Raw genomic sequence first — 144179 nt, 5'->3', positions numbered from 1 at the left:
TTGCTCAGAAGACTGTAGTTTATGCAAGGCTTCATAGGGATTGTTAATTTCTGTTTTACTCTGTCAATTGGGGCAGCTCAAAAGCTAAGGCCTACAGTCATCTAATAAGTTGCTGAATCACATGTTTAGTGTTTGATGGTAACTATTGCCTGAGGTCTCAAATCTTCCCCACATGGGTGTGTGTGTGTGTGTGTGTGTGTGTGTGTGTGTGTGTGTGTTTGTGTGAGATCTCCCTGAATGAGCTAGTTTGGGCTTTTTCAGAGGATGGTGAATGAGTTCTAAACAGCAAGCATCCCAAAAGCAAGAGGCGGGTGGAAACCAAATAATCTTTTATGACTTAGCCTTGGAAGTCATGGAGCAGCATTATTTATGGCACATTTTATTCAGTGAGGCAGTAATAAAATCCTAGCCAGGTTTAAGGAGAGAAGAAATAAACTATAGCTCTAGATAAGGAGAGGCAAGGTTCTAAAAGGCATGTGGGGCTAGAAATATTGCTATGGCCATTTTGGGAAAATACATGAAGGGAAGACAATCTGGAATTGAGAGAGTACAGACAAAGGTAAGAAGTTAGGCAGGTAACCAACTGGTGCTTCAAATTAATGAGAAGTTTTAGGACTAATATCTCAGGAGAATATATGGCAGGAAACCATGATATTTTCCTTACTACTTTGTAAGGGAAATGGGAGATTTTGGATAAATTTTTCCAAACATTCAGTGTTCCCTAGGCACTCGTTTTTTTGAGCAGTCACTTTACTGTGATGAAAATTACTGTGCTGGTAAGTCATTCCAAAAGGAATTAACCAGTTTGGATGGAATCACAAAATTGGCTTAGAATCTAGAAAAATATTTCTTAAACTTCTGCTATCTACAGACAATATAATGGTCATAATTATGTTTTAATATACAACTAAATCACCAATTTTGGATAAATTAAAAAGGTTTAGAGCAATAAAAATATAAGCATAATATTTATAAATGAAAATTATTTTAAATTATATTTAAGTCTTTGAATAATGTATATATTACTAAATTATAGCTACCTGAAGCCATAGATCACATCTCACATCCAGATGTTTTTTTCTCTTCTTTTATTCTTTTACATTAGAAAACACTAACTATTATAGATCATTGAAAAAGGTGATTGTCATAAGGTGGCACTGTCAGATCAAATTTTGGATAGAATATAAATCTAGAAATTATGGGGAGATCTTTTAGCAAAGACTTCCGCTTTGGGTTAAATGCTCAGAATGAACATACCAACCTTGAAAGCAGAAGGATTGAATGTTTCTTAGACTAGATGGTCAGTGATACTCAGCTTTGGAAAATTTCACACTCTTTTGAAAAGCTTGGTTTTACCTAAAAAATATATCCAATAATGCATTATCACATTTCCCAATGGGTGAAGAAAATCAAGTGTTAGGAAAGAATAAAATTATCTTAGATTGAGCCATTCATGTTGCAGTTTTGTCTTTTTAAGAAAGTATCTTATCTTCAACATATAAAAAAATCACAGTGTGTTAGAAATCTTAGGTTCAAGCTACTAAATATTCTGAATATATTACTGAAATAGGCTACTTAATCAAGTCACATAAAAAATAGAATTTTTATTTACCTAATTATCACTGTCATGAAGGAATACTATTTTTTCTCCAATTTAAAAAACACATAAAAATCCATTTCCACTCAGCAGGGAGCATAATCCAGTGTTGATCAGCAGGGTTGTGCATTCATGTTTTTTTTTTTTCCAAAGCCCCCTGAAATGTCATATACTCAGTGGCTTCAACTTAATGGTATTTGTATCTGTGCTGTTTCCTTTAACACTGAATTAGGTACAATGGACCAAAACCTGTTCTTTGAAAAGACTGTGTGTGGAATGACATTCAGGAGAAACTATTTATTCCCATAGTAATGTTGTTCCATGCTGTGTATAGTGGGTGCTGATTAGTACTGATTCCAGTGTATCTCTCCTTAGGCGTCATTTCAGCTCATGGATGTTTAGCATTAAAACAAAAAGGTACTTGGCCCATCTCCCTTGTATATGAATCACATCTATATCAACATCCTCTGATGTTGACTCATCCTCTGAACATAAGTGGTTTTGTTCAACTCTAAACTCAAATGTCTAATGGTATACCCTTGTGATAGTAATATGGTTCTCACACTGTATACATGTTGCCTTAACTTCCTTTGGCCACTGTAACATGTTATCACAAACGTGCATTAAAATGGCACACATTTTTTCTTTTACAGAGGTCACAATTCTAAAATCAGCCTCAGTGGGTTGAAATCAAAGTGTTGGCAAGGAGTTAGTTTCCCTCAGAGGCTCTTTGCCAGAATACATTTCCTTGCCTTTCTAGCTTCTGAAGATAGACTCTTTGGCTGGTGGCCCTTTTCTCCATTTTCAAAACCAGTAGTGAAGCGTTTTGATTTAACCTCACATTGTCTTATTCTATGTCAGATTTCGCTCTGATCCCTCTTACAAGAATATTTATGATTACATTTAAGTCTCACTCAGGTAATCTTGGATGATCTCCCTGTCTTAAGATCCTTAATTAAGCATGTCCACAAATTCTCTTTTGCCTATAAGGGTACATTGACTGATTCCATGGATTAGGACGTGGATATGTTAGAAGGCCACTATTCAGCCTGCTGTGTGTGTTTTGTGGGATGTTTTACTAGATTATTTGATAACACTGATTTCTATTTTGTTTCCATGTGTAATACTTAACAATAACTTTTGGATTACTTTTAAAAGCCTCTTGGAAATTATGTAACTGGTACCTGTTTTTGCTCTAAGGATCACATCTTTGAATAATATCTCCAGAGTTTTGGTGTATTTTCTGACTTAACCTCATTAATCAGTTTCTTATTGGAGAGCATTTTTGTAGTAACCATCTGTTGCTTTTAGGTAAAACACTCCTGACTTTGCTGGTCTTCCTTTTGGGGGTTCTTCCATTTTATATAGACTTTATAGTGGATAGTTTCCCACCTTCCTCTAAGGGGATAGATATTCATAGATACCACCCTCGCATACTCAGGACCAGGCACAGGACTCTGACAACCAGTCAGGTGCTATCTCTTGGAGCTTTGCATTTTTAGTGACCCATATTCTCTTCATTTATCCAAAAACTTTTGGAGTACTATATATTGTTCTAGGCATTGGGGATGAAGAATAAATAAAACAAAGTCCTGTTCTCATGATGTTTACATTCTACTAGGTGGATACGAGTAATAAAAACTAAGTGAACATATTATATGTCACATGGTGGTAAATGCTATGAAGAAAAATAAGTTAGAGTGACTTCTGGAAGGTAGTTTTCTAGACAAGGTAGACAGGGAAGGCCTCTCTTATAAGTGATTATTAGTAGAGATCTAAAACAAGTGAAGGACCAGAGCATTCAACATATTTGGAGGAAGAGCAGAGGAAAAAATCAAAACAAAGTCTCTAACTGGGTCTATGGTTGAATAGTTTATGGGACAGCTGTGGGCTCAGAGTAGATTGAAGGGAAATATAGGAGATCAGGTCAGAGAAATAACAGGGGACAGATTATGTCGGGGTTCCTATTTTATTCTAAGTATGAAGGGAAACAATGGGGGAGGGGCTTGAAGAGGAGTCACATAAGCTGTCACATAAGCTGCTGAGTGAATAATCTGTGGGATCCATGGGTAGGAACAGTGTGGTGTCTTATAGGTCTGTTGGGCATAGTCTAGATTAAAGTTGATGATGGCTTGGCCTAGGGTGGTGTTTTTCAAACTTCAGCTTCAGAATCACCGTGGGGACTTGTTAAAACAGATTACTGGGCTCCATCCTCACAGTTTTGATTTGATGAGTCTGGTAGAGTTTAAGAATGAAAATTTCTAACAAATTGCCAGGTAATGTTAATACTGCATCTGGGGTTGCACTTCATTGCTATTGTAGGAGGTGTTGAGAAGTGGTTAGATTCCAGATATATTTTAATGGTAGAGCTGGAAGTATTGGATGGTTGTTGGGATGTAGAGAATGAGATAAAAGAGTGAAAGATGATTGCAACTTTTTTTTTTTTTTTTTTTTTTTGGCCTGAGAAACTGAAGGAGAGGAATTTGAGGGAGGAGCAGATATTATTTTGAATGTTGATTCAAAAAGTCCAGTATTGGATATGTGAAAGTTTGAGACCCCCACTGGACTTCCGAACCCGGGAATTAAATAGGGACTTGGAAAATATGTCTGATCTTTAGTTGAGAGGTTAGGATATAAGGAGCCTGTAGCAGATGAACAACATTTAAAGTCATGGGACTGCATGAGATCCACAAGGGACTGAGTGCAGAAGAGCGTGAAGAGAAGAAGGTTGCAGATGAGACCAGCAACATGCTCATGTCTGGAGATCAGGAAGATGAGGAAGGTACAGTAAGGAGTGAGTGACCAGTGAAGCAGAATAAAAAATGAGTGATATCCTGGAAGCCAAAAGGTGAAAGTAAGAAGAAAGAGTGGAGAAAAAAGTAGGATGTTAGCAACTGTGTCAATCCTGTTAATAGGTCAAATAAGATGAGAACCTAGAATTGACAAGTGGATTAGACAAGATGAAGGTCAATGATGGCTTTCATAGATCTAATTATTTTGGAGTGAAGGAACAAAAGCCTGTTTGGGGAATAGAGAATGAGATGAGTGAAAACAGCAAATGTGGATAGTGTCTTCAAGCTTTGCTAGAAAAAGAGAAAAGAGAAATAAGAATATAGTTCGCGAGGAATGTGGGTCAAGGGAGAGTGCTTTTTAAATGTGAGGGCTATTACACCATATTTTACTGCTGGATCTTCCTTTGTAATAGATAAGAAGGCCAAGAATATGGGTCTAAAGCAGGTAAGATGACATATTAGGTCATGAACACCTAAACAATTTTCCTTTTTGTTCTATTTTTCTTATTGAAGAAGCAAGGTTGTTTGTAGAGGACAGATGGGGAAAACAAATGACTAGGAAAACACAACAGGACTGTCGTGCAGCACAGAAGCCTGTTGGTTTGTGGCCATGAACTCTGGGTGAGTCCAGTCAACATAGTTGTGTGTTTTTCTTAAGTCACATACAACTCCTTGGGCAGGGATGAAGAATACAAAGAATTGGAATTGGCCAGAGCGGGGATTTGCCTGTGTTTTAGGATGAAAGGAGAGAATGGTATAAGCGTTCAGGGTATATACAAAGAGTGGTTATAATGAGAGGCCATGGAATCCAAGCCAATTTAGGAGGGAAGTGGGGACCTTCAGGAGTGGACAGCAAATAGATAGTAGCATCAGTGGATCATCATTCTTGGTGTGGATTGTTTTGGCCCTTGAGGGAATGAGGTGGATTGATAGAGGCCATGTGCGATTTTGAAATTGATGTTGTAGAAGCTATTTGGTTATGAGTTCAACAAGGTTCAAGATACAGTCACAGAATAGGTGACTAAGGTGGGATAGAGGATAAGATTACTTAAATAAGGTCAGTGAATTAGAGGGCAGGGTATCATTAGGATAACTTATGTGGATACAGAAATAATAAAAAATTAGGGCAGGAGTACTGGTAGAGTGGGAGCCAAGAGCTGAAACCTTTAGGAAAGGAGGGAGAGTGATTGTGATGTCTGTAGTTAACAGCAATAATGAAGGGTCAATAGTGATCTGATGGCATGAGCTTCAAGGAAGACTTACGAAGGTTTTAGGAAATTATAAGGCCTCATGTTGTTGAATGTGGAAAACATACTAACCACTAAGTTAGGTTGTTGGGGGACAGCAAGATTTTGTTTGGAGCAAGAAGTTGAAGCAAATTTTTGAAGTGAAAGGTTATGATGAAGGCGTTTTGCTGATGGCACCTGATTACTCAGAAGGTCAAGTGTGGAGTGTGTGGGGTGGGTGGCTGATCCATATTAGGCAGTGTACAGAGCCGTCTGCAGGTGAGAGCTCAGATGAAGAGGGATGGCCTTGGAGTCCAGGGCTGCTTCTGGTAGGGAGTGAAGTAAGTAGGGACATAAGGCATGCTATTGGGTGGGTTGGTAAGATTCATAGCTGTGGCTTTGGCAGCACCAGCAAGAGCTCAGACTGTTGTCTAGTTTACTTGTAATGGGGACTACTCCTTTCCATATCTCATGGTTCCCTCTGGTAAAAGCTTTCCGGCCTTTCTCATTACAGTGCAATGACTCCCACTCCTGTTATATGATTTGTGAGTTTGAAGAAGGAAGTGGGTATGGCTACATCAGCCCTGGTTTCTGTTCTTCTCAGGACAGCTGCCCTCAGCTCTGCTCCTGGCTTATAGGAATGGCCTTGCCTTTGTCTGTGAAGACCCATGGCTGCACAGCTTTGGAATAAGAGAAGTGATAAGTCTAATTTGGGAAGACTGCTTGTCTAAAGTCACCATCTCCAGCACAGCTTTTTCAGATAATTTTCTCCCTAGGTCTCTTGACTCAGGAAAGGAGAGTGTTGTTCTTGCCTTAGCATCTAATGCAGAATTCTCAGGGATGTTTTTATTTCTACCCATTTTCAAGTCTGGTTCCTCAGGCTTGTGCTGATTCTTTACTAAGTTCTTAATTGTCCTTCAAGAAAAAAAAAAAATCCCCATTTGCTTATTATAGATAGAGTCAGTTTCAGTTGCTTTAAACCAAGCACCGTAACCAGTACAATCATTTAGTCCTCGTTCTGGACAAACTTAATTTGTTTGCTGGAAAGGTGGTTGTGCTTTGCTTGAAAATGGCTAAAATGGCTGCATGTTACTCTTTGACATTTTAATACAGACAATGCACAGAGGAATGAATCATCAGTCCAGGAAAACCCAATTTTTAGGTTAATTGTCATTGTACTTTGCACTCCCAGCCTGCCGTTTTGACTGTGCTAGAGCCTCACACTTACACATTCACTTGACGGGACATGTACAGATGCACTTTCTACGGTCTTTCGGAAGTCAAGTTCAGCTATGTTTATGGTGTTCTTGTGAGTTGTACTTTTTACGTTCTAGTTTTCAAACTTAAATTTATTCACCCATGCACGATATTAGAGCCCACATATTTGGGGGAATTGGTGGCATAATGATGGGCTATAGTATCAACAAAAGTATAAATTTAACAACTGAAAACAATTACAGAGAAATGTGAATATCTTGGTGCAGACTGACTGACTGCATGCTGTCAACAAATGTCAGCCAAAATAAACTGATCGATGCTGTCTTTGAAGCCCTTCTGTGACCTTTACAGACTTAATGATTGGTAAGAATCTCACAGGGATTCTGTAAAAATCATTATTAATTTTATTGTTCTGGATATCTAGTGCTGTGTAACAAACTACCCTAAAACCCAGTGCCTTAAAACAACCTCAAACTACATCTCACAGTTCTGTGAGTCGGAATATGAGCAGAGTTTGGCTGGTTGATTTTTCTGCTCCACGTGGCACTGACTGGGTTTACTCCTTGGCATTCAGCGATGATGACTGGCCTGGGGATTCTAAAATGTTTTACTGATACGCCTGGTACTTTAGTGGGACTGAAAACTGGGATCAGCTGGGACCTCCTTTCTTTCCAGGTAGTCATAGTGTCTTTCCTTGTAGTGTGTAAAACAGGGTAGGCGGATTTCTAATACAGTGGTTTAGGGATCCAAGAGCGATTATCTCAAGAGATACACGTGGAACATTTAAGACGTTTAGTAACACAGAATTAAAGGCCTCAGATAATCAATTTTACATTCTATTGACGAAATAAGTCACTAAGGCCAGGCCGGCTTCAAGGGCAGTACAATTATATTACCTTTCAATGACAAAAATGTCCAACATGTTATGGCCATCTTTTATGCACATGAAAATAACTAAATGAATGTGAACAACATTGTTCTATGCTTTTGTCTCTGAAATAAATTACCTGAGGACTGCTTGACCCTTGGAACCACCACTGCTCTATGGACCATATTTTGAGAAAAGATTTGTCCAGAGAATGAAGGTGTCCTAAAAAACCCTAAAACTCCTGAGTAGAAGTGATGAGAAACATATGATACGATCTCCAGCCCCATTTGGGAGGCAGTAGTTCAGTGGTTATATAGTGGTCTTGAGGCAAGTGGCCTGGATTTCAAAGCCAGGTACTAAGATTTTTTTTTTTAATTTAAGATTTATTTATTTATTTGAGAGAGAGAAAGAGAGCGGGAGGGAGAAGCAGACTCCCCGCTGAACAGGAAGCATGACAGAACTAAGACTTACTAGCTGTGTTGTGTGGACAAATGTCTTAATTTGTCTTTTTTCTGTATCTCATTTTCTTCCTCTCTATCTGGAGATACTAATATCTCCCGTTTCACCAGGTTTTTTGAGAATTAAATGAGAAAATGAAAATAAATAAGTGCAGTGCAAGGCACATGGCATCACTCAGTGTATGCTTATTATGGTTTATTAATATTGATTAATTTATTTAGGTTCCTGAGTCTCACTGAGTATTTCCTTAAGAAAAAGATGTTTAGCGATGAGCTATTGAAAATCTGTGAGTCTGTGCTTTTCAATGATTCTTTTATCTTGCTCCTTTTGTTCTCTTAACTTCTGTATCAGAAAATTAAAGACCAAGGAAGAGTTGGGCCAAAGGGACTCCTGGGCTGATAGAATTCAATGGAGAAATGGAAATAATGGGTCAGTATATTAAGAAACAAATATCTTAATTTTTAATTTTTTTTTGTTTTAAGTAAGCTCTACACCCAATATGGGGCTTGAACTCATGACCCCGAGATCAAGCGTCACATGGTCTGCTGACTGAGCCAGTGAGGTGCCCCAAGAAACAAAAATGCCAACCAAACCAAAAGCAAATAAAAACAAAGCACACTCTAGTGTTTCAGGAAGATTCTATGTGTGCTTCTCTTTTCTTCTAACTTGAATTTGTTCATGGAATTTTATCTAGACTGAATATTTTGAGCATAGCATGGGGAGTAAAATAATCCCATATTAAGCTCTCAAAGCTTTCATTCTAGGATTTGTTTTTTCATTTGGGTTTAGATTTGGCTCCGTGTTTCACACAAACCTGTACAAATATTGGCTTACGCAGGATAGAAAGTTCTTTCCATCCCATGTAAAATATAGGAATAGGCATCCAGCACTAGTGTGACAGCTTATAGTTTATATACCAGGTTCCTTTCATCCTGTGAGTCTGGAGTATATAACTTCCATAGGAATGGACAGGGTACAGAATGATTTCTGGAGCTCCAAACATTATGTTTACTTTCCTGTAGTCAGAAAAGAGGAAAGGAGAATGGTGTCTCTCCTCACTTTAAGGATACTTCCTGGAGGATTCAAAAGACACTTTTCTTTTTATAGCCCTCTGAGGTTCTTTCTGACACCAAATATGTGGTGTCTTTCTATACCAATTCTCAATTTTTTGGACATCAGAGTCTTAAAATTTAATTCACTTTAGACAGTATCTACCTGAAATTCACATCAAATCTCACAAGACTGCCCTCAACTTCAAATACTGCTACAAATGGTGTGCCTAAGCGACCCAAACTTCTGTCTGGCTGACTAGAAATTTGGAGTTTCCCACAATCCCCACTGAGATTTGATAATTAGCTATAATGACTCACAGAACCCAGGAAAAAACTTAACATTTACTTGTTTATTATACAGGATACAAATGAACAGTTAGGTGAAGAGGCACTTAGGATGGGCTCTGGAAGGGTCTTGAATGTCAGGAGACTCTGTCTCCGTGGATTTGGGTTACACCATCTTCCCAGAATGTGGATATGTTCCCCAACCCAGAAACTCCCCAATATCATTGTTTGAAAGTGTTTATAGAGTTCAGTCTTCACCCCTCACCCTGGAGGTCTCAATGATGTTGGAATTTCCGGTATTCCTATCACATGTTTGGTTTTTCTTGTGGTATTGAAGCTCAAATGGAATATAAAGAAATAATACTCAGAAAACAGAGACAACATGCCTTTTAGGTCTTGGTTTTGGCGATACGGAAGAAATGAATTTTTGACATACTACCATAAAATTTTATTAATATATACTTCTAAAATGTATTACAGTAGTTCATTGTTCTTAAGACATACCTCCCCCTTCCCCCAATTTTGACATCACTGAAACTGGGCTTCATGTCATGTTGTACTTTAATTGAAAACTTGTTTTATTTCTCAGTGGTATATAGACTAAGGGTGCCCCTTACATTTGATGGATTTTAGATTTGCTAAAATAATATATATGCACTTAACAGATTTAAATGTAGTAGTAGGGTAGCTGAAGACAATTCTAGCTGCCTAGTTCCCTGTATTACAAATTTCATTCCCAAATAACAAAGAATGCTAAGAAAAAAATAAAACTACACAAAAATCACTTAAAATAACTTGAAGTCAGAGAATGCCCAAATTTCAAAATAACTAAAAATAAAAAAAATAAAAGAAAGAAAGATCAAATCCCAGTGAGTAATCTCTCATCTTCCTGCCCTCCTGCAAGGCTTTGCGGCATTAAAAGACAGGCTTTAAAAAACTGCAGGAAAGAGGAGAGAGGAGCTAGCAATTGGCCTAAGCTTGGTCTAAAATCACCTGCAAAAAGAGCAAGTCCATGCTAAATCTGAAATGAAAAAAGAATTTTGGGCCTATCACGGCATGGTCTGCAAAAGAAATGACTTAAAAATATATGCAATTTGTTTCCCTATTTCTTTTTTCTTTTTTATTATTTACTATTTTTAATTTTTTTTTTACTTTTTTTTCTGGGTCATTGAAAAATGTAACTATTTCTTATATCCAAAATGGAGAAATGCTTTGAAAGACAGGCATCTGGCCCTTTGTTGAAACCCCTTCACTGATAAGGACAACTTTAAGTAAATGATTTCATGTGTAGCTAATGGCTCGGGGAAAACGGACTAAGGGCATAACTCTTTTACAGATGGTCGATGAGCTCAAAGTACTTAAAATTAAGTCTGATGAGAAAGCAAGTTTCAAAAAGAAATGTGGATGTGTCTTGACAAATTGAGGTACACGGAATCACACAGTTAAAAAAAAGCTAAGTTTAAAAAACAAAAGCTAAGTTTTGATAGAATGTATATAGCCAAAAAAACCCCAAAAAAACAAACAAAAAAACCCCCTCTATCTTGTATTAAAAGGGGCTGTGCCTATTCTAGATTTCAAATAACCTTTGAGCCTCCAACATTATACAGGCAAGAAGCACCGTAATACCCTTTACCAATGTGATCAAGAGAAAAAAGAAACTGGAAGGCTATACCAAAATATAAAGCTAAGAGCCACAGAGCACAATGGATTGTAGTGGTCAGACCAGGGCCTAATAGGGAACATATTTCTTACCCTTATAGAAGGGTCTCTGAGGACAAAATTACTCCCATTCTGATTTCAAAACTGCTGTGGATCAGGAACAGCTATGTACCTTGCATCCTTCTCTTTTCTTTTTTAAAAAACGTATTTAAAATTTTTTTCCTTGGCTGTATTGAGATATAATTGACCTATAACATTGTATAAGTTTAAAGTGTATAACATGCTGATTTAATATATGTATATATTGAAAGATGATTACCACAGTAAGGTTAATTATAACACATTCATTACCTCATGACCTCGTTACCGTTACCTTTGTGTGTGTGTGTGTGTGTGTGTGTGTGTGTGTGTGTGAGGTGAGAAGTTGATTTACTCTTTTAGCAACTTTCAAACTTTATGGATGCTTAAGGGAAGTCTTCAAACATTGGTGTGTAAGATGATGGATTGGGGTGAACTATATTTTTGACTCCAGTTATTTGCTGACTTCCTTGAGAAAGAATTATGCATATTCACTATTTGCCGGGCCTCAAATTTGTAGTCCCTTCTATGGAAGGTATATGATTTTCCATCCCCCTGATGTGGAATTTTTTTCAATGAGGCTTTCTTTAGTTATGGAATGTAAAAAGAGGAGAGCTTAGAATAATAATAATGATTAAAAAATGGCCACGTAGAGCAGAGAAGTGCTCACTTGTAGCTGACATATAATTGAGTGAGAACGTCTTTTGTTGCAAGCCACTGAGGGTTGTTAGTTACTGCAGCAAAACAGCAAAAGTTGACTAACATGTATGATCAGACTTATGTTTTTGCAAGAACACTCTGGTTGACATGTGGGAAATGAATTGAGATAAAACAGTGAAATTGTAAAAAAGTTAGAAAACCATTTTAATATTCTGGGAGAGGTGATGGTGCCTTGGGTTTGGGTAGGAGTAATGGAATCAAAGAATGGGAAGAAACAGGACTGGGTGATTGATTATATGCGATGATATGAGAAATGTATCTGAAATTAATTTAGGTATTTGGTGGGAATAACTAGGTGGATAATGGTAAGATAGCAAACAATAAAAAATAGAAAAGGGACAGGAGAAGCAGTTGTGAACTTATGAAGACATAAATTTAGTTCTAGTTGTCTATGGGATATCTTAATGCAGAAGTTCAGTAAGAAGTTAAATACATAAGATGAATTCAAAAAAGAGGTCTCAAAGATACACAGTTGGAATTCATTTAGATGGAGGTCAGGGAAGTGGTTGAGACATCTAAGGAAGAGAATATAGAATGAGAAGTTAAGATAGCCTATGAAAAGTTCCCCATTTAACATTTAAAGATCAATGGATCAGTGGCTCCCCAAAAGTGAGTAGATTAAAAGGAATAAGTGTTCTTTGGAGAAGTGGCTGATTGTAGGAAATGTACACCATGAGCTTGGAGTATTTTGTAGTTCCATGAAGTAATCACCAAGCTGGACATTAAAGCAACTTAATAAAGTAATATTGGATTATAATTCCACAAAATAAAATAACCATAAGTCCATAGTAAAATGAAGGAAGGAAGGGAAGGCAGGGAAGAAAGGAAGGAAGAAGAGGCAGGGAGGGAGGGAGAGAGAGAGAGAGAGAGAGAGGGAAAGAAAGAGAGGAAGAGCTCTCCTATGCAAAAGAACTCCAGGTAATTTATGAAGGTACTCTGCCATCAAAGACATAGAACATAATTCCTCATCCCATAATTGTGGGCTATCCATAGTGTTTTCTTTCTAAAGATGGCAGGAAAAAATTAGAAAAGGGGAAAAATGAGTAACTTTACAATGCAGAAACTTGACAAATATTACTTAAGCCAGATGATAAAGGTCAACATCAACAACAGTAAGTCATACTGACATTATATTTAAAATAATGTGATGAAAATGTCACTTAACCTCTGTAGTACTCCTCCTTGCAACACAGAACCTGAGTCTAATCATGAGAAAAACAACAGCAAAATTCCAGTAGAGAAGCATTCTAAATAAATATTCACCACTACTCCTCAAAACTGTCGAGGTCATCAAAAACAAGGAAAGTCTGGTCAACTCTCCTCAGGAAGTGGAGCCTAAGGAGGTGCGATGACCAAACTGTATGAAGTCTCCAGGATGAGACTCTGGAACAGAAGAAGGACATTTGGTAAAAATGAAGGAAATCTGAATAAAGTGTGAACTTTGGTTAATAATAATATATCAATATTGGTTCAATGATTGTAACAAATGTACCCTATTATTAGTGAGGGAAACTGGGTATGTGGTATATGGGAAATCTCAGTACTGTCTTTGCAACTATTACGTAAATCCAAAACCATTGATAAAAAAGTTATTTAAAAAAGTTACCCGAAGAAAAGCACATAGTGAGTAAGAAAGATTAAAACTAAGATATGGAAGCCAAATGAAGAGAGTGGTCCTGAAAGTACCAAGTGATAAATTTTCTGCTAAAACTTATCAGTGATCAAGTAAGTTGATAAAAACTTGTTCATTAGATTTAGTAACATGTTCATTTATGACCTGAACCAGAGTAGTTTCCATCGAGGTGTGGGAATGGAAGCAAGATTAGAGTAGAATGAAGAGCAAATATAATTGGAAGCATCAAAGCATTTCGTGGAGACATTGTTAAGAAAGGTGGCAGAGAATTGGAGAAAGGACAGTAGGAGGGCTGGAAGATTCAGGAAAGATGAGCTTTTTCTTTTTGTAAGCTTAAGATCGATGGGAAAGTACATGAGAAGTATCCAATAAAAAGGCAAATGGTGAAAATATAGGACAGTGGAGGTTTAATAAATGGATTGGTGAGGGATGGGATCAAGAGTACGCCTGAATGGATTAGTTTCTTTAGGGGGCTAGGCGTGGTCTCCGTTATAGCCGGAGACAGGAAGGAAGAATAGATACTGCAAGATGCTAGTAGAGTTGATAACTCCAGGTTAAGAGAATGCCACTCTGCTATGGGTTGAATTGTATTTCCCACAAAAATGTTGAAGTCTTAAGCTCCAGTCCTTGCGAATGAGACTTTATTTGAACATAGGGGGTGGGCTCTGATGTCAGGTGACTGTGTCCTTGTAAATAGGGGACATTTGGATACAAAGACGTACACACAAAAGGAATGTCATTTGAAGATGCAAGCAGAGATTGAGGTGATAGCTCTACAAGCTACGGAACACCACAGATTGCCAGCAAACCACCACAGATTAGGAAAGAGGCATGGGACAGGTTGTCTCTCGCAGCTCTCAAAGGAACCAGGCTTCACACACCTTGGTCTCAGATTGCTGGCCTCTAGAACTGTGAGACAGGAATTTCTGTTGTTACCCTACCCAGTTTGTGGTACTGTGTTATGGCAGCCCTAGCAAACAAATACATTGATGGTTTTTGTTTTTCTCTATGAAATATTTGACAAGAGCATCCTCTGGAAGTACAGGGAATAGGGATGGGTGTGGGAATGGAGTTGGAGGTTTAAAGGGAGAGGAGAGGGAATATAGGAAACTCAGTTTTGTAATTCTTTAATAATAAAATGTTTGAGTAAGACTTTAAACTAGTTCCAACTGATATTTCTTCTATGGATTGACTGGATTGTATAAAAGTTTAATGTTTTTATATCATTCTCACATTTTTATCCCATTGGAACAATATAATATTTAAACCAACGTGATGGTTAATTTTCTTGGCTAAGCTACAGTGTCCAAATATTTGGTCAAACACTATTTTAGATGTTTCTGTGAAGGTGGTTTTTTTCTTTCCTTTTATCTTTTTTTTTTTTTTTTTTTGGGTAGATTAATACTTAAATTGTGGCTTCGAGTAAAGCAGGCAACTCTGCTTAATGTTGGTGGGCCTCAACTGATCAGTTGAAGGTCTTAGTAGAACAAAACCTGATCTCTCCTGAGAAAGAAACAATTCTGTCTACAGTCTGCTTTTGGACTTTACCTACAACTCTTTCCTGGGTCTTCAGCCTGGTGGTCTACCCTGCAGATTTTGGACTTACCAAACCTTTACAGTGCTTAAATTGTGAGTCAGTTCTTTAAAATAAATCTCCTCTCTCCCCACCATTTGTAAACACATTATTAAAATTCTTGAAGAAAATAATTTATACTAGATATAAAAATTCAAATACAGAGAAGTAAAAGCAAAGTGTAAAAACTACCCCAAATATCACACCCTTGTGTTAATCACCGTTACTGTTTTGATGAACATCTTTTTGGAAACTTCTCTTTCTTAACACTTCTTATGGCTTATTTTTTTTTTCTTTAGTCAACAATATGTCATGAGCTTCTTTTCTATGGTAATACATAGAGGTAATTTAAAATGAAGCATAGCATTTCATGGACATATCGGTTCTCCCCAAGTTTTGATCGTGTATGCATGTGGGGCTACTATGAAATCCTACCCCTTAAAATTACATTTTCCTCTTATGTCATTTTTTTTCGTCTGCTGAAGTCTCTTAAGTGGGATTTTTAGATAAGGTTATTTTTGAAGTGAGAAAACTCAGGGTCAGGAAGATTTTTCAGGTGTCACTAAAGAGATAAGTTTGGTAGAGCTCATAGCCAAGGTCTCTCAAGTTTTTCGTCTAGACTACTAAGTAGTTTTTTTTCTTAATACATGTCTCACTGGAAAAGTTCCATTTACCACAGCAAATTTATATAGTCTATTTAGGCCAAAGCTTTAACAGAGCTTCAAACTTTATTTAATCACCTACTAGAAGTGAGAGGTAAATCTGTTGGTGGAGCAGTTTCCCATAGCATTTTGTATTTATTTCAAAAGATGATAGAAATCCAGAAGGATTGCTTATAAGCCTCTTTTAGACTGAATACATGTGGAGCTATTGGGTGGCTGCCGTTTGAACATTTTAATCTCAACCTACATGCAAACACAAAGATCTGATTATCAGCGCTTGCTGTTGGGAAGTAAAATTTTGTGAAACAATAACATTCATATGGAAAAAGGCCATGGAGTCTGTAAGGAGAACAATTTACATATGTGGAACTAATAAATAAGTTTTCTGTCTTACTCAGAATTTTGATGGTATTGAATAGCATATTTTGCATTTCATTCAACCAGATAACATGTCTTAAAAATTTAATCTAAATTCTTTAACTTCCTTTAATAAAATGAATGAATAACTCTGGTAAGGCTGAGTTACTTATATTAATCTATATCATTAACACAAAGGTATTGTTCTTTATTGTAATTGAGAGTTTAGTATTAATATATGGATTTCCCTTAGGAGATAAAACTAGAGTTGGTTTATAGGTTGGCACTATCCAATATGGTAGCCACTAGCCACATGTGCCTATTTAAATTGAAACTAATTAAAATGTAAAATTGAGATTCTCAGTCACAACAGCTACATTTTTAGGGCTCAGTAGCCCCACAGGGGCTAGTGGTTTCCATATTGGACAGCTGTTATGAAGCATTTCCATTACTTCAGAAAATTCTATTGGACTAGGATATTCTAGGCTACAAGCAACCATTAAAAATTTCTTTATGTATCAAATGAAAGGGAATCTTAAAGCTATTTCAACACACTGACAGTGAGCTGTTTTTTAATTTAAAAAAATTAAGCTGCTTTTGTTGAGGCTGTAGATGTTTACACATGTGATTAATCACTTTGAGATCAGGAAAATTTTTTTTAATTTCCCCAATTTATACCATGTCTACCTATGCTTCTTACCATTTTTCTCTTTTATCTAACTAGCCTGTTCCCTTAAGCATGAATCTACAGTGAATACCCTTCAGATTCTGTGCCCCAGCCCCCAGGAGCCCAGCACAATCACAGAAGAGGCTGAGCTCTTAAAATAACATGGGAATCCAGAATCTGATTTCATGGGGTCCTTTCTAATCCTCTGTTATAGGGTTCTTTTCATGTGGCCTTTTATGGTTACCCTGTTTGAAATGTGGCTTATTTATGCAAGTATAAACAAACATTTTCTTCACCCTGGATTAGACATTTTAAATGGAAGATTAAACTCATAATTGGCATAGTCAAAAAAGATCCAAAAGTGTGAGTTTATCTGGAGGAGATTTTATTCCTAACTATAGATAATATAAACAACAGTGGGGTTCTAACTAGACCCTGTCACTCCCAATGCATCCAGGTAGACAACTACTATCTTCTTTGTCCAAGATTGCATCTCCTTTATTTTCCTTTCTTATATAAAGAAAAAGATTCAGTTGTAGTGTTAAAGCCAATTTATGAATACTCTGTTCATAATTGAAAACAAAATTCAAAATGCCTTCTGAATTAATTTAGAGAAGAGTTCATGTTTTATAGCTGACATGTTTTTGTCCTTCCTCTTCCCAAATTTTTAGTACAATGAAGTTACTTATACTAAATGTGTGAGGAGAAACAATTTTAATTCATTTATATACTTTATATTTTGTTTTGGCCCAAATGAAAAAGAAGCCATTTGTCAGGGAATAAAAAAAGTGAGGAAATTAAAATAAGCTTGCACTGTAAACAAGTAGTAATTAAAAAACTTCTTTGCTTATTTGTACTTTTTTTTAAACGTTGAAATCCTCTTTCAGTTATTTTCATTCCTTTGTGGAGTTTTTCAGAAAGCAAGACTAAGAAAAGTATTAATGAATCTAAGTCAGAAGGCTTACTTTTTAGCGGGAGCTAAAGGTGTTGCCAGATTTATTTTATTGTGTTGCCAGATTTATTTTCCAGTTTGAATTAGAGGCTACTAAGATGAATATTGACAGGGCCACTGATTGACTGATTTTGCCAAAGTCATTTGCTAGAATTACTTTCTTTTTGGGACCTGAGCTTATTCCTTGCACAAGGTTCCAAGTGAAATTCGGGGAAGAGTGAACATGTTATTTTTTTTTCATTCTAAATTGGTCTCTTTGCGGGAACAAGAGTTGGCTATGCACAAACGGACATTGATGTCCCAGGATACTCTTTGCAATGGTCCACCTGACATAGTGGAGAGAGTGTAGCCTTTGAAATCATAGACTCGTTTCGCTTTTTACTGGCTGTTCAACCTGGAAATATAATTTTCTTTCTCTCTTTTGTCTCTAAAATAGGGATAGTATATTTACCTTCTAGGCCTATAAGAAGATTGTGCATAATAAATAAAACATCCGAATGGCATCTGGCCAATAGCGTGTGCTCAGTAAAAAAAATGTCACTATTCTTAAAGATATTGACTTTATACAGAAACATTGATCCTATAGCAGCCCAAAAGATTACATTTTGCCCCAAATATTTATTTTTTTAAAAATTTATTTATTTAATCTTTCTTAAAAATTTCATTATGGTGGCAGGAAAAATATTTAAAGCACACAAAACATCATTTTTCATTGTCCTTTCCCTAGTATCTGAAGCTAATATTTGAAGCTGGGAAGAATAATTAGTGACTTGATGCATCAGGATGCTATCTATACACTTACTGTGGAAATCATCAATTTGCTAATTTAAATGAGATCCTGTTTAGTGATTATAATCATACTTACATGAAAATATTGACTGACTCTAGGTCCTGGCTGACAAGTGAAATTGAGGCACATTAATATTAATTGATGATCACTGAAGATTGAATCAAAAGTACTGGAATATTACTTAATATAAATGATTAAAGTTGAACAAAGTATAAATAGGATACTAATTAATGTATCTATTGGTCATTTAAACTTTTAACTATTAGCTTTTAGCTATGTTATAGCTCTTTGAGAAATATGTTTTGAGTACAGATTAACAATTTTGGAACAACTATGCATATATAGTGCAATTGAAAAATTAAGTAAGTGGCTGGTGGATGCTTGCTCTCTGTTGGAGCGGGGACTGTAGACAAGCAATGGGCAAAAGGCTGGAATGCTGCAGGTAGTAATAGATGAGAAGTGCAGACATCAGAATGAACTTCTATTTTGTTTACTGTAGATACTTATGGACAGGTATTATAGACATGTGTACGTACATAGTTTAGTATACACATATTTATTTCCTAATTATCAGCCCTAGAAGCAATGACACCCCATCACTAATGAGCACACTCAGTGCCCAGACCTTGGTTTCAAATACCATTCTCCAGTGAAAGGAATCAGAGCTCCTTGGAGCAATGGTTGATTCTAGAGCTGGAAAAGGGATACATAAGATGAACCCGGAGCATCTTGTAATGCCAGAAAGTAAGGAATGATGAAAAAATGAAGCAAAATAAATGAACAAACAGAAAACCAATACCACACTATGTTAAAGGGTCACAGGAGCCAACTGAAAGAGCTCCCAAAGGCCAGAGCTAAAAAAAAAATTGAGCAAATAAAGTAGTATTGCATTATATCCCAGAGTATAAAATAAATATCCCTAAGTCTGTACTGATCTAAATAAAAGATTGAATTAATAAATGAATGAGTGAATAAATAAATAAATAAATAAATAAATGAAAATTGACAAATCTCTAGACAAGAATTCCAAGCAGTTATGTAGGTAACTCTGCCTTAAGATGTAGAGCTTACCTTGTCAGGTTATAAGCATGGGCTATGCTTAGTGACTTCCTCCCAAGGGTACAACAAGGAAGTAGGGGGGAGAGTAACTTCATAGTAGAGAAACGTGACCTTATCCAGGTACTCAAGGTCAACATCAGCACTGTTAAATCATGCTGATAGCATGTACTCTTGATATGATGTGATATAAATGACACTTTACCTCCTCTTTATCTTTGTGACCTTCCTCCCCCCAAACGCATAACCCCAGTATAGGAGAAAAACATCAGTCAAATCCAAATAGAGGAACAGTCCACAAAATTCTCAGTAGCATTCTTCAGAACTATCAAGGTCATCAAAAACTAAGTTTGAGAGATTGTTTCAGTCTACAGGAGCTTAAAGAGACATGATGACTAAGTGTAATACAGTATCCTGGAACAGAAAAGGGGTATTAGGCAAAAACTAAGGAAATATGAAAAAAGGACTTTAGCTAATGATAATAAATGGATTTAATTAATAATGTATCAGAGTTAGGTCACTACCACCCAGCCATATCAGATAACTGGTGGCCAGAGGAAGGCTGTAACTTGTGTACTTGAACTGATAAATTTTAATTGATGTAAGGCATTTTGTGATTTTTTTCTTAAAAGTACCTTATTTTCTTCAGATTTTTTCAAGTTTTAAAAAGATGAATCTTTGTTAGGTTCTAAATAATTTAAAATCATAATGATCTTTTTGTTGTTTTTGTGAGTTTTTAATTCTGCAAAATGGATGAAAAAGTATCTTAAAAACGCAAACATTTTAGTAACTTTCTTATCCTGTGGGTTTTTTTTTTTAAATTGTTAATTAGGTTACATATTTTTGCAAGTTAAACACAGACTGAATGTTTACATCCACCCTGCCCCCAGATTCTCAGGTTGAACTCTAACCCCACTGTGATGATATTTGGAAGTGGTGAGGTCTTTGGGAGGTGGTTAGGTCACGAGGGTGGTGCCTGCATGAAGGGAGTTAGTGCCCTTACAAAAGAGATCCCAGAGAACTGCCTTACCCCTTACACCCTGTGAGGGCACAGGAAGATGGCAGTAGTCTGTGAACTAGGAAGTGATTTTTCACCAGACACCAAATATGGTAGTACCTTGATCTTGGCCTTCTCACCATCCAGAACTAGGAGAAATAAATTTCTGTTGTTTATAAGGCACCCAGCCTATAGTATTCCGTTATAAAGGCCTAAACAGACTGACACCAGCTATCTAGATATTCCGTTTCATATTTTTTTCCAGCCAATAAATCTTATTCTTTATGTTTTGCCTTATTTTGGCATTATTTAAAATACTCGTTTATTTTAATTAGCCTAAATTTGCTCTGTATCAGATAGTGCAGTTAGAAGGAATCCAGCTGCACTATTGAAGTAAAATTCCTGAGTTCAAGAAAATTTATGAAACACATACAACGGTAGGCATTTGATATGGCACAGTGAACAAGACAGTCCCTTTTCTCATGAACCTTCCATTCTAATTGAGAATAAGTCTTTCAAAAGCCAATTACACATTAAGGTAAGTTTTGTGGGTTAGAAAGACTGGATGTCAAAGGAACTTAACATCTGAGGGTGAGGATGGGGGCAAAATCTAAGCCAGTCTACAGAATCTATCCTTAAGGAAGGAAGCAGTGGTACTTCATCTGAGGATGACAGGCATTAACTAGGTCAGTGGTTCTCAAACCCAGGGTGTTTGAGAGATTTGTGGGAGTGTATTAGGTTGTCACAATAATGGGTATTAATACTAGCATTTAGGGTGTGGGTTCAAAGATGATGGACGTGCTGCAATGTGAGGGATGGTCCCACACCACAAAAATGAACTCCTTCTCTATGTAACTTCGTAATAGCCCACTGGACATTTTATGTAGGTTGTACAGCTTGTTTTCCGGAATACCACATTACTGCATCTTGTTTACTTGGATCATCTGTAATTTGTCTTGACTTGTCATCCCTATTTTAATTAAGTTCATTTTGCTTTTTCTCTCATCAGGTATAAATAAGTCCACTTGACTTACCCTAATCCGGATTTTTATTTGAGTGTCCACCCTTATCGTCCCTCTTTCATTTTCCATACTGTCCCTACAAGTGACCTTTGAAGTTTAAACTTACTCATCAATGGCAGGATTAGGTATCAGCCTAGGTCATCATGACTTCCAATAAGACAACACTCAAGCATTTACATATAGAAATACGTAGTATTTTATTATAAATTATTTTCCTTTTGTTTTTCCTTCATATTTGGCCCTGGGCATAGATGATATACTGAACTTTTAAAATTCATATGTGCAAGAAACTATATATGACTTTTATTTTAGGACAGCAATGGGGACATAAAAATACTTTCTATATAAAAGAAAGATTAGATCTGATAGAGTTTAGATTTGTCACTATAACCAGGGTTGCTTCTAACATTTAGTGTGTGGGAGCCAGGGATGCTGAACACCTTGCCATACATGGGACAGTTCTGCACATTAAAGCAAAATCCTGCATCCCACAGGAATATTAAAAATGTCATTGGTCATTCTGTATGTCCTATGGTTTCTGTTCAGGCATATTATACTTGCACATTGTCTCCTCATGACAATCTATACTTTGCTTTGGTATATTACTCCTATTTCAATTAATTTTGCTCTTTTTAATAATTTGTGTTATTATGCTCTTTCCTTAAACATATATGATTAAACCCATTGTTATAACTTATTCTACCACTAGATTTCATTCTTACTCTTACTGGTACCCATGTGTTTTCATTTTTCCATTCTTCACTGTACAGAATAACTTTGATTTTCTTAGGTTCAAACTCACTAATTGAAATAAGTTTAAGCATCTGAGAGTACTTCATTGTGTCTTCTAGTGGACATACACATGCATTTCTGTATATTGAAATATATTTTTTATTTTTATTTTTTTAAAGATTTTATTTATTTGAGAGAAAGTGAGTGAGAGAGAGAGGGATCACGAGAGGGGGGAGTGTCAGAGGGAGAAGCAGACTCCCTGCTGAGCGGGGAGCCTGATGTGGGGCTCGATCCTGGGACTCCAGGATCATGACCTGAGCTGAAGGCAGACGCTTAACCTGACTGAGCCACCCAGGTGCCCCTGAAATAATTTTTTTAGTTGATTTATTTGTACTTTATATTAATGTCTTTTCTGACTAGCATATTTTTGAAATAAAAATATACATTTTATGTTAAAAATGTCTCAACGTCTTGGTGATAAGAACCAAAATATCTTAGTGAATACTTGGGAACCTCAAATGAAAGAAAGAGCAAGTTGTTCAGTTTGTCTGAATTCAAAGAACTTAAAAAGTCAACTTCTACAAACAATAAATCAAAAAAGTTATACCTCCTAATCCAGAGTTTCCCTTGTCCATCTTAGGTTGTCTGAGCTCTGTATCATGATAAAAAAGGTCATGTCTCCATGTCATATATAACAATTTAGGGCCGTCCCTGACCCAACAGGAAATTCTGTTGTCTGCTACCCTACTAAGAGAGAAAACCACTTTAACAATGGCTACCTGGACAGAATTATAGCAAGTCATCTTTAGCCCAATGAAGCAGAACGTACGTGTGTGCATTAATATACAACATGTTGCAAGAGCCCTTATTTCATTTGCCCTGTGGGGTAAAGTTAGATTTGGAAAGGACCTTTGTATTCATACTGTCTCTATATCCTGCCTACGAGAAGTTGGAAGCTCAGCAAGGAAACCAGTTTTCCTGATTTACAAAAAGCTTAAACTTCTTATGCTTATCGGAACCCCCAGAAGTTTAAATTCCAATACTCTTGGGCAGTTTTAATAGGTTAAGTGGAGATGGAAGGAGACATCTTTATAAGTTATACCTAATTTGGAATTGTCATATATTTTGCTAATGGTTTTGTTTGCTTTCTTATGCACGTTTAAAAATCTCTGAATACGCAGGTACCCAGTGTGTAACAGATAAACTTAGACCCAGTTGGTTTAAAACGTATGTGAATTGAGGGGTAGCAGTGATACAAATACTTTCAAACTATGCATTGTTTTTTTCTTGTGATTGTGATGCTACCTTTTGATTTCTTTAGAGGATACTCCAATGTCTTTGGATAAGTTGCATTTTCTTCTCTACAGGTTTCTTTTATGGATCTTAAGATGCTTTAAATGTATTATTAATAAGTAGCACAATTCAATATTTATGTGTCCTTCACATTATACAAGTCAGAGTGCATATTCTTTTGTATTTTCAGTTTTATAGGAAACAATTTTAATTTTTCCCCTTCACTTATCCTTTCTCAACTGCCCATTGAAAGTTCAGCCATTCTATTAAGCTTCATTCAATTTTCTATTATAAATTTCACTCTTCTTCAAAACCCTTCCTCCAAAGTCCATCATTTCTCATGTTATTGCTCTTTCTACAGACACTCATCAATATTTGAAAGCTGCTATATAATGAATTTTGGCCGCCTGATCTTTCCAACTTAGATATCACATCTGGTCCATTTCTAGTTATAATTGCGTCTGACCCTGCTGACTTTTCAACAGTCTGGGTAAAAAGAAATCTTGTAATAGTTTCATAAAAATGGCTTTGCTTTGTTTTTTCTCATTAATAGTTGCCTACGAAGTACCTAAGTACATAATCATTTCTTATGGACTTTTAGTGAGGAAACACTTTTTAGAATTCTGGGTGATTTTTGATAGCATATATAATGAAAATCTGGAAATTAATCTGGTTAAATTTAGAATGTTATATTAATACCTCATTTTTATCTTTTGGTGATAATGGTGATGGTGAGGACTTTTTTTCTCATACTGTATAAGCTACATTAATTTCTGAACAGCAGTCTTATTTTTTTGAAAGGTTTTAAAATATTTACTAATATATGTCCTTCGTAGTGAAAGTAAGAAACAGAGAAAAACAAAACTAAGAAATAGTTTCCCTTCCAAATAAATAATAGTTATTAAAATTTTGAAGTATAATCTTCTAAAATTTTATGGGCATAGATATTTTTTTTTAGAAAATTAGATTATATTGTGAAGAACAGTCTTAATTTATAAATATTTCAGTATTTGAATTTGTAGCATAGGTATTGCTTAAATTTCTAAGATGGAAATGACATTAAATGAGTCAGTGAGGAACTCAATTAGGTACTAAGTGTATGGTGTTAATATGAGGTTAGAATCTATGGCAAATCCATTATGTTTCAAGGTGTCAAAAAGGAAGGCTCACTATTTATTGGTGTCTTTGGTCTTAATGTAATCCGAAGTGAAACAATATATAGAAAAGGTGAGATTTCTAGAGAAGATGGACTGTGTGTCTGTATGTCTGGCTATGCATGCTTGAGCTAAATCCTTTGAAAGTGGCATGTAGGAAAATCTGTGGTGGTAATAACATCATAGGAGAAGGTATTGGGGAAATGGATAGAGTTGATATGTTTGTTCTGTATTAATAGGTCTTTTTGCTTTATTGAAAGGGCCATGCTCACCTTTTTCAGGGTAAACAATCCTATGTATCAATCTTATTAATATTGGAATTCCTTAGTTCTGAAGAGCACTTTGTTCACACATAGCATTCATTATGGCAATCTAAATTGGTTTATATCATTTGCTTAGGTTCTACTGATTAAGGAAATTATTGTAAAATTTCATAAAATATGAAGATTCTATTCTTTTATATTTAAGATGTATGGAGAACAGAGGAAATGAACATGATCAAGCATTTCTCAAGTATGTAAATTCTTTTTCCATAGTATCATAAATAACTATATATATTTTTATTTTCGTACTTGTCATCTGCTGTTTATTATATTATTTGAGTAAATTCATGGTGATGTTTATGAATGCTTTTTAAAAATTTTAATTCCAGCATAGTTAACATATGGGCTATATTAGTTTCGGTGTACAATATGGTGATTCAACAATTCCATACATCACCCGGTGCTCATCATGACAAGTGCACTCCTTAATCCCCACCACCTGTTTCACCCATCCCCCTACCCACATCCCCTCTGGTAGCCATCAGTTTGTTCTCTGTAATTCAGAGTCCGTTTCTTGATGTGTCTCTCTCTCTCTTTTTTCTCCTTTACTCATTTGTTTTGTGTCTTAAATTCCACATGTGAGTGAATTCATATGGTATTTGTCTTACTCTGACTTATTTTACTTAGCATAATCCCTTTAGCTCCATCCATGTTCCTGCACATGGCAAGATCGCATTCTTTTTTTATGGGTGAATAATAATCCATTGTGTGTGTGTGTACTGTTTTATCCATTCATCTATTGATAGACACTTGGGCTGCTTTCATAATTTGGCTATTGCAGATAATGCTGCAATAAACATAGGGTTGCATGTATCCCTTTGGATTAATGTTTTTGTATTCTTTGGGTAAATACCCAGTAGCATGATTTTTGGATCATAGGGTAGTTCTAGTTTTAATTTTTAGGGACCTCTATACTATTTTCCAGAGTGGCTGCACTAGTTTGCATTCTCACAAGAGTACTCCTTTTCTCCACATCCTGGTCAACACCTTTTTCTTGTATTTTTGATTTTAGCCATTCTGACAGGTGTGAGGTGATATCTCATTGTGGTTTTGATTTGCATTTTCCTGTTGATGAATAATGTTGAACAGATTTTCATGTTCCTATTGGCCATCTTTGTGTCTTCTTTGGAGAAATGTCTGTTCATTTCTTCTGCCATTTTTTTTAATTAATTGTTTTTTAGGTGTCCACTAATTAATTCCTAAAAACTGTGTGAGAAAAATTCTCCTATTAGCAGATTTAGCCAGTTCTTTTACTAAATAAGAGTGGAGCTAACATGAGTCGAAATCCAGTTTCTAAAATCATCTCTATATGATTCTACACAGTTGTAGTTAAATATCTCATGACAGCTTAATAGATACAACTCTAGGGTGCTGATTGACGGAAATGAACTTAATTTCTACATGATATTTACCTTCTAACTGTTCAACAGTTTGTCAGTAATATTCTTTACAAATGGCAGGATTTCTAGAAGAAGGTGCATATCTCAATGTAGATTAGCTACCAGAATGTTTCAGCTAAAATGTTTCTGAAATATTTAAAGATAAGAAAATATTTAAAGAAATTCATCATAAAATTAGAAAGTATCAATAAGTAACAAATGCATCAAATTAATAGTGAAAATAGACAATTGTTTAGAGGAAAATGCATTTGAAGTATAAAACAAACCATTCCTTCCCTTGTTTTAATGTTTGAAAATCAGGAAATATTTCCTGCTTTATTTTAATATCTGCAAGGGAAAAATGGACTATATCACTAATGTATTTGTACAATTTTCATGATTAATGGAATTTGATTTTTCAAGAGAATACCAATTACTGAGATCTGTAAGGTCTTCAAATGGCCATGGCTTTCCTGTCTGTTCTTTAAGGTCATCGAATTTCGTGGCACCTCTGATCTTCTGTCCTGAGTACTTCCTGAGTACCTTGTAGTTGTCAACTCAGGGCAGATTTCATATTCCCAAAATTTGCCTTGAATAAAGTAGGTCTGGATCCTTCAGATTAGATGACTAGTTTTTGTAATCTTAAAAGATGTCTGGAAGAAGAGAAAGTCCTCAAAGTCAGGAGAGGGTCTAGAAAATTTCTTATGATTTCACAGTCTTTAAACTTGTAGACAACACAGGTAAGATTTATTTGGGAATATATCATTAAGAGGTGTTGTTTAATGGTCACACTGCATGCATTTATTTCCTCAAATATCATGGTGAGGTAAAGATTTTATAGAAGAGGAGACTGATACTCATAGTAGTTAAGCACTCTATTCATGGTTTCACAGCTAGAAAGTAGCAGGATTGGGGTCAAATCCAGACTGAACTAAATTTAAAGCCTGTGTATATTTCCATGTACCTCTATTTATGAAGCGAGGAGGTATGCAAATTGGAACAGTGAATGTTCAGGAGGGAGGTAATGATGCATATTATCAAAATAAAGGAACCTTTCTCTTTGGAGACTAGATTGACCTGAATGCGTGTGAACCATTGTAGCTATAAAGGCATAGTTAAATAAAAGCATGGGTTTGTGTGAAGAAGATCCTTAGAGATCAGCACATCTGCCGAGAAGGCTTTGGTTCATGAGTCAATGATGTTTCTATGCTGAAGCAGAGAGAGATACCATAACGTGACAGTCTGACACCCAGATTCTTTTTTCTAGAAAATGTGGTCTAATTTGTCTCATTTTCCCTAATACTTCCTACCTTCTGTAAAGTGCCTTTGGCCTTCACAAATAAAACAGACACCAATGCTTTGGAGGTGTCACTATGAAAAACTCTTTTCTTCAGACTTTCCATCCACCAAAAGGTTTATTATTCTAATCACACAATTGTACAATAGAAATTCTTCTGCAGAGATGGATAGAAGTGTTTAGAGGTAGACAAGCTATTTTTTTTTTTTTTTTTTAGTGTGAGACAGAAACTAAGTTCCAAAAAAGAAGTTGACTCACAGGTTCACCTTCTGGTAATCGCACGGTCAGCATCTAGCTCTGCCACGCAGACGGAGAGCACAATTCATCTTGTTGATGCTAGTTCTGCCTTGAAACTTCTGCTTGTGCTTTGAGATGAGCCTTACTGGCCAGATAGCAATTCAGTTAAATGAATTCAATTTGTTTCTCACTCTATAGACCTTACCTAATTTCATTCTCTGCAGAGAGGGAATTCTGGTAGAGGTATTTTTGTAGCTTCACCAAAATGTTTGGCAGGAGAAATTTCCATCCCTATACCGAGGAAGAAGGTCAAAAGGACAATGGTCAGTTATGTTCAGAACAGATTAATGACTACACACTTGGTTTGGTGCAGAACAAATTCTCTCACTGAGTGCATACCAAGATAAGAGGGTAAGCAGAACCTCTCTCCTCTTGTGCGTATCTGGAATAAGAATTCAGACATTATGTATAGTCTTTAATAAAGAATGATTTGCAAGTAACTCAGCTCTTCAGAGGTATTGATTAACTTAGAACCCACTTGCCCAGAATGCTTGTAGGTTCAGTTTTATTCCAAATAATAAACATTTGAAACCAAAAGAATAAATTGCTTTGTTAATGCAACAGAATTTTTAGGGGTACAGGCATTTTCCTATATATTATACATGACTGGTGTCTCCCAGAATTAAAAAGTACATTTCTTGGAATCTCTGGACTGTAATTTCTCTGTTCATTTTCCCATTTTACCCTGATTTGGGTTTTTAATATGTCAGGGATCAAACTGGATTTAGTTGAACTTACTACTGGAGCAATATAAAATAGATAGGTGAATGTTGATTGTGCATTTTCTTTTCCTTAAATATTTATTGCACCTCTGCCTTAGCTTCCCAAACTGGGTGCCTATGTACCCTGGTACACTGCAGTAAATTCACAGGGTGCCTCGGCACCTTTTAGAGCTTTGAAGGAAACAGCAGTTTTCAACATCTGTTGGATATTTCATGAACTATTGAAACACAGTAGTTCACAGTTTTAACTTTAGCTTGTACTCGCTTTCAATAATTATGTCCTATCTTTGTAAACCAGTAGTTGCTGTGGTAAAAAAGAAGCACCTTGGGGGAAATCACTGTGAAGCAGTATTGGAGGAGGTCAGCGAGAATTTGTGACTCCTAGTTGAGCCATGAGCCGGACCGAGGCAATTGGAGGCTCCTCAGCCCATCCCCTGTCCTTGGAATGGACATTCCATCCAGCATTCCCACACTAGGAGCTGTTTTAAAGAGATAGCCTTTTAAAGAGAGTGAAGCGTTGTTGAGACCATATGGACGGTACATGTGACTAAACGCAGTTAAGGTCCCTACATAAAATGTTAAGATTCTGGTGGGCGGTTGCAGAGATCTACTTGTTAGGAGGCTGTTGAAGACAAGCCTCATTGAGCTCCCTTGCTTATTAGACTGGACACCTACCCATCTGGAGTGGGCTGCCTCTTTCCGTGGTCTTGCCTCCACGTATGGGGGCACGTTTGTGAACCAGCAAGCGGCAAATGAAGGTGGTGGGGCCTGATCTAACTTCAGAGTTTGAGAAGCTGTGTAATGACCATGCAGTGCCCATCTCACACTGGTAAATGTGGAAATACTGGGTTTTTTTCTTTTTTCATATTTTATTTTATTTTTTAAAATAATATTTATTTTGTTATATTATCACCATACAGTACATCCCCAGTTCTTGATGCAATGTTCCATGATTCATTACTTGCATATAACACCCAGTGCACCATGCAGTATGTGCCCTCCTTAATGGAAATACTGGTATTTTAAGTTTGAAGTTACATGTATTATTTTTTCAAACATCTACTAAATTGTTAGTACATAAATACCTGTTAAGTCCTCTGGACCTAACCTAAATAAATGGAATGGTTAGATAATTCTTTTGTTCTAGTGGTGCCATAAAATTACTGGGGCATGAAGAGTGCTGTGAATCAAACAAGTTAGGGGTCCTCAATGCCAACAATATGCTGACAGATGGGATCAAAATTTCTTATTGGGGAAAAATAGTTTGGAGTCTTGGCTTCATATTAACCTTTTTAGCATCATCTTTTCTTGTAAGAGTAAAAATTCATTTTAATATTCTAATCAAAGACTGAATTGGGAAATTATACTCTACTTGGCTTTAAATGATATTTAACTGATGAGGAGTGATGCAATGTCAGGTATGTAATAAGCATTCAAAATATTTGTGGAATGAATTAACAAAAGTGTATGAATTATTTCTAATCACAAAATAATTGTTCCAAATTATCATCAAACTCTTTTCAGTTGCCATTAGAGTAGCTTTTATAATCAGAATATCCCAAAGAATGTAGGCATTGTCCAACTAACTGAGTTCAAACAACCAACCAACCTGTGTTCTCCATATGTCATCAGCATATTGTTTTGATGATGAAGAAACAAGTGCCTTGTGTACGTCTTCACCTTATGCCCAAAGAAGTGATACTTTATGTCTGTGGAAAAGTGCCAGTTTCATCTGTTCTTGTCCAAGAGGGAAAAATATGAAAATATGCATTAAAAATAAAAAGTATTGCATACAAGGGATCAAAATGCAAATTACTCAGAGAGAAGTAAATTAAATGGGAAAAGTTTCACCACCCAAAACTATGGCCCATTAATAATTTTTTTGTTGGTTAGACTCTAAGATGGCCCCCGGGGATCTCCGCCCCCCGGTGTTTATGTCCTTCTGTATTCTCCAACCATTGAGGGGGAGCCACATCTGTGACTAGCTTCCGAACAACACGATATGGCAAAGGTGATGGGATGTTACTTTTGTGATACTTTTACTTAAGATTGTAACTTCTGTCTTGCTTGCAGACTCTCAAAAGATTTTTCTCCCTTACTGGCTTTGATGAAGTAAGCTGTTGTATGGAGAGTCCCAAGTGGAAGGAATGAAGTGACCTCTTGCCAACAGTCAGCAAGGAACTGAGTCCTAGAAACAGCCATGTGAACTTGGAAACGGATCCTAGCCCAAGGAGCTTCAGGTAAGATCCCAGCCCTGACTGACAAACTGATTGCAGCTTTGTAAAAGACAGAGAAGCCAACGGCCTGGATAAGCCAAGCCAAGATTCCCGACCCACAGAAACTGTGAGTTAATTAATGTGTGGTTTGAAACTGCTAGGCTTGTGACAATATTACTATGTAGTAAAACAGACCTAATGTGTATTCTTCCAGGAATATTCACAAAGTGAATCACATTATACAGATTCTAGCATTTTGCCTTTGTTATTCTTTGAAGAAGGGTGCATTTTAATGTAAAGTATGAGAGAGAATGAGCTTTTGCTTTGCTCTCTGATCACACACTGACCTCTAAATTCTCCTTCTTCCACGTTTCTTGCTACGAGTATATCTAATCAACGATTTTCATCTGGGAGAGATTTTGCAACCCCCACTCCCCACCCAGGTGGAGACATAGGTAATATTTGGAGATATTTTTGGTTGTTAAAACTTGGATGGAGGGAGAGGGTGATACTGGTATCTAGTGGGTAGAGGCCAGGGATACTGCTAACCATTCTGTAGTGCTGAGGACAACATCACCCCCCCACCCCCCAGGAAATAATTATTTGACTCAACATATCAGTCATGCTCAGGTTGAGAAACGCTGATCTAAATCATATTCTTCAACAATGCATATTAATAATAAGGTAATTTATTTATTTTTATCTTTTTAGAAAGATGTATGTATTTCAGAGAGAAAGTGCTGGTGCAGGAGGGGAAGAGGGAGAGGGAGAGAGAATCCCAAGCAGACTCTGCACTGAGGGCAGGTCCCACATGGGGCTCGATCTCACTACCCTGAGATCACAACCTGAGCTGAAACCAAGAGTAGAACACTTAACTGACTGTGCCACCCAGGCACCCCAATAATAATTAAAAAAATTTTTTTAAAGTAGGCTCTATGACCAATGTGGGGCTTGAACTCACAATTTTAGGATCAAGAGTTGCCTGCTCTGGGGCGCCTGGGTGGCGCAGTCGTTAAGCGTACTGCCTTCGGCTCAGGGCATGATCCTAGCATTCTGGGATCGAGTCCCACATCGGGCTCCTCTGCTGGGAACCTGCTTCTTCTTCTCCCACTCCCCCTGCTTGTGTTCCCTCTCTCGCTGGCTGTCTCTCTCTGTGTCAAATAAATAAAATCTTTAAAAAAAAAGAGTTGCATGCTCTGCTGACTGAGCCAGTTAGGGACCCCCAACAATAAAGAAATACTTTTAATCTTCAGTTGTTCAGCTCTTGAATTTGTTTGTGGTTAGCTACAGGTTTTGATGGGAAGAGAATGGAATTACATATCAGGGCCCCTAAAACACCATCAAGGAATGACCAAAAGACCAGAGAAAAAGCATAAGGAAAGATGTCAAGGAAACCAGCATGAGAGTGTGCATAAGAGGGAGAGGCCATCATGATTAACTGCTTTCCAGAGGTCGAGTGAGGTAGGACCAGAAAATAATTTTTCAGATTTAACATCTATGACTTCCCTAATGACCTTCGGGGACATCTGGGTTAGAAGCTGAAACCAGAACACATTACCTCGGGGGAGCAAATGAATATTGAAGAAATGGAAACAGACGGTCTCTGTGTCTGATTGTTGAGGGGAAACATGAGAGCAGATGATAACTAGAGGGAGGGGAACAGGAAAGGGGAAAGGATGAACGAGTTGGTGTAACACACCGAGGGGCTAGTAGACAGGGGATGTCTGAGGAAGAGGCACAAAAGGGGACATGTATGAAGTAAGGTCCCTGAGGAGGTCGAAGGGAGAGAGAATCCAGAGCACAAGTGAAAGCGTCGAATTTGCCCAGAAGAAGTGATTTCTCTTCTCTTCGGAGTGAGGAGGTGCAAGCAGATGCAAATGGGTTTGTATAGCAGAGGCCTCCTGGAGATGTGGAGATGTGGGGAGGAGGGAGAGGCAGCTGCTGCAGGTCTCCCTTGACAGCGTCTTCTCTGACGTGCTGAACTTAACCCTGGTGCCATTTCCTGAGACCTCAGAAGGACAAGGTGGACGGAGTAGGAAGACGAAAGGTGCTGTGAAAGTTTGAAATCACAGTCCATTGGGGAAGAGTTGATGAGGGGCCATTCTGTTAGCCTTCCTCTCCTTTCTTTTTTTTTTTTTAAATCAATTTGGCTTTACAGTTTCACTGAAATATATGACATATGGTGTTGTATGAGTTTAAGGTGTCGCACATGTTGATTTGATATATTCACGCATTGCGGTATGGTTGCCGTTGCAGTATTGGCTGGTACCTCTAGCACTTCACATAATGAGCATTTCTTTCTCCTGGCGGTCGGGATAATTAAGATCTAATCTCAGCAAGTTTGATGTTTATGGATACAGTGTTGTCTATAATCACTCTACTGTGCGTTAGATCCTCAGGACTTTCTTATCTACTAGTTGCAAGTTACCTTCTTTATAATGTTTCTGAGTAGTTTCTGGGAGGCTGGGAGGGAGAAATCTGGTCACGCACATTTGCAACCAAGTCATGCTAGAAATTTCAGGCTTTTACATTCTATTGTCCAAACTGTCCTCCCAGATGTCAGGTAGAGGTCAGTAGGAAGGCGTGGCGGCACTCTTGCTTCTTGCTTCTTTCTTGCCTCCCATGACCAAATTTCTGGAATCCTTATATACATGTCTGGCTTTTCTCCAAAACTTAACATTTCCCATGTGTGATGTGAATTAAGCCTGCTGTCTTCCCATAGCTGCTGAGAGTTTGGTACCTCAGCAGAGAACCCATTTTAGACCCAGGTGCATCATTACTAGCGCTTGGATTTTGGCAAACAGTATCTCTTTCACCAGTGTTTGAGAAAGTATGGTTACTAAATGAGACGTTGTTTGCATCCCAATTTGTTGGAATTTCTATGAGTACTTTAATGGCCCATAGAGACAACAGGATGGAACATCTGAAGTAGATATCATACTGGGATGCCCAGGAAATTGTGGCCCTAAAGGCAACCACCTGCTTTACCTCCTTCCAAGAATGACTTTAGAATACTTTGCTTCACTGCCTTGAGTTTTTCTGAAATGCTCGAAGTACTCACCTCTATCCGCAAGCCCTACCGCAAAGGAAGCTTGAATGTTTTATTTGCATCTCTAAATTCCTGCAAAGGTTTTAAAGTTATTTTACCCACTGGTAAATGTAATAAACAGTGATATTCAGATAGTGCACATTTAAGCTTGCCTTTTCTCTCTACATAAAAGCACATGATAATGGTGGCTGGATAATTAAAATTAAACCACATTCAATAGATAAACAAATTAAAGCAGAGCAAATTGTGTGCATGCCTCCCTAAACAGCACACACATTATCAGAAAGGGCAGCTCTAATTATTCAAGGATATAGCAGAGCTATTGAAGGAGCTATTGATTTTTTTTAAGATAAGAAGCTGTCTTCAGTGTTAATGGGTAGTATTTGTTTACAGGCCAAATTCCTTGTAATACTATAGGAATTAAAAAGGAAATTGGATCAAAGCTACCTAAACTTTACACACTAATCAGGACTCACCAACCAATAGATCATGATCTGTCAGTATTGTGTTTAACATTTAGTTTTAATTACAAACTAATACATGAATTTATTTCCTTTGTAAATATTACAGTGTCTCTAACCATTCCCAAATATCCACCCTTTCTTCAAAGGTAACAGCATTGGTGTGGACTGTTCAGATGGTTTCTAATGAATTTTAAATACATTTACATATATTACCCATACCTGTTTCACAATGTTATATTGTGGATTTTTTTGTTAGATGGATTACTTTTTCGTGTCTAACATAAACGGGATCACTCTTTACATACCTTTTTCTAAAATGCATTTATCATTCAATAATATGCCTTAGTGATTTTTAGTAATGGCACATGCGAATGTGCCTCAGTATTTCCCTCCATTTCATTTCCTTTTCCTCTTAATATATTTGTATCAAAGCAATAAATGCCTTTGATTAAAAAATTAAAAGGGACAAGAAAGGTGGATAATAAAATGGAACAGTCTGCCCCATGGCCACATTCCCACTTGTTAGAGGCGACCACTCCGAGCAGTTGCTTCTGGTTATTAATTCCCGATGTCTAAATAATTTATGCCCATATCATTAATAATCGGTTATTAGTTCAGACACTATTCTGATTTCCTGCTTACTCACACTATTAATACCTTCTCTTCCCATTTTTCCCCAATATAGTCCTAACATTACATTTAGCTTCTCCATTGGCTATCTGTATAAAGTACTTAAGCCTTTATTTCTTGTCTTATAATTAAATATATCACATCTGGATTCCTGAATGTATCATATCTTTTACCATATCCCTAAAAAAACCCCCACAAATCTCTTGTCAGTAAAGGATTTATGGATTCCTCCTTCCCAGAAATCATCCTCTCAGGGCCATCCATTCTATTCCAATAAGGACTGTTGTTCTCTAGGCTTGGGGACCAGTTTTAACTTGGGACATCTCCTCACTGGTTCTCTAGAATGTTCCTCTCATTTCTTATTTCCATGTCTTTTTGCTCCAGGATATTCGCAGGGAACTTACTGTGAAATGGTATATGAGGGGTAAATTTTCTGAACATGTTTGAAAATATTTTTTTCCGCTATCAAACTTTATTGATAATTTGGTTGGGTAAGAATTCAAGTCTCAAAATTATTTTCCCTTAAAATAATGAAGGCATCTAGTATTACTGTGAGCACTCTGATGGCAATCAGTTTATTATGCCAGTGTCAGTGACAGTGCCTGAGCTTTTTAAAGGTAATTTTTAAATTTGAGTCGACACACAGTGTTACGTTAGTTTCAAGGGTAGAATACAATGATTTAACTTCTGTATGTGTTAAGCTATGCTGACCGGAAGCATAGCTGCCATCGTCATCATACAGCATCCATGACCCTGTTCCCTGTGTTGTGCTTTTTGTTCCTTTGACTTAATCATTCTGTAAGTGGAAAGCTGTATCTCCTACTCCCCTCCACCCATCTAGCCCATCCCCCACCGCTTCTCCGCTTTTAGTGTCTTTATTCTTAGTATTGCAACACTGTATAGATATTTGCCCGAGTGTGGATCTTTTTTGTTCAGAGTGGGTTTTTAAATTTGGAGTCTCATGTGCTTCACTTATGGGAAATTTTCTTGTATTATTTCTTATATATTTTTTCTCTTTCTCTGTTTCCTCTGTTAATTCTTTCTAGATTTCCTATTAGATTCGAATGTCTGAAGCTTAGGTCACATGAAATAATTCTTCATCTACATATTTTTTCATTTCTTTGCTTTTCATTTTCTTTTGGGAGATAGTCTTTGACTTTATTTATAAACTGTACATTGATTTTTTTATCTTAATATATTTTCAACATAGAAGAGTTTTTGGTTTTTCACTGACTTTCCCTTTTTAAGTAGACTCTTACTGTTTTATGGATAAAATATCACATTGAGATTTCTGAGAATAATAACTGGAGGTTTTTAGAATTTTAATTCCCCTAAATTATTCTTTGCCTGTGGCATCATTTTTCTTTTCTTTTAAAATCTTTATCTTTGTTTTCCCTTTAGAATTTTTCTTCAAATGTTAGGTGATCATAATGTTAAAGTCTCCATTATTATTATTTTTTAAGATTTTATTCATTTATTTCTTTATTTTAGAGAGAGAGAGTGGGGGAGGGGCAGAGGGAGAGAGAGAATCCCAAGCAGACTCTGCACTGAGCATGGAGCCTGTTACGGGGCTTGAACCCATGACCCTGCGATCATGACCTGAGCTGAAACCAAGACTGAATGGACTGAACTGCCCAGGCACCCATCCCTTCATTCTTTGAGGATGAGGCTATAAAAAGTTGTTTGGGGGGGCGCCTGGGTGGCGCAGTCATTAGGCGTCTGCCTTCGACTCAGGGCGTGATCCTGGCATTCCGGGATCGAGCCCCACTTCAGGCTCCTCCACTGGGAGCCTGCTTCTTCCTCTCCCACTCCCCCTGCTGTGTTCCCTCTCTCGCTGGCTGTCTCTCTCTCTGTCAAGTAAATAAATAAATCTTTAAAAAAAAAAAAAAGTTGTTTGGGGAGCTCTGCGTAGATGGGCTAGGCTTGTCCAGAGGAGGCCTCTGCTTAAGACCAGTTGCTCTTGAGACTCTAAATTTCAGAATGTGGCTGTCTTTTCTCTGTGGACATTCCATGAGGAGACAAATGACTGGCTTTTCTGTGTGCAGTAAGACTGGTAGGTTAGCAGGGATGGCTACACAGGACCCCTGGCTCAGAAGGGCCCCACCTTTGGTTTAATGTTCTATGTCCTCTCTGTTGAAATGATTAATAATTTTTTCTTTGAATTTGTGTTTTGTAAGTCAAGTTTAGTGGGGCAGTGGTGCATGCATTGAAGTTTATAGCCTCAGTTCACCGGGTCCCACCTCCTTTCCAGGACAGGTTCTCTGAGTCTCAGCTTTATGCCCTGTGGACCCTTGGCTTCCCCACCTCGTCATGGTCTGGTGACCCTTGGGTCCTTGCACTCGTGACAGAGACTGGGTTGTATGTGTGCATGGTATACATGTGTAAGGTGGGGCTTGGATGGTGAGAAGAAGGAGGCATCTTTCATTGTTGCTCACTACCCCCAGAGGGGTCCTGGGCACAGATGTGGGGAGCGTTGGGGTTAAGCATGTACGCTCCATGATGCCTATGTAGGTAACTCTGTAGGGGACAATTCAGCGAAGTGAGTTGGTGGGGGGTGGGGGGGGCTTCTTGCCCACCTACCGTCTGGGAATCTAGCACATCTCAGCACAGAGGTTACAATTTTTTGGGTCACCTGTTCGTCCCTGCCTCTGGACTTGAATTTCAACTTGCACTAGGTCTCCCAAATTATGCAGTCCTGAGTGTAAATGATTGAATAATGAGAAAAGGAATCACTATGTCATTGTATGTGTGTCTCTAAAACTTGAATAAATTCTTTACCAGGCTCCTCAAAGTATTTGCTCTTACTTTAATTACTACTAGAATTTCTCTACATTTTCACCTCAGTTGTTAACATTACTATTTTAAAAAATTTGGCTATTCTTAAGACAGAAAAATGCTCTCCCATTGTTTTCCATTACCTAGTGAATTTACCTTTTCATATATTAATCAGCCATTCGTACGGTGAGTATTTTGTGTTCAGTCCTTTGTCTTTTTCTTTGTGGCCTGTGTATTTGTGTGTGTATATATGCATGTATGTATGTACGTTTATATATAAGTATTTTGTATACATAGTTAATATTTAGCAGACAGTATTTTAAGTTTACATATATTAACTCATTTTGTTGTAGCAATAACCTTACAAGTTAGTTACTTTTATTATCCTCATTTTGCAGATTAAACACATTAGGATCCTGAGAGGCTAAGCAATGTGAAGTAGCTAATGCAGCTAGCAGCTCTTTATTATATCTGTTGTAAATATTTTCTCCCTATTCTTGGTTTGTATTCTACCCTTATTTTTTGTCTCACTCAAAATTTAAAATTTTGATCTTATAAAACTTCTCAAACATTTTTAATGTCTTTTGGTATTTCATGTGTCGTTTAAAAGGCTTTGCAAACCTGAAGTCAATGTACATTTACTCTTAGATTTTTAATTATAGCTATATAATTCTGTTTTCTTATTGAGATTTTAAATTAATCTTGAATTTTTTGTATGCAAATTTTTGTTGTTTAAAAATCGAAGAGTAAATTATTCCAATAGTTCATTTTTTTGAATAGTCTGTGTTTTAGCCGTTGATTTAAATGACGCCCACACCATACCCCAGATTCACATATATTCTATGCTTTGTTTGGGGGCTCTTTCTTTTTTCTTTTCATTTTTAGCATCACACTGAGTTATTTGTAGCTTAGGATATATTTGGATATCTGTTGGGTATTTGCCCTTTATTTTTCTTTTTTCAAAATTGTCTTGCATATTGTGCATTTAGCTTTCTCTATGAAATTTAGTGTATCTCTATGAAATTTGATATCAATTTTCACTTTCGGTGAAACGCCCAGTTGTGAACTCTGTGTGGATTGCTTTGAAATTAACATAATGCTCGAGGACTGTTGACACCTTTTTTTTTTTATGAGCATGGTGTATTGCTATGTTTATACAGGTATTTTTTTTTACATCTAGAAATAAATATAAATAATGTTAAACATGAAATATAAAATAAACATACTAATATAAACAAAAATATATATATCTTTTAAAATGAAGATCTTGCATGTATTTGTATATTGTTATTTTTGTCTGGGTATTTCATAGTAGTTGCTATAGTAAAAAGTGTTGTTTTTTTTATTACATTTTCTAACTGGTTATGGGTGGTATTTAGGAAAACTATGGCTTTCTGCTTGCTGATCTTGTATCTGACTAACCTTCTGTAGTTCAATTAATTTTTAAGCTGATTCTTGTATTAATAGATCTTCAGCGAGTGTTGCTACCCAGGTCTTCCTCTTCAATGACTTGTTATGATTTCCACTACAGGCAGCAAACCCTTCTGAAATACACTGTCACTAGAACTGGCTCTCGAGGACTTCCCAGTTCACATGCCTGCCCTTAACCCCGAATTGGTACCAAATCTACTCTACTCAGTGGCTAGGTTTGTCAGTGTACTGACATGGTAAGAGTAATTCAATTCCTAAGTTACATTCTGGAATGCTTAGTCATCCATCCTGCCAAAGATACTTGGGATAATATTTTTTCACGGTTCTTAACAAGTTCATCGACTAAATGTTTCTATTTAAATTTGGTTTACTTGGTCTAAAAAACAGGCCCTAGTTTAGGGGAAGGGGGAAATAACCTTTAAAATAGCTTCAGAAATATGACATGAAGTTAATTTAGGTCAGTTCTTTGATGACTTGGCTGTGGGAATAGAGTTGCCCGATAAAATACAGGATGTCCAGTTAAATTTGAACATCAGATAAACAACAAATAATTTTTTAGTGTAAGTATGTTCTGTGCAATATTTGGAACATAGCTATACTAAGAAATTTGTTTATATAAATTTAAATTTAACTGGGTGTCTTGTATTTTTCTTTGCTGTATCTGGTGACCCTATCTGGGAAGGCATTGTGAGTAGACATGGCATATAGACTCCATCAGTATCAGTGTGACCATCTGTTTTGATGAAGGAAGTTGTAGAAAACAGAAGAAAATCACTTTCAGACAAAAAGGCTTTCAAGACTTTACATACCTTACTGTGTTCAGGGTTTGAAATGATTAATTTTTCAGCTTCTCTCTTCAGCTTAAGCCCCTAGGAAAGCATATATGTATACACTTTCTGCCACTATGGGGGTTAAATATGTGCTTAGTTTCATTGTAGTTTTTAATATGGATAACTGAAGTAATGAAAAAACTAGAAATCATGGACCTGAATTTTAATATTACCTTAGTGACTATGTAACTATGTGACTATGGTAGTCATTAAATTGGGACTATTCACAAACATACTGGTTCTCCTTGTTCCACATATATGGTGGGATAGCACCTCCCAACCCAAAAGAGTCATGACTTGGTTTGATAAATAAAATAAAATACGACTGGAAAGTTTACAAGCCAAAGTTCCATTTGCTATGTCCCTACCCCTGCCACAGTGATCTTGGAAACATGTTATGATGGATTGTTGGATATCTTGAGTCTCTGAATGACTATGAAGAGAGGTGACCCTTAGATCTACACTGAATATGTTGTGTGAATAAGAAATAAAATTTAAAATAGCAGCTTTAAGGATGTTTGTTACACTGCATAACATAGCCCATACTGACAGAAACAAATATTGGACATTGAAATGGGGATTGCTACATTAAAGCCTATACTGTGTGGCATTAGCCTATCGGTTGGGTGCTGGTTGGCAGAAAACTTGCTAGCGGCTAGACAAATGGTAAACTGTCTCCTGCGGTAATTTGGAAGGCAGTTAATGTAGCTACTTAATTTGTATCTCTAGGAGAGGTATAAAATAGAATGTTAGTAATGTGGGTTGGTTGCTGTTTAGTGTTTACTGTTTTAAGATACTTAAAAAAAGAGGAATTCAGATACGAACTGACCAATTTGCAAGGAGGAACAATAGAGAAAGTCCATAAATTGAAGGAATTGTAAGATTGGAAGAGGCAACTTTCCCCCAATATCGAAGAGTTAAAAAATAAACATTATTTTTTTTTTTTCTAAGTCAGGGAGCTCTTGGGCTTCTAAGACTGATATGTTGAGTTTCACTTCTCCTTTACTTATTCTGTGAAATGGGGTTAATTATACTTGCCCTGTGTACTGCATGAGAGAATTCTAAGAATCATGTATTTGTTCATTAGCATACATTTATTGAACATCTTTCATGTGCTAAGCTTCCGCTAGGCTTTAAGAAATTGAACCAGCTCTTTTCTTATATACTGTGTGATCATTACACATAGTGAGCTTCAGCTCACAAAGAAAGTGAACTTACCCAGCATTGAACTGGAGGCTGGCAAAGAATTGCTAGAAGAAATGAGGTGCACTTGGATACCTGAGAGGTATGTCTAGTCAGAGACCATAACGAGAATGGTGGAAGAGGAATGAAACAGGGAATCCATAAGTGTTTTTGGGGTAGTGGTGGGGGTATGACTGGACGGGTCAGGGGAAGACATTATTAGTCTCCTGTATGCTAAGTCAAGGAACTGACCTTTTAAAAATCAAATCAGAAGTCTTCAAAGGATTTTAAATATGGAGAGAAGCAGAATAAATGTTGCCTTTTTAGAAATACCACTATGGCAACAATAGAGGGTAAATTGCTAAGTTTATTGAGGTAATACAGGGAAAATAATGTGGTGGCAGTGGGGATGGAGAGAGGAGGAGAAGCATTCGAGAGGTATTTAGGAAATGCTATCACCAGGATTTGGGCACTGATTGACTCTGTGGTCTTTGGTGTAGGTGGGGGTGGATGAGAGGTGGGGCTTCTGTGTACTGACGATGGACTTTAAGAAGGGAATGATTTGAGGGAAATACAAGTGTGTTCAGTGTTGTTCACGTAGAGTTTGATGTTTGTGTTTGTCACCCAAGAAGAAAAGTTCAATAAACAACTGGCTTTACAGGACTTGCACCTAGACCCAAGGTCTGGGTGAAAAACAGAGCTATCAGAGTCATTACCATCCAAGAGATAGATGAAGTCTGGGTTTTGTTGAGGTTATCTAGAGAGAGGGATATAGGCACAGGGCCAAGGATGAAGCCATGGGGAACAGAAATATGTAATCATATATAACAGCTGACTTTTATGGTGTACCTACCATGAACCAGGCACTGTGTAAAAGATTTAAATGCATTATTTTACTTAATTTCAAGTATATCCTAGGAGACAGTTGCTGCTATCATACTTGTTTTATAGAGGAGAAAACAGAGCCTCAGAGAGGTAGCTTGCCCAAGGTCATGGAGCTGGTAAGTGGTAGACTAGGGATTTAAACTCAAGTGATGTAATTCTAGAATCAGCAGGCTGAATCACTGCATGTCGGGAGTGAGCCGTAAAAACAACCAGGAAGGTGTGACCCAGGGGTAGGCAGAAACTTGAATGGGGTTGGGTCTGGGGGGTGCAGGAGAAACCAATGGAGAAAAGATTTTCAAAGAAAACTCAGCAAGGGAAGGATTATGTGGTGAAAGACCGTGAGTGCTATGGAGACATTAAGGAAAGAAATATACCTAGAAGTTTCTGATGGCTGAGGCAATATTACTGAACACGCAACTGTGGAAGATAGTAGTCAGCGAGTTGCGTGGGGACGGGGAGGACAGAGGACGAGTATGGAGTGTGAACTGCTTTCTAGAACACTTGGGGCCATGATGACTTGAGATTTGGAGTGTATGTAAGTGATGTTTTGTTTTGAGTTTTAAAGGGAAAGATGTGATATGTTTAGAAGCTAAACAGAATCAGTAGGGCAAAGAAGAAAGAGAGAGAAGGATGGTTGAAATGAGGAGAATGGGTCCAGGAAGCAGGTAGAAAATCAGCTTGGATCTAAGAAAAGGCACTTCAGCTAAGAAAGGAGAGAAAGAATTAAGGAATTTCAGAGTCAGGAAAGTTTGCAGGGGAAGAATAGAGAGTCGAGCGTTTTTTCCTACAGACATAGTAACATTTTGAGAGAAGCAAACACTGTGCATATACAAATTAAACCTTGTAAGGATTGATAGTACAATTTTTTTTTTCAGAGTTAGAACAAGTAAATCTTAAACATTTGTGGTCTCTATCTAGAAAGGAGGTCCAGATTTTCCTTTTTCTTTTCAGTCTGTACATGGGTTTCTGCATTATGACTAGAGGATGGTCATTTGAATACGGACTTGGTTATAGTCAAGAGAAATTGCACTGCCTACTCATGCTATAGGTTTAAATGAAATCAACAAAAGATTTCAGAGTAAACCCTGTGTATCCCATCTGGAAAGGGAAGTCACCCCCATGTCCCTCACTCAGTTTTCTCTGGGCCCTTTTAATGTTGTGCCGATGCCTGACATAGGAAACCCTGTGTCTTAGTCAGCTCAGGCTGCCATAAGAAAATTTTGCCATAACAAAATACCATAGGTTGGATAGCTTAAATAACAGACATTTATTTCTTACCATTCTGGAGTCTGGGAGGTCCAAGCTCAGGGTTCTGGCAAGATGGGATTCTGTTGACACCTTTCTTTCTGGGTTGCAGGTGGTCACCTTCTTACCGTGTCCTCACATGGAAGGGAGAGGTGGGTAGGAGGGAGTGGGGGTAGTGAGAGAGAACATAAGCTCTCTGGTCTCTTCTTATAACGGCACTAATCTCGTCACAAGACTCTACCTTCATGATGTCATCTAAACCTAATTATCCCCCAAAGGTGCCATCTCCAATTGCCATCACATTTGAGGCTAGGGTTTCAACATGTGAATTTTGGGGGGACACAGATACTTAGTCCATAGCACCCTGTGATCCTGAAAGACTTGTTTCCCTTAGAATAACCCCTGTTCCTTTTGTTTTTATATTATCTTGCTAAATCAGAACCTTGGTGATTTATACCTACTCAAAAGGGGTTAGGTGGTTTTATACTTAAAAAAAATTACCGTATTTATTTGCTGAACCTATGTGCAAAGCCATTTGTCTTTTTAAATCACCAAATCTCCTTTCACTGACCTAAAAAGTTGTAAGATACATACCTGTCCCGGTTTAGCAGAACACATGACATAATGTGTGCTCTTTTTAACCCGTAAGTCTTCTCTAACCATTAACCTCTTGGGCAGGATTTTTGTTAATGTGGCTAAAATTTTTGCTATGCCCTCACAGAGATTTTAATTTTCTTCAGGCAAATTTCCTAAAATCTGAAGCTGGGGCTTTATTGGATGCTGCTTGCCTGTTATTTCTTTAGAAAGCTGTTTTTCAGTCTGCTGTTGTATGTCAAAATAGCACGCTCGACAGCTGAATTATTGAACAGTTTGGGGGCGACTGGGGAGCTGGACAAAGTCCCCCACAGAGGCCGGTTGGCATTTGGGAGAGTGGCGCCTCTGGCTACCTAGTGACAGGCAAGGTTGGCCTAAATGAGGGCTGTTTTCCGAGCTTGTTGCTGGCATATCCGTAAAGTCTGAGTGATCCGTGATGAGTATGTTCATGTCTTGAGATGACAAGGAGAGGGTCTGAAAATTTGATTGTGCTATTTGATAGGAAAGGCCATTTTGGAAGGGGATTTTGAGCTGCCTTTTTACCCACAGAAGTAAATTATTATATTTATTTCAGCAGAGAACACTTCCTACCTCAACTGAAACTGTTTATTTTACTGGGATAAATACTTAGAAAGTTCTGGCATGCCTTACCCCTTCTTCTTGGCCAAGCATGTTTTGCAGGCTCAGTAGTCCAATGTGCTCCTGGGAACCACTTGTGACTCGGTGTGATGGTGTGGAACGGCTGGCAGGACAAAGCTGGGACACTGGGTTTTGAGTCCAACTCTGCCACTAACTAGCTTGAGAGCTGGCACAAGTCATTTAGTCTTTTCCTCTATGGAAAAAGGAATTAGATTAGGTGATAGTAAAAGTTGCCTTCTCAGTGTACAGTTTCATGGTTCCTGTACAGCTAGAAAACGTACTGTTGTGCATGTTAGCAAAAACCTGCAGGAAGCTAACAAAAGTGATATTTGAGTTAATAGGAAGGTGAAATTTGACTTCCAAAAGATTAATTATGGTAGAAGAACTCATTTGGGGGTCCTGCCATATTATATTGATTTTCTTTGGGATGACCTATATGGACAATGACTGGATCACGTAAGAATGTGTACAGTGGACTTAGTGTCACCAAGAAGTATCAGTTTTACTTTTTATCTGTTCTGAGACAAGTTTTTTGTTGTGTTTCTTTGTAAAGTTAAATTAGGGCAACTGAATGCCCCTAAATTACATTGGAATCTCTTTTCAAAAGACAGTCATGGCTCCATGTAAGATAATTGTTTGGAGATGGGATAGACCCCTGTTGAGACGGGTGACAGGTTAGGGTCCTCAGCTACTCCACGAAGATGCCAGCCATACATCAGCTGGTATCTATGGTCTCCGACCCCTTAGATAACTGGAAGCGCTTAGTAGCTTTTCAAACTTATCATTGTGTGAGACGAAGTACAATGTAGAGGTTAGTAGCACAAACCCTGGAGTTAGACTTTCTGAATCTAATGCTGGTGTCGCTCTTACCAAATGAGCTTCGATGAATCCCTTAGCTTCTCTCTTCCATAGTTTCCTTATCTGAAAGTTAGAGATAATGGTGAGGATTAAATGAGTCCGTATATTGTAAGGATTATTATATGTGTTCATATATCGAAAGGGCTTAGAATAAATAACTTCTGGCACATAGCAAGTGATATTCAAGTGTTTTTATTATATTATTATTGTTAATGTTCTTGTTACATCATCACTATCATCATTAATCTTCAGGATTTATTAACACCTAGTTGAGCATAACAGTGTTGAGAGAGGAGGACATGAAAGATTGTGTCCATTCTTTGAGATATTCTAAACTCTCCCCCATTGGTCAAATCACATCTATAGAGAACTGGAACTGTGTACCCTGTGTTGATGGTGTTTGTTGTCTTAGGCAAATTAACACAGTGAGGTTTTGTTACTTGTTTGTATCATGGTCTAACTCAGGTTAAATAGCTCTTCTTGGAGGTGCTCTTCTGAGCTAAGGGTAGAGGCTGCTTGCATCGTGTGGCGCTGCGATTTTCAACATGAGCCTTCACAGTCAGTGCAAGAACAAAGCAAGGTCTAGACGGGAGGTGCACTGCTTTGCACTGGCCAGAACTCTGCCACGTGGCCCCAACCTAATTTCACATGGTTAGGAAATGTGGAGTTTCTGTGTATACAGGAAGAGGAAATGAAGTTGTGGTGATCTGTTACGTATGGTCCTGTGGACTCATTTTTACAGGGCTCTGATCAAGTCAGTCTAAGAAACAGCTCAATGCCATGTCATCGTATATTTACCGTATAAATGCTATTGATGGGTGTTTTCTTCATGTGAGTCCCCCGTGCAGTGCTAAACCCGATCTTAGTTTAAGAACAGATATGCCTCTCCTAGGAAAATGGTTAATTTTCTTATGAAAACAGAATTGAGACCAGATTTCCTTTTTAAGTTGTCAGGCCACTAGAATGTTAAAGGCCAAAATTGTTGCCCATTTTTAACAACCACACTCCTTGCTTCATTTCATGCCCCCATAGAATTAGTTTTCTTATATTTTTTTCTTTCATAATGGGTTTATGTTATTTTTGTTGTATTTTATAAGTCCTGATAAATCAGAGCAAATATTTTTCCTTCCTTCCTTCTTCCCTTCCTTCCTCTTTTTCTTTTTCTCTTTCTTTTCTTTCTTTCTTTCTTCTTTTTCTTTTTTCTTTTTCTTTCTCTTTCTCTCTTTCTTTTCATTTTTTTCTTTTCTTTTCTTTTTTTTCTTTCTCCCTTCCTCCCTTCCTGCCTTTCAACAAGATGGGACATAAACAAACAGGTAAGCACACTTATTTATATAGAGGTGTCTCATGGAAATCGTTATCACAAAGATTGTCTTCCTTAAATCCTCTGAGAGGGAAGACATTCTCATCAGTAATAATGGCTTATCATAATTTGATAGTGATCGTCAACTCAGGAGGTAGGGATAGACCCCACAGGGAGGCTTATCAGAGCACTTCCAGTAGCACCGGTGCAGACAGATAATTCAATAGTAATGTACTCCGTGACAACAATATTATCATACCTTTATCCTCTCTTTGTATTCTTATAGGGTGTTTGATATTTATCTCATGTGTAAATAGTTATCTAAGAAAAGGGGGAGTCTGTTTTTCTCAGACGATCGGGTTACCTTACTACAATTCAGGTTTCACATGTTGAAATGAAGAGTAGTCCTTGGGGTGAGCCAGGTACCTTCTTGGCCTGAGAGAAGCCAGGTACAAGTCTGTTATGGATAGTGTCTCTTGTCTTTTGGGAAACACACTGATTGATTTATCCTAAGAAGATTTTATTTCCTCTTTTTCTCCCCCCTCAAATTTTGTCTTTTCTTTTTCACCACACTGCATGTTTGGTGAATTTGAATTGGAAATTGGAAACGACTAACTGGCTTAGCTAATGCAGTTATGCAGGCTTCACAAGTACAGAGAGGACACAGATTTACCTTAAAAATAAGAGAGACAAGCCTGGGTGAAAGATGGTGCATTTACATTTAGTTGCCCTTGTGCCCAGATCCCATTACCTGAGCCTCCAGCCGTTTTGTGGCTCGCCTGTGGTTTTCTTGCAGATGTCTTGGGCCAGCCCCTAGGATGGCCCCCAGCATTCCCCACCTGTGGTAGTCATCCTATTGTATAGACCCCTTTCATGTAGTACCAGGGTTGGTCTCTGTGGACAACAGCATAGGACAGAAATGATGGTAATTCACTTCTGAGATTCGATTATAAAAGACTGCAACTTGCATCTTGGGTTCTCTCTCTCTCTCTCTCTCTCTGATCTCTTGTTCTCAAGGAAGTAGGCTGCCAAGTTGTTAGTAGCCCTATCCAGAGACCCATATAGAGAGGAACTGAAATCTTTGGCCAACTGTCAGTGAGAGGGTAAGACCTGCCAACAACCACATAGGTGAGGTTGGAAGCAGATTCTCTTGCCTCATTTGAGTCTTGAGATGACTATAGTTCTAGCTGAAAGTTTGATTTCAATTTTGTGAGAAAACTTGAGCCAGAACCACCCAGCTAAGCTTCCCCCAGATTCTTGCTATCAGAAACTATTGGGGATAATGAATGCTTGGTGTGTTAGTGTGCTAAATTTTGTGGTAATTTGTTACACAGAAATAGTAACAAATAGAGATGAGATAGAATGAATATAAATCTTTTCTCCCAAATACCAGAAAACAAATCACTGGGTTTTCTTAAACATCATAGGATACCTGACTTTTCTTTCTACTTCAATTTCTTTGCTCTTTTCTGCCTTAATAAATATACTTATCACCTAGCACAGTGAAGGAAATTAGATTCTCTACTAATGTTGAAAGCCATTTGATAGGATCTTTGGAGTGGTGATTGAAGAGATGAGATTGCTACCAATGCTTAGTGTGGAAAGAATTTCCTCCAACAAATCTTGAAATAATGGTCATTATTAATTATCATCTAGGCAGCTCCCTTTTCTTCCCCATCTTCTTTTGGAGATTGAGAGAGGCATCTTTTCAAGTAAAATAAGACAGAATCTGCTTCTGCCCTAAAGTTAGCTTTTTCTCTCCGCATGTTTTATTTTCATCTTTAAGTATTTAGGATAATGAACAGGGAATACCTTTCAGGAGCCAGAAATTCTGCCTTAAATTTTGCCAGGAGACGCTGTAAAGAATCCAGGAAAAGAATCAGTTTCACTTCCTCCTCCTCTGACATACAAGAGCCAAGTAGAAAACTCCCTTGAGACAACTGGAGCCCAGTATCCATTTTAATATTCTGTTTAAGTGAAAACTCTTTATTACTTTACTAATGTTTTAATTCAGAATGCAGCTTCTTTTGTAAAGGATGATAAACATCATTTTACTTTCATTATCTTAAAGACTCAGATGATATTACTCTAAATTAATAAAATGAGAAAGTACTAAAAGGATCTGTGATTTGTCCAAAGTCTCCCTCTATTTCCCACCTTCATTCTAGGCCTTTTTTTTTTTTTTTCCTTCCCACAAGAGTAGGCAGTCAGTAAGTTGAATTCAAATCGATTTCCTATGTATGCAGAGAATGGCTTTTATACATTAAGGATGGCCCAAGATAAAGAGGTCCTGTGAAATTTCTGAAATGGGGGTCGTTAATTCTCTGAAATAATGAGTATAGGTTTTAAACGGCACAAAACAATTTGGACAAGTCTGTGCAATTCTATTACTATTTAATAAAATTTGTTTTACTTAAAATAACACTTCTGCTAAACTGAATAGTTCCCCTTTATTTTGGACTAAACAGTATTATCATATGATACGGCAAAAATATTCAGAATATGTTTGAGATTCAGCCATGCTGTGTAAATGAAACAGACCCAAGAAAATCACTTTTATTTGAGCAAATTCAGGCAGATTCAATCTGTCTTCATAGCACCTCTGCTGAAGTGTGTCTAAAGGGGCACAAATTTTTCACAGGGCTGCAGTGTATAAACGGGCTACCTCCCATCCTGAGCATTGTTAAAAGTGAAGTTAGTCTTCATCAGGAATGTGCCTTGTTTCTGTTCTGTTTGTCCACGGAAGACATTAATCAGGGCTTCCTTGGAAACAATTTTCTGGTATATCAGTTAAAGTTGTAATGAATCTAAAGAGAGGCAAATGAATAAGTCTAAAAAATAGATTTCTATTGAGCAAAATCCACACCCCTCTCCCTTAGACACAATTCTCTCCATTGAGAATCAACCAGCAGTCAAGGGCATGGAGCTTTGCAAGGGCTTTGCCCTTTGCTTTGGAGCACACATAGGCACACCCCACACCCTGCAGGATCACTGTTCTCTTGTGCAGAGCAATTAAACTGCCAGATTCCAGCTGTGCTGCACCTTTCAGATTTTCCTAACATTAATTTCTACATGAGCCAAGGCAAATGAGCAACTGGGAAACCTGATTAGTCTTCTCAAGGCTGCCTCTGTGGACTATCTCATTTCTCCCCCATGAAAGGAGTGTTCTACAGTTCTGCCGTGTGCATACTAAACATTCATTTATTATCTTAGAAGGAAGTACTCCTAAAGAACATACACATAATTCCCAATTAGGTAATTTTAACTTTAATCATTATGCAAATCTAATGAGCCACCTTTAATTTTTGTTGCTCCCTAAGTCGGATATCTTTCAAAAATATTTAAAGAAATATCATTATTCCAGAATACCCACAACAATATAGAATATATTTCCTCATGATTGCTGACCAGATAGGTATTACATAACTCCAGGGATTCCATCATTTATGAATAAACACAATTTGGAAGTGTAGTGTTTTGAATTGAAAATCTGCCAAGCTCATTACTGTCATCATTGATTTGGCCAGGATATGTTCTAACTGAGGGGATTTCATTCTGCTTCTGTACTAGATGCATTGGAATCGATGCACCATGGCTGCCCAGGTGCGTGGACGCTCTGGTGTTGGGAAGGAAGTGGGATTATAGCTTCTCCGGTTGCTCTTCCTGGCGAGATGCCCGAGCCGGTGTGATGGTCCAAGGACCCTGTCATTCAGAAGCAATCAGGCCCTACCATTCCACTCCTTATGCATAGGTCCTGAGGGGCAGAAGGAGGTGGAGGCCTAGAGTAGGAACCCAGTTTATGTTAGTTAAAGGAAGGACTGAATTTTGTGGAAGGGAGTTCAAGAGAGGGAAGTGAATATTTTCCCAAATCTAATTCTCTTGATAACTATTTTCTTTTTCTGATAAAATTTCTACCACTTAATGACACGGGGTTTGTGTATTGTCCTAAGGCCTCCATTGTGTCCTTGTCTTTCAGAGTGGTTCCTTCGTAGAAAAGAGCAAGGGAGGGAGAAAATCTTGACTTTATCTCATAGCACGTGTATTTAAAAGATCCATGAAGCAGGAGGGGCCCCCGAGTGGACTTTAGGCATGTGTAACTCTCCTGAGATGTCATGCAAACTTGGGGTATTTATCCATGTATGTATAGTGGTTTTGTTGTTGTTGTTTGTTTGTTTTAAGGAAGAAGATCCACAGCTCAGTTGCTCACAAGGGTTTGGGTTCTTACACTGTCAAGAATCACTACCACGGATGTTATCAGCAGTATTTACACACAGACTTTGTAACGGAACTATTAATGCTCCTGGCATTTTGAAAATGCTGGGGTTTTGCAAATGAGTTTCTGAAAGTGATGTATTAGAAATGGTTTGGTATTGGACACACAAAATGTTACTGGAGTAAAAAGTCATGTGATCCAAATAATCAAGGCTGTATGGAATGCCTCATAGTTTGAACTTTCTCTTAAACTCAGGGTTGACTGATATTTTTTCAGATATGCAAATTCTTTGCTTGTTCTGCTCTCATGGACTCTGGAACAGACGTTCAGTGATAATGGAGCATTTGCAAATTATGTCTTTCAGTACATTGGAAATGGAGGTTTCATTTTTATTCTTTTCAGTCTAGTAGAGCTCTGGTCTCTCATGCCTGAAATATATTTTCTTTTGGAATCTATCTTTTCTACTGGCTAAGTATTCATGATAAAAAAGAACTTTCTAGAAAGCAGAAAAAGTTGAGCACATTGTGTTTCATCTTTATGATGAAATGCAGACTTCCCATTAAAAGGCAAACCCTTTTGAAAAAATTGAATAGAAAGGCACTTAAAAAGAGTCTTACAGATGAAAGTTTGGAGGGCTAAGAAAAACTCATAAAATTAATTTGATGGTGAAGTGGAAAAAATTCTATTTATTTTTTAATAAGTACTCATGCACACACACAGCACACATTATAGTAAGAAAGAGCACAGGATGCCAGGCCACCTAGTGTTTGTATAGAACTTCATAAGCTTTGTCTTGTTTTTACCCCCAAAATTTGAATTAATAAATGGTTGAGCAAACACTCATTGATCTGTTTATTCATCCGTTCATTCACTCATTCAGCAGTGACAGTTGAGTGTTGACAAGGGGCTCGGGTCTTTGTTAATCTCTAATGTGAAAACAGGAATGAGAAGTGACCCTTCTTCAAATGCCTGCCTTTCAATCCAGGAGACAGACTAAACACAACCCAATATGCTCAGGGTCAGTATTGTCAGTGGAAGCTGCATAACAGGGAGGGTCTAATGTGAGATCTTAGGTGCAAAGTTGGTGTCATTGCATGTTAGCCTTGTGACCATGGCCAATCATGGCAGCACCACAGGTCACAGATAATTTATTTTTAAACCGAATAGTATCAACTCTCAGCATTGTCATGTGTTTGTAAAAGACTAAGTCGAGTAAATCCTGTAAAATGTTAATTGTTATTAAAAACATAGCATGAGCAAAGTGTTTGGGAACACAGAGAAGGGAAACTAAGAAAAATGACTAGTAAGGTTCTGGAAAGATAATATAGAAAATGTGGTGTCTGAGCTAAGGGGGGTTGGGGTGAGAAGGATGTTCAAAGGAACACAGATGGCCTGTAAAAGCATGGGTGCTTCTGCTGGGGGTGGGTGGGTAGGATGAAGGCTATGGAGAAAAAGTGCTCATATTGTTTTCCTTCATATATCATCTTTACTAATTTGCCTTTTAAAATCTTTGTTCTTGATATCAAAGAATACTTGAAAGAGTAATTGTCACTTTTAGGCCTCTTTATTTCCAACTAGCTAGTCTCCCAATGTGGATTTATTAACTCCATAATTTCTCTAATAAATATAGATTTTTTAAAATTAGAAATATATTCTAATTTACTCTTTTAATTATATTTATGTTCAAGGCTAAGGTTTTCCGTTTTTCGTCTTGATTTATTTCATAGCAAAATTCCAGAATAGTCCTACTTCCTGTTCACCACCTGTTACTGACCATTCTTTATTTTACACACAGTGTTGTTTCATATGTAATTTGGTACTAAGTGCCATTTCTTATTTTCTAGTTAGCATAGTGCTGTCTCAGTCTGCCATACCACCTTAAAGCAACAAGCTTGTGGAATTTATATATGAGCATGTTTGCTTGTTTGCATGTATGTATCTTAACATTATGCAAATGTGAGATTTTTTTAAGTAGAAAAAAAAATTCCTAACTCCCTGAATTTTTGGTGAGATACTAAAAGAAGCAGGGTATGGAAGTAGCAGTATGGCAGTACTGACTGGCAGCACGATTTCTAAGAAAAATGCTTGATCTCCTCACTTCACAAGTACGTGCTATCATTCCTATTAAGGTATATCTGCCTGTGACCTTTTTTCTTTTGAATTTAGTCTAAACTTTCCAAGGACATGAACCTATGATACTTAAAATTTGAGTTGATACAGGCAATGTATCCAGTATGGCAAATAACAGTTTCCTTGTTCCTTTGAGGGGCACATTCATTTCGAATAGACTTAGGATTTAAAATAAAATCCTTATCACTTAATGTTTTCAAAATCAACTCACATTGTCGATGCATTCAGATGCTTTTAGAGAATATAATACTCTCTGCACACCAGGGTACTCAGCAAGTGCTGGCCTTAATTTTCAGATGTATTAGGCATCAGTGTACTTGAAATACGATTATTTTAGCAATACCTTTTTTACGTTTAATAAAATTCTTATCTATGAAAATGTCTGCAAAGAATTCAGTGCTATTAATCTAATTGAAACTATTTGATTTCATGGAGATGAATGTTAAAATGACTAATATTTTTTGGAGACAAATTTAATTTGCTTTTAAGTACTATAGCAAATGACATTATTCTAGGTGGCTGAATGGTATTGATGTTTATGTGTTCAGGTGTTGCACAAATTAAGGAGCTAAATCACTTTCAGAGGTAGGAGTTAAATGTGGTAGAGGAGTCATTAAAGTAATTTACAGGTGATGATATGTCAAAGCAGTTTCCTATGAAATCCTACAGAGATGGGAGGGAGTATGAATCATTGAGAATTAAAGATTTTTCATCTCTAATTACTTTAGCTCTCTTAGGAACCACTCATAAATTTTTAATGTAAGAAATAAAAACAACAAACACCAGAGAGGGAATAATACACTTGGTATTGGCTCACCCAGTTTTTGTTTCTCAAGACCCGAATCCTGGGATCAAGCTGAATCTGTGTATTTGATTTTTAACGCCTTCTCTCTTCATATTCCCTAGAGCAGCATCAGCCACCAATTGTTCATAAGGCCTGTGCAATTGCATTCTTTGCCCTCCTCACTTGATGATAACGAATGGGGACCATCTAGAAAGCTTTCTGTCAATATAGGTTTTTCTTTTATCTTTAATGCAAGTTAAATAAACCCTTAGAATAGAAACTGATTTAAGTATCCTGAATTTGTATATGAAGCCCAAGCATGTTAATTTCTATTTATTGTTTAATTGAGGGTTGCAGTGGACATGTCTTGTTCTGGTCACGCCGCAGCTACTTAACATTTTCTGGATAAAATCCCCCCATTTTTTTCTCTGGGAAGCCCTCTGTCATGTATTCTTCTTTCAGGGTGGTGACTATGTGGCCCAGATCTGGCCAATCAGAGCTTTCTATTCCTATAGCCACAGCGGTTGGCTCAGGGATGAGTCTATGAGCACAGCTATTTTGTCATTATAAGGACCTTGAGAATGAAGTTAACATGGAGAAAAGTAGAATAAAAATGAGGGGGAAGGGCTCAGTTTCAGTGACTTTTTGAACCTCTGAAAAAAAGACTGGGATTTTTTTAGTTATTTATTCCAAGAAATTTCCCTTTTCATTTCTGCCAGTTTGAATTGGGTTTTCTGTCACTCGCAACTGAAAGAATTCTAACCAAAATATGCACAGAATTTTCAAGCTGGAAATCAGTGAGTTGCAGGAGTAGTGGGGTTAGAATGAAGTACAGCTTCATTCCTGTACCAATTTCAGAGGCCGAGGTTTGTTTTTTTTCCCCCTCTCTAAATATCATTTCTTTCCAAATAAGATTGCTAAAAGTTATGCCTAGATGGAGGCATGTATAAAGAATCAATCTGGCAGTTTTGAAATAAAAATCCTGACAAAGTAATCCAACTTCTTTTATGTTTTCTGAGATAAATATTTTTTCCTATATTGTGCCTCTGAGATGAAGACAAACCTAGGTTTCTTTTTTTTTTTTTAAATCGTCTTAGGAGAGTGTGGCAGTATCCATGCCTGCTGTGCCCAAGGGCTGGAGCAACAGAGAATAGCCTGGAGGTTAGCCCTGAAGGGTCGCCCAGACTTGGAGGCACAGAGCTGGGCAAGCTGTGGCCACATGCATGCCCTGAACTCAGCACTGGGGCAGCCTGGCCCCAGAAGATGCCCAAGTCTGGGGTGACATGAAGTGTGCATGCAGGCCTTGCATAACCTGAGGAAAAAGAGAGGCCCGGGCTGAACTGGCTGCATAGAATCAGCTCTCCGGAGGTTTTTGCAGCACCTTCCAAACTTGGGCCACCTTGCTCAGCCTGCTTAGTGCTTTGGGGTCCCTCTTTATTAACATACTTGTTTAGGCCATGCATTTAAATATCTTTTCATATTTTCCCCAGCATTTATTCATGGTTTCGGTAAGATCAAGGTTCTATGAACTCAGTCTACCAGACTCCTATGTAATCGAGAGTCTGCAATAAGGTTTTAAGAATTAATTTTCCCTAGTGGTTTTCGTTCTACAGTGCTTATTATAAGATTGTCAGGTGGTTTTCAGACAGTGTGTGAAATAATTGGCTCAGAGCCTGGCCTAGAGAAGTGGTTATGTGCTTGTTGGTGGGGAAGAGGAAGGGATGGATGTGCGTGCAGCCCAGCAAGTGTCCCGCTGGCTGAAAGAAACAAGTTTCTGAAAAGAACAATAATTCAGAGGCTAGCAGATCTTCTCCATTTCCTGCTCGGAGGCAGCTCTGTTGGCCCCGGTCCCTTGGTCTCAGAATCTATTCATCAGCGGGAAGCATCCCAGAACACTTCAAGGAGCTAAGGGAAAATAACAGTCAGCCTGGAATTTCATACCTAGCCAAATACTTTTTTAAGAATCAGGACAAAATGAAAAAATTAGACAAAGACTAGGAGAGCTTACTATCCACAGTGCTTTATAAAGGAAATAGATGTGCTTTATCAAGAAGAAAAGTAAACCTAGAGGAAAGATATAAGTTAGAAATTAATGGACAGACAATAAAAAAAAAAAACCAACAAAAAACCTTGTAAAATTTAACCATTGACACTGCTTTTTCCCCAGTACAAATAAGGTAAAACTAAATTTTAAGTCTGTAGCAAGATAAGTTGTAAAGTTCAAGGGCAATTAAGTCATATTTGCAGGAGGAGAATATAAAGTTGAAGAACTTGTACTCTCATCTGTGAATTTTTCTAAGTCTGTCTTAACACTTTAAGAGAGCTTTAAGAAAAATATTTCAATCTTTAGCTTTTCAACAAAGATATAACAAGAGAAAAATTATTTTTATCAGTCTAATCAAAGACAGGATGAGGATAACAAAAGAAGCAGTGGAATAAATGGTAAGCAGAAACTACAAAATAAGATGGTAGAAATAACTAATTGCCAATGCAAGTATTCAAAACAAATATTGTCAAGTAACAAGTAAATACTGTCAAGTTACCTCATATTGACTTCAGGTTGTATCAGTCTGGTAGCCTGAGCTGATGGACACTTTGATCTTACCCAGAACGCTAAGAAATTCTGGAAAAAATAAAAGAAATACTTAAATGCATAATCCCAACAAATGATAACATAAAGAGGGACCCCAAAGCACCAAGCACTTTTTGTCAAGTAACAAGATACTTCTGTCCACCTACTTTACAAATGGATCCCTCTTAAATGGTTTTGAACTCTGGTGGAGAAGAAAGGGTTACAATGTATGAGCTTTCCTCTGTGTCCCGCAGAACAGAATAGGAAACTTAGAGATACTCACCCACATATGTGAAAACTCGCTGTGTGACAAGCAGGCCATCAGTCAGTGGAGATGATCTATTTGGTGAATGGAGTAGACATTGTTGGCTATCTAAATAGGAAAGAAAAGGTAAAATTAGATCTCTGTCTCGTATCGTACACAAAAATCTATACCTGCTCAAACTGCAAAATATCAAACAGCAACATAGAAAATTTTAAAAAAAGGTAAATGGGAGAATATTTTATAATGTCAGAGGAGAAATATTTAAAAAAATGCACAAAAACACAAACCATTAAAGAAATAGCTACATATCACTAAATTACAATTTAAAACCTCCTTATAGCCATACACAAATAACAGTGAAATAAAAGTCAGTCTGGAAGAAGGTATGAGGTACACCTTCACTGTCCAAGAATTAGTAGCCCAAGAACGTCTAAAGTTCAGTAAAACGCATTGGATAAATGTGGCAAAGATGGGATAGATGATTCACAGAAGAGGACACCTAAATGGCCTCTAGAGGGGAATAGATACATCATGAATATTTTGGTTTATTATTTAAAATTTTGTATGTATGAATATTGTAAAATTAAAAAAACAGGAGACAAGAATGATACATAGTCAGGACAAAATAGAAAAAAAGGTAAAAGATAGCAGTAAGTAATTCATTAAAGAGGAAACCTGAATGACTAATAAATATACTCAGACACAGTTGTAACCAAGTAATGAAATAAAAGCAAAAATAGGGGCGCCTGGGTGGCTCAGTTGGTTAAGCAGCTGGCTGTTGGTTTCAGCTCAGGTCATGATCTCAGGGTCCTGGGATCGAGCCCTGCATCAGATCAAGCTCCACGTTCAGTGCAGAGTCTGCCAAAGTTTCTCTCTCCCTCTGCCCATCCATCCCCACCTCCCCACCCTGGCCTGGCTCAAGTGCACTCTCTTTCTCAAATGAATAAAGAAATTTTAAGAAAGAAAGTAAAGCAAAAGTAAAATAGAAGTTCACTGTATCAAATGGGCAAAAATGAAAAATATTGAAAATACCATATTGGTGGAATTACAGATTAAGAGGACTTTGATGGGAGTGTAAATTACTATAATTCCTCTGTAAAACAACTTGGTGATGAATAACTTTGAAGGTGACCATTTTTATATACAAACAGTATTACCCTAAATATGCCTTCAGGCAGGTGCACAAAGAGCAAGAATGTTCACTGCACTACTGTGTAAGCGGAAAACTGAAAACTAACCTGAATAAACGTAAATAGAGGACTGGAAATATTAAGGTCTATTCACGTCATGGAATACTACACAGATAAAAGAAAATTACTAGGTATGAATAATGTATCAAAATTAGTAAATATAAAAACTATAAATGTTAATAAAAATAAAATTTGTCCAATGTTATATGTAACATCATACTATTTATGTAAATTAAAAACATATAGGCTATTCTGCTTTTTGATCTATTTATCATTAGACCAAGAACATGCTGTCCTAATTACTATTGTTTTATAATAGATCTTGACATTGTGTGAGCACATCTCTTTACCTTGCTCATCTTCAGTAATATTTTGTCTATTCCTGGTCTTTTTTTTTTTTTCTTCAAATTTTAAAAGTAGCTTGTGAAAATTAATTAAAATGTGTTGCTATTTTGTTTGAATTACACTGATTCTATTGCTCTGGTAATTTAAAGGGAATTGATACCTTTGTAATAGCGAACCTTCCTACTCATAAAAATGATACTTTCATCTATTTTTAAATTGTCTTCACCAATGTCTTTCAGTAATGCCCAACTTTCTCCAAAAATATATTGTGCATCTTCTGGTATCCTGGGCACCCTATATATTTGTCGGGTACCTAATATCTCTTTTTGCCCCCATATTTGCCACCTACCCAGTTATATATTGTGTTTTTTTCTTTTTCTAAAATGAAAACAATTCTCATTTTGGAGATGAAATAAATTCTATCTCCTAACTTTACCCAATTATTAATGAAGTTGTGGGTGAATAGAGGACCATTAATATATGCCAGATTCTCCCATGAATGCTGGTCAGAAATTAAGGGCAAATTAATTGCAAAGAAAACACTTCTCTGGTGAACATGTCAGAAGCCATGATTTACTGGCTGTGTCTAGACTGTCTGCTTCAGATAATGGTTGGCAGGACAGCCTGGGTTATGACAGATGTGGCTGACTGATCATTTAAAGGCAGCATTAATAACATACTTTCAGAGAACATAAACATAGCTCAGTGGAGGGTTGCTTTTATAAGTAAAGGAGCTGGAGATAGTCCCCTGATTCTGCTCTGCTACTTTCTCCCAAATCTGCTTGCATATAGGCCATTCTGATGTTATGATTCAGAATCTGCCAAGTTCTAGGAGTATTTTCATATTACTGACTTAACGTTACCCTCAACAGCAGTAAAGACTTCTGTGCGTGAAACACAGGCAGAGTGCTGATTTATTACAGATACCGCTGTGGCCTTGCCATCATCTTCGAGTCTGCCTATGGGCTCAGAGTTTCCATCTAAAAATAACAGTTACTGTTGTGCCTCATTTGGAGGGAAGGCCAGCCGTCTTTAGCACTTAGCATAGTCTAGACACTTAACAAAGTGTGAGGAAAAAATAAGCAAATAGTAAATAAGAAGGAGTTTTAGCAAAGCTTTGAATCTGGATCCACTGCGTGTTTATCCCTGTGGGGAACCCATTTGGTACCCGCTGGCACATTTCCAAGAGTGTTTGTTTCTGCCCATTTGTACCATAGGACCTTTGGGTGGTTTCAGGACTAATGAAATAACACTCTATGTAGAAACCTTAAATTATCCTAGCTCATTGCTGTATTTCATATCAAACAGCAATGAGTTGGAGAGATTTCAGCTTCTGGCTGCAAGTTGCTAAGTGAAGCTTAGTGGTTTTCTGTTTAAAAAATACATTGTCTTTTGGTTTTTCTTCTTGGAGAATTGTAGTAAGCAAGGGCAAACAAATCATAAAATATTCACCTATCTAGGATGAATCTTATTCAACTATTATATATTGCCTTACACATTCCTTTATGTTCCTGGAATGTGTTATATGGCTTACCTGTCTTGGGTTGTAATTTTCAAGAGGATAGCGTCTGCGGTGGTGAATTGTTTTGGGCCATATGATAAGCAGGTGGTTGTGTAACAAATGCTATTTGAAGGTGGTAGTGGTAGTGGTGACTCTGTATACATTTGTGTTAAGTACTAGCATAATTGACCAGATTTGGAGCTTGATGTGATTGGCTGGACTATAAACCTGAAAGTGCCTTAGCATCTTTCCATGAAATCAGAGAATTGGTTTCTAGCTTGAATGCCAGACAGGAAGTCCTTCTTGCCAAAGAGGGGCAGGATAAATCTCTGGGAGAGCTTTAGAGTCGTTAGATGATACACAAAGAGAACCACAGTCCCAAGATATGGGATAGAGGTAAGGCTGCAACACCATGTGGTCATTGCTGGAGGAGGGGGGAGAAAGGCCAATGACATGCACCTTGCAGAGAAGTTCTTCCCAGAGAAAAGCCAAAGCTCCTTAGCCATACCTTTGATGAAGTTTCTTACCTTAAAAGGAATTTTAAGTGGGACAAATTTGAAAAATGCATGGACTTGAGTTAATAACAGTGTTATCAGCATTGGCTCATTCGTTGTGGCAAATGTATCCTACTAACGGAAACTGTTAATAGGGGACACTGGGTGTGAGGTATATGGGAACCCTCTGGACCATTGTCACAATTTTTCTGTAAATGCAAGCCTATTTCAAAATAAAAAGTTTATTTTAAAAAAGGAATTTTAAGCGGGGCGCCTGGGTGGCTCAGTCAGTTAAGCATCTGATTCTTGATTTCAGGTCAGGTTATGAACTTGGGATAGTGAGATCAAGCCCTGCATTGGGCTCTGCACTGGACATGGAGCCTGCTTAAGATTCTCTCTCTACCTCTGTCCTTCCCAATTCCTCTTATAAAAAAAAAAAAAAAGGAATTTTAAGCAAGAGCATGTGACCAAGAACCTTTCTGTAAATAGTAGAATGTTGAAAGCTTTGTCTTAGCACACTAAAATAAAGGCTGTGAAACCTGCCAGATAAAAGTTGTCAAAAAAAGGGGACAGATCTGATATGTTAGGAAGATGGGGAAATTTAATTCATGAGAAAATAACCTTGGCTTAGTGCACAGCGAGGATGGGATGGGTCTACCTGACATCTGGGAACCTCCATTCAACGATTCCTGAAACTTTGGGTGTGTGGTGGGGTTAGAGACGGGAATGGACAGAAATGGATCCATGAGAGTTTTAAGTGTCTGGCACCGGAGTGAGAAAGTACTCTGGTGGAAAGTTCACTGAGGTGGTTTTCACTGACAGGGAGCCGCAGAGGCAAGAACAGGTGTATTTGTGCACTTGCCGTACAAGGTCTCCATCATTCTCCTGGCTGCATGGCTTTATGTGTTCGAAGTTGTCCTGGGCACTTGTGGTGGCTGTGGCAGCAAGGGTGGCATCTGTTACTTTGGTGATAAGATCCTCTCTGCCTTCGGGCACAGCCATGTAAGAAGTAAAAGAACAGATGCGAGATACCTCAGACATCTCTGTCCCACCACCTGCCTCTGAGAAGGGGGAGACTGAAGGGTCAAACTCCTCAGATTCTTCAACATCAGCACAGTAGACGTTGGGGGAACTTCCCGAGAAATTGTGATGGCTGCCTCATCTGCGGCCCATATTCTCTCTGTCACAGATCAGAGCACACTTGATGGTTCACCCAACAACCTGCCTCCACATTTTTTTGTCCCTTTGGATTTGATCTCATAACTCTGATGTTACCTCTGTTGGAACCTCCGTAGGATCTTGGTTCCATGCACGGAACAGTGTAATGAGGATAGTATCTACAAATACTTAACTCATGAACTTAAGTCTTCTTGCTTAAGTCACTGACTGAACCAAAGGACTTATTCTCCAAGAGTAGGTACCAGAGTAGAATAGAACAGTGTGATTAGACTAGGGGTCTACAAGTTTCTTTTGACGACCACAACTTATAGGAAGAAATTCGTTACAGGTCATGACCCTGTACACAAAACTCTACATTTAAAAAGCTAAAATGTTTACTAAAATAATACTAATTCTAACAATGTCCTATATACCATGATTTTCCTGTCCTATTTTACTTTTGCCAATGCCTTTTGTAAATTATAAAATTTATAACATCCTGTGTGAAACTATTTGCATTTAGAAAAATAATGGTCAAGAACAAAGGACAGCAAACTATGGTTAGGGCCAAGTATGCTGTTTTTATGAAGTTTTATTGGAACATAGCCATGCCCATTCATTTCCATATTGGCTATGGTTGCTTTTGTGTAGTTGCCAGAAACTATATGACCTAAAAAGCCTAAAATACTTATTATCTGCTTCTTTACAAAATAAGTTTATTGACCCTCAAGTCTGGAACAAAAAGTAGTTTAGGTACATAAATGAGTATACATACAAAATGTATATTCATATTTATAATTGATGTTCATATTTTGATACACATTTGTATCTATATAGGTCTATTTATATTTAAGTATTCGCTAGTAATTTTTTAGTTATAGTCAAAATACGCGATGGTCATGTGGAATGTAGTATCCACTGAAGACGTGTCTTGGGAATGTTTAGTGGCTGCTGCCATTGAATTCTGTGAATGGCATGAACATTTTACGGTTGCCTGTTAAACAGGAGATGTGGATTCTTATGACAATGCTGGACAATTTGAAGGAAGAATATTCATAAAGAATTCCTTAATCTTTGGTTCAAAAGATAGACTGTTCACAGGGCTCTCCTATACCAGTTTTTAAAAAAAGCAAGTCCTACATTTTAGAACTTTAGGGCAAAGAGAAAACTGTGAGTAAGTTTGATCTTATAGGTTGCTGACATGTAATTTCAGTTAAGCTCAGGGCTTCAACAAATCTATAAGACAGTAAGAGCATTGGTTGTTGCAAATGGTGTAAGCTGGAACAGATGCTCTTGAAGGCCCATTTGTGCTGGATACTGTGGAGAGAATCTCAGGATCCAAGTGGGGGTATTGGTCACACATATGATCACAGGGTGAGAGGCGAGGGCAGCGCATGGTGATTGTCAAACAAGTGTAATAGACATTCAAGGCCAGGGAAGATCAGGAAAAGAGAAGGTTACACTCAAATTGGAGAAATCATAGGGTGTTATGGACTAGGAGTTAGGGAGATGTGGGCCTGGGAGCCAGTCTATACCTGCCTCTTATACTTGAGCAAGTTATGAAAACTTTCTGGAGCTCCTGAGACTTTACCAATAAAAAAGGAGTTTGGTCACAAATGTTTTCAGAATCATTTTATTTCTTTATTGTTCTACATTTTATAGTTTCACAGTCACACAAGAAACAGGAATCAAATACACCCTTAAGGAATTTAGGATTTTGCTATGAGCATTTGGTGCAGGACATTTGAGAAGCTGGGAATCATATGTACCATAGTGTGGAACAGGAGAGTGCCAAGTTCCTGTTTGGGGACACAGAGTGGTTTGTCCTAAATATTATAAATAAAATATCGGAAGACAGATATTTGGAATTGTAAGTAATCAATACAACATGGTGGAGGAAGGGGACAGTATAATTGGATTTGGCCTCATGGTGAAAGGTGTTGATTTCGATCTATCCTTTAACTGTGGTTCACGTGAATCCTTAAAGTTTCTTCACTGTGGCCTTTGGTCAATATCATTCTTCAAACTCTAGCAAAAAAAGGCACAGTAGAGAACTAGTCCACGTTTCTATAGTTTTAACCTTTGAGAAGATTTCCTATCCTAATGACCTGTTGTCTATAAATAAGGTATTATCACCCCCATTATTTAGCCCCACAAGAACTTGAGCCAGTGGACTATGTGGGTCCATAGCATGAATTTTTTGCATTTATATATTTAGGAGAGATGTATTGATTATATAATATTCAGTGTCCTGCCAAAGTGACAAAATCTCGAAATTTTCTGAGTCTGAGGGAGATGCAGAGTGGCATTTCAATATTAGCAAATTTACACAATTCTAATTTAAGCAAATTAGCAGCGGCACTGTTTCAGGAGGTTAACAGCTTTTGTGCAGAAATGAGGTTAAGTAGTTTGTTTTGATTTTGATAAGTCATCCTCACAAGATTGCATTTTTCTTATTAGCTGCCTTTTCATTTCAAAGGCTATAAGATAGTATTAAAGGGATTATCTCAAATACTAGATAGTTACTTTCTATTTACGGCTTTAATCAGGTTTTCAAATGATTCATCTTTGGCATTACATTCAATATAGCACTGAGTACTGAATATTGCCATCTTGAAGCTACCAGGCTGGCTTTTCTTGCTGTTGGCTCTCATGGAAATACTTGTAAGGATGATAGGAACTGTGTATGAATAATCACACTGTCTATATTGAAGTGTCACTTTCCTCTTTCAAATTGAAGACCTTATCGATGGAAATGGGATTAACTCTATAATACAAGTGCTTGAATAAACACCATTACTAAAGAGAATATGATTTCTATTAAACTTCTCAAGAGACATAAGAGTAGTGTGAGCTATCAGAAGTAATTTGTTGTGTCATGATAAAGTAACAAACTAGCTTCATGTGCTTGCTTGATGACGGAGATAAGTTATTATAAAACAATGCCTAAGGTTTCATTTTAACTCCTTCACCACTATTATTTATAATCGAATAATAGACTAGTTCTAGGAAGTTTTGCAAAAAGGTCCACATAGTTTAGGTAGATTACACACATGTTTTACCCTGTAATAATTAGACGTCTCTAAAGTCCTAATTAACAATATCAACATTCTCTATTCCATTCATCCACCCACCTAGCACCCTGGCAATCTAGAATACAGGTGGTTCGTCATACAAGACGTGGTAATCAGAAGATTCATTCAGATGTTACAGTTAATGGGCATATAAACCATCTTGAAGTTATTATCCTTATAGACGTAAAGGGTAATACTGTAATAATCAAGTAGCTTGTGAATCACAGCACCGTCTTTGCTGCCTCCCACACCTGGAGATGTTAATTTTCCATTGTTGACTAGTGTGGTTGGGCATGATTTCTGATATTGTTTATAGTTATGTGTTGAAGCATAAACAGTCATAATGTGAATTGGGTTTCAGGGACAACATGAACTAAAAGGGGAATATATTGTGGATGATGCCTAGAAAAATGAGTGGTGCAGAAAACAGGTTTGCTTGTTGAGTCTGACATGCTACAGAGGCAGCTAAAAGGAAGGTAATAAATGATTTTGGTTCAAGACGTCTGAAGTTACTGTAGAAGTGGAGACAGAAGAGGGAACAGCCTTGCTGCCTGTTGGTTGTTATTGGGGAGAAACTCATGAGGATGCCTTGAGCCTTGCTTGAAAGATTAATTTACTCATTGATTATTTCATTCATTCATCAACTGTTAATTGCATGCCTTCCATATTCTAGGCACCAGATAGAGTTAAGGGAACAAAACACACATATTCTCCCACTGGGAAGTTTACATTCCAGTGAGGATGTGCAGATGAAAAACAAGTAGTTTTTTTTCCCCCTACTATAAGAAACACTATTAAAAAAAATGAAGGAGGATAGATGGAATAGGCTATGATGGGGGCATGGGGAGAGGTTTTATTGCCTTTTTATAAAGCTGGCAGGGGTTGGGAGATTAAGAAACTTCCTTTTTGAATGAGAGATAGTGCTGCATGTGATACAGATAGGAATGATGTAGGGGAGGAGGAAGAATGAAGACTTCAGGAAAACACCCTGGGAAGAGTTCCTGATTACGTGTGGAACACAGATCCAGTACAAAAGTGAAGGCTTGGATTTAGATAGAAGCATGGATAAATGGAATGATTAAAGTTGAGATTAGTGGAGAGGCCCAGGTAGTGGGGATGCCAGGATTTGGCCATGGGTGTAGGTGCTGAGATTTAGGTCAAGGACCAGATCGTTGGGGCAGAGAAGTTCATGGAATAAGGAAACAGGGCATTATTGGATAGTTATGTTGTGGTTACTGAAATCACCAGAAACCATAGCAGTAAGGGTGTTGGAGAGCATTGCAGTGAACCAAATGTTAAACTGTACATGGAATAGAGGACATGATCTAGAGGTTCTGTAGATGACAGCAACAATATTTACACTAACAGAAACCCTTCACCATTTGGGAGATGGGTACTCTTGCCTAAGACCTCTTCCCTGAGTGGAGGGGAAGGGTTTGCATTTGTCCAGTGGGATTATCCTTTATCTGTGGCTTCAGGGACATTGAAAACCAAAGGGTATACAGAACTGATAGTTGAGTGGGATGAGCTGAGTCAGTCAACTGGAAAAATGGGTATGATGGGTCATCAAAACGAGGCAGTGCTGGGGTGGGGTATGAGGCATACAGCCAAGAGATTGGAGATTAGAGGGCCAGGACGAGGTCAGAGCAGGGATATAGGAAGTTGCTGTTATGTTTGGGCTTCTGAGGGGTGCCTAAAGTGAGTGTTCAGGGCTTGTCCAGCTCTATTTACTGAAAGGGCTAGGACCAGAGTGCCAAAGAATATTGTCTCTCCTATATAATGACTTTGTTTTCCCCTTACAATTATGAACACCCCAACCATGCCAGAACTTCCTCTCTCTATTCCAACCTCTGTAAAAGCTTGTGCATTGGGGCACCTGGGTGGTTCAGTTGTTAAGCATCTGCCTTCGGCTCAGGGCCTGATCCCAGGTCTCTGGAATCGAGCCCTGCGTCGGGCTCCCTGCTCCGCTGGGAGCCTGCTTCTTCCTCTCCCACTCCCCCTGCTTGTGTTCCCTCTCTCGTTGGCTGTCTCTCTCTCTGTCAAAAAATAAATAAATAAAATAAAAAAAATAAAGCTTGTGCATTTATCATTCCATCAGCTTGATTTGGGCATATTGGGACAAGAAAGTTGAACAACATTTTTCTTGGATTATGACTGTTAAATCAGTTTTTGTAGAAGGACTGAGGGTTCTTATTTGAGATGGCCCCATTTGAGGGCCTTGGGAAAAGCAAGGCAACATCTGCTTACCACTTCATGGTGGATCAATGTTAATTAACGTAAGTAGAGAAGGGTGGGATCTGGAGAGGTCCTGTTTACCCCGCTGATGGTTTTGGGACCCTAGAGGCTGGTGTCATTTGCACTGACATTTAAAATCCTCTCTGCTCTTTCCATCCTGTGGTCTGCTTTCCTCATTGAGTCTCTTTATGTTCACAGGCTGTGTAAGATTTTCTCCTGTGTCTAAAACAGCTGCTCAAAATGCAGAACCTTGCTTCCCTCCTCTTTTTACTTCCTGCTGCTGCTCCTGAACATGATTGCTATATATAGTCAACCCACGAAACATGAGAATAGGTGGAACCTTTGCAGATTGTACATTATAAATTGAAGATTGCAATCTCTTCATTTTCACCAATGCCAAAGATGAGGGTCTCTGCCTTCATTTCGTTCCTGTCAAAAGGACTAAATGTAGTTGGTTGACTTACTTTTTATCATCCAAACATTAATTTTACAAAGCAAAGAAACTTTTCCAGATGGACTTTAAAAAGGTAATATATCTGATCCCAAAAGCCCAAATCAGAGATAATACACTGGGGACTTTTTCTGGGAGGTTTTGTTTTTTTTTCCCCCAACATTCCCATTTATCATGTAGTAGATTTCCTTTCTACATGCAGAAATAAGGTGTGTGAGTCTGCATTCATCTGTTTTTTTTATTAAAGTAAAACAGGTATATCTAGAATGTTCTACCATACTGTGCAGATTATAAATGAATCCTTAGAACTTTGACTCTTAATCCTGACATGAAAGTATTAATTTATTTTCCTTAATTTTTGCTGCTTGTTGTGAGATAGAGGAGATGATTGGACAGAAGGACTCCTGAAGGTTGTATGTGTGGGGATAGTCGAATAATTCTGAGTCGCGGCATTATGAAGCTCTTGTCACAGCCTTTAAGTCACTGACGTTCGTTGCCTTAATTCCCTAGGGAGTTTCTCAGTTACTGTTTCGAACCTTCCTCACACATATCCAGCTTTCATCCACTCATCATCCTTGCTTAGGTAACCTTGCTTCCTTCTCACTTGGGGAGATTTTAAAACCGTCTTTGAAACCATTTGACTGCCTCAGTTTCCTCCCACGTTAAACTCCTTTCATCTTTCAAGGTAAACCATAGTGTTACAACATGGTCTCGAGACATTTCTAATGGACTGTTGGCCAAGCTGTTTGCAAGGCTCCGAATGGCACTTGAATTGAGATTCTTATAGAAGAATCTCTGTAATGAAACCTGTTTTGTTTTAGCTCTGTGTTTATGTTCAACCTTTTTTTACATTTTTGAATTTTTAACTTTGATTTACTCTTTTAGGTGGATTTTAAAGGAACCATGGGTGCTGTATTTGCTGATGTCTAGTATGCTTAGGAATGTGCATTATGTTGAAAATTAGAAGGATCCTGATGCCAAGATTTAAAATCAGAATTTTAAAAGTCCTTTTACAATCTGTAAAGTGGGTAGAACATTGAAGATGTATAAAGGGAAAGAAGACAGGGTGAAATCTTAGCAGTATTAACTGGAAATTTAGTTCACAGTTGTCTTAGGAGCAAAATACAGGCTCATGTGTTAATTTAACAAATATTTATTGAATAGCTACCATGTGTCAAGCATTATTTTAGGCACTGGGGATAGAGCAGTGAAAAAAGGGGTCAAAAATCTGTCCTCAATGAACTCATTATCCTTGACAATAAATCAGATTAATAAGTTAAAATGCAGAGTGCTAAGTGCCGAAGAGAAAGAAATTGAGGTGGAAAGGGGTTGAAAGAGTTGGTTTACAGACTGAAAATTTGATGGGCTAGGGTAGTGCTCATTGAAGAGGTGATTCTTAGGACCTGGACTATGAAGAAGGCAAGTACTTTGATTTCTAAAGTGAGGGCTAGTGAAAAAGTAACACGCCCTATGAATAGAGATGGGTACTTTCTTTACTCTGTATTTTGCTGCGTTAAGGGTGGACACTAAAGATGGGGAAGATATTCCTAGGAGGTCTTGAGCCAATGGGGTGTGTTCCTTGCACATGAATTTGTGTGTGTTTGACTTAGACAACTGGTGACCTAGAAATTAACAGTAAAGCTGGAAATGACCCTAGAAACAATGTGGCTCAACCATCTCACTCTATAATGGGGAAATGAAATGACCCCCAAAATGCTCATTAAGTTGAATGGATCAAAATAGGATCTGTAAGGCCGCATCCCTAAACCCACATATCTTTCTCCAGAAAGAGTGTTTATTCATAACACCTCATTTTCCAGTTCCACCAGTGCAGTGGTGGTCATTAGAGAATTATTTTAAACTAACTCATGAGATGTAACTAGGGGGGAATTTGGAAGAAAATACAAAAACAACCATTTCCTTTCTCTGTCATTCCTATTCTTTAAAATTGATAAACTTTGGCACGGCACCGATTTCTGAAGACGTTGACAGTATCACAAAAATCTCTATAATAAAATCTCTGGGGCTCCCATTTCTTTTTTCTTTCTTTCTTTTTTTAAATTATGTTACATTAGTCACCATACAGTACCTCATGCGTTTTTGATGTAGTGTTCCATGATTCACTGTTTGCATATAGCACTCAGTGCTCCTTGCAATACGTGCCCTCCTTAATACTCATCACCGGGCTAACCCATCCCACCACCCTCCTCCCCTCTGAAACTCTCAGTTTGTTTCCCAGAGTCCATAGTCTCTCATGATTCGTCTGCCCCTCTGATTTCCTCCCCCTTCATTTTTCCCTTCCTTCTCCTAATGTCCTCCCTGCTATTCCTTATGTTCCACGAATAAGTGAAACCATATGATAATTGTCTTTTTCTACTTGACTTATTTCACTTAGCATAATCTCCTTCAGTTCCATCAATGATAATGCAAATGGTGGGTATTCATCTTTTCTGATGGCTGAGTAATATTCCATTGTACATATGAACCACATCTTCTTTATCCATTCATCTGTTGAAGGGCATCTCGGCTCCTTCCACAGTTTGGCTACTGTGGACATTGCTGCTATGAACATTGGGGTGCATGTGCCCCTTCTTTTGACTACATCTGTATCTTTGGGGTAAATACCCAGTAGTGCAATTGCTGGGTCATAGGGTAGCTCTATTTTTAAATTTTTAAGGAACCTCCACACTGTTTTCCAAAGTGGCTGTACCAACTTGCATTCCCACCAACAGTGTAAGAGGGATCCCCTTTCTCCACATCCTCTCCAACATTTGTTGTTTCTTGCCTTGTCCATTTTTGCCATTCTAACTGGCGTAAGGTGGTATCTCAATGTGGTTTTGATTTGAATTTCCCTGATGGCTAATGATGTTGAACATTTTTTCATGTGGCTGTTAGCCATTCATATGTCTTCTTTGGAGAAGTGTCTGTTCATGTCTTCTGCCCATTTTTTGACTTGATTATTTGTTTCTTGGGTGTTGAGTTGGGAAGTTCTTTATAGATCTTGGATACCAGCCCTTTATCTGTAGTGTCATTTATCTGTAGTGTCAAATATCAGAAGATATTTATCTTCTCCCAATCCGTGGGTTGCCTCTTTGTCCCATTTCTTTGGAAAAGATTTTCTTCTAAGGTTTTTGTTTTGTTTTGGTTCATTTTTTCCCCCTTCTCTCTCAAAGTGGACAGAACAGTAGAATAGTTCTGAGCTATTGATTGGGATTTGGCTGCAGTTAGTGTTTCATTCTTTGTGCATCATTCAACCCTAGTCTGCTCTGCTCCACAAGAGACATTTGGGGGTGAATGAAGGTGTACATGTGCGTGTCAGCGACAACCTGTTTCAAGCACAGTGCATCCTGGAAGTTCTTCTACTCAATGCAAAACACCCCCTAAACTTTTTTTTTTTTTTTTAAAGATTTTATTTATTTATTCGACAGACATAGAGACAGCCAGCGAGAGAGGGAACACAAGCAGGGGGAGTGGGAGAGGAAGAAGCAGGCTCATAGCAGAGGAGCCTGATGTGGGTCTCGATCCCATAACGCCGGGATCACGCACTGAGCCGAAGGCAGACGCTTAACGACTGCGCCACCCAGGCGCCCCTACACCCCCTAAACTTTGTAATTATGAATTTGGATTTTTAGTCTTTCGTACGCCTAATTTCATGGTTCCATAGACACTGGGGTTGGGATTTATAACATTTTGGTTTGGTGAGCAGGTTAATTGTGCATGAAGTAAGCCTTTATTAATGCAACGAGAAGCTTCCTCTCTCTCCCATGCACAGTATAGTATGGAGACGGTTTCTGCCATATGTAGTCATAGAGGACATTTTCAGAGACTGCTTTCTCCCAGGCCTATGGAAATATAGTCAGGATTTTGCGAGATTACGATCACAGGCGATTAGAAGATCATTTATGCTGTGATGCACGGCAGGCTATTTACCTCGTCTGAGTGAAGAGTTGTGTGTGTGCGTGTGTGTGCGCGTGTGTGTGCGCATAGGTGTGCACCCATATACATGTGTCTGAATAGTGCCTAATTACTTGGTTTTCCCTTCCTTTCTCTCATTATTTCTAGAACTGTCTAATCTTCCATCCTAGAACTTGACTTTTTAGAGACAAAAAGGAATACTTAAAAATATAAATACCCTTAAAATCATCCTGATTTTAGAGTCTGATATTGATATAACTTTTTGAGATATTTTTTTACATGACCAACCTTAGGGAAAGAATGTTTTTAATATGGCATCCTCTAAACATGTAAATTGTGCCTTCTCTAGTTACCTGGTGTGAAATCAAGTAGCGGATATTTCTAACAGTAGAGTTCTTCGAAAGGCTTGGCTAGCACAGTGCTACCTGTCTGGCACGTGTTCATGCAGAGGTGGGGATTAGTTGACTGTGCGTATTCATTTTTTTAAAAAGATATTATTTATTTATTTGCCAGAAAGAGAGTGAGAGCACGAGTGCACAATCAGAGGCAGTGGCAGGAGAGGGAGACACAGGCCCCCCGCTGAGTGAGGAGCTCCACACAGGGCTCAATTCCAGGACCCCAGGATCATGACTTGAGCCAAAGGCAGATGCTTAACCAGCTGAGCCACCAAGGCGTCCCATCTTTTCATTCATTTTAAGACTTAACTGTGCAAGCATGCATGGAACAGAAGATAACAAATACTTATTTTTATGGGGCCATTATGCCTTCGTTTCTGAAGTATACAGTGGTGAACAAGAGACAGTTTTTGCCCTTGAGGGATTCAGTTATCTTAAGATGGTAAAGAAACTTCTAAGTCTGTTGGTTAAGTTATATACGCTAGGTTAAGCCTCCTGAATACAAGGCCCTCTGCATGGTGCTGGAGATACAAAGACAATTGATATGGCACTTTTGCCCTCAGGGGACTGAAAGACCAGTTAGAGGCAAGATGTACACACACAGCTAGGGAACCAGCAACGTAAGGCCCTGGAAGCTGACAGGTGAGGGCTGCCCATCTCGTCCCTTCCTCTGTGCTCCAGACAAATGATGTCGCCCTCATACACTCCATGGATGCAGCTCCTTAACTCCTCTGCGGACTTAGATTTCCACATGTAAAGTTCTCCCTTGCTTTCCCGTCGTCATTTACCTTTCATTTTTAAACTTGTTTCTCACGTTCTCTCATAGTTTCAGAGGGAGAATATGTAGTCCCTCTATTCTCAGACTCCTTTCTGCTTGGCAGAATAATCATTCACCACAGAGGATGGATTTTTTCAGGTATATTATCTCCACTGAACCATTTAAGTTGCTTTTGCTCTCAATTTTTTGATCATTTCAGATTGCATCTGCAGAAGACCCCATTATTGCCACAAACTCTTTAATCAACGCAGTGACCTTCATCACATTATAGCCAAAGACCCATAGAGGTAATTTTAGCAGAAGTGAATCCCTCATATTTGATTTGATAAAAGGATAAAATCACTCTAGTCAACCTAAGTGACCTTATTTGGACTTTTTATTTAACAAAATCCTTGGATTAGCTTAGATTGTCAGTGACCATCCTTGCATAAGATAAAATATAATTGCAGGGCAATGTTAATGTCTTGAATTTGGTTTTAGAGGGGAAAGAGATACAATTAGCTGGAGTAAGTAAGAGAGGAAAGGAGGGAAAGCAAGTTTTAGAGTAGCCTTTTTTTTTAGTTTCTTTATTGCAGATGCTAAATTCAGATTTCTAAATGTGAGAACAGTATGTCAGCCTGCTTTGTCATGGTGCACAGCGCACCATTTATTCGTAGATGACTGAGCAGGGGAATGGTCTTAGATCTTATGACTAAATCAGAAATATATTTCCTTTCTTGTAGATGACTGAGATAACATATACTCCATAAAGCCCTCTGATCAAACATTTTTTTTTCTGTAAAAAAGAGGTGTAAGCTTGTAAAAAGATCGGTTTCTGATTTTTGTTTATGTCCAGAGGTAGAATTTTATCCTTTCTTGTCTGCACCATTGGAATTGCCTTTTAACTAGTTTTACTGCTTCCGCTTTCTCCCTATTCAATCAATTTTGCATTCTGCTATTGGAGTAATCTTTGGGAAACTCATCACTTTTATACTCAAACACTGAATGGCCTCATGTTGTTTGTACAGATATTTTATCCTGTTCTAAAATACTCAATTTACCTTTTAAAATATTATTTATGAGTAGTTAATGTATTAGTTCTGTTTCATTGAAATGAAACCGTTACTGCTTGTCACACCCTACACAAATTTTCTCTAAGCCTGTTCTCTAAATGCACTTTCAATTCTTAAAACCCACCTCCTCCGATCTCCTTCACCTAAAGCCTTTCTATAACTTTAAGACTGAAAGGCCATTATTTTACAAAGGCTTCCCAGGATTGCCAGTCCTATAAATCATCTCTCTTTTGCTTAAGCCCTCAATGTACTTGGCACATATTGATGGCATATCTGTATGTGTGCATGTATGTGTGTATGCATATGTATGTAAATATACATGCATATGCAGGGTGTGTCTGTGACTTGATTTACTAGACTAAATGTACTGAAGGAAATAATGGTGACTCTCCATTGTACCACTTCCTTTAGTACTTCTTTCACGCAGTAGATATCTAATAATCATTCCTAATTTAGAATTTGGTGTGAGGCTTATCTGTATTAATCTGTGGTCGAAGATGTAAAATTATGAGAATTCAGGAGTAAAGGGACCCTCAACATAAGTAATTTTACTCTGGAGAATAACTAGTGATTTTCATGTGTTTCATGATGAGACTACAGAAGATGGTATGTGGTAGCTACTGGCCTATCCATATCAGCCAGCATTTGGGGCAGGGAAAGAGAAAGACCATCAAAATAGCTTTTGCCCGTCTATGGCAATCCAGAAAAACTAAAATGTGATTAAAATGTGATACAATTAAAATACTGTGGTTTAAATCCAAAAAAGAGGAAGAGTAACGGCATGTGATAGACTACAAAATGTGGTCCCGATATTTTTGAGGAGGGACAGTGGGGTCAGAAACCAGAGGCTATCAACAGCTCAGGCAGTTAGATGATGGACTCCCAGAGAGGCGGCTCTCATTTTTTGTGGCATTCCACTGTGTTCACTGTTCAAGATGCAGGGGACACATATGTGGTTCCCCTGAAGAAGAAAAGCGAAAGTGGCACAGAATGAAGGTTGAAAGCATATTCAAGAAAATTTACTCACATAAATGACCAACCATTAATAAAAGAAAATCAGTAGGTTGACATCAGATTTCTTAACAAATATTTCAAACACCAGATAAAGGACTAACATCTTTAAGGTACTCAAGAAAGGAGGTGAAGGATGTTATTCCATTCAAGTTGTCCTTCAAGTTGAAGGCTGTAGGAAAAGGATGAAACATGCAGAAACTCAGGGATAGTGTCCCCAGAAGCTCTTCCTAAGGAAACTACTAGAACATGAGCTTTATAAAAAAGTGATAGGACAGAATTTGACAAAGTGATTGGTGGTGAGTCTTTTATATATCTAACTATAGATCGAAGATTTCAAAGTTGTGGACAAGAGCTAAAGAAGAGCTCATTGGTGTTATATGCAGTAGCAAAGTAAGAGTGCCGCAAATGAAACACACGGAAAAGATGGGAGGGAGGGAGATTAGATGATAATTTTTAATATTATTTAAAGCCGAGACAGAGACATCAAAAGATGCTCAACATCACTCATCATCAGGGAAATACAAATCAAAACTACAGTGAGATCCACCTCACACCTGTCAGAATGGCTAAAATTAACAACTCAGGAAAGAACAGGTGTTGGTGAGGAGGCAGAGAAAGGGGAACACTTTTGCACTGTTGGTGGGGATGCAAGCTGGTGCAGCCACTCTGGAAACAGTATGGAGATTCCTCAAAAAGTTAAAAATAGAGCTACCCTATGACTCAGCAATTGCACTAGTAGATATTTACCGAAGGGATACAAAAATACTGATTCCTAGGGATATATGCACCCTGATGTTTATAGCGGCCTTAGCCACAATAGCTAGATTATGGAAAGAGCCCAAATGTCCATCACCTGAAGAATGGATAAAGAAGAATGTGGTATAGATATACAATGGAATATTATTCAACCACCAAAAAGAATGAAATCTTTCCATTTTCAGTGATGTGGTTGGAGTTAGAGTGTATTATGCTAAGCCAAAGAAGACAGCCAGAGAAAGACAAATACCATATGATTTCACACGTCTGTGGAATTTAGGAAACAAAAACAGATGAACATAGGAGAAGCAGGAAAAAAAAGAAAGGGAGGCAAACCATAGGAGACTCTTAACTATAAAGAACAAACTGAGGGTTGCTGGAGGGAGATGGTGGGGGATGGGCTAAATGGGTGATGGGGATTAAGGAGGGCACTTGTGATGAGCACTGGGTATGTTATATGTAAGTGATGAATCACTAGGTTCTGTCCTGAAACCAATATTATATTAACTAACTAGAATTTAAATAAAAACTTGAAACAAAAAAAGCTGACAAATAACAGAAGCTTTAGTATATTTAAGAGGACAAAGATTAAGCACTAAGAAAAATTAATGTTGACTAAAGAACATGGTGGAGAAGGAAAAAGGGTGAAAAAGGTATTAGAGTGGTGAAACATCATAGTGGAAAAGCAATATGGCTTGTCTGAAGAAAGAGGTGTGTTATGGTCATTACCAAAAATTCTAATAAAAAAATCAACAGAACAAAATTTAAACTTCCTTGATGCTGAAAGAACACAAACCAAACGTAGTGGCATATAGTCTAGAGATGAAAGAAACTGCCAGGAAATTTTAAACATCATGTTATTATTAGTAGTGATATTGATACTGGTATTTTGTGTTTTTTAAATATATTGCAAAAGAATCCAATAATTATACTGAGATTTTCAGTGTATGAAAGAAAACAGATTTATTAAGTCAAAAAAATTACATGAAAATTCTGTTAAATTCGCTTTCGGATTCATGATGATAAGATATATCTCCTATTTCTGTCTAGTGTTAGGGCATGGGAGCAATGGCGCTTTATCAGGAATCACCATTATGTTGTCCAAATTTTGTTTCCTAAAAACCATTCATCACAGAAAGGAATCAGATTTCCTTGGAGAAGTGGCTGATTATAGACTGGAGGGAAGAAAAATACAAGGTAAACTTTAGGATACTGTGTTGTTCTAGAAATCAGAGAAAGACTAGTAGGTTGGGTCAAAAGGTCACGAGGGCAAGATTTAAGAAGTTCTCATTGGCCAAATTTGGAACATTTTGTTAATCTCAAAGAATACTGACTATATTGATTGAAACAGATGGTGTACATAAGTATCCAAGAGGCCATGAAGAAATAAAGAAGAGAAAGTTTTAAAAAATGAGTTGAATTTGAATCAGTAGAGTAAGTAAAGCTGATTGCTCTCCCCAATGTGGGTGGGCCACATCTAATCAGTTGAAGACATAAATAGGAGGGAAAGGCTGACCCTCCTGAGTAAGAGGAAACACCTTTTACCTGACTGCCTTGAGTTGAGACATTGGTCTTATTCTACATTCAGACTTGAACTGAAACATGATATCTTCTTGGGTCTCCAGCCTGCTGGCTTTTGGACAGAACTTACACCACAGGCTCTTCCGATTCTCAGGCCCTGAGACTCAAACTGCAACTGTATCATTGGCTCTCTTGGGCCTTCAATTTCTGACTCCAGATCTTGGGACTTCTTAGCCTCCATAATGTATATGCTAATTCCTCATAACAAATCGTGTTGTCTCTTTCAGAAAAAAAAAAAAAATGAGTCAATACCATTGGAAGTGACTATTAAGTGCCCTCCTTCTAAAAGTTGGTCTTAAAGAAAAATTATTATATATTTATCCTGGCTTTTTAGTGGGAACTATAGTTGTGGCATACTAAATAGCCCAATTCATGAGTAAAAGTTTTCTGTATAGAAGCATGTTAGCTAATGTATATAGGATGAATGATAGAATTTAAAATATACACAAATAATAATATTATATATTGATATGTATTTCCTATTTGTACATATATTTCTAGGGAAGTTTATTATTTCATAGGAAGGTTTCTCATTGTAAAAAAAAAAAAAAAGTTTTGCAAAGAAGCATTCATTTATTCAATGATCATTTGAAGACCAAATACGTACCTTTGAAAAAATGCTGAATGTTTAATGTTTTGGTATTTTGTGAAGTCAGGTTATTAAAAGAGTGGTTATGAATGCCATTGAACTATATAATTTCAGAACTAGAAGGACCTAGACCGGTCATATGGTGCTCCCTTCTCCAAGTCCCTTCTCATTTAGAAACAGTTATACTTTTTGGCTTTTCAATAACTGAGGAAGTAAAAAATTTACAAATCTAAGAAACTAAAAAATCATTGCAGCATATGAAGGTTTGGCTTATTCTTAAACACACACACACACACACACACACACACACACACACACACACTGCTAGGCCCTTCTTTCACCTATTTGTTTTTAACCTTCAGAAAATTAAAACACACACATGGCCAATCTAGATCATTATAAATTTATTTTTCTTTCTTTAACCAGACTGATATTTCCTCTAGATTGCTCTCAGGCTTGAGCTGTGTGGCTGAGGAAGTAGTTCAGGACCAGGGCATACCAGTGCCCTCTCTACTCAATAACCAGCAAACTAATTTGATGTTCCTATTGACTTGAATCCGTCTGCTTTATATCTTAAACCTATGAGTGTGTGACCTCTTCTGCAGAGATCTGCTGCTTCTGGGCATTTTGTAAAGAGCTGAAATTGTCTGGAAAACTACTCTGTGTGCTTTGCAAAATAATGGAAAGACAGAGTATTTCCTCTCTGCTGCTTGTAGCAATTCCCCAATAATAAAAGTGAAAATGTCTGTTTTAATTTTATATCCATTTAGCTTTGGAGTACCATCTTGAGGTACTTGGGTTTCTCGCTAGTCCTCCTTATCTGCTATCTTTTATGATTCATTGTTTCTCTCAGCTGTAATTTCTCTTAGACTCTGCTTCATAACAAATAGCTCCAAATTTTCCCAAGTCCTTCTATTTTTTTTTTTTTTGAAATTAAGTGGAAACAAAAGATAATATTAGGCCAGAATCTCAATCCTGAATTTCCATCCATTTCCTAATGTGTTTAGCAATTAGGCAATTAAGAAACTGGCCTTCTCTTTCATCATCTCAGAAAATTAGATTTTCTTCATGGCTAAATTGCCTTTCTGAAAACAATTGAAAAGGCTTTTTGTAATTTATGCAGAAACTTTTGTTTTCCTTGAGCTTTTGTATGTAATTAGTCATTAAAGAAATAAGGAACTTAATTTTCTCTTCATCTTATGCTCCCCTTTCCAGTCGTCCTTTTGAAACCTGCCAGGGCCAAGGTGAGTTCCTTAAGTGTTTAGGCAACTAGACCATTTAAAGCACAGCACATCTATGTAAGGTTACGGAGTAGTTAGAAGGTTGTTCCCTGACTCTCATCGCAGCAGGCTTTACCTGGAGGCCTTGAACCCCTTTCTGGATATATTTCTTTCCCCAGGTCCTTGGTTTTGACAGACAGCAAGAAGACTAAGATGGCTTAGAGAAGAGATGACCTTCGTCCTGGGGTTTGCATTCATATCACTCTCTCCACACTAGAACTGTTATTTCTGATCGCCTGCCTAGAGTCGGAGACCTCGGGGCTTACCCGTGTGGGTCGACTTGCTCTGTCTGATGTCTTCTGTAACTGAACTCCTTTCTCCAGACCCCTTCTGCTCACCCTGCCCTTGTGCTTTCTATAATGTTTTGCTAGGACTGTGATGTTACAGTCTGATGCTGTGTCTTCTTTGTTCCAACATCCTCAACACAGAGTCCTGCCCAGAGTGGTGGGGACTCGGTAAATATTTGCTGACAGGTAGTGTTAACCGTAGCACACAGTGAGTTGGTCAGAGTGAGTTGGAAATGCTGGGTTCTTGTTAATTTGTAAGGAACCCTAGCGTGAGAAAACCAAGAAGGATGAAGTGGATACCTGGGTTATTTTCCTGTACATTTCTTCTGTTCTTCAGTATGTATTCACAGTGAGCTTAGGTGAGTGTTGGTCAGTGTAGGGCTGGAAATAGACCATTCCTCTCAATCATGCTTGCCTTGGCTACTACACTTTTCCAGTTTCTACCCTTCAATCCCTTTACCAGAAAAATAGTGGAGGAGTTTCTCAATATCCTTATTTTAAAGATATGGTGAAATGTCTACATGAGCCTGGGTTAGAGGGAGAAATTTGGATCATGAGAATTTAAGAGCATGGTGAAGATGTATGAACCATTCAAATGTAAACTTCTTTGATGGGACAAAATGGTTTAGGAGGATGGTGCGACAATAAATGCAAGTCCTGCCTTCAGTGCACAGGACCGAAGGGTCAGGGAAGCAAGGAGAGAGGTCAATGTGCTGAGGGGTGAGATGCCTCAGTACTGGGGTTCCTGGGTTCCAGCTGTCCATTTCAGCATGCCTTTGGAAGGCCGTAGGGGAGCTTGGTTTGAGACTTGTGTAGCTGGTGGCCTTAGAAATGAGCTTTTGGGCAGCTGGGTGGCTCAGTCAGTTAAGCGTCCATCTGGCTCTTGATTTCAGCTCAGGTCATGATCTTAGGGTTGTGAGATTCAGCCCCGCATCGGGCTGTGTGCTGGGCATGGATTTTGCTTAAGAGTCTCTCTCTCTCCCTCTCCCTCTGCCCATGCCCCTCCGTGCTTTCTCTCTCTCAAAAAAAAGAGTTTTTGTGCCTGTTCTGCCATTGGCGCAGGGGACCCTATAAAAACACGTGTGCACTTCGCTGACTGTCCGGATGATGGACGGGACCCTGCCCTCCTGCAACCACCAAGGGTCCCTTCTGTGAAGCTCCTTCAGGAGCCCAGAAATATCTTTCTCGTTCTACTTTCAACTGAAATGCATCGTGTGGATTCATGCGGCCGCTTTAAGATAGGGACTGGTTTATTTTGCTCCTTTTCTTTCCTGCACCTTATCTTGTGTTAGCCTTAGACTGGGAAAATGAAAACCCCGGGGGCAGTTGGGAGCTTCTGCAGCCCAGACAGCAGGGGCCTGAAGAGCGCTCTCCTCTCTGTGTTTTTATGTCCTTTCAAAATGTCAGTTAGCACCTTTAAAATAAAGTCTGCCATCAAAGACACACTCTTCTCCTCCCTGTCTGGTGTGCCAAAGATAGACATTACTCTGTCTGCTTCAGTTCTCAGCTTCCTGTCATGTTTGGCAAAAATTTAATTGCCTCTCCTTTCAGAACAACTTTTATTTGTTTTCTTAGCCTCAGCATTTCCTCTACAGGAGAGTTTTTGTAGCAGGGAAATGTAGACAGCTTTTGTTTCTGCCTCTTCATGTTTGGCTTCCCTAGGTCTTTTAAAATGAAATTTGGTGCCCAGAAAAGATGCCACGGGAGCCAGGCAGTGTTGGTTTATTCAAGGGTGACAGTTCCCACAGGGAGCCAGGTTGACTCAGCTTCTACTCGAGGCCCTGCCCCTACTGCAGGTGGCCCTGTCTCTCTCCTGCCTTTTCACACAGGCTGCCTTTGCAAAGTGAATTAAGTAATAATTAGAATGACAATAATACTCCTTCTCCCTCAGCTTTTCTTATCTTGAACTTACGTTCCTTCTCCTTAGAAGACCCTTGCCCTTCCGCCTGGTGATTTTATACTAATCCTTCGAAACCTGGCTCAGATATCATAGGGAATGAAGACGGCTTTCTTCTCTGTTGCCAGAGCCCTTTCACACACACACGCACACGCACACACTGATCCTGGAGCTGCTGCACTCGTGCGCAGGACGGTGACCGCTGGCACAGGGACCCGACAGCTTGAACTCCCATTCCCCCGGCCCCAGACTGTGAGACTTGTAAAGTTCATGAACGTGTCTTTCACTTGATTCATTCTCAGATCCTCACCATCTAGGCAAGGGTCTGATACATAGTAACCATTTAAAAGATATTTATTACCTAACCGAATGAAGGTGAATGGTACTTTTGCATGTAGATATCACAGTTCACATTGTTCTCAAGTGTCTACCCTGGGATGCAAGTTGATATCCCAACAGGAGCATGGATCGAAATTGTTCATGGATGAACTGAGTATGGAGGTGTTTACGCAGGACCAAAGGATGAAGGAAAAAAGAAAGCTTAATTATTAAGTAAAAGGGAATGACTAGCTGTCTCCTTTGGAGTTTTGTGAAAGAACTGAGAATTTCTTGAGATGGGCAAACAACAGGAATGGTAAGACTTTACAACTGAGGAAACGAGAGCATATTCGGAAGGGTAACCTGATAGACCTACACGAGCAAAGGACCTTCCAAGAGGGTGTGGAGAGTGCAGTCTTTCCGGGGAGAGGTTCTGAAGCAGAGATGCCACTGGCCTTCCCTGGAAGGGAGCCATCTGAGTGTAGAAGGCCACCTGGGGAGAAAACATCTGGAGAGGCTGCAACTAGACCTGGGGACTCTGAAGTTTCGGAAGCAACTGCTGGAAATCCAAGCGAGGATGAACTACGCACGGGCCATGTTGTTAACGCTCCGCCAGACCAAGCCGGCAAAGAAAACCTCTCCAGCACACCTCTTTCACCATTACCCCGTGAGGCGGTGTGTTGTGGCAAGAGAAGCTCTTGCCTGGCAAAGCAGACATCTCACCCGCGAGCGGGATAACCTGCAGAAGTCACTAACCCTTGCTGGGTCTCTGGTTTATTTGTGATCTGGTAGTAATGGCATTTTATCCGCCTGAAGGGAAAGGATCACACCGAATGATAAGTCAAGCTCTTCAGCTACTATAAAATCCATCACATCTCCCTGGAAATTCAACATTGTGTCACTGGGTTTTTCTTAAGAGTCTACCGTTAAAATTATTTCATTATAGAGGTTCATGATAGACAGTTGTCACGCAGCTCAGATTAGATCACGTGACCCGCCTTGGGTGACCGAGCATGACTACTTTGGAAATGGACTTTCTTGTTGGTAGTATTGAAAACCTGCATTTAAGCCAGGTGAGCTTTATATTTTAATAAGAGGGTTGAATATTAAAAGTTGACTTCTCCTGAAGATCTGAAATGTATAGAGTTGGAATGATATCTGAATATTACATTGTAGTACGAGTCTCACTTAAATGTAAGTTTCCTTTCACTTGAAGAGATCTTGGCACTTTGGAGGTCATCAAAGATATGTCTAGCTTTCTGAAGAATTAGATGTTTTAGAAGGTTAAATAAGACTAGCTTAAAAGCATTTTAAAAAATGTTTTAACAGAAGAAACTCCTTTTAATCAAATATCATCTTTCCATTTCCATCTCTCTCAAATACCATATAAACATAGCCATACCGTATAGAAAATAGGTATTTCTTTCTTTTTTTTTTTTCTTTTTTTTTTTTTTTTAAGATTTTATGTATTTATTTGTCAGAGAGAGGGAGGGAGAGAAAGAGCACAAGCAGGGGGGCGTGACAGGCAGAGGGAGAAGCAGGCTCCCCACTGAGCAAGGAGCCTGATACAGGACTTGATCCCAGAACCCTGGGATCATGACCTGAGCCAAAGGTAGACGCTTAACCGACTGAGCCACCCAGGTGTCTCAAAAAAATAGGTATTTCTAATGACAAGATAATGTACATATTTTACTATAAGAAAAATATAAATGAAGAAAAGCCAAAGAAGAAAATAAAAATGGCCTCCTAGAAATAACTGTAACATCTCTCTTGCAGTGTATCTATATGTCTCCATCAACCTTTTCTGTCTTGTGTGTGTGTATTGAATCACCTACATAGAAATACACACATATGAATCCATATATATGTGTGAATACCATTTTATAGCTTGCTTTATCACTTAATAATTTAGCATTTGAGTCATTCAAATTATTTTGAAAATAAATAAGAGCATATAAAAAATAAAATTTTTCTTTACCTTCCCTTTCTTTTTCTAAGCTCCACTCTGCATAGGTAACTGCTTTCAATTCTTCCAGTTATCGATTTTCTGACTAATATACTTAAGTATCTATGTCTTAATTTTATTCCAATACGTGTTACTCCTTTGCTATGGAAGATGAGAAATCAGCACGAAATTCCCACCTTTCTTTCTCTTTTTAAAGAAAGATATCCTCATTTTAAAAGTTGTATCATTACTTTCCTTAGTCTTACAGTGGGTTCACTTATAACTACAAGTCATGTATTATTATTATTATTTTTTTTTTATAATGATTTTTTATTATATTATGTTAGTCACCATACAGTACATCCCCGGTTTCCTATGTAAGGCTCGATGATTCATTAGTTGTGTATAACACCCAGTGCACCATGCAATACGTGCCCTCCTTACTACCCATCACCGGTCTATCCCACTCCCCCACCCCCTACAATTCATGTATTAAATCAGCTTTGGAATATGTGCAGTAGCTCTGTTCTATGGAGGATGAAGGAAGAGCACACCTCATTTTCCTTCAGTCTTCTGCACTCCCTTAATTTTACAGCATCAGTGTGTACGGCACTGTTCTTTTGACCTATAACCATAACTGAGTTTTCTGTGCTTGGTTTGGAAGTTGATGATGAAATTAAAAGCCAGTGAAGTAATATAGTTGGTACAAGTACAGGCCCTGGAACTATATCACTTGGCTTCAAAGTCTTCCACTTTCTGTCTGGGTATGTGTATATATATATATATATATATATATATATATATATACACACACACATATATACACACACACACACACACATACATATATACGTGTGTGTGTGTGTATACACATTTTTTTCTTAAGAGAGATTGCATCTGTGTATCACACAAGTTGGTGGGAAGGGGCAGAGGGAGAGAGAGAATCTCAAGCAGACTGCACCCCCAGGGCAGAGCCCCATGTGGGGCTTGATCTCACCACCCTGGGATCATGACCTGAGCCAAAATCAAGAGTCAGGTGCTTAACCGAGTGAGCCACCCAGGTGCCCTGGCTTTTTATAATTTTGAATAAGTTATTTAACTTCTCTGTGCCTTATTTTCCTCATATGTAAAACAGTCATAAAATACTATCTACCTGATAGTGATATTGTGAACATTAAATGAGTACTTGTTGAGTGTCTAGGACGAACTGTGCATGTTACATAGTAAGTGTCCAGTAATATTATTTCTCAGGCCCAAACTATGAATGGGTCCGTTTTACTACACCTGTGGCGTTAAAACAAAAATGTTCTAGAAATTTAAGTGAACTCTTTTTTCATCTTTTTAGTTATTAGAAGAGAGAAATGCCTTCATCACAGAGTTAGTCTCTTTCAGAAACTTATTAATTAATTTTTTAAAAAAGATTTTATTTATTTATTTGACAGAGACAGCGCGAGAGGGAACATAAGCAGGGGAAGAGGGAGAGGGAAAGCAGACTCCCGGCCGAGCAGGGAGCCTGACATGGGGCTTGATCCCAGGACCCTGGGATCATGACCTGAGCCAAAGGCAGATGCTTAATGACTGAGCCACCCAGGCGGCCCTATTAAATTAATTTAAATAGAGATTGAAAATAGAGCAACAATGTAGAGAGGCTTTCTTCTTGTAGATTATTAAATTTGATTTAATGTCTGTCTTAAGGTCTTTTCAGAATCAGATTTGATTCTCTATCTGGCCTCCAACTCAACGTGGCAATCACAAGTAGAATTGGTTGATGTTTTTTCTATGGCATATTCTCCATCTCTCATTATTCTGGTTTAATGCATCAGATTGGCTCGCTGTGACCCTGATTTCTTAAGAGTTTTCTTCCTCTAGAAAAATTACTCAGAGAAGTGAACTGGGTGGCTTTTTGCATCTTGAGGTTGGTGCTTCAACTTTTATTATGTATGCACTACTTCTCCAGTCCTTTATTCAAGGCCAAGGCTTCTAGACTGAATTTGGAGTTGTTCAAATAGCCTTAGTGACCTGCTTCCCTGAGAACAGCTGTGCAGAAAACCCTATTTAGAGGCATCCATGTGTGGATAGGCACTTATGTTTGGGGAACAGTACACTCTTCAGTATGTTTGCAATTAAGGGAGTATCTGAGGGAGTAATGATAGATGAGGCTGGATAGGTAGATGGGTGGGGAGATGATGAAGAATGTAAAACAATCAATGAATTTTAAATGTATTTTGTGCTATAGGGAGGAAATGACGGGAACAGCTGCAGTAGAAGAGTGCCATGATCGGATTTGTATTTTTGAAAAGAAATCTTGGTGGAGATTTTCAAGATGATTACAACAATGAGACATTGGAGAGAGAGAAAACTGATTGGAGGCCATTACCTTTAAATTCTTGGCAGTGGAAACTTAACATCCAAACAATTTTTGATAGAATTAGTGGGACATACTATTCAGTTAGATATGACAGATTAAAAAAAAGAGTTGAAGACAAGGTTATAATGTGAGCATAATAGCAGGTTTTGTGGAAGAAGATAAAGACTATTAGCATTTGTATGCCTATCGGTATTCAGATAGAGATGCTTAGTTGGTAGTTAGAAAGGAGGCTTGGAAACCGTGATGTTAAGAGTCTTTCGTGTAGCGTTTGAGCCAGTGATACTGGATAAGCTTTTTTCAGAGAGACTCTACTGCATAAGAGGAGGTCTGAAGACTGGAAAAACCCATGGAGCTTAAGAGTTAAACAGATGATGGGAGGAAGAGGAAGGAGTGGTAGGGAGCGTATCTTGTTCACCTTTGTGTGCCCAGTGTCTGACATGGCCTCTCGTACAAATGCTTATTCAGGGACTCCATGAGACTAAAAAGAGAATTTAGGAATGAAGTAATGAAATCAAGAGTACTAGGGATCTGGAAAGCAAAAGCAGACAGAAATGCAAGCAAGAAGGAAACAGTAAGTAGGATGAGAAGTGTCCTTCGGATGTGTGCTTTGGTCATTTCCTGCCTTAGCAAGAGATGGTGTTTTAGCGTGATGGTGGAGCCAGAACTGTGTTGCAATGAGCTGAAGGATTCAGGCTAGACAAGGAGGAGAATGAAGAAGTTAGACTGTGAAAGGAGGAAGGTGGTATTTACAAGATAAAGGGTAAAAATCTTATCTATTAGTAAGCATTCCTATTTGATAATTTTGTGGGGGTTGGAGGAACCTGAGAAAGAAAAGACTATAGAATGGAGAGCAAAGGCAATGACCTCTCACTTGATACTGAACATTCATTGCCTGGTCTTGGTCACATGTTTGTGTGTGGGTGTGATTAGTGCAAGAAGACCGTCAGTTGTTAAGAGGCAAGGTCTCACACCATTCTTCTATTCTTCCTCAGCCTATTTAATACATGACATGTATATGGTTATTATTGCTTGAGTTATAGCCATTTAATATCATTGTATAAGGAAATATTTGGAGGCAATTCTCTGGATAATTCCTTAATTATTTGTTTTTAAAGTGGACTCAAGTTTGAAACAGCGCCACGGATCTCTTAGCAGTCAGCTCCAGGCCTCTTGCTACGTAAGTTGGTATGTAGTTGTGCGCTTGAATTGGTCCACGTAGCTTTCTTATTTGAACATTGCCACCTCTTTAAATGGGAAAATTGTCTTCATTTTTAGTAAGATTAGGGAGTTGCTAACTCTGCAATTTGGATTGGGAAAGCACGTTCTTTCTTCGGAAAGATAAAGTGTAACATTATTCCCATTTCTCTCCATTTCACCTGTTCTAAGCCTTTTTTCCTCCAGAGGCCAAGGACTTTCCTGAAGCTGTGGGCCCACATAGACGTGTATAATCAAGTGGCGTTTCAGTCTCCTGCATATCTTTGCAAACCAGTTCTCTGCTTATATTTAAGGCAAAGGGGAGAGATGTTTTACAGTTATGCCTTGAACTTGATGATACCAGTAGATGTCACTCTGGACAGCAGGATAGAGCATCCCTATTCTTAGCTCTGGTTCAGAATGGGCTGTGATATTCCTGCTCCCAACCACTTTCAAACATCTCAGCACTGACACATCTGAATTATGACATTCTCTGCATTGCCAGTTTTACTTCTATGTTGTGAAATAAGAGGGCTGGGAGAACTGCCATTTCATCTCGTTCTCATTCAGCTGGAATGCCAAATGCTTACACAGTTACACCAATCAACTAGGCAAGAAAAAAATGGTTCAGGGAAGAATGGAGGAAATATATATTTTAAAGCAGCATATCTGAATTCAGTGTTCAGGCACATTAAATTCTGCTGAGACTTAAGGCAGGGGAGAGCAGTAAATACTTTACTTACTATATATGGCCAGCTCCAGACTAAGCTGACCTCTCCCCGCCTATGTAATATAACTTTCCACTATTGACCCAAATCAGTGATTCTCAACCAAGGTCCTAAATTAGGGAAAAGAGGAATCTTCCTAAAATTCACAGAAGTCACTAAAGTTAAGAAATAAATTTTCTTCAAATTGATTTTTTTCTTCCACACTCCATTCCCTCTCCACAAACCTTTGGAGTCTGCTTTAACACATAACGAGATCAATGAGCAAATAGCAAAGAGGAAATGTTGAGAAAAGGTTGGGTCTAGCTGGATAGATTCCTATTTTGCAGACATATGTTTGCGGTTGTCATTCTGCATATAATCTCATTCCATCATATATTTTTGAAGTGTTTCCTTTATGGGCATTGTATACATTGTATATAACATCATATGTATCAGTTAATGACATTCTGTCATCTGAACATGAGTGAGGACAGTGCCCTGCATGAACCACCCCCCACAATTAGTCTTGGGTACTCAATTTACCCTGTGTAAGCCCTGCCTACATTTAGGTCCAAGTTCTTGGCGGAGCTTTAATCCTTGACTTGGAATCCCCTTCCATCTTCCTTACCAAATGTATACAATCCCACCACCACTCAGGATCCTTCTCCAGTACCCCCCTTCCCCATAAGGAAATGTTGCTCAAGCAATAGGGACTATTAAGAAAGGGAGTAACAAGATGGTACATACAGGAATAAAAGACTTGTCCTTGGGAGGCAAACACATGCCGTTTGGGGGCTAGAGTTAATGGCTCTGAGAGCTCCTGGGAGGAAAGCTTACTTCCAGCAGGTGTGAGAGGACACGTTTGTTGAGGAGGTAGAATTGACACTCAACTCCTTGAAAGCTTAGAAGTATGTGGCTAGCCAGCAAATAAGAGATAGGTCCTCTAGGAAGAGAATATATAAAGAAAAACAGAGATGGGCAAGGTTCAAAGGGGGATGGGTGACAGTGAGGTCTCATTGTCTAGAACCCAGGACTTAGGACTCAGAGTTATTAGGGACAAGGCTAATATGGCTTCCTACCAATTCCTCCTCTCTTACTGAGACTGAAGACCAAAGGGATCATAATATTTTTTCCAAGCACATGTGACTCTCTTCCTTCTCTATTTCAGCTGTGAGTCCCTCCATCAATCCCATCTTCCATATGTTCTTTGTATTACCTTCTTGAATGTGAATCAACAAGAAGATACATTTTCAATAATAACAAAAAATAAAACTTAGTGCTTGGCTTTTCTATGTACCTTGTCAAGGTTTGAGAGACTTGGACTGCCACTGATCTTACTGGAATTACATCAGCTCAAAATATGTTGTAAAAAAAACTGGTATATAGAACTCAAAAGGAAAGAGCTCTTAAGATATAATCCTCTTTTGGAGAAGGAGAGACATAGATAATACCATTTTAATTAAGGTTTTCTTAGAATCTCCATTACAATTTCCTTCTTCAAAGGTTACACAGGTGTTAAATCTGTGACATTGTACTGAAAAAGTGAATACCTTTCAATACTGGAAACAATTTTCTCACTAATAACTGTATCCTCAAGATGTTATTTTAACACTATTTTTTTTTCAGAGGTTGAGGACACATTTCTGTTTTTCCATGTTAAGATGACCTCAGTGTTTTACAAAATGAGAATAGGTGTGCTTCCAGGGATTTTCGTTTAAAATTAATATTTAATCCTCAGAAATTAATATATTTACTTGGGAAATATCCTACAGAATAATCTACAATTTAGATCTGCTGAGAAAGAAAAGGATGACTTTCCCTTATATGAAAAATTTCAAGTTAAATCTCAATCCTCTCTGTTGACTATCTAGTTAGATGAGGCAGTGAAGTATTGGATTTTCTTATAAGTTATAAGATCCTTATTAATCAACGCAAGTTAGTGCAAAGCAGAGGATTAATTGTTTGCTTTGAAAATTAAGGAAAGAACATACAGAAGAGAAACGATAGTAAATAGCGTGATATGTCATTCTGTTCAGAATTAATGAGCATTCTGATCACCTTATTTGAATTTCTGACCTTTACCATATTTTCAAAATTCATTATGTGCACAAAAATCTGTGGAGATTTCAGATCCCTGTGTTATGGATCTAGAGGACTTGAGATAATTGTGACCCTTTAGAAACTTTGTTGTAGGGATTCTGTGATGTCATTTAAATCGGCACATGGGCAATATCGTTTGGTATGGAGTCTGCAGTATTTACTTGGTTGTGATACAAAGTTGCAAAATGATTTAACTTCCGATATGGTCACCCTTTTTACGGAGGTATTTATAGAAGTATTCTCTTCTTTTAAACTCATAGCACTTTGTACTTACGATAAGTGGCAAGTGCCACCTAATACGTGAGAACAAAGATGTTGATTTTTCCACCTTCCTGTCCCCAACACAGTAACTGAACTTAGAATTGGTAAATAAACGTTTGTGAAGTAAATGTCATGACGTGCTTGACTGTCAAGTATTAAAAACCCAAGAGGCTAAATATAAAATTATGTTTCAGTCAGAAGAAAACAGTATCACATTGCTGTGGCATTCTCTGTATTGTAACGTGATCCTTTGGGCTCAAACTTTTATCTTTCAAAATTGAAACCAGCACATGTAAGAATGCAGACAATTTTCATTTCCATTCCTCTACATGTCAGTGTGTCCCCTTCCTCCCTCTCTATATCGCTCCTGCAAAAGTAGCACACGAACAAACTTTACTGCTATGCTTCTGATTTGAAGCTGAAATAGTTTTCTAAGATCCAAGCATAAATGCATATGGAAATTCCAACTTTATCGTATAGATGTAGGAAGGGGAAAAATCACCTATAAACTATCTCAACTAGATCTAAATTAGATTCAGTATTGTCAAATGATTTTCTTCATGCAAGGCTTTAGATTGGGAACTTCTTGTCCTGACTATCCAAGAGCAAAAACTCAGTCTTTCCAGACAAAGATCAATTTCTTAGGTAATTTTCTCTATCGGGCTCAGCAATGTAAGTTGGAGAGGCCCTGGCAGTAACAATTTGAACCCTGATAATGCTCTTTAATGGAGCTACATCTATCAAGAATATTAATATTTGCTCTGCTGTTTTAGTTGTATTTCTAGGTACTCTCAGGACTGTAATAATTTTAATATTCACTAATATTTGAGTGTTACTTATGTGCAAGGCACTGTTTTAATCTCTTAACAGGTATTACATCATTATAGGAAACCAATGAGTTGAGTAATTATTTTATTTCATTCTCTGGATGAGAAAACCAAGGCGTATATCATCCAGTGTTACTGCTTCGTGTTCTTTTTAAAAAGCATGTGTAGCAACTAATTATCCTGGCTAAGGCTAACTCGGAGATTATGCATCAGGGCTTAGACTGATACTTTAATAGGCTAGACATGCTGTAGCTTGAGAAAAATGGGGACATTTTAGTAGATTTTCTGAGGATACTAATTTAATTGTATGGGCTCTTAATAATATCAATTTTGCTCTTTGCCCCAAATTGTAAAATCAGTTTAGTGTTGTTAAATACTCCAGTCTTTAACTATAGGTTATAAACTAAAATGTTCTGTTTAGTACGTAGGTCTGCTCTCTTATATTTAATTTTTTAAAGAAATGTATTGCATGGTTGTGGTTATTGTGCATGTTTTTTTAACAATGCTGAATCTGTCTAAATAATGTAAACTTTCATTTTCTTTGGAAAAAATTAGATCATGGGCTGAGCTTTGACAAATATATGGTAAATGCCAACCTATAGACTTGATAAAGATATTTCTGTAAGTTAGTTTCATAAGACTTTTCACATTTAAGATGGTGCTTTGGTTTTGCTTAACTGTTTGGCCACTGGAGTTGGTATAGACACTTAAAGCTCTCATGGTATGTACAACTCAGATGTTTCTCATTAAAAATTTTGAAAATTAGAATCCATCTGAATATAAGGAAAACTGAAGTAGGAAAAAAAATGTGACCTTGAGATTTCTTCTAAGATGGAGTTCTCATATGGCTAATTTCTGGGTAGACAATTGAATAAGGCCTCCTAATAGTTCTTTGTGAAAGGGAATTTCTGTTCTTAAAATTTTGGGAATCCGGAGTCCTGAGTTCTATTTCTGTGTCTACCATGACTTATGGGGAAGTTAGTTTCCTCAAACCACAAAATGGAAGGGAGGAAGAATTGAATTATATCATTGTCAAGGCCCTTTTCAACTATAAGTGGCCAATTTTATCCTATTCTAAGCCAGAAAATGGCCCAGATAAACTTTACCCCAGTTTAAAGGGGAGTTAAACCAATTTAAAATGACAGTCATGAAAAAATGGCTAAGATTTTTGAGCATTCGGTATGAGCCAAGTACTGTTGGTTTTAAGGGCTTAGTATATATTTACTGATCCATTCATTCCTTACACAACACAGAGCTTTTGAGAGTGTCCCTGTTTAAAATTTAGGAAGTTGAGGCGCAGAGACATATGGAAATTTGTGGAACGTCTTGCAGCATGTAAGGAAGGGGTGGAACAGAGATCCTGATCCCGTGAGCAGGGTTCAAGAGGCCAGAGCCAAAGCCACAGCACTGCCATCCTAGAGGAATGCTTCGGTAGAGAAAGGTCCCTTCTATGGGTTCTAATCTTTGGTAGGGATAATGGAAAATATGAAGAAATACTTAATAGCTGAAAAATCAACTCTAAATCTCTTTGGGGACTACTTTATCATTTTAAATGATTTCTGAAACATTCTTCTTTCATGCTTAAGCAGGATTCTGATATAGTATCATACTGGCAGAGGTTGTAAAGTGTCTGTCAGGTTGGCATTATAGTGCTACCCTGGGCTTTTCCACTGTCCAACTCAAAGCAATATTTATATAAAAGATCACAGAGGCTGAATTGCAAAGCCTTTCTCATTCAGGCCTTGCTGGTGGCACTTAAATATATCAATTTCAAGCAGCCATGGGTCATGGCAGATGGATGGGGAAACAAAAGAAATGCTGCACAGATATGCTCCTCTTTGATGGAATTAAAAGTTCCAAAGCAGAGTTCTTCAAAATATTTTGGAGGAGGTGTGCTTATGCGTTATAAATGTCTTAGTTTTAAATTATTTGCTATATATTTTTTCAATATAGAGATTTCCTGGTATTTGTCCTTATTTACAGATTATGAACTGTATTTAGAATCACTTGGGTTAAAATTTGGAAGAGACTTTTATGGCCAACTGGCTAGTTGAAGTCTCTCAAATGTGAGAGCTTGGCCCCACATAATTTTAATGTAACATATCATTTGGAGAATCTCCTTTAATGTGTGAAGGCAGGTCTACCTCCAGCTGATTCATGCCACCTGCTTTAAGACTCAGGCTGGAGAGTTTGATTTGCTGGGACATTTTCAAAAAATATTCTAATCAGCCAGTGGTAAAAATGTGTTCTATTAAATTGGACCTTTTGAGTATCTGTGGTGGGCAGATCCAGCCCTGTGACTGAGTTTTCATCTCATCTTTATCCCCCTAGTGAAAGAGGGATTCCCACCCTATGGCTGTGGGGATGGCTCAACACATGACACCTGCCCCTGGACAGATGAGATCAAAACTTTTGTTGATCATATAGTTACTGTCCGGGGGAGCAAGATACCATGTGTCATGCGGTGGCGGTTGTACTGGGAATAGAGTAAACAACCAGGGGCTGTTGAAAGCAGGTTGTCTAGTATTTAGAGGTTGGAATGACCTTTGGTTTTTATAGGAGGATGTGAATGGCTTGAGAAAAATTCCATGAGATGGAAAGAAACGAACTCACTACTCAAGATAGGCTTGATTTGTTCTTGGTCTCTGGTAAAGAGGGTTGTGAGGTTAGGGTTCCTTGTCTGTGGGAGTGGAGGGCCATCCCTAAAATGGGCCATGGAGTTAATGTTAGAAATTATACTGAAACCTAAGCCTTCTGATATTTATTCACACCTTACTGAATGAGGTGGACTTGGGTACAAAATATATATCACCCATGTATGAAAAAGATGCTATTGTTACATGGCATGAAAATGAATTTAAATGTGTTGGATCTTGTAAGCATCAGAGGTCAATTAATTTCTCCACTTTCCCTAGTTTAATTTTTGGTATTCAGAAATTAGTGGTGGAGGGGTGGTGAGAAAAGAGTAGGCCACCCTGCCTGGTGGGTGTGCTTCTCAGAATTGCAGCCCACGCTTTCTTCTCTGGTCAATTTCTGGGAACATGATTGATGAGAACTTTATAGGTTTCTGAGAAGAGAAATAATTAAAAGGCTCCAAATTCTATTAGAGATTAATTTTAGATAAGGGCCAAGAAGTATTTAGACACATTAATGGAATTTACTTTATGGAATCAACCAGATACATATAATGTTTTCTTGATGTGTATTCATTAAAAAACAATGTAGAACACTGAAGCACAGACAATTATTGTTTTGAGAGCTCTGGATAATTAAAGAGTAATCTCAGTTTATTAGCACAGAAGACTTTCAATTCATTTTCTCTTGGTTACTGGCTATGCTAGATCATAAAAATTTTTAAAAAGAGTAAGGGTTATTTTAAATCATAGGATACTTCAAGAGACCCTTCAGGTGGAGAGGAGGTTAAGAGTATTCGAGAAAAGAGTTAAGTCAGTAACAAAATCTTTGCATTTTGACATTAGCAATCACTCTGTCTAGGTATTTGCGGGTCCATAGTATTTGTTATGGCAGCCCAAGCAAACTAATACAATTACATACACATCCATATGTCCTCTTCTTCCTAGCTCGTAAGGATTTCAGACTCACTTGAATTGGTACACAAAATATTTATAAGAGCAGGGCTGGCTACAAAATTTTGGGGTTTCAGTACAAACTGAAAATGGTTGGGCCCATTGATCAAAATGTTTTCAGAAAAAAGTGCCAATTTTAGAAACTGTAGTATCTTTAAGTCCTAAAATATACAGTTTTTCTTTCTTCTCATGCTCTTTTGACTAGCCATTTTTTTATTTCTAAGAAAAATGAAATAATTTTAAAATATTGGCATGTGAATCACTAAATTGTCCACCTGAAACTAATATTACACTAGCTAGCTAAATAGAATTTAAATAAAAACTGGGAGAAGTCTAAAATATTATTGTCATGTATTTTTATCATTGATATTTACAGTTGACACCTGAACAGAGGTTTGAACTGCATGGGTTCACTTATACACAGACTTTTTTTTTTTTTTGATAAATACAGCACAGTACTATAAATGTATTTTATGATTTTCTTTTTTGTTTATATTTTTACATTTTTAATTGAAGGATAGTTGACATATTAGTTTCAAGTGTACAACATAGTGATTTAACAATTATTTGTCATGAAATGCTTACCATTGTAAGTGCAGTTACCATCTGTCACCACATAAAGTTATTACAGTATTATTGACTATACTTCCTATGCTGTACTTTTCAACTGCATGACTTATTTATAACTGGAAGTTTGTACCCCTTAATCCCCCTCACCTATTTTGCTTATCGCCCTACCCACCTCACCACTGGCAACCACTAGTTCGTTCTCTATGAGTCTGTATCTCCTGTTGTTTGTTCATTTGCTTTTTAGATTCTACGTAGGAGTGAAATCATATGGTATTTGTCCTTGACTTCTTTCACTTAGCATAACCTCCTCTAGGTCCATCCATCCATGTTGTTGCAAATGGCAGAATCGCATTATTTTTTTATAGCTGGGTAATATTTTGTGTATATATACCACATGTTCTTTATCCATTCATCTATCAATGGACATTTAGGTTGCTTCTATATCTTGGCTATTGTAAAAAATGCTGCATAAATATATAGTACATGCATCTTTTCAAATTAGTGTTTTTCTCAGGCAAATACTCAGAGGTGGAATTACTGGATCATATGGTATTTCTATTTTTAGTTTTTTGAGGAATGTGAGATCATGACCTGAGCCGAAGTCAAGAGTCAGATGCTTAACTAACTGAGCCACCTACATGCCCCCCCCCCCGCGCTCATTTTTTAATCAGTTTATTGTTTATTTTTTGGGGTGTTGAGTTGTATAAGTTCTTTACCTATTTTGGATGTTAACTCTTTATTAGCTACAGGATTTGCAAATATCTTCTCCTGGTCAGTAGGTTGCCTAGTCATTTGGTTGGTCGTTTCCTTTGCTGTGCAAAAGCTTTTCAGTTTGATGTAATCCCAATTATTTGTTTTTGCTTTTGTTTTCTTTGAGAAGACAGATCCAAAAAGTATTGCTAAGGTTGATGTCCAAAAGATGACTGCCTATGTTTTCTTCTAGGAGTTTTATGGTTTCAGATCTTACATTTAGGTCTTTAATCCATTTCGAGTTTATTTTTGTATATGGTGTAAGAATAGTGGTCCAGTTTCCCCATTACCATTTATTAAAGAGACTATCTTTTCCTCATAGTATATTTTTGCCTCTTTTGTCATAGGTTAGTTGACCATATAAACATTGGTTTACTTCTGGGCTCTCAGTTCTGTTCTCTTGGTTTGTGTATCTGGCTTTGTGCTGGTACCATACTGTTTTGATTACTCTAGCTTTGTAGTATAGTTTGAAATCTGGGATTGTGACAACTCCAGCTTTGTTCTTTTTTCTCAAGATTGTTTTGGCTATTTGAGGTCTTAGTGATTCCATACAAATTTGTGTTTTTGTTCTAGTTCTATAAAAAAAAAATGCTGTTGGTATGTTGATAGGGATTGATTGATCTGTAAATTGCTTTGTGTAGTATGGACGTTTTAATTATTCCATTCCATGAGCATGGTATCTCTTTCCACTTGTGTCATCTTCAATTTCTTTTATCAGTATCTTGTAGTTTTGAGAGTATAGGTTTTTAACCCCTTTGTTAAATTTATTACTATTATTTCAGTCTTTTTCATGCAATTATAAATGAGATTGTTTTAATTTCTCTTTCTGCTATTTCATTATTAGTGTGTAGGAATGCAACAGAGTTCTGTATTTTGACTTTGCATCTTGCAACATTACTGAATTCATTTACTAGTTCTAGATTTTTGGTGGACTCTATGATTTTCTGTATATACTTTCTTGTCACCTGAAGATAGGGACTGTTTTACTTCCTCCTTACCAATTTGGATGCCTTTAATTTCTTATCTGATTTCTATGGGTAGGATTTTCAGTACTATGCTGAATGAAAGTGGTAAGAGTAGATATTCTTGTTCCTGATCATAGGGGACGAGCTTACAGATTTTCATTATTGATATTTGCTGTGGGTTTGTCATATATGGCCTTTATTATGTTTAGATACTTTCTTTCTAAACCCATCTTGCTCAGTTTTAATCATGAATGTATGTTGAATTTATCAAATGTGTTTTCTGCATCTATTGAAGTGGTCATATAATTTTTATCCTTTATTTTGTTGTGTATCTTGATTGATTTTTGTACATTGAACTATTCTTGCATCTCAGGATTAAATCCCACTTGATTGTGGTGAATGATCTTTTTATGTATAGTTGAATTTGGTTTGCTAATATTTTACTGAAGACATTTGCATCTATGTTCATCAGAGATATGGGTCTGTAATTTTTTTTTTTAATGTCTTTGGTTTTGGTGTCAGTAATGCTGGCATCACAGAGTAGATTTGGAAGCATTCCTCCCTTTTCTAGTTTTTGGAATAGTTTAAGAACGATAGGTATTAAATCTTCTTTAACAGTTTGGTAGAATTCACCTGTGATGCATCTGGTCCTGGATTTCTATTTTTTGAGAATTTCAAAATTACCAATTCAATTTTGTTACTAGTAATTGGCCTGTTTAGATTTTTGTATTTCTATCTATTTCAGTTTTGGAAGACTATGTTTCTGGGAATTTATCCATTTCTTCTTGGTTGTCCAATTTGTTGGCATGTAATTTTCTGTATTTCTATGGTGTCCTTTTTAACTTCTCTTTCATTTCTGATTTTATTTCTTTGAGTCCTCTCTGTTTTTTTTCTTGATGAGTCTGGCTAAAGGTTTGTCAGTTTTGTTAATCTTTTCAAGGAAACAGCTCTTAGTCTTATTGATCGTTTCTATTGTTTTTTAAGTCTTTATTTTACTTATTTCCTCTTGGGTCTTTATTATTTCCTTCCTTCTACTAACTTTGGGCTTGCTTTGTTCTTCTTTTTCTAGTTTTCTTAGGTGTAAGGATAGATTGTTTGGTATTCTTTTTTCTTGAGGTAGGCCTTTTACTGTCAACTTCCTTCTTAGAACTACTTTCGCTGTGTCTCAAAGATTTTGAACTGTAGTATTTCTGTTTTCATTTATTTCTGTGTAGTTTTTGATTTCTTCTTTGATTTTTTTCATTAACCCACTGGTTATTTAGCCTCCACATGTCTCTGTTTCTTCCAGTTTTTTTCTTCAATTGATTTCTAGTTTTATAGCATTGAAATCGGAAAAGATACCTGATGTAATCACAGTCTTCTAAAATTTATTGACCTAGGCTAGAGTATGTTCCGTGTGCTCTTGAAAAGAATGTTCAGCTTAAAGCCACTATTTTCTTATTGGTTTTCTGTCTTAATGATCCATCCATTGATGTAGGTGGCGTATTAAAGTACATTACTATTGTGGTATTTCTATCAGTTTCTCCTTTTAAGTCTGTTAATATGTACTCTATGTATTTTGGTGCTCCAATGTTGGGTGCATAGATAACTACAATTGTTATCTCTTCTTGTTGGATTGACCCATTTATCATTATGTAATGGCCTTTTTTTTTTTTTTTTGGTCTCTTGTTACAGTCTATGCTTTAGAGTCTATTTTACCTGACTTATGAGTATTTCTATCCTGGCTTTTTTTTTTTTTTTTTTTTTTGCTTCCATTTGCATCAGAAAAATATTTCCATCCCTTCACTTTCAGTCTGTAAGTGTCTTTAGGTCTGAAAAATCTCCTGTAGGCAGCATATAGATGGGTCTTGGTTTTTTGTTTTCTTTTCCACTTAATCATCTTATGTCTTTTGATTGGAGCATTTAGACCATTCACACTTAAAGTAATTATTGATGGGTATGTGTTTATTGCCATTGTGTTAATTGTTTGCTGGTTGTTTTTGTATTCGTGTTCCTTTCTTCTTGTCTTGTGTTTGACGGCTTTCTTTATTGTATGCTTGGATCTTTTTTTTTTTTTTTAAATCTTTCTTTTCTGTATTATAGGTTTCTGGTTTGTGCTTACCATGGGGTTCATATATAACACCCTATGTGTATAGCAGTCTACAGTGAGCTGATGGTCATTAAGTTTGAACACATTCTAAAAGCACTAAATTTTTATTTTCTCCTCCATTTTATATATGTCATATTTTACATCTTTTTATGTATCCCTTGACTTATTTTTATATATATAATTGATGTTACTATTTTAAACTCCTTTCTAGCTTTGTAAGTCATTGATTTACTACCATTACTATATGTTTAGTTGTTTTAGGAATTTCTTTCTTTCCTTTCTACTTAAAGAATTCTAACATTTCTTGTAATTCTGGTTTAGGGGTGATGAACTCCTTTAAATTTTCTTTGGGAAATGCTTTCTCTCTCCTTTAATTCTGAACGAGAAAGCTGCCGAGTATTCTTAGTTCTAGGTTTTTTCCTTTCAAGAATTTGAATTTATCAAGTCAATCTCTTCTGGCATGTAAAATTTTGCTGAAAACCTAGCTGACAGCTTTGTGGGGTTTTCCTTGTATGTAACTGTTTGCTTTTGTCTTGCTGCATTTAAAACTCTCTTTTGTTAATTATTATGTGTCTCATTGCCAGGCTCCTTGGGTTCATTTTGTTGGGGCTTTCTGTGCATGGACAGGTTTCTTTCTCCAGTTTAGGGAAGTTTTCTGCCCCCTTGTCTCTCTGTTCTCCTTCTGGGAGCCCTATAATGTGACTGTTATGCTTGATAATGTTGTGGGGATCCCTTAATCTGTCCTCATTTGTTCCTCTTCTCTTTCTTTTTGCTGTTCAGCTAGGTTGCTTTCTGTTTGATTCATTCCTCTGTACCCTCTAAAGTCTTGACTATTTTTATGACCATTACTTTGAACTCTTTAGCAGTCATATTGCTTATTTCTGTTTCATGTAGCCTTTTTTTTTTTTTTTTAATTTGGGACATACTTCTCTGTCTCTTCATTTTGTCTAACTTGTTTGTTTTCTTATTACGTAGGTCAGCTCTATCTTCTGATCTTTAAAGCACTGGCCTTGTATAAAAGGCTTCATTTGGTGTCCTATAACATAACATAATCAATCACCTCTGGTCACCAGAACTAAGTACTCCATCCACGTTCTCTCTGTGGCTGAGCTGTGACTGCTGGAGGCATACTGGTGTGCAGGACTTGCGCTCTGTGAGGTTGGCTGTGAGGCCCAATTGCACCAACCCTGGGTACACTGATGGTCAGGGTTCGCTCCCATCTTCCCCAAGTATTGGGTAGGAGCTGCTTTGGAGGGACATCTGCTGGGGCAGGTGGGTTGGATCAGGTGGCAATGCCAGGGCAGAGCTCATGAGGGTAGCAAGGTAGATGGAGAATGTCAGCACTGGCTCCTGAAAGTGCCTGGCTATCTAGGCTGGGAGAGGACAAGACAAAGGACACCCATCAGCACTTTTGTTCCCAGAGAAAGCTCCCACAGATCCTGCCCCTACTGCACTTGTCCTGAAATTAGTTTATAAATCTTCATGTATTTCTCGGGGACTTAACAAATTACTGCTTTTATGCTGTGTCTCAGGCCAAGCGATTTAGCATGGTGGCTCTTTAAGGGTGGAGATTCCATTTCCTTTCACCCTTTGGCTCCCCCAGAATTAAGTCCTGATGATTTCCAAAGCTAGACATTATGGGAACTTGCTTTCCAATGTGAGTCCCCAGAGCTAGGGATTTTAGAGGATGCCAGATGTGGGGTCTGATCCCCTCACTCTTTCTTGTTTATGATGACAAGGGGGGCCATGTCAGGGAGTTGATTCCCAGTTACAACTCTGCCCTTCCTACCTTTTCTGATGTGGCCTTCTCTCTGTGACGAGCTGTGGAAGATCTGTTCAGCCAGTCTTCAAATCTTTTTCAGAGTGAGTTGCAATACTTGAAGTTGTTTCCTTGGTATGTCCATGAGAGGAGGGGAGCTTATGACCCTCCTACTCTACCATCTTTCTCTGAGATCTCTCCCTTATGATTTTTTTAATAGTATTTTCTTTTCTCTAGCTTACTCTAAGAATACAGCACTTAATACATATTTTGTATGTTACATGTGTTAATTGTTTATGTTATGGTAAGGCTTCTGGTCAGCAGGCTATTAGTAGTTAAAAGTTAAACGTGTTTTTTTGTTTTGTGTGTGTTGGCGGCTTGGCATGCCTAACTCCCATACTGTTCAAGGGCTATCCGTATATTGTGCAATGCAAATTTTAAATGGAAATATCAAAGCATTTAACCTGTATGCGGAATCACCAAACTTGCACAATTCTTACTTTACTTACATTACTATGTATTTTGTCCTCATTGGAATAGCAAAAACAGGGCACAAAACTAAACAACTGTTTTTACTTCACTTCTTGGTACAAATATACTCTATCCACACTCACTACTTATAGCTTTCTGGTGTGTCAGGAAGGACTTAATGGAAAAAGGGACTATGGGTTGCCCTTTCTATGTCATCATTTTCAGTGTAGGTTATTGGCTCATACAGGGAAGTAGCAGAAACAAGTAAGGATACAGTAGGATTCTTTGGTTATTTGTGTATCTTAGAACCCCTTCTGTATTTGGAACAAGCTCTGGTTTGATCCGAAAGCCTGGGCTCTTGGTGTTCCTGCTCACCTGTAGGAGATAAGCACATTTACCTTGTCCTTGCTGCACCCCCACACATTGTGGGTCCACCAGCATTCTGTGGTCCTCAGGCATTGTGAATTCTGTATGCAAATAAAATGGCAGGCACAGGGGACACACACCTATTTTCCATTCTCCTCTGCTCCTTTGCATTATCTCATTGGCCTTCTCTTACAAAACAAAAAGTAAAAAGTATTAAGCATTCAAGAGAGTGACATCGGATACTAAAGTAACAGTGAGAATCTTCTGAGCAACAGACCGTGTATGACTACATGAAGTCATCATGGTAGGTGTATGTGTCCACACATGAACATGTAATATTTTTTTTTGCAAGAAGATGCAGAGCTTTTTTAGATTTTCAAAGCAGTGTCTGACCACAAAAAAATGAAAAAAAATAATTTTAGAAGGATTATTCAGAAAAAAACCCTACCACTCTCAGAGGAGGTGATAATTCTTACTTTTCTCAACAACCTTAAGAGCTGGTAAAAAGCAAGTGGATTGCTGGTGCCACTCACAGTGCATTTCACAGAGCCATCAAGTTTGCAACTGCCCCTCTGAAGGCTTTACTGAAAGGAAATATGGATATTATAAAATACCTGAGTTAGAATATTAACTCCTTTTTTTGTATATGAGGAAAAGGGACTCTAGAAAGGCTCATTGCTTGAGATCTTATGACCGTTTAAAAGCAAGTCCTGAACCATTGTCCTTTAGGACTATTAGGCTAGAGGAGAAGGAGCCCTAGGATGGCCAAGGGACAGCTGAGACTCTCAAATATTTGAAAATAGTGCTTTTGGCAAAAGCAGTCACTGTTCAGTGATGAGTAACATCTTGGGTTACATGTGGCTGGCAAAATAAATTGCCTGCATCCTGCCTCATCCCCTCTGTTAGGCATTGATATCACACAGTGTAAAAATGGGTGTTTTATGCAGGGAAAGGACACTAACATTTGTGTGCACCATGCTGAGTTCTTTGCTGCTGGTGGATGCTGTGATAATTACACACAAATATTCATTCAGTCTGCCAACCATTTCTTTGTAATTGACAGTTTCTGACTCCTGGGCTCACTGGAGAATTGTACACTTGGTGCAGCCCAATAAAAGACAGGAACGGTTTTGTGTACATTGCTCTGTCAGGCAGACACAGTTCTGGGATGTTGGAGTTGTTCGTTCCAGCCTTTGCCACATCATCCCACACAACTCCAGCCAGGATTCAGTTGCATGAAGAATTGCTTTTAAAGTAAGATGGTTTGTACTGTGAGATAAAAACTAGGGGGTTTATGATTGTAGCAATATTTTTCCTACCCACTTACCAATGTGGAATTAAAAAAAAAATTACTCGTCAATATTTATAGGTTGAAACAAAAGATTTATGCCTTTGATTTTGCCCAATGGTGACTGAAAGAGAAAGACACTATAGTAACAGCAGGTGGTAAAGTGTAAATAGCTTCTATGTCTAAAACAGGGAAGGCAAGGTTGAGAATATTCAGCGGTTACTTTTTCCCTTTCAAGTTTCAAACTCAGTGTCAGAAATAGTCAACATACTGTATCATTGCTGTTCAACAAATGAAGCAGTCCTTGTTTATAATAAAAGCATATGGTAATTTGGAAACATCAAAACACATGCTATAAACATTCTGGAACTAAATTATTTGTCTAAAGCCAACTGATCACTTGCATTTTACATGCTGTATCAAATATTCCTTTTCCTTATGTGTCAGAAAATAAAGGCAAAGGCTACAAATGAGTGTCTATAGCGGCAGGGGAAGAGAAAGATGACTGACACACTGAGATATGTAAATCCGTGTATGCATTGTTTCCTGCCTTATTAAATATTGGGAAGAATGAAAACTCTAATGTCCTTGTAAGTGTCTAATGTCATGATAAGAGGTTTATTTTTTTCTTTCTTTACATTTTCAATCCCATTTCTTCATCTGCATCTAGCCCAATTAAAATGCCCAAGAACTACTAACGACCTTTTCCTTGTAGGGCTTGTCATTTCTATTCTTTGTCATATACTTTCACATACCCCTTTGAACAAGGAGTTATTATAGCAGAGTGGCTAAGAGCATTCACCGTAGAGACTAGGATACCTGCAGGGACTCCAGTATTCTCTTCCGTTTTCTTAGCACCAGGGTCTCCTCTGTAAAAGGGTATTAATATTTCATACTTCACAAGATTACTATGAACATTACGTGAATTAATACATCCTCTGGATCATGCTTGCTTCACATTAAATAGAAGACAAATCTTCTTTTTTTAAAAAAATATTTGAGAAAGCACAAGTAGAGGGAGGAACAGATGGAGAAGCAGACTCAGCACAGGGCCCAGTATGGGGCTCATTCTTAGGACCCTGAGATCATGACCTGAGCTGAAATCAAGAATCGGACACTCGACCCATTAAGCCGCTCAGGTGCCCCTAGAAGGTAAGGCAAGTTTTGTTATTTTTTAAAGATTTATTTATTTGACAGAGAGCGAGTGAGCACAAGCAGGGAGAAACAGGCTCCCCGCTGAGCTGAGAGCCTGACATGGGGCTCAGTCCCAGGACCCTGAGATCATAACCTGAGCCAAGGCAGACGCTTAACCATGTGAGCCACTCAGGTGCCCTGGGAAGGCAAGATTTAATTTAAAAAAAAAAAAAATTCTAAAGCGTTTAAAAAGTTTCCAAAGCTTCCTATTTGGCCCACTCTATATTTGGTTGCTTTACTTTACAACTTCAGTCTGTCTCTTGCTACTTCTGAAATTGGCCCTTGGCTTCTCTTCCGCCATTTAATGTATTTCTGCTTCTTTTCCTCAATAGGGGAATCCTTTTCCCTTCTCCTCAGATATTAACTGATTTTATTTAGCACAGTTCAAGACAGTGCCTTTCAATAAGTTTGCAGTGACCACTCCTGGCTTTTTGTTACCTCAACCTTTTCTTAGGTGCTTGGTTTAGCTTTCTGAGATTTGCTTATGGAGGGGTACCAACTCCACACAGTCAAAAATCTGCATGTAGATTTGCTTTTAAAAAATGTAACTCGCTAATAACTTCCTGTTGACTAGAAGCCTTATCTGTAACATTATCAATTAACACATATTTTGTATATGTATTATACATCATATTCTTATAATAAAGTAACCTAGAGAAAAAAATGTTATTAAGAAAATCATAAGGGGTAACAAACTGAGGGTTACAGAAGGGAGGAGTGTGGGGGAAGGGATGACCAAGTGATGGGTAGTAAGGAGGGCACGTGTTGTGATGAGCACTGGGTGTGATACACAACTAACGAATCACCAAGCACTACATCAAAAACTGATGCTGTACTATCTGTTGGCTAACCGAACAAAAAAAGAAAAAGAAAATCAAAAGGGGTGCCTGGATGGCTCAGTCAGCTAAGCATCCAACTCTTGATTTTGGCTCAGGTCATGATCTCAGGGTTGTGAGATCGAGCCCCATGTCTGTCTCCATGCTGAGTGTGGAGCCTGCTTAAGATTCTCTCTCTCTAAAAAAAATCACAAGGAAGAGAAAATATATTTACAATACTGTACTGTGTTTATCAGAAAAAAAAAATCCATGTACGACTGGACCTGCAAAGCTCAAACCCATGTTGTTCAAGGGTCAATTGTAATATGCCGAATTAGTGAAACCACTCCTGATTCTACAGATGTAACACCATCTCTTACAAGCATCTTAGCTTTCAGTGTGCTAGGAGACATTTACGGTTATGTGCTAACATTTACTTTTCCTGAGCTAAACTTCACTGTAACCCTTTACCTTCTATTGAGGCTCCTTGCCTAGTACCGACTTTGTTTCATTTTTCTAATTATTTGCATGAGATAATTCATTTCTGTACTGTTTATAGTTTTTATTTCCCATTTTTATGTTGTGACTTTCCTGGCTGGGGAGAGGTCCTAGCCAGTTCTTAGAGAAAAAAGCTCAGCCTAGAGCAGGCCTTTGATAAGTAAACTAATGGATACAGAGCCATATCTCCTACCTGGCTGGCACACCCAGGAAGCAATATTCCTCCCTCTGCCTTAATCATCCCAGGGCTGGGTACCAGGCAACTAGAGACGACCGTTATAGATTAGAGCCTAGCCAATCCTGAACTATTTACTTTGTCTCAACTTTCCTATGGAAACCCCAATAAAAACAGTGGCCTAGGTTTTCCCCTTGATCCTGCCCCTGCTGCCTCCTGACGCCCCTGCTGTCTTTCTTATGTGGCCATGCATGGCATGCTCCTGTCTCTTGGACCTGTGGATATAAGAAACTGTTTTTCCTGAACCTCTCCTCTATCTTCTCTTCTCTTGTGGACATGCCTGACTGAACATCACAAAAACGAACATAAAACAATTTCTACTAGACCAAAGACTTAATTCACAAAAACGCTACTTAAACATAGATACAGACTGCACTTGAGGTAGATTTGACGTTGGGGAATAACTGTTGTAGTTGCAACCTATGACGATGAGTACCATAATACAAGTAGGTTCAAATGAGGGAGATTCATTCAGGTCTGGGTTGTGTCTAAAGAAGGCTTCCTGGAAGAGGTGATATGCTGAGTTTATAATTCGGAGAAAGTATAATTCAGATACAGACATCATGGTATTTAAAGCAGGGAAATAGGTAAGAATGCTAGGGTTGTATAAAGTGGTGGAGGAAGAGGACATTAAGCATATATAGAGGAAAGGACTCATTCAAAGCTTTTCAATTTTTTTTGTCATGCCAAGAAAATGTATTTTTATATCATGATCTTCAATTTCCTTTCCCTGCCCTGACTCACATGGAAAGAAAAAATATTCCCAGGGGACTTAGCCCTTTACCCTAGCTCTTGAAAAAATTAATGCTGTTTTGTTCAAGCAGTTTTTATTTTAAAGAATTTCTCTAGTATCTTCTTTCTTTACAAATTACTCAGAAACTTTGCAGCTTTGTTAATAGTAACAAAAAGAAAATGACAAGCTGCAACTCTATGATGATCAATATGATAGTTTGAGAATCCCTGGAAAGAACATGCTTTGGGTGTGAAAGAACAACACTGAAGGTAGAACACCAGCTAGAAAACAGGTGAAATTGTCCATATGGTCTCTTATGAATGACAATGGGAATGGAGGCAGGAACAGATGAAATATATCCGGGGACCAAACTGTTGTTTAGGTCGAAGAAGAGTGAGATAATTGTTTTTAGAGAAATAAAGTAAATATGAGGAACAGATTTAGAGGTGGGAGGAGATGGTGGAGAAAGGAAGATTAATGTATCATATATGAATGCATTTTGCTGCATAATTTCCACTAATATTAACTTAAATAGGGGCTTTTTTTACTTTCATAAATGAAGCCCAGATATTGGTAGGTATTGGGGTGAGTCCTGCTACTCAGAAACAGCTTCATATAATATGTCTCTTTGCAAAGCAAGAAGGCAAAAAAAAAAAAAAAGGTTAGGAATATGTATGTAGCAGCTTAAAATACTATGTCTGAAAAAAATATACGTTGGGCACATAGTGTATAGGAATCATTCATTAAACAGCCATGTGACCAACAGTTTTCTCAAAAGTTTTGGGATAGAGAATTATGTCAGTGATGAGAGGTAAGGGAATAGATGCCATCAATCAGGGAAAGATTCTGGAGACAAAAAAGAGAAATAGAGATCAGTAGGGTATACCAGTGTACAAGGTTGTTGGTTAGGAAGAGAACCCAGGTTTGGAGATGAAGGAACAACAGTGAAAGAATTGGAAGGAGGACTGGGAGGCTGTGCTATTAAGAACATAAAGGGAAATTTCCTTAGGAGTGTCACAGGCTACACAAAGGAGGAAAGCAGAAGAGTGAACAAGAGCTGTGTGGTAGTAAGATGGACTCCAGTAGCTTCTGTAAGAACTGTTTTCATTGCTAGTGTACTGAACCATGAATCAGAAATGTTAAATAAACATGAGTGTGCACAAAAGTTTGGAAGTACCATGAAAGAGATGAAAATTGGGGAACAATTGTAGACTGAGGGGAAAGAAGAGCAAAAAAAATAATTAAAACTAGAAACGAAACTAATGAATCATTTTCCACAAGAATTATGAGTAGTTGGGTCAAGAGCATAGGCAGGGTTCTGGGTTTCAGAGAAAACTCTTGTTTTCTTTAAGTTATCTCCAATGATCACATATTGCAATTACAACAGAAAGAAAAAAATTGTTAAATTCAGCTCACATTGACCTTGGAATCAAATATGGATCACGCGTGGACAGAGCCCAGTGCTCTGCTTGGCGTGCATTCACATAGTTCCTCTTCTGCGGAGATAAAAGGGAGCAATGTGATCGAAGCGCTTTTAGAAATGGACAGAAGGGAAGACCATAGCTACTAAATTCCTTTAATTTTTCATCTCTCAGAACACTGCTAGGCTGAAAAGCAGTAACAAATTACTATACTCTGATTCTGTTGAGGAAGGGAATCCTCTGTACCTTGAATAGTACCTATTCAAGTAATATCTATGATTAAGGTCTTGTGAGAATACAACTCAGTTCATTAACTGAGGGGTTGGAAGTCTTGGATACGTGGATGAAACCCGGACCTTTTCATCAGAGCTGACCAGCCCCCAGGTTTAGAAGCTCAGATCTTACCATGTGAGAAAATACCAAAGGCAGAGACTGCTTTATTTACTCTTTTTTATCTTGTAACTAAAACAAAATAATCCTAAAATGGTTTTTGTGAGAGATCTCCATGGAGGGATTTCTCTGGGAGTCAGAGGCCTTCTTTGGAGGTCTGAGAGAGATGTCCAAAGTTTCTAACGAACTCCAAGCTTATGAAATTCTAAACGCAAACTTACACAAAAGATTCTAGGCCATAAAGAATGTTATCACACATCTAGTGCAAAATGCAGCCCAACCGCTTCAAAATGCCTCAATAACCGTCCATTATACTTTACACTTCAGATTCCAATTACCTTTTCATAGCTGCATGCGATAAGGTAAGTGTCCATTTACTTGAGAGGTATGGTACTTTTACATTCCCACATAATCCTCTCCCTTTGCTGTGTTATGGGACTGGGAGCTGAAAACAGCTTTCTTTTTTAGAGAAAGAACGGAGAGATTTTCTTTCATTTTTTCCATCTTGCAGGCATTTATTAAATAGACCAGGGAGGAGGATCCAAGCTTTATCTTAGCCATTGACTGTATCAAATCTGTAGCGTACGAGCCCTCTATTGCTGGAGGGAGAGCCGTCATTATGACGAAAATCCAAATAGGATCCCGTTGCTCCCCCAGAGAAAATACTATTCATTTTCTGGACCGAACTGTCATATGCTACTCACTTGCCTTACATCTTCCTATATTTCACAACAGAAAAACCTCCATCCTAAGACTAAATTAAGCAACTTTGCAAGACATTTTGAACTTTCAATACAGCTTCCGTCCATGATGAAATGAACAGAAAGACCTCATCTGTGGCACTTGTCCCAGCACTCTTCAAAACTAATTAGGATATACGATAGCAGCAAGGGGATCTAGCTGAGATAGGATTCCTTAAGACATAAAACTTAAGAGCTACCTCTAACGGAAACCACGTAACTTTTCTAATTGTAAATATAACCAACATACATTAGCCTAGACACACATAAAAATAAGTGAGCAGGCCAACATGCTTACCTTTTCATGTCATCCATCCTGAGAAGAGTAGAAATAGCCACCTCTTAATACAATTAAGCCCCTTCCACAGGTGCAAGTTGGGCCTTTTGGGAAGTAAGCACTAATGGAATCAAAATATTGCAAAGGTATCAGGAAAAGACTGTTGGGTAAAAAATGTGAACATGGTTCTCAGGATACATTTGTCATTTATGGAAGCCCCAAAGATTTTGACTATCTCTGCCCTACTCTGGTGGTTCTCCTTTGTCATGAATCTGGGGTTCCCTAGGTAGAATTATGAAATGATCATTCTCAGGTTTCCTTCCCGTTAGGTGTAGACATGTGACCAGCTTCCATCAAGCAGATTCATTTACAGGAGATATGAAAGGTCAAAGCTAACATTCTGTGGCTAAGGAGTCCCGGCAAGCATGGTCTCAGAGTTGTGGGGTTGTGGCATCAGCTAAGAAAAGTGCTGGCCTATAGTTCCTGTTTCCATAGACTCAAGTTCACTAACAAAAAAAGCAGTGGGATTTCCACTGAAGCAGTTCTGTGGTACGATAGGCATTTTCCTGTTTTAAGTTGTATAGCATCCAAGCTTGGTACATGGTCCTTGTAGACAGGTTGTAAGATATCAAATACCTCTGGATAAATCAATTTTCTACTTATCTAGAATGAATTCTCTTGTCTGAAACAAAACACTGATTTAGAAGAGGCTAACGTATGTGTAGGATTCTTAGATGAAAAAGCCCAGACTAACCTTTAGAAGTGCTTGGTTGAGGAGGCAGCTGCAGCTACAGCAGACCTTTACTACTGCAGGACCTACAGGTGGACGGGCAGTCTCGCTGTTGTCAATCTCATTTTGATGTCCATTTAGTTTCTCAACTGGGAGGAGACATTTCCTTATCGTTAAATAGTGTAGCAACATAAACATGATAAAAATAGGATAGGATTTTACGTAGGTCAACCATTCTTCCCAGAGGTATATTAGTACCTCTGGGTAAATTGACTACCACGTTCAAAGATTTTCAATGATTGCCATAGCCATTTCTGTAGTCATTTTTACCATACCGTAAAATTCCCGTATCCTGAGCCTATAGGAGTAGTTCCTTAGGACTTAATTTCTAACATCATACTACTACCACCAAGTGAAATTAACAGTTTCACAGGTGATACACCTCTCAGTAGCCCTAACAACTCAAAAGGGAAAATTCATGGGAAAAGACCAAACATGTCCAAATGATTTGCTCTACTACTTCTAATAACCTATAATTTACTATTGATTAGGTTTAATGAAGGTAAGCACTATGAGGGCAGGAGTTTGTTTTGTTTACTCATGTAACCTCAGCCTCTAGAATACTGTTGGACCACATTTGAATGAATATTTATTCAGTGAAAACAGGTGCCTGCTTTTAGCCTCCACATAAGTGGAGAGCTGCAATTGCTGTGACTTCCAGAGATAAGTCCTACTCAAAAGTGATCCCTGATACACATTCCATGGGCAATGCTGAGTTGTTTTTATTTAAATTCCAGTTAGTTAAAATACAGTATAATAGTTCAGGTGTACAATTTAGTGATATGATACAACAATCCCATACGTCACAACGCTGTTTTCTCCTATTCTTACAAAATAAGCTTTGACTTCCTAAAGGGTCAAAATAGGAGTTGAATATGGGCCATCTTTTGAATATTGATTTGTTTTTTTCTTTTATTCCCAAAAATTAGAATTCATTTTAACATAGAAGGAAACTTTATAAAATATGCGTATTTATTTTCTTTTTACATAAAGAATTTGAGTATTTTGTCCTTTTTATAGAAGTTTGGATTAGGAAGTTTTTCTGCCGAGTGCAGGGTTTTTGCCCACTTTACTATACAGTTTAGTATACTTTAAATATTGCTTGGTTTATTTTGCAGCCTGTCAAGGCAAACTGGCAGAGACAAGATAAATGGGGCTGATTTTTAAGCATTGAAATATCTGATCTGTGGTGAAATGTTGTTTTAAAAAACCTGAACGTAATAAACTTTTTTTTTAAGCCAGTGTCCCTGTATCATGCACTTTTCTAACTGTGCATTGGAATGAGGATAAGCCGAACATTTAGAGATAGAAATGGTACTCTACACTTCACTTTTGCATCGATTTTTAACATATGCTCTACAACCTAATATCATTATGCTATTTGATTTACTCAAAATCTGAAGTAATTTTACTGTGTAAGACAAACTGGGTCCGTAATCATAAAACCACTCCATAGGGCAGGTGGCAGCATGGAAGCTGGCTTCATCAGAGCAAGCAAATGGAGGCAGAGAATCCCAGCAAGACAGACGTTTTAGCATTTTGTAACCTCGTCTTGGAAGCGACGTTGACCATATTCTGTCCATGAGAATTAAGTCGCTAGTTCCAGCACACACTCAAGAAGAGAAGATGACAGGCTATGTGAATACCAGGAAGCGAGGGTTATTGGAACTGTTTTAGGAGGTAATTTGAACTCTTTGGTTCCTGGACAGACTTGTGAAACAGTGTTCCAGAGGTGGGTTCCTACCTTCACAGACCTGCCTCTACTTCCTTCCTCTCAAAAGGAAACGTAAGAGATGAGCACAAATCTGATGCTCGCTCTCACGGGCCGCATTATGTCCTCATGCCGGGACTCCAGCGTGAGCTGGGTGCTCACACTTACCCGGGGTCTGCTCGCTCCAGATCTTGGTTTTAGGGCTACTGTGCCAGCAGATGGTTCTGTTTTGTACTTCTCATCTCCCATCCACCTCTGTTTGTGAAGGTGAGTCGAAAGAAAGGTACACACGCTACCATCCACTGAGTGCTAGTTGTACGCCTTGTGCTGGGAGGTGTTCTCGGGCTTCGTAGCCACAGCCACTATGAGGCAGGCAGCACTTTCATTTCACAGATAAGAAACTAAGAGCCATAAAAGTCAGATGTACGTCAATATCACACAGCTAGTGAGTGAAAAACTTGGGTTTAACACAAATCTCTCTCAATTCAAAATTCGGGCCCTTAACCTCTTCTTTCTTGCCAGTAAATCTCACCATTAATACAACTTCCATATGCTGTTATTACATCTTAACACTGTAAGATGATTCACTTCCCTTAAAAACAATTCCGTTTTGAGAAAAACGGCTTGTAATTATTGACTTCATTGGTAATAACTACACTGAGTTTAGAGTAATCCTCTATTTCTGATGCTTTGCATTATATTTGGTGCTATGGAACATCATTACTTAGAAAGGAGAGGAAAAACAGAGCAAGAAATCGTTTGCCCATTTCACACAATTATTATGGAGTAAACTGTCAGTTGCGCCTCGCTTCATTTCCTCTTTGAACTAATGTACGCTGTCTCCTCATCCTATTTTCTTCTTTCCTGTGGAATGTCAGGGTGATTAAATGACATATGATAACTCTGGCAACTTCGACTTGTCACCTTCCAATCCATCCTTCATTCATTACCTCTTTAATTTGCTAGGCAATCACATATTTGCACTTACAATGTGGCAACATAATTCACGCCAACTTCTCTCCTTAGGGCTGGTGTGACCTCAGTGCCTAATACAGCCTCCATCTGTTGCATTTCAGCCACTGTTCTCTAGTCTCAAAACTCCTTCCTCAGCTGTTGCTGGCTGACCTCAGGGCGCCACGCATAGACCATTTACCATATGCAATGCCTTTCAGTTATCCGCAAAGTCAGGGTTTGAAACACATGTCTATTACCATCCCTCCCCTATACTCCATGACAGCATCACCACCTGCCTGCTAGTCAGAACCTCTTTCCTTATCTCTGAAATGTGAATGTCCTGGGGAGAGGGCAAACCATACCTTTCCATTCTCGCCAGCCCTCTGGGGCCCAGTTTCCAGCCATCAAAAACTTCAACTTTATCTATTGGAACTATTAGGCACAAGGCACTGTGGGAATCTTTAGAGAATATCTCACATTGACGCATTTGCTCTCCAGGTAGCCCAGAAACCAGGGAAAAGTTATATATTGTCATGGCATTTATTGAGCCCAATTCTGTCCTCAGTTTGGAGGAGAGTATCATTTATGGTTAAGAATACCCCAAAGTTGCCATTTATCTTACCCTTTCTCTAAGACCTCTCGTTGCTTCTTTCAGTTTTGTGGAATTGTTAGACTCTTTAAAAAATATTCTCTCCCCCAACCCGTTTTTATCCCTGTGTCCACTATCTATCTGTTATTCACGGATTGTAACTGCACCCAGCACAATCAGGGCATCTAAGGAACACAGTCAATACCAAATGCTTCACCCTTCAGCCATCTGTGCAAGCCTGAAAGTCTGATTTATTGTCCTCTTATTTCCCTAGTCTCCAAACATATGGCTTCATATTTTAGTATCATTGGCTTTACCTGTGCAGGTTAAAGCTTGTGTGGGTGTAGTTTGGGTTTTTATTTTTAAAGAACAGCTATAAAAAGCCTGCATCCTTGCATTGCTATTCTCTAGGACAAGAACCAGAAGATACACACTTTCCCTAAGTTAAAAGGTTCCGTTTACCTATGTAAAGTAGAACACAGGGGCGCCTGGGTGGCTCAGTCATTAAGCGTCTGCCTTCGGCTCAGGGTGTGATCCCGGCGTTCTGGGATCCAGCCCCACATCAGGCTCCTCTGCTGGGAGCCTGCTTCTTCCTCTCCCACTCCCCCTGCTTGTGTTCCTTCTCTCGCTGCCTGTCTCGCTGTCAAATTCAATATATAAAATCTTAAAAAATTAAGTAAAGGAGAACACAATGCAAGCATTGTACTTTCCATCAGGCAAATCAAAGTGCAATGTCTTTCTTAGGGCACCATCAAATAAGTTGGGGGAATAGTAGATGTTTGTCTCATGAGGAGTAACTTGTTCCTGTTACAACTGTTAATCACTATCAAGTTTACCAACAGGATTTGCTTCATTTTCTCTCTCGATTTATTGTCTTCTTATTGAGGAAGTAACACTAATGAGTACAGACCAATGCAGTTCCCTAGGCTGAAGAGCACATGGGCTAACATTGATGGGCTCCATTTCTGGAATAGAATCTCTTGTTCCCTGCTGGGGGCTATGGGCATGTTGAACAAATTCTCAGAGCCTCAGTTTGCTGGCATTAGAAACAAAAAAATAATAGTACATTCTTCACATTGTTGTTAAGATTAAATAAGCTAAATTAAAGAAAGTGCCAAGTAAAATCACTATCACAAGCAAGTGTCCCAAATATATGATAGCTCTCACTGTTAATAAAGGGGAAGGGAGGAACAGCGGAAAGCTTCTCATTCCCTAAAACTATCTGGGGTGAGTTTTGGCCTCTGAGGAAATCCTGGGAACATCTGTCCTGGCCTGTACATCCCTTATTGCACAAGGCCACGCAGTGCCTGTGTCTCTTTGGCCCACACTTTGAAGCGAGGGGCTGATCAGATCCAGAGTGTAGGCTGCAGTGGCATCTGCCCGTGGGTACTCACCCCGAGTTTGCATCCAGTTATTCTAACTGGTGCTTTATATTACTGCCTTTCTTCCTAGAGCAGAGAATCAGGAAAACGTATCACTTCAAACAACCCGACAAGTAAGTACGGCAAACCTCTTGTCCAACCCCAGATGTGTTCGATTCTTTATCTTGAGAGGCTCCCTAGATAGGCTTCATGAACTTATTTTCACTGGAGGGTTTGACAACCAGGAGCAAATCAAACACCCCCCCACCCCCCCAGCAAGAAGTCTTTCTGAAAACAGCTCAGTAAACAGGAGATAGAGGTCACTTGAACTGAAATGAGACAGCAAGGTAGAATGAAAAGCTCTGGACCAGGCTCCAGCTTAATCACTAATCATCTGCATGACCTTGACCAGACAAGACCTCTGATCTCCAGTTGCGTGAGAGGACTATGCTAGATCAGCATTTTTCAAAGTGTGTTCCGTGGAACATCAGCCCAGAGAGATGGGCCATAGAAAGACAGTTCTGTGGTTTAGTTGTGTAATTGCTGCATCTCAAGTAATTTAGAAGAAAAACCCTGTTTTTGGAAATCTATAGTATTTATTAGGACAGTCCTTAAAGCTGCTTAAGATGGTTTAACCCAGTTAGACTAACCTGTTTGACCACTTTTCCTTTTCGTTTTTCCTCTTATATACTGCTGCCATTATTCCTCATACCAGTTCCCACAGACCATTCTCTGAGGAGCACAGGTATCTCTCGAGTATCATCCAATCGTTGACTCCAAATTAGTGTTTGTTTTATGGGATTTCTAATTCTGATTTAAACTAATCTTTGGGAAGAAGGATATATAATTGGTGCAGACACATTCAGTGCCTTGGCACTCATTTCAACCTACCTGAAATTTACTTGGCCAGGAACAACTCAGCCTCTCTCTACCTGAAGGCTTTTTTTCAGCTATGGGATCAGACCTACAAGCACAGAACAAGCCTGAAGTGCCAGAGTTAATGGCCCTGGAACCAGCTAAAGGCAAAGAGCAGAAGGGGATTTGGTGGATAAATGTTCAACTTTAGGGGCGATAACTCTGAGGCATGTTCTGCACTGATCCCCAGCATTCCCCTGTGAAATGTCCTAAACTCCATTTGTCCTGAGTCATAACTTTGTGGGTGAAGAATGATGTCACCTTATGTTCTGTTTCACTTATTTACTCCCTAATGGTGTTTTCTGGAATCACCTCTCAAGTCAGCTATTAGAATCCTTGTTACAGTGTCTGCTATTGGAAAAACCCAAATGAAGACAGCCACCCTTCATGCTGCATATCTCTGGGTAGTAAGGCTCCATTGACAAAGTATGCAAAACAAGTCTTCAATGACATTTTAAAACTCAGTTCAAAAGTCAGGTTCTACAAACAACAAATATCATCTGCATTACATCAAATAGAAGTTAATAGAGGGAAAGAGCCTTTGGCATATTTTTAAACAGCCTATTAAACCGATGGGCACCAAGAGAACATGCGCCAGGGTCAATGGGACTGCAATATTTCCTATCTGATACCTCTGCTTCTCATAGATGTATACAGATAATGGGGGGGGGGGTTGCTACAATGAATTACAAGAAAAGATTTAGTTAAATAGAACATTCTGATCAGTGGAAGTTAAAAAGAGTAGGAGGCAATGAAATAAAGATGAGAATGACAACTGTCCCATTTTTCCAAACTTATCTCATTGAAAAAAGTCTCTAAAATCTTATCTGATATCAAGAAGCATTTTCCTTACACATAAGTAATTATTATAAGCAATTATACATCAGTAATTATCAGAAGGGAAGTAGAAGGGGCATAACAGTTTCCTGGGTCATTCAGATTACTTAGCATGAAGGCAACAATACGGGTAACATGGTGTCATAGAGTTGAAAAGGTCTCACCAAAGCTTTCATACTAGGACCTAAACTTTCTAAAGCTTTTTCAGGGAATATCTGGCGTGGTGAGAAGTTCTCCATTTCACTAAGGCAGCCATGTTCATTGTTGAGTGGCTTTTTCTTATATTGAGCCAAAATCTATTTAATGGCAAGATGGTTTTTTTCCTCTATAAAGTGAGAGTTATTTTAATAATCTGAAAATTATAGATCTATAAGTCTAACTCTATTACTTAATTATGAACTTGATCTTCTAAGCTTCAACTTATTTGGAAATTTAGGAAATAAATGCCTGCTTGATGGTGCCTCCATGACAGATTATAGCCTGGATCATTGCCAGCGGGGTAGTTGGGAAGACCACCAGAACTGGTGAGGGATTGATAGCAGGAGTCAATGTTACATGATGGGAAAAGTATAGCATTTATAGAGAGAATGAATCCTTGACTTTGAGTTATGAATAGCCTTCAAAATGTATGTAATCTTGGGAAAAAATGTGAGCCTTGGTTTCCAGATCCATGGAATAAAATTTGTCCTTATATCAAAGTGATTTTTAAAATTCTAAAATAATATTTTAGAGAGGGGCAAAGAGAGAGGGAGAGAGAAACTCTAAGCAGACTCCATGCTGAGTGCAGAGCTTGATCTCACAACCTGAACCGAAATCAAAACTATGGCGATCATTGGCACTCCTAAGTGTAAGGTACTATGGAAGGCTGGAATGAGAATTGAAAGTGAAGATAGGGTAGATATTAATTCAACCACAGTTAAGCTGTTCAACCCTCCAGGTATAATTTTTCAAAGCTATTTTCTACCAAGGCAAAACAAACAAGAGACCCTTTAAGAAATTTCAGTCCTAGAGAGAAAAGAAAGGCCTCTGTAATAAAGCATTGTAGGTTTCCACAATATCCTGAATAGCTTCTTGTCTCTGTTATCTAAGACAAGCCCTGCAAACATACCCAGATCCCCCAGTCAGCTTCTTTTTTATTGTCTTCCTAAATATGAACAAATAAGTATCCCTGATAGTTGATGAAAGCCTACCCATTAAAAAAGATGAATAAACAAGGAAAAATGTCCCCATAAAGCAGAAATACCTCAAGGAATATAGAGAATTTGGGCATTAAAATATTAAATGCAGAACAGAGTGATCCAAGAAGACATTTTATCCATACAGTATTAAGATCCTGCTGCCATCTGGAAAAGTAAAATTAATCACCAAAATAACAAATTCATTAGAACTAAAAGTTAAGGTTATTATCTGAAAAAATATGGAGATGGGGTTTTGAATAAAGGTATAAGGAAGCATAAATAGTGATAGCTAATAGGAGGTATTCCAGTAAAGGCAAACAGAGAAGTGAAGAGGAGAATTATATCACAGAAACAATAATAGAACATTCTTCTCCAGATTAAAAGATTAAGTGCCAAAATTATTAATAAATATACTTACATGCATGACTACTATGTAATTTCAGGACACTCAAGAGGAGAATCTATGTTAAAGAAAATTCTTTGAGAGGAAAGAAATGCCAATAACTAGAAGCAAGAAAATTACGAAAGGAAAAAATTTCACAGGTAAAAGCAAACATAGAGTACAGGTAGCAGATTAATCACTTATAAAGCACAAAAGTAGAAAAAAATAAGTATGTATAAAAATCAGTGGATACACAAAATGAAAGAATGAAATATGATATCACATATATAAAACATGAAGGGGGGAGTAAAAATTTAGTGCCTTTACAATGTGTTTAAACTTAAGTGACCATCAGCTTAATATAGACTGCTATACACATAGGATGTTATGTATGAAGCTCATGGTAACCACAAACCAAAACCCTATGATGGAAATACAAAAAATAAAGAGAAAGGAATTCAAGCGTAACGCTAAAGGAAGCCATCAAACCGCAAGAAAGCAAGAGAAGAAGAAAGGAACAAAGAACCACACAAAAACAACAAAATAAGTACATACCTATCAATCGATAATTATTGTAAATGTAAATGGTGTGAATGCCCCAATAAAAACACATAAAGTGACTGTATAGATTAAAAAAATACAACAACACAAAACCCATCTATATGCTGCCCACTAGGGACTCACTTCGACCTAAAGATGTCCAGACTGAAAGTGAAAGGCTGGCAAAACATACACCATGCAAATTGAAACAAAAGCCAAGGTAGCAATACTTATATCAGACAAAAGAGACTTCAAAACAAAGACTATAGCAAGAGACAGAGAAGAATACTACATAATGATAAAGGGAATAATCCAATAAGCACATATAACGATTGTAAATATGCACCCAACACAGGAGCACTTAAATATATAGAGCAAATATTAAAGGGAGAAGTTGACAGTAATAGAATAATAGAGGAATTTATAAACCCTGACTTACATCAAGGGTAGATAATCCAGATAGAAAATAACAAGGAAAGAATGGTTTGAACCGCACATTAGACCAGATAGACCTAACACATATATACAAAACATTCCATCCCCAAGCAGCAAAATAAACATTCTTTTCAAGGGCACGTGGAACATTCTCCAGTATACATCACATTGGGTCACAAACAAGTCTCAATAAAATAAAGAAGACTGAAATCTTTCCTGACCACAGCAGTATGAAATTACAAATCAATTACAATAAAAAAAAGTCCGGAAAAAAATACATGGAGGCTACTCAACATGCTACTAAACAAGGAATGGGTCAACCAAGACATTAAAAAGTAAATACATGGAGACAAAGGAAAACAGAATGGTCCGAAAACCTTGGAGACTCAGGGACGTTTATAGCAACACAAGGCCTACCTCAAGAAACAAGAAGAATCTAAAACAACCTAATTTTACACCTAAAAGAGCTAGAAAAAGAAGAGACAAAGCCAAAAGTGAGTAGAAGAAAGGAAATAATAAAGATTAGAGCAGAAATGAATGTAATAGTGACCACAATGATACCACATGCTGGTTCTTTGAAAAGATAAACAAAATTCATAAACGTTTAGCTAGACTCATCCAGGAAAAAAAGAGGACTCGAATACTATCAGAAATGAAGGAGGTGAGGCAACGGACACCACAGAAATCCAGAGGAGTAAGAGAATATAAAGAAAATTACATTAAAAAAATTGGACAATCTGTAAGAAATGGATAAATTCCTAGAAAGATACAGTCTTTCAAAAATTAACTGGGAATAGGCAGAAGATTTGAACAGACTGATTACTAGTAATGAAATTGAATCAGAAACCAGAAATTCTCAACAAACAGAAGCCAGGACCAGATGGCTTCACAAGTGAATTCTATGAAACATTTCAAGAAGAGTTAATATCTATTCTTCTCAAACTATTAAATAAAAATGAAGAGGAAGGGAAATTTCCTATTTTATTCTAGGAGGCCAACATTACCCTGATGACAAAACCAAAGACATTACAAAAAAATTACAGACCAAAGATCCTCAGCAAAATATTACCAAAACAAATTCAATACATTAAAAAAAAATCATTCACCATGATCAAATAGGATTTATTCAAGGATAGTTCGTTATTTGCAAATCAATGTGATACCTCACATTAAGAGAAAGGACAAAAATCTAGGATCATCTAATAGATGCAGAAAAAGCATTTCATAAAATACAACATCCATTCATGATAAAAACGCTCAGCAAAGTGGGTTGAGTGGTAACATACCTCAACGTAATAAAGGTCGTATATGACAAACCTATAGCTAACATATTCAGTGGTGAAGATCTGAAAGCTCTTCCTAGAAGATAAGATTAGGAACAAGATAATAATGTCCACTCTCACCACTCTTATTCAACATAGTACTGTAAGTCCTAGTCACAATAATTAGACAAGAAAGAGAAATAAAAAGCATCTAAACTGGTAAGGAAGAAGTAACACTGCCATTATATATAGATGACATGATACTATATATAAAATATTCTAAAGAGGATACAAAAGTAAAAAAGAAGTCTGTTGCATTTCTATACACTAATAATGAAGTAGAAGAGAAAATAAGAAAACAATTCCATTTACAACTGTACCAAGTAGAATAATATACCTAGGAATGAAATCAACCAAGGAGTTCAAAGACCTATACTCTGAAAGCTAGTAAACATTGATGAAAGAAATTGAGGATGACACAAATAGAAAAAAATTCTGTGCTCATGGATTAGAAGAATATTGTTAAAATGTCCATACTACTCAAATCAATCCAGAGATTTAATATCATCTCCATCAAAATACGAAGTGCATTTTGCACAGAACTATAACAAATAATCCTAAAATTTGCATGGAATGACAAAACACCCCAAAGAGTTAAAGCCATTTTAAGAAAGAACAAAGCTGGAAGTACCACAATCCCAGATTTTAAGATATACTACAAAACTGTAGTTAATCACAAGGTATGGTGCTGGTACAAAAATAGACACTATGGATCAATAGAACAGAACAGAGAGCCCTGAAACAAAGGCACAGATATTTTGTCAATCTTTGACAAAGGAGCCAAGAATATACAACGGGGAAAAGAAAATCTCTTCAACAAATGGTGCTGGGAAAACTGGACAGCTACATGCAAGAGAATGAAACTAGAGTACGTCCTCACACCACAAAAATAAACCCAGAATGGATCAAAGACCTAAGTGTGAGATCTGAAACCATAAAACTCTTAGAAGAAACATAGGCAGTCATTTCTTGGACAAATGTCTTAGCAACATTTTTTTTAGATGTCTCCTCAGGCAAGGGCAACAAAAAAAGAAACTAGTGGGACTACATCCAAGTAAAAAGCACTTGCACAGAGGAAAGCATCAATAAAATAAAAAGGGCAGCCCACCGAATGGAGCCCGGTGAATATATCCCACAAGGGGTTAATATCCAAAATATAACAACAACAAAAAACTTATACAACTCAATACCAAAACCCAAACCAATTAAAAAAATGGGTGAAGGATCTAAATACGGTTTTCCCAAAGAAGTCATACAGATGGCCACAGACACATGCAGAGATGATCAACAACACTAATCATCAGGGAAATGCACGTCAAAACCATGCTGAGATATCAACTTAGACCTGTCAGAATGGCTACTAGCAAAAAGGCAAGAAATTACAAGTCTTTATGGTGACTAACGAAATTACAAGTGTTGGTGAACATGTAAAAAAAGGGGGGGGGGACTCTGGTGCACTTTTGGTAGGAATGTAAATTGGTGTAGGCACTGTGGAAAACAGTATTGAGTTTCCTCAAAAATTAAAAAAAAGAAATAACATATGATCCAGTAATTTCACTATTGGTCATTTACCCAAGAAAAACCAAAACACTAATATGAAAAGATACATGCACCCCTATGTTTATTGCAGCATCGTTTACAATATCGAAGATATGGAAGCAACCCAAGCGTCCACTGATAGATGAATGGATAAAGAAGAGGTGGTATAGAGACACATATAATGGAATATTCAGCTGAAAAAAAGTAAGATTTGCCATTAGAGACAAGATGGGTGGATCTAGAGAGTATTATGCTAAATAGAAAGAAGTCAAATAACATGATTTTACTTATATGTGGAACCTAAAAACCAAAACAAATGAACAAAGAGATAAACAGAAAATGGATTCTTAAATACAGATAACAACTGGTGATTACAAAGGGGAGGTGTGTAGGGAGATGGGTAAAATAGATAAGACAGATTAATAAGTCTAAACTTCCAGTTATAAAGTAGATAAATCACAGATGAAAAGCACAAAGGGAGTAGCCGATCATATTGTAATAACACTATGGTGACAGAGGGTGACTATAATTACTGTGGTGAGCACAAAAAAATGTTTAGAATAGTTGATTCAATATGTTGTACATCTGAAACTCATATAACATTGTATGTTAATTATACTTCAGTTTTTGTAAAATTAATCTATTATGCTAAAAAGGCAAGAAAATCTTGTCTAAAACCGTTAAGATAAAAATTATTATGAAGTACATAGTTTGTAGGGATAAGGACCTACCTGTAGTAAATGGCACAGGAGTTAAAATAATTGCATTTGATGATGAAGTCTGGATGGTGATGGAAGCTTACAGAAGGAAAACCACTTTTTATGAAAAATCTTTCGTAGTTTGGGAGGAGGAGTTAAGATGGCAGAGCAGGAGGGGGACCCTATGCTTGCTTCATCCCTTGAACACAGCTAGATGAATATAAAATCATTCTGAACACCCAAGAAATAGCTCTGCATGCTGACAGAACAAAGAGCAGACCTAGAGGGAAAAAGGCTGCATCAGGAAGGTAGGAAGTGCAGAGACGTGATTCCAAGGAGAAAAGAATTAGAGGTGCTGCAGAGGGGAGCTTTGATCTTGAAGAGAGGAGAGCAAGAGATAGAGAAAGCAGCATGCAGGGGATTGCACAAGAGAAATACTTCCCCAAAACCACTGACCGGGAACACTGGAGGGGCTGATTATAACAAGCTTTTATAAGCAGTGGAACTCCAAGCCTGAAGTTTTAGAAGTCTGCACCACCACCGAGTGGAGCCTGGTGGGCATAGTGATGCTCATGTGGGGAAGGAGGGGAGAGGCCTGGGAGTAGATGGCATGGTTTGAACGTCCCTTGGGTCACAATGGCAGAGACAGTTCTCTTTCTTAGAGTGCACTTGAGAGAAGTGACGTGGCCTCTTAGAGGACAAAAAAGCTGGCAGACACCATCATGCTGCCCTATTCATTAGTATAGGAATAGAAACACCTGCTGAGGGCAGCAAACCTTGGTGCTGGCTTTTTGCTGTGCTTTACCATGCATTCTGAGCCCCTTTGTGGTCATGTGACTGCTTTTCCAGGACTGACTAGCACCAGCCACAATGCGGTGAGACCTTCCCCCAGAGGATCAGCTCATGTGCCTGAGATAAACCACAGGAGTACTGTGCCACCTGGCAACCAGACAGCTCAGACACAGACAGGGTGAAGACAAGGATCTGATGGATACTGGGACACAGAAAGGAGATTGTACACTCTTCTGTGAGGGCTTCCTGAACGGTGGTGGGCAAGAACACCCCACTCTGGAGATGAGAGAGCTGAGAGGTGCCATTTTCCCCTTGCTCATCATCACTGACAGACTTCAATGAGCAACACAGCGCCCCCAGTGGAGGCTGGAGCCACTTACACCATACCCCACCCCCCTGTACTGGGCAGGTGTATCTTACTAGGGCAAACCAGCCTGAGAACCAGTGCAACAGGCCTCTCCCCTAGAAGACCAGCACAAACCCCTCAAATGCACCAAGTCTACTGATCATAGAGTGCTGCAAAGCTTCCGCTCTAAGGGAAAGAGGACCTAGCTTCTTTTAACAAGGAGACCAAAGCATACCTAGTCAAAACTTGCCACACAGCGGACAAAGTCCAAACATTCCCCCACTGTAGGCAAGGAGAAAATCTGCAGTGGGCTGACATGAGAGAAAGCAGTCAAAATACAACAGCAGAGTGCACACTCTGAAGTACTTCCTGAAGCGCCAGGCCCTGGACAGTATAGGCCCTCTTCTTACTACAGCCATTACTCTCAGGAGCAGGAGCTATAACAGGCTTTCCTAATACACAGAAAAACAGTGACTTAGACAAAATGACAAGACAGAGGACTTCACCCCAAAAGAAAGAACAGGAGGAGGTCATGGCCAGGAATCTAATCAAAATAGATATAAGTAATATGCCTGAACCAGAATTTAAAACGATAATCATAAGGATACTAGCTGGGCCTGAGAAAAGCATAGGAGATACTACGGAATCCCTTACTGCAGGGATAAAAGAACTAAAAAACTAGTCAAGCTGAAATAAAAAGTTACAAAACTGACTGACTGGATGCACCAACAAGGATGGACGAAGGAGAAGAATGAATCAGTGATATGGAAAATAATGAAGGTGAAAAGAAGAGGAAAAGAAAAGTATTGGATGATGAAGGTAGACTTAGGGAACTCAGTGACTCCATAAAGCATAAAAGCATTCATGGCATAGGAATCTCAGAAGAAGGAGGGAGGGGGAAAAAGGGCAGGTTTATTTGAGCAAATTATAGCTGAAAGCATCTTAATCTGGGGAAAGAAACAGTCATCCAAATCCAGGAAGCACAGAGAACTCCCATCAAATTCAACAAAAGCTGGCCAACACCAAGGCATAGTGTAGTAAAATTTGCAAAATATAGAGATAAGGAAAGAATCCTGAAAGCAGCAAGGGAAAAGAAATCCCTAACCTACAAGGGAAGACAAATCAGGTTAGCAGCAGATCTCTCCACAGAACCTGGTAGGCCAGAAGAGTGGCACGATATATTCAACATTGTGAATGGGAAAAATTTGCAGTCAAGAATACTTTATCCAGCAAGGCTGTCATTCAGAATAGAAGGAGAGATAAAGAGTTTCACAGACAAAAAAAACTAAAGGAGTTCATGAGCATTAAACTAGACCTGCAAGAAATATTAAAGGGGACGCTCGATTGAGAAAGACCAGAAACAACAAAGACGACAAAGGAACAGAGAAAGTCTCCAGAAACGGTGACTGCAGGTAATACAATGGCACTGAATTCCTATCTGTCAATAATTACTTTGAATGTAAATAGACCAAATGCTCCAATAAAAAGATACAGGGTATCGGAATGTATAAACAAACAAACAAACAAGACCCATCTATGTGCTGCCTACAAGAGACTCATTTTAGACCTAAAGACGTCTCCAGATTGAAAGTGAGGGGATGGAGAATGATTTATCATGCTAATGGATATCAAAAGAAAGCCAGAGTAGTCATACTGATAGACAAACTAGATTTTAAACCAAAGACTGTAACAAGAGGTGAAGAAGGACACTGTATCATAATTTAGAGGTCTCTCCAACAAGAAGATCTAACAATTGTAAATACTTATGCCCCCAACTTGGGAGCGTCCAAATACATGAATCAGTTAATAACAAACAAAGAAACTCATTGCTAATAATACAATAATAGTAGGGGACTTTAACACCCTGCTTACAGCAATGGACAGATCATCTAGTAGAAAACCAACGAGGAAACGATGTCTTTGAATGACTCACTAGACCAGATGGATTTAATAGATATTTTCAGAACATTTCATCCTAAAGCAGCAGAATACACATTCTCTTCAAGTACACATGGAACATTCTCCAGAATAGATCACATACTGGGTCACAAATCAGGCCTCAACAAGTACAAAAGGATTGAGATCATACCATGCATATTTTCAGATCACAACGCCATGAAACTTGAAGTCAATCATAAGAAAAAATTTGGAAAGACCACAAATACATGGAGGTTAAAGAACACCCTACTAAAGAATGAATGGGTTAACCAGGAAATTTAAGAAGAAAAAAAAAATACATGGAAGCAAAAGAAAATGAAAACATGATAGTCCAAAACCTTTGGGACACAGCAAAGGTGGTCTTAAGAGGGAAGTATATAGCAATACAAGCCTACCTCAGGAAGCTAGAAAAGTCTCAAATACACAACCTAACCTTACAACTAAATGAACTAGAAAAGGAAAAGCAAATAAAGCCAGCAGTAAGAGGGAAGTAAGAAAGATTAGAGCAGAAATAAATGATATAGAAACACAAAAACCTAGTAGAACAGATCAACAAAACTAAGGGCTGGTTCTTTGAAAGAAAGAATAAAATTGATAACCCCCTAGTCAGACTTATCAAAAAGAAAAGAGGAAGGATCCAAAAAAATAAAATCACCAATGAAATGGGAGAAATCAGAACCAACACCACAGAAATACGAACAATTATAAGAGAATATCATGAGCAATCATATGCCAACAAACTGGACAGTCTGGAAGAAATGGATAAATTCCTAGAAACATACAAAGAAACTAAAACAGGAAGAAATAGAAAATTTGAACAGACCAATCAACAAATTAATAGTCAAATAATAAAAAATCTGCCAACAAATAAAAGTCCAGGGCCAGATGACTTCCTAGGTTAATTCTGCCAGACATTTAAAGAAAAGTTAATACCTACCCTTCTCAAACTGTTCAAAAAAATAGAAATGGAAGGAAAACTTCCAAAGTCATTCTACAAGGCCAGCATGACCTTGATTCTAAAACCAGACAAAGACCCCACTAAAAAAGGAGAATTACAGACCAATATCCCTGATGAACATGGATGCAAAAATTCTCAACAAGATACTAGTAATTCGAATCCAACAGTACGTTAAAACAATTATTTACCACGATCAGGTGGGATTTATTCCTGAGTTGCAAATTCACAAATTTGGTTCATTATTCACAAATCAGTCAACATGATACACCACATTAATAAAAGAAAGGATAAGAACCATATGATCCTGTCAACAGATGCAGAAAAGCATATGCCAAAATATAGCATCTATTCTTGTTAAAACCCTCAATAAAGTAGGGATAGATGGGACATAGCCCAACATCATGAAGGCCATACACGAAAGACCCACAGGTAGTATCATCCTCAATGGGGAAACACTGAGAACTTTTCCTCTATGGTCAGGAACAAGACAGGGATGTCCACTCTCACCACTAGTATTTAATACAGTACTAGAAGTCCTAGCCTCAGCAATCAGACAACAACAACAAAAAAAACCATAAAAGGCATCCAAATTGGCAAGGAAGAAGTCAAACTTTTGCTATTTGTAGATGACATGATACTCTATGTAGAAAACCCAAGACTCCACCAAAAAATTACTAGAAGTGATACACAAATAGAACAAAGTTGCAGGCTATAAAATCAACATGTAGAAATCTGTTGCAATTCTATACACCAATAATGAAGCACCAGAAAGAGAAATCAAGGAATTGATCCTATTTACGATTGCACCAAAACCCATAAGATACCTAGGAATAAACCCAACCAAAGGGGTAAAAGATCTGTACTCTGAAAACTATAGAATACTTATAAAAGAAATTGAAGAGGACAAAATGAAATGGAAAAATATTCCATACTCATAGTTTGGAAGAACAAATGTTAAAATGTCTATACCACCCAAAGCGATCTATGCATTCAGTGCAATCCCTATCAAAATACCACCAGCATTTTTCACAGAGCTAGAACAAACAGTCCTAAAATTTGTTTAGAACTAGAAAAGACCCAGAATAGGCAAAGCAATCTTGGAAAAAAAAGCTGGAACCATCACAATTCCAGACTTCAGGCTTTATATCAAAGCTGCAGTCATCAAGACAGTATGGTACTGGCACAAAAATAAACACATAGATCAATGGGACAGAATAGAGAACCCAGAAAAGGACCCACAACTATATGGCCAACAAATCTTCAACACAGCAGGAAAGAATATCCAATGGAAAAATGACAGTCTCTTCACCAAATGGTGTTGGGAAAACTGGACAGCCACATGCAGAAGAATGAAACTGGACCACTTTCTTACACCATACACAAAAATAAATTCAAAATGGATTAAAAAGACCTAAATGTGAGACAGGAGACCATCAAAATTCTAGAGGAGAATGCAGGCAGCAACCTCTTTGATGGCTGCAACAACGTCTTCAAAGGCAAGAGAAACAAAAGCAAAAATGAACTTTTGTGACTTCATCAAGATAAAAAGCTTCTGTACAGTGAAGGAAATACGTAACAAAACTAAAAGGCAGCCTGTGGAGTGAGAGATGATATTTTCAAAAGAGATATCTGGTAAAGGATTAGTGTCCAAAGTCTACAAAGGATTTATCAAACTCAACACCCAAAAAACAAATAATCTAGTTAAAAAATGGGCAGAAGACACAAAAAAAACATTTTTCCAAAGAAGACATCCAGATGGCCTACAGACACATGAAAATATGCTCAGCAACACTCATCAACAGGGAAATACAAATTAAAACCGTGATGAGATACTACCTCACACCTGTCAGAATGGCTGAAATTAACACAAGAAACAAATCGTGTCTATGGGTTAGACACAGCAATTGCACTAGTAGGTATTTACCCAAAGGATACAAAAATACTGATTTGAAGGGATACATGCACCTTGATGTTTATAGGAGCATTATCAACAATAGCCAAATTATGGAAAGAGCCCGAATGTCCATCAGTCGATGAATGGGTCTTCTTTATCCGTATAGATATAGAATATTACTCAGCCATCAAAAAGAATGAAATCTTGTAATTTTCAATGACTTGGATGGAGCTAGAGTATATTATGCTAAGTGAAATAAGTTAGCTAGTGAAAGACAAATACCATATGATTTCACTCATATGTAGAATTTAAGAAACAAAACAGATGACAATGGGGGCAGGGGGAAAAAAAGAGAGGGAGGCAAATCATAAGAGACTCTTAACTATGGAGAAGAAACTGAGCGATGGAGGGGAGGTGGGCAGGGGATAGATGGGTGATGGGTATTAAGGAGGGCACTTGTTATGTTGAGCACTGGGTGCTCAACATATGTTATATGTAAATGTTGAATCAATAAGTTCTACCCCTGAAACCAGTATTACACTACATGTTGACTAACTAGAATTTAAATAAAAACATGAAATAATAAAAAAAATAAAGATACTATTTCAAAAAAAAAATCTTTAGTAGTTTGATTTAATCACAATGGGAAAAGTACATTTTGAAAAAATAAAGTATATATAACAAATCTGAAAGAATGGAGGTGGAGAAAGCTTTCAGAAGCTACTGCTTGTGTTGCATAGGAAAAAACCTCTTTGTCATTAATGCATGGCAGATTTTAAATATCATCTAGATGTTATTTCCAAAAGAAGTTTTTAGATACATTTACTTCATTTATATGATACATAAACTTGTTTATCTATGAAATTTGTCTTATTCTCTTTTAAATTATTTTAAGATAATTTTGTATTTACAGAAAAGTTACAGAACTAGCACTGAGTTTCCACGTACCACCCAGTTTCCCAATCTACGAATCTTATTTGACTATCACCAAGTCTCCCACTAGTACCTCTTTTTTCTGGCTCAGGATTCATCCAGGTTCCCATATTACATTTAGTTGTCATGGCTCCTTGGTCTTTTCTTGTTTTATTTTCTGCCAGCTCCTTAGTTTTCTTTTGTATTTCAGGAACTGATGCTTTTGAAGAGTCAGCTACTCTATAGAATGCCTCTCACACTGGGTTTGTCTGATGTATTCTCAGGACTAAATTAAGATTATGCATTTTGGGGGGCACCTGGGTGGTTCAACCTTTGGCTCGAGTCCTGATCCCAAGGTCCTGGGATTGAGCCCCAAGTTGGGCTCCCTGCTCAGTGGGGAGCCTACTTCTCCCTCTCCTCCCCACTCATGCTCTCTTTCACTATCTCTGTCTCTCTCTCTCTCAAATAAATAAATAAAATCTTCTAAAAAAAGATAATGCATTTTTGGCAAGAGTACCACAAAAGTTATATTGTGTCCTTCTCATTGTATCATATTGGGAGGAATATGATATCCATGTGTCTCTTTACAGGTGACTTGACTTGGTTAGAGTGGTGTCTGCCAGTTTTTTCCACACTAAAGTTATGATTATTCCCTGTGTAATTAATATTTTATGGAGACAGGTCCTCAGCCTTTCTTAAATCTAACATTTTATCTAAATTGTTAAATGTGCAAGGCATAAAAAATGCAAGTTATTGAACTGTTCTTATTATTTGAAGACTTTAAAATTTTTTAACATTCATTTATTTTTCATTCAGTGAGTGTGTTTTTAATTATTTAGGACACTCCTCATAAAATCCTGCCTTCAGGCTCCTGGTCATTTGTGATGTTGACCGTGTTCTTGCATAGGCCAATATAAATTTGACCTACCCTGCATAATATCTGTATATAGGAATAGTTACCCTAAACAGGTCTTTCGGCCGTGGCTGTGCTATGGAGATATAGTTTATTTTCTCCCTTTTCAGTAGTGATTGTTATGGGGTCGGGGGAATTCACTGCCCTTTCAGCTCTACATTATGAAATCCATGCACAATAGAGCAGATCACAGATATGCAAACTCTTCTTAGACGGAATATTCTCAGATCAGCTTTCCTTGACTATAAATTGGTTGAATACATTAACATACTTAAAGGAAGAGTGTGTCAATCAGAAAAAGATGAATCAGGCTATGGAAGCACAGAGAAGAGTCACTTTGCAAACCTGAGCAGCATCTACCTAAGCCGTGTCCAGAGCAGAGAGTTTGGGTCTGTTGCATCCAGGCTTGTGGCAATCCAAACTCCAAAAACTAGAACTAGTCCCTCTTGTTTTGAGCCCAGCAGATCAATTGCGTGTTTGAAGACAACAACAAACCAAGATCACAAAAAAATTAGTTTTGAAAAAAATATGATATTTGATGTTTCAATGAGAGTATGAAAGTATTCATCATGGGATAAATCAAAACTTTGTTGGACATTCCACAGTTTTGTAGTTTTGTATTGTTTATATTTTGAATAACGTAAGGGAAGTGGGGAGGCATGCTAAAATGCTTATGGCCTCAAAAGGTCTTAGTCTTGCCCTGTTCTGATCTCATACTCACCAAGAAATCTTCATGTAATAAATTAGCTTCCCAAGTAGGAGTTGTTATATGGTTTTCTGGAATAGAATGTTGGCATTAGTATTCTAGTCCATGTAACAGCTGTTTTTCTCATTGTAAATCAATAAATAGGTATTCTGGTTTTATGCATCGGTCTGTGAGCTTGTTTAATTTAAGTCTGCCCCTGAGATATGAGGTACTCTGAGTGAATGACAATATCAGGTCTCTAGGTCTGTCAATCTAAAATCCAGAGTCTGGTCAATGTAACAAAGGGAGACCCTTTTCAGAAGTTTCATCTGGTTAGTTCCTCCTAGAGATAACTTTTAAATTTTTCTTTTTTATACATCCATCCATATTTGAGGATTAACTCTTCAAAATAAAGGCCCTTTATCAAGAAAGCATCATATGTTCATGTTCAAGGAAATAGAAGAATTGTTAATGCCCAGCAAGACAAAATGATTTGGATTCCAAGTCTATACCTGCAGGGATGGAAAAAGTATTAACCAACCTCTCAGTAGCAAGCTTAATTAGGAGAATAGACTTAGAAATAAACAACATAATGATTGAAGTTAAAACCAAAGAAAATCATTCCCTGAATACCAGTACATAGTAGTTTCAGTGGACTTGATAATTTCTTGCTCCAAGGGGTTCAAAATCTAATGAACAAGACAACTACATATGCAAAACTCATAAGGCAGAGTTGCTTTAATATCTATGATGAAATATAGACTGGGAGAGCTAGTTTCATGTAAAAGATACTTTCGAGAAAAACGTAGATGTAAAGGTGAGTCAAGGTTTTTAGAGGAGATTTCAGTCAAGAAGAGTGATATGGGAAACTCAGAAGATACTGTGGGCAGTTCAGAAATGGTGAGGTATAGAAATAATCAGATGAAATTCAATATGTGTGAGAGTAAGAGACCACAAACCTGATACCTTACAGATGGATAATGAATAGTCTTGAAACCATGTTTGTGTTCTTGATGTCTCACAGCAGAAGTAAGTTGGGGAGGGGCAACAATAATTTTCTTGTTAATGAATTCTTGCATAAGTCTTTTCCCTCCAAATGACAATGGTTTCTGCTTAGTGTAGGAACAAGGACAAGGAGTTTCTAAAGGCAGAGAGGCAGATTAAAGTTTGGTGAGTTTAATTTTTTTAAAAGATTTTATTTATTTATTTGTCAGAGAGAGAGAAAGAGAGGGAAAGCACAAGCAGGGGGAGTAGCCGGCAGAGGGAGAAGCAGGCACCCCACTGAGGAGGGAGCACGACGTGGGACTGGATCCCAGGACCCTGGGATCATGACCTGAACTGAAAGCAGATGCTTAACCAGCTGAACCAACCAGATGTCCCCAATTTCATTTTTTAAATAAATATTAGTTTATTTTTTTCTGAGGGTCCAAAGCCCCCTTCCTCACTTTTAAGAGAAATGTATTCCAGAAAACAAGTGCCCCTGCCCATCAATCTGCAAACTCATATTGACAACTTATCATCTGGGTAATTAGGATTGTAGAAGGGAAAGTAGAAATTAATAAAATGGAAGTCAGCCCTTTATAATTCGGTTGGATAGACAAGATTTACACATGTAAAATGTTAACTTGAAGTGTAAAGCAGAATATCAAAAACTCTGAGCAAGTGATTTCATCTCTCTAGGCTTTATTTTCTTGATCTGTAAATTTAGAAGCTTGCTTAAAAGCACTAGGATGCTGAAGTATCAAAGAATTGTCTCAGACAATTAATGGTTCAGAGAAGAGAGCAAAGTGTGGGCTGGGATAGTTAGAACACTTTAGGAGTCCGAGTTCTTAAGAATAGGTAGACTGGGGTTAGGGAATATCAGGACAGAAGAGTGTTCAAGAGAATTATGAAAATAATCTTTTCTTTTCTAAAACGAAAAATTCAATACCCCCATTTTTTTTTAAACATCCTATATCTACCTTGATTCAAGTTTTCTCTTGAACACTCTTTTTAAAAATAAACACGTCTGCCATCTATTTTTCAAAACCAGACAGGTTTTCAAGGTCACCCTCTGTGAGTTCTCCAACAACCTGTCTACTATTTCCCCTGACTTCTCTGCTCCTGCCATACTGCACTGCTCATTCTGCCTTGAACTCCAGATGTTCTCTCCCGCCTCGACTAGCTTTTTCTTTGTGCTTCAAATGCTCCCCACTTCCCCTTGTCTGTCTGGGAAACACCTTCCAAATCATGTTTCAGGGGACCAGCAGAGGACACCTCCTTCTCTATCCAGTCATCCCTCCCCTCCCCATTCCTAATGCTTGGAGAGTACATTACTTCTTCCTCTGCCCATCACTGCTAGTGACATACCGCATACCAGATCACGCCGTATCCCAATTCCTTGCTTACACAGCAGCTTCTCTATTCATCTCTTATCTTAGGTGTCGCATATCTCATTTGTCATTGTCACCTCAGTAGATAACAAAGTGCATAGCATATAATAGATGCTCACTGAGGTAAATATACACAATTGAAGAAGTTGGATGAATAAGTGAATCTTTGGAGTAGCTGTTAATCATCTCTTTCTTTCTTTAGAAGTTAGACCTCATGACAAAGAAGACAAGGTGCCATTCTCCTCTTTTTGCCATACTTAAGGGTTTTGATACTATCACTGTTTGCCTTCAAAAGGATATTTCAATAATAGTTTGCTAACTAGGCATAAATGAAAGCAAAATGAGAGCTCCACAAAACCATGGCCTTTTTACGAGAAAGAAATTTTATGAATCATTGCCATTTTAAATTTATACCCTAGTATTTTCTCCTAAGGGCTCTCACTCACTAATGACTTAGGGAAAAAAAAAAACCTGCAAAAACAGTTAACAGATCTATCAGTTGTGCTTACCACTGAAGCTATTGTCACCCCCCTCCCCAAATGTTAAATAAAGGCCAAGTCAGATTATAATTTAGCTAACATTTTTCCTTTCAGAATAAGCAAAATAGATGCCAAGTAGAGCAGAAAGTATTGCTTTTCCCTTTGTCTAATGGCCTGGTGACTGCCAGGGAGGGACTAACTAGCTTTTTAGAAATGACAGCTTTCTCACTGCCCGGGACATGTCAGGCTTGATGCCATCCCTGCCATTTGAAGATAATGAATCATCATACTCTGTCAGAAATAAGAACTTACTTAATGAATAGTAAAGCTAGCAATCATAAGCAAGAAATGTGCTTCAGTAGCATTTCACACCATTAAAATACATCTTACTTGATTTTTTTTTTGTCCTTTTGTTATATTCTTGCTATTTCTAGGGCCCCTTCCTGGTGCCTCTTATTTCAGTAAGTTTCTTCTTTTGACCACTTCCATCATGTTCTCACTCATTCTAATTCTTCTAAATCCAACTTCCCCAACCCATATACAATTTGTAATTACATGCATATGCATAGTAGCATCCTAAACAAGGGACTAAGGAACAATTTGGGCTGCCTTAAGTTGCGTATCCAGTGATCTAAAATGACTTTGAAAATAGTATTTTAAAATTGTTCGACACAAATTCCATCAAACTCGAAAAAGCAATATTGCTCCAATATTCAGATATCACTGTGAAATACTACCCTATCTAATTCATAACTATTTGCAGACACATTTTACCAGGGTCTACTCAAATTCTGAACTAAAACATCATTTGGTAAACAAAAAAGGGGAAAAAGTAGGTATAAAACAACTTAAGTGTTTTGAATGGCTAATTTAGTATTGTCTTATATAATAATTTTTTTGCATAAACCAAATAGGCTCACTGTGACCCCTTATAAACACTTATGAACAATGTAATGGAGTACTCCTGGAATACTGAAAGCACGGAAATCAAATCCTAATTCACTACATCCTAGGAAGACTCTCCAGAGCTTAGTTTATTCCTTCAAGGTAAGGTGCAAAACCTTTCAAGCCAGGCAGTCAAGGATTAACTCCCAGCTCTAACGTGGATGGGCTCCTTTCTGTGCTTCAATTTCATGCTCTGTAAGATGGAGATGACAACTGTACCTACATCCTAAGTTTGTTGTGAATAATAAATTGATAGTGCTTAGAATAGAGCTTGGCCCAGGGTGAGCGTATTGTAAGCATTTGTTATGATTATCTGTGTAATGATATTAATTCTTATCACACACACAATTTTTATGTAGCATAAATTAAATTACAACTAGGATTTTCCTGGTGATTTGGTTTTCAGAGCACTTTTCACATGTCCACCAGGGATATATTTAACATGTTAATATTCCCCATAAATAAAATATTTCATTAATGTACAAATTGAAAAAAAACTTAGATGTCTCACTCTTTTTAAAGAACCACCTATAAAAATCTATGCACTATAAAATGTAAATGAATACTGTTTAAACTACAAAATAATACTCGTGGTAATCCTTACCATTTATTGAGTAGTCTCTGTATGCCAGACATGGGGATAAGTGTTCTAGTTGCATTGCCACGTCTAAATGGTCACAGGAACCTCTGAGGAAAGTACAGTCAGTAGTTAAAGGCTAAGTAAACGACTGGAGGTTATGCAGTTATTTCGTTGCAAACAAGGCTTTGACCTTGGGCACTCAGACTCCAGTTCTTATGTTAATATGCCAATTTTTCAAAGGCCATATGTTGTCTTTAAAATAAACTATATAAATAATCAAAACCGTGTGTGGTAGAATGATAATTAGGTATCTGAGTCAACTCCTTGTTACCTCTTGTTTCAGGTATCTTTGATTTTCTGGCTTGCTTTCAGATTATATTCTTTGTCTATGGTTTTCTGCAGTTCTGTATTATGATACACCCAGGCATGAATTTGTTTACGCATCCTGAGTAGGATTCTATGGAGTTCTTGAAGCCTTGGAATGGTGTCTTTTGTTTCTTCTGTAAAATTTCAGCCATATTCACCTTAAATAATGCCTCTAACTTATACTTGGGGCAGCAAGGTTCTAGATAACATCTTCTGGCCTATTTTTCTAAACACTAATTCTTTTTTCAGCAGTGTTTAATTTGGAACTAAATCCATCAATTAAGTTCCTCATTTGGGTTATTTTGATTTTTAGTTCCAGAACTTCTATTTCATTATTTCTCAAATCCATTTTACTTTTTATAACTTCTTGCAAATATTTTGAAGTGTGTCTTTGACTTCTTTAAAGACGGTATCATCACTTATTTTTAATATTTGTCCAATCATTCTAACCTCTTTCTCTTTTTACTGCTGCTTTTCTTGCTTTTTGTTTCCATATGTGCTCAGATGCTCAGTAACCTTTTATTTGAAAAATTATTCAGCATAATACATTGAGACTTATAATACAGCTCCAGCGTTACTGAGAAGATTGTTGTTTACTTCTGTCGTCTGCCTGGGGCTTCTTACCAATGTATGGACATTTCCCAGTGCATCCAGAGTGTGAGCATTAAGTTTATGTCCAGTTAAAGTTTCTCACTAGCCATTTAGAAGCTTAATATATCATGATGGACTCTCTACCTAAGAAGACCCTGTGTTTCAAGTTATGTCCTTTTAGTCGATTAGACCAAAAAAAGCTTGATTTCTTAGCCTTTTTTCCCCCCAAATGGGAAAATATCCTTGGAGAAAGGTCACTTGATCTTGCTTTCTGGTTTCTCATCTATTCCAGGATTTTGGCCTGTTAATTCCTTGCCCCCCCCCCCTTTTTAAAGATTTATTCATTTATTTGAGAGAGAGAGAGAGAACACATGAAGGGGAAGAGGGAGAGAATCTCAAGCAGATTCCCTCCAGACCTGACACAGGGCTCTAATCTGATGACCCTGAGATCATGACCTGAGCTGAAATCAAGAGTCGGACATGTAACTGACTGAGCCACCCAGGCACTGAATTACCTGCTTTTAAACAAGATCTGGTGTTTTAATTTGTCCTTATTTGAATAATTGCTCCAAATTCTTTATTCTGCTATAACCAGAAGTTTCAGCTCCATATGACTGGTATGTACAAACCAATTTTTATCCTGAAATTCAAAGTTGTCTTCCCCTCAGACCTATATCAAATATTCCTTAAAAAACATCTATTACTGATGCTAATACCCAGCCCCTATAACTTATTAGACCTCATGGTTAAAATCTAGCTTTTGACTTTGCATTCCAAAATAGCAAACACCTGTTCAACGGTTCAGCATCTTTGCCCTTTTCTAGTTGCACTGCTCCCGGGAAACTCCAAACAAAACAAAACACACACACACACAAAACACAAAACAAAAACAAAAACAAGAAAAAAAACACAAAAAAAACCCAAGTTAGAGAATTTAAGACAGTGACTTTAAGGAGAAAGGGGCCAGAGGATATGTGATCTTTAAAATCCCTGGAGTGAGTACTGACACTGCAGGGGAACAAATAAAAGTCATCAGTGTGAAAGCATGTACCCAAACAGTGTGCCTATTCCCTGGTTCCTACTAGCACTGACTCTGGACTAAAGCCAATCTGATTTCCAACTCAGTTGTATTCTTTAGGTATTTTCCTTATTCCTCACTAATATGTGTCTCCTTAGGTCTTTAGGTGAAGGAAAGTTACTATTAATCAGAGAAAATCCTGGTACCAAAGGGTCTCTTTTATGATCATCCTAGCAAACACTCAGGCTTTGGCTCTACCCCAAACCCCAGAAAACAAGAAAGATAGAAGAATTATTTTCACTTGCTTATTTCATCAAATAGCTTAGCCATTTTAGCAAGGGTTCATCTCATATTGAAGAACTTAATTCCCATTGGCATAGTTTTAAAAATAACATTTTATTATTTTGTCCACTACTTATTAATCATTGCTTTCCTAGGTATACTGCCTCATTTAAAAAAAAAAAAAAAAAAGTAAGCAGTAAACATCGGATTTTCACTCTCACCTTTGTTAGAATGATAACATATCTTTTTAGATTTCATTTAGCAACTGTTCATACTTATAGAAAATTGCATATCACATTATATAATTAGCACAGATTTCATCAATTGTCTGTTGATGAACCACAATTTGGTGGGTACTCAGATGGGTACAGATTTAATGAGCACCAGACAAAGGAAGAATTAAATCAGTGTTTGAGAAATTGAGAATAATATAAAAGTACTCATTAATTAGTCAAATCCACGTTTTGTCCCATCCACACTTTTGACCTGAGAGCATACTTATTATCATTTAACAAGGATTTACTGGACCATAACACTGTTCTCAGAATGGTGGGGATAAAGAAAGCTATAAAATATAGTTCCTATCTTCAAAAGATAAGAAATGATTCATGTCTTGCTGGAAGAAGGAGATATACACAGAGCTGAGGAGAGAAGAGGTGAGAGGTGGTAAGGAGCACCAGGAGGTATAACAGAGAAAATAAATGAAGTAAGTTTATTAGAAGTGTATGCCGGAGAGTAGTGGGGCAAAAGTCTGGATGAAAAAGATCTGACCTTACTAAGGAACAAAGAGCATCAGCTATGGAATTCATAACTGATCATCTACTATGGAGCCATTCTAAAATTTCTAGACATGAGAAGCATGAGGAATAAGAGTTTATGGTCATCAGAGATTTTCCCAGTATTTCTGATAGAAAGTAAAGAATGAGTTAATTTTGGGCAAATCTTGGAGAAGAAAAAACAATCTGGAGAACACTTTAATAATTACATGCTTTTACTTAAATACACTCTGTCGAAATGGCATAAAGATGTCAGAGAAAGAGATGACCAAGCTCAACCCATGGATATCCAGATTTACTAAGTCTGGTGTAGTACCTGGGAATCAGGAAAACAAGTGTGGAAATCACTAGTTGTGGTTAAAAAAAAAAGACCAGTTCAGGGTAATGATAATAGAAATGGAGAGGAAATTTATCAAAAAGTGTTTCCTAAAAGGAGCCTCAGTGGTATTTGGGTTATGGACATGAAAAGCAAAAGAGAGAGATGTATTATATCAAAGATGATTCTGAAACTAGTACCTAATAGGTATAAAACAAGTCTTGATTGCCCGAATCAATACCCTTAACATTTTAAAGTTAGATTTCAGTAGAATAACCGAAGGAAGAATTGAAGGGTCTTAAGCTATTAGTCCCTAAATGTATAGTGAGATTGGGAAAAAGCAAAACTAGAGCAGAAAAATAAACCTTCAACCTCCCCTGTGATAAGTGGTAATTTAATTATCACTGGCAATCAACTACAGAGAAAAAAAAAAAACCTATAATCAGGGAAAAACTGATTACATTTAATTTCCCTAGATACACAACTCAAAAAAGCAGGAATACTCAGGTATTGGTATCAAGTGGAAGTTATTCCTGGCCTGATTTTTTGAGAGAATTATTTTCTTTCTAGAGGCAGTCTTCAGTTATGTTAATCTTTAAAATGGGACAATCTGGAAGCAGTGAAGATAAAAATAAAAATCAGTTTATAGTATATGACCATGAGTCAGAACATTCAGGCTCTTTTCAACTCCAAATGAGTGAACTACTTTTTTGAAACGAGGGAGGAATGTACAGTCTCAGCGGATTACCCAAATCAAGCCTCTTATTCTCCCTCAGCTTATTCCTTTATCTAGAAAGTGGGGAAAATGGACTAAATACTCTCTAGATCTATTGTGGTTCTAACTTATTTCTGTGATGTCAGCTGGATGATTGATATTCTTAAATTATCAAATATTTATGTTAGAATTAAATAAATGTGAGTGGCTCATAAAAAGCCTAGGAAAAAAATAATAGAATAATATCTATTAAAAGTATTATCCAATTCTTATCTATTCCTTAAAAAAGCAGAAAGGATGTTATTATTAATATCGCCATCACATTTTTAAGTGTGACAAGGCAGCATTTTTCATTATTTTTAAAATTGCTATTATATAAATTCCATTAGCACAAACAAATCTTGAATTTCCTCAGGGATTTCCCAGATATAAATTAGAGTTTCCCTTTAGGGTATCTGGTTAATCATTTGGTACAGCCACTGAAATGAGTAAATTCTATTTTTGAGAGGGAAAAGATGAAACAATATAATTAACATGATATCCTCACTTAAACACTTATTAATTTCAGTGAACTATATATAAGAACATACAGATTATAACTCATAAATATGCATCCATACATTTAATGTTACCATTACATGACTATGCACAAAGGGGTCTCTACTGATGGAAAGAGATATAGATAGATACTCCTCACAGATTTACTATTTCTTCCTCATTAGTCCTTCCCAGTGTCTTCCTTTCCAACAGTCACCTATATACCATTCTTGCTATCTACCAGAGGGTGCATCACCACCAGCTTCCTTCCATCTCTCTCCAGGCTGCATGTGTGCACCAGAAGACAGTCACATCCAAGGACAGTGTTTGGCCTTCTGATCACTGACCTAGTCAGTTCTCTTCAGTCATTTTGGATAACACCTAAAACACCTAAAACAAAAGATCAAAACTCAGGGAACACACTATTTTCGCTTCATTTATACCAAATATTTGGGTTGAGCCAAAGGTTAGACTATCTGAGATAAGTGGCGTTAGGCACTTACTTCAAAGTATTTTGTGTCCTCTCTGTTGACTTAACCCCCTAGTCGCTAGAGTGTTCAGGTTACTTCCTAGCATTATGAAATGGTAAGGGACACTGAAACACATGTCAGGGGTCCTTGGAGATCAGTTGGAAAGACTTTGAGACTGGTCCATAAATGTTTTTCAGAAATGTGTGGACTTGTTTGATGAGCTGAAGGACCCCAAAAGAGACTAGACTGAAAGAAAATACATAAGAGTTTCTTGGACTAAAGTGAAGGGAAAAAAAAAATAGATTGGTAGAGTGGGCCGGACAGATTATTAAGGCCTGGCTAGACAGAGGGAGCAGGGAGAGTTCCAAGTACATTATGAGGTTAGATTATACTCAACTTGCCCTTGGCGTGTGGTCTCTGGGGGAAAAAAACCCTTTGCCGTAAAGGAAAGAACTGTTTCACTAGGATTCAACAACTGTGCTATCAGAATACTCTTAGAGCTGGTCAAGAGATGCTCACTCCTAGGAATCTAGGGAAAGATACTGTGTTCAGGAGTCAGGAGAGGCAGGCAGGGATGGACATACGCAGTAGGCTTAGGCTCAATCCAGTTGAACCCCACGGAGAGCTCTGACTACACATCCTACACCCTTGAAAAAACCTTTAGTGTTAGAGTTGTACAATTATACATGTCCGACTCTCAGTATTCTCTCAAACAGAAATCACTGGAAAATATTACCTTGTTGATGTAAGTGAGGTAGGAAAGCTGAAGGGACTCTATTTTAGAAAGGCTCCATCTCTGCTGTTTTCTGCCATTTACTCATGTTCTATATTTTGCCTCTGAATAGGACAAATAAGCTATGTTCCCACTTCAAGGGGAAAGCAAACAAAAGTTAATCATTCTCTGAGTTTTGTCTTAGGCTCCAAACACCTGATAGCATCTAAGAGCCAGATCCCAAACATGTTCCAGGATGTTAGCTTTGAACAAACCGTGGCTGATGCTGGCTTCAACACTCTGAAGTGTATTCAGTGATTGATGGAATGACACCTACTGTTTACCTCACACTCACCTTCAGTTGTACCCTACCCTGGATTCCTGAAGGAACACAAACCCTAGTCCGCTTTCCAACATAAACCCCTATCCTGTAGTGATGACAGCAAGACTCATTCTCCTTTCCTTTCTGAGTGTCCCAGACACTCCAACTCCAATCTCCGTCACTCTCACTATTCAATAAACTCTGCTTTCACTTTCTCTGGTTCACATTTGATTTCTAGTCTGTGTGAAGCCAAGGATCCTCTTGGCTGATCCTGTGGGAGCCCTCTCCGGGTCCTTGGACCCAGCCTGCCTGCATCGTAAGGAGTTGGGGACTGGAAACATGGACTCTGGGATACTGTGACCTCTCTGTCATACCAACAAGCAACATTGGCGTTTTGGTTATGCAGTCTATAACCAGCTTGATCAAAATATCAAAAGCTAATTTTTGGAGATTTCATAATGTGTCCTGTACGTTCCCAAGTGTTTTACATGGATTATCTAATGTAATACTCAGGTTAAATGTTTGCGCCTCTTTGTAGTTAAGGTTATTTGGTTTTACCAGTGAAGAACCTGAGGTACAGTGAGTTGAAGTAACTTGTTGAAGATCAAACAGCTGCTAAGGGTGAATCAAAATGTATCTCAAAACAAAAGAAAAAGAAAACACAATATTCCAAAAGCTATGGGATTCAGCAAAAGCAGATGTTAGAATGAAATTTATGCTATAAATGCTCGTCTTAAGAAAAAAAGTTCAAATAAACAACATGACACCACAAGGAGACCTGCCGTTTGATTTCTTATTTGACTCATTGCTTGTGAAGTAGTGTGTTGTTTAATTTTTACGTACTAAATATTTACTATTTACATTTTAGATTTTCCAGCTTTGTTTTATTGTTGATCTTTAGTTTTGTATCACTGTGGTTGGAAAATATACTTGGTATGATTTCCGTCTTCTTAAATTTGTAATATTTGTTATGTCTCTTTTACGTGATTTAACCTGAGGATTCTTCTTTGTGTACCTGAAGAAAATGTGTGGTTTATTTTTCTTGGATGGAATGTTTTCTATATGCCTTTTAGAACCATGGATTCTGAAGTACACTTCAAGTAAAAAATGTTCTTGTTGAAAAAAATAACTTTAACTGAGGGTACTTGTTTAAAATAAAACATATCAGAGGAGAGGTGGACGGGGGGGTTGGGTGAAATAGGTGAAGGGGATCAAGAGTGCACCTACCATGATGAGCACTGAGCAATGTATAGAATTGTTGAATCACTATTCTGTACACCTGAAGCTAATGTAACACTGCTTGTTAATTGCCCTGGAATTAAAATTAAAAATTAATAATAAAAAAAAAACAGCTGCTAAGAGTGGAGATGGAACATAAATCTGGACAGCCTACATCCAAGGGTCATGCTTTTATTTATAATACCATACTTCTCTGACAGTCAATTATCGTTTCAACTGAGAGAAGAAATGGGAATTACTTCTGTAAGACCACATTTTTGTCTCTGCAGGTTGTATAGAGCAAACTATACGTGGTCATTTTTTTTCTGAGTCTTTTCCTCACTGCCCCTGACCATGGTCCGCTTCTTTAATGTACAGTGACTACCATAGACCATCACATACCATAACTGGCTCAGGCAACCAGTTCATTGATGGAGAAAGTAAATATGCTATTATCTCTTTGGAGATACAGCTGTTCACATTTATAGACTCCCATATTAGCCCGCTGCCCACTGCTGTCCCAGGACATCTAACAGATAATTTTAATTTACAAATTGCTGTCTTAATATCTTCTCTATGAGCTCTCAGAGCCATGCCAGATAATTGTTTCTCTTTTCAAATAGCAGTTAATTTAAAAGCAGTATTCTAGACACCTTTATTATACAATACTCCTTAGTATGGGTATACAGTACTCCTTAGTCCGCTGGTCACTATTGCTATCATTGTAAAGTAGAGAGTGGAGCCCAGGACTTCACTCAGCCTCAGCAACAACAGAAGCCCCAAGCTTTCTCTGACACTATTTACCCAAAGTGCAAGGCCTTGTCGGTGAGGCCATCCATCATCACCTCATGTCCCATTTGCCATACATGTTTCTGTGAGGCCAGTTGTAGCTACCTTTCCTATTGTCAGGTAGCCAGTTTACTCTGAAGATCAGAATGAAGATTAGAAAGATAAACTGCTTTTTGCACCATTTTACGTCTTAGGGCAAAAGGAACTAAAGGATTCCTAAGTAGACCAGGCAGGAAATAATCAAGTCACTATATAACTTTTAATTTCACCTCCTCCATTTCTCTTGAGCCAACACTAATGCCTACGTCATGCATGGATTCCTAATCAAGGTAAACTAGTGAATTCGAATTTTTACCTTAAAAATCGCCTCTCACTCAATGAACATATCAGCTATGTCTTTAATGAGAATACTGAGCTCCCTTTTTACTTTAAAAGGACAAAATCATATTGTCAATTTGCAATTCAGAGTTAGTTTTGCTGTTGCCTGCTGCTACATTCTTGACTGGCATTGATGTATTAGAGAAGTTACTGAAGCCTTGTTGCAGACGCTGCTGCATCCTTAGAATGTGAGCTGAATATGTGAATTAGAAAAAAATCTCTCCAACACAAGTTAATAAAAAATACAATTTAGTATTGTTTCACTTATGATCAGGCAAGGCAATAAGACTCTTGTATTACATTCCTCCAAATTCTATGTTAATTTATTCCAAGTGTGTGTGTTTTAGGTAAAAGACGGTTTTTGTATTTTCTATTGAAGTGAAAAGCTCCCTGCAAGGGATCAAATAGACAGAGATTTACATTCACCCAAAGGGGGAAGCTTTAAGTACAATGGTGTTACTATAATCAGTAGAATGCAAATTGTATACTCCAGGGACCAGAAGGCACAATTCTAACTTCAGAGGTTTCCAAGTAAAGGAAGAGCACTATTCATTTCCTAAGGTTTTCAGATAATAGTTTGGCAAATTTGGGAGAGCCTGTGATAGCACCTGATCCAGATAGATGTAAACTTGTGAATTAATAACAAAAATATTGGGATATTGCTTTGATTTTTAATATAAAGTGTTTCTATCCTGGAGGGGAAAATATAGTTCAGCACTGCTCACAAAAAATACATCTTACTCTTTTTAGTAAATTCACTCATATTTTATTGTATTTTGTTAATGCTGTTTCCTTCTCTGTCTTTATTCTCTATTTTTTTAAGTTTTTATTTAAATTCTAGG

Source organism: Ursus americanus, chromosome 7 (assembly GCF_024610735.1).
Source record: "Ursus americanus isolate L20-20 chromosome 7, mUrsAme1.1.p, whole genome shotgun sequence".
NCBI lineage: Eukaryota > Metazoa > Chordata > Mammalia > Carnivora > Ursidae > Ursus > Ursus americanus.
This window is presented reverse-complemented; position numbering follows the sequence as displayed.